Raw genomic sequence first — 102,703 nt, forward strand, 5'->3', positions numbered from 1 at the left:
GTTATTTCGTTAAACGCTTTTTCAGCTACCTGTAAACATAAAACGTAATAATTGTAATATTATATTACGCTGCATCAAAGCGTTAAAGGAGTTAAGCACATAATATACTGTGACGCGAGAATTTTATATACATCTAAGTTATATAATTACGCACAGCACCTAAGTCAAAGTATCAATCATTGTTAGGCGCGTTATATGATAGATTTCTTTGACAGTTCATTACGTAAATGTCGCAGCCGACTGGTCTAAATAGCCGTTCAATCAAACAGCTAGCCCTTTGACTGAACAACGCCATTCAATCACACGGCTATACGTCGTTTAGCCGACTTGTTGACTACAACGTTCAACACTACAGCTAGACGACGCTTAGCCAACTGGTTTGTTTTTGTTTTGGCGGGGGGCTGCGCCTCCCGAGCCCCCCTTTTATTTGACGGCGGTCGCCGACTGCTGCCGCCTCTGTGTTTTGGTCTAAGTTCTAACCTAACCTAACCAACTTTTGGACTTTCTGGATTGTGTTTGTTTTTGTTTTGACGGGGGGCTATGCCTCCCAAACCCGCCTTTCGGGGGAGGCTGCGTCCATCCATTTGATAATCCCGTAATTTCTCCTCGAATATTTGTTGAAATTTTAATTCACTCGTATATATTTTATACGTGGGAGAGCCATACTTCGGCACGAATGGGCCGGCTCGACCGGAGAAATACCACGTTCTCACAGAAAACCGGCGTGAAACAGCGCTTGCGCTGTGTTTCGCCGAGTGAGTGAGTTTACCGGAGGTTCAATCTCCTACCCTCCCCTATTCCCTTTCCCTCCCATCCCTATCCTCCCCTATTACCCTATTCCCTCTTAAAAGGCCGGCAACGCACCTGCAGCTCTTCTGATCCTGCGAGTGTCTATGGGCGACGGAAGTTGCTTTCCATCAGGTGACAAAAAAAAACTCGTATGTGCCTCCACAATTTTTGTCTCTTTAATAACACTTGTAACTTTTATTAACTACTTTCTTTCCGAAAAACAACCACAAACACCAACAAACACCTGCTAGTTGACACCATATTGTAAATAAAACGCACCTAGCGCCGCAGCGGTGCGCACTGAACTACTTCAATTAGACGGCGGCTTTTGAATCAGCTGTAGAGTTGAACGTTTTGAGCGACTAAAATATTCAATATAAAAGCTAGATGTGTGATGTTACGTTTGACAGCTCGAGATTGCTGCTCTATTCCGCTAGGTATATGTGATTTAGTTTAAGAATTTTTATTCACTTTATTCACTTTATGGCTCAAAGCGAGCCTTCGAGCTGTCAGTTTTGCGGTCATACGGTTTTGCTCGATAGTTTTACTCCAAATCGAGTAATAACCACCGTGTCCATGGACTAAAACTATCGAGCAAAACCGTGTGTGAGTACAGCAATATCTACTGAGTCTACTCTCTATTCCAATATATACTAGTCATAGATAATACAGTATATATGTTGCAGGCGGATTGTATATTTAGCCGTATTACATTGCGGCTAGCCGTTTTGCGGCGCGCGCGGACGAACTGAATTCGCGACGCTGGCATCGCCCGAGTATATAAATATGGACTCTCGCGGACCGCGAATTCAGTTCGTCCGCGCGCGCCATTCCGACGTCGTCTCGCTGTCGCTCGCCACCACGCCGGTAATTATAGTAGGGCCGCCATTTTGTGAAGATGTTTTGAAGCTCTGCGAACGCAATGAAAACCGTAGCCACGCTGCGAAGATCCCTCGATCGACGTAGCCTCGATGTGTAGACGCGTAGTGTTGTGTTGTGAATAATTCTTATTAGAAAAACGCCCTTTTCAGGGCCGGTTCATGTCCGGTATTAATACACGGACAGTTTCTCTCGTTTTTGCGAACGTACGTTCTTTGCAGAACGATTTTCTTCTGTGTTTCAACTTCTATAACGAACGTATACAAAGACGGCGTGCGTTCTTATCAGGACGTTGTTCTCTTTCTTTCAATCGGCGAGCGAACGTAGGTACTGTTACAAATAATTAGCAAAGTATTGGAATATTTGTGAGCAGAAATATGTAATTGGTAAGCTAAAATTGATAGTTGGACAGCAATTTGTGTTCAGCAAATATTTATAAATCAGTCTGTATTATACAATGTGTTCCGACACCAGTGTCTGATCCTTTAATGTTCCTTTAATATGTTAGGATCCTAGCTAGGATCTTAGCTTTCTAAATGTTATTCCACTTGACTAAATTTTTTAGGATCCTAGCTAGGACTTTCTAGCTAGGGTAAGTGGAATAAGCGCTTTAATTAAATTTTGGTAAGCACTCAGAGAATAAGCAAAAAAATTCTGGATTTATTTTTTTGTTTTGGCGGGGGGCTGCGCTTCCCGAGCCCCCCTTTTGTTTTACGACGGTCGCCGGCTGCTGCCGCAGAACGCTCGCTTCGCTCGCTCGGCTCCCTTTGTGTTGTGGTCTAAGTTCTAACCTAACCTAACCTTCTTTTGGACTTTCCGGATTGTGTTTGTTTTTGTTTTTCGGGGTGGCTGCACCTCCCCGTCCCCCCGCTTCGGTATCCGTGGTAAGTAGGCCTTCTGTTAAGTCTTTATTTATTAATAAAATAAATAAATTAATAATGAAATGAAATAAAATACTGAAATGTTTTCTCTGCTGACCGAATGTATTATGTGGGAGAGCCATGCTTCGGCACGAATGGGCCGGCTCGACCGGAGAAATACCACGTTCTCACAGAAAACCGGCGTGAAACAGCGCTTGCGCTGTGTTACGCCGATTGAGTGAGTTTACCGGAGGCCCAATCCCCTAACCCTTCCCCTCCCTACCTTCCCCTGTTCCCTTCCCTTCCCTCCCCTATTACTCCATTTCCCTCTTAAAAGGCCGGCAACGCACTTGCAGCTCTTCTGATGCTGCGAGTGTCCATGGGCGACGGATGTTGCTTTCCATCAGGTGATCCGTTTGCTCGTTTGCCCACATTATTTCATAAAAAAAAAAACTTGCCGACCAAGTAATCATTCTGCCGAGTGACTGTTTATTTTGCAGATACATAATAAAACTCGCTGCCAGTTATGTAAATTGCTGACCATTGTCATGATTATTTACAACCTGATTTCAATTATTGCTAACAAAATCTTTGTATTTATGTAATTTTTGTGTTAGCCAATTGATCTTGGAGCTCTTATTTAACTGTAGATAATGCAAAATTTCTACGAGCTACGGAATCATTATATTGCACGTCACATAAAACACGTGTAGCGTCTATAAGTTTTTGTAATAATTCCTGATCGGGTGAATCGCTAGAATTAATAATTTTTGATGTGATCACATGGCTCAAACAAGAAATAACAGTTGCAACACTTTTTTGACGCCATTGTATTGCGCAATCACGTTTCCGTGATATTTCTGAAAACGTGGCCTTCATTTCCGCGTTCATTTCCGGTGCCGATATTAATTAACAATTTTTGGGTATCAAATATTTTTTCGAGAAATCCACGCGTTCCTCTTTTTTAAAACCAGATATTAAAACGTAATTTAATCTTGTTGCCAATTCAGGATTAATTTCCGGTCCATAATTTGTAATAGAATTAGGATCAATGCCCAAAACTTCAAGAAATGCCGGATTCAAATCCGTATTTTGTTTTTCTACAACAGATTGCTCTTGAGCAATCTGTTGTAGAAAAACAAAAGAGGAAGTAGATGGAATGGCTAAAATATCCTCGTTAATCGTCTGTTCCAGATTTTCAGTTGCAGAGTGATAATCTAAAATAGAAATGCATTTTTTTTAACTACCCTCAATTTTTCTACGCGGCGAATAATCTTAAGAGATTATTATGAATGTAATAATTTTTAAATGCGACATATTTGTCCCACAGACTATTCTGAATGCAAAATAAATGTAATATTGCGCGAATAGTCCTACAGACTACCCTGAATGCAATTTTAATTAGGGCAGGCGAGATAATCCTATAAGTATAGACTCCCTGAATTGCCCTTATTGAACTACCCTCAATTTGTCAACGCGACAAATAATTAGTGTACGTTAAACATCGATAGACTATCGATAGTATCGATAGTAAATTGCTATCGATACTATCGATAGTTTTCAAAACAATCGATCGATTGTTTACTCAAGTATTACTTATACATCCCTAGAGTCTAGGTATGCGTGTATGTAGGTTATTCCCCGGCCATAGTGAAATATGCGTAGACGTAGATTGTTCTCTATGGTAGGGGTGCGTATTTCATTCATTCAAAGGTGTAACCATTGAGATTATTCTCTAAATTACCGTGCGTATATCATTCAGTTACAACAGTGTTGCCAACTTAGCTACTTTGTAGCTAGATCTAGCTATTTTTCGGTATCAGGCAGCTACAATTTTTTAAAAGTTGTAGCTAGATTTTTAGCTACTTTTCATCTTTCGAGATTCGTAAAGTATTTACCGAGAATCGAAGGAAAGAATGTTAAAATATTATATCTTTTTTAAGGTAAAAACGGGACCCTATTACTGAGACTTCGATGTCTGTCCGTCTGTCTGTCTTCAGGCTGTATCTAAAAAACCGCTTACAGCTAGACTTCTGAAATTTTCACAGATCATTTATTTCTGTTGCCGCTATAATAACAAATAAGTACTAAAAATAAAATAAAGTTAATATTTAATTTCCATAAAGATGAAGGTTGATTTTTTATTGTTATTTCATATTATTTATATATATTAATTGAAAATAAAACTCTTTGTTTCGTATAACTTTTGTTATTTTATTGATGTCCTATAATCTTTTAAACTATCGATAGACTATCGATACTATCGATAGCTTTTAGTAAAACTATCGATACTATCGGATTACCAAACTATCGATGTTTAACGTACACTACAAATAATCTTACAGATTAAATTGAATTATGAATGTAATAATTTATTAATGCGACAAATAGTCCCACAGACTATTCTGAATGCAAAATAAATGTAATATTGCGCGAATAGTCCTACAGACTACCCTGAGTGCAATAATTTAAAAAATGCGCGAATAGTCCTGCAGACTACCCTGAATGCATTTTTATTTAGGCAGTGAGATAATCCTAAAGACTCCCTGAATTGCCCTTATTAAAATATTATCCGTTTTGTAACTATCCATGTGTCACTAAAACAAAATGCAAACTTACCGTTAACATCACGTTCACCTGAATTGGAACTGGATGACGAAGATACGCTCGAGGACGAAGAGCTAGATCGCCGAGATCGCCGTTTTATCTCCTTTTCTAGCCACTTTAACTTTTTAACAATATAATCTAACGACTTCTCGTTTTTGCGTTTAGGCATTTTGAAACCAAAATTATTAGTATGAAAATAATTTTTAAAGTTAAATTTTAGTGCATTCGTGGCAAGCACAAAAGTGAATGGAAGGTTCTAGAGTTGCAGGTAACAGGAGAAACGGAAAATCAGAGACAAGAGGCGGGAAAATATGGAGACAATCGAAATCCAGAGACAACTTTTTATTTTTTTCTTGACTCTAAAATGATGCTATGACGTGGTAACAAATAGAGGTGAAACTACAGTGTGAAAAGGTATACTAATATCTTCGGACAAACCCCCGAAGTATAATTGATTATTTATGACAATAATATTATATTTTAGTTTGGATAACTCATTTCAAGAATAAGTTTATTGTTGTTAATTACTTAAATTTTATTTTGCAATACATTTCATTGTGTTTTGCTGTTGACGAAAACTTTTGCATGTTTTTGTCGGAGTATTAAAACTTCTTCTTTATTACTTACCGTACATCATGAAATATATTACAAAATATAATTTAACCAAACAATTATCTTCATTTTCTTAAACTAAATTGTCACTTATACTGTTTCTAAGACGTTTAAATATAATTTAATTTAAATGTTAAATAATTTCCTATATTATATTATTACTCGCAAGCGTCATAGATTGTATTAATTATACTCAAATATGTTTATTTAATACATACTTGTACATGCCTGAAACCAATTAGTAACATAGAATATCATTGCCTGAAACTAATAACCCACCCTTGCAAGTTGATTAAAAACTAAGGATTAAGGGGAGATGAAAAAACAACACAGAAAATCAAAGGTTGCGGATTTTTTTTTCGCATTTTATGTAAACATTCGAAAGGTTTTTTTATAAAGTTTATTTACAATTGACTAAAATATATAGGTGTCATTTTGTTTGACAACTTTTTGCCATCTTGTTGGTAGGGACACAATCCCATTGCTATAAAAATTTTGGGGCTTCTGATGAAAAAACTGCGACAAGTGGTTTTGGCAGTCCTCTTGTGATGTCAACCTGACACTGCCTAAGGAATCCTGCAGCGATTGAAATCTGAAGGTGCAAGGTCAGTAACTCAGGACTATACGGCGGATGCATTAACACCTCCCAGCCAAACTTCCTTAACCACACGCCTTTAATTATGTGGCCTTCTTTTTTAATCCTTTTTAGCAATGAGTTTCTAAAATACTAGAGTAGCAATGTCTTACAAAAGATTCTCAGAAATGCGTAACCACTTTTTTGTTCAAAAGACAAGACATGTCAAGTCATATATTCGTTATGTCATTATATATGTGAGATATGCCAGCAGGCATCTTCGAAGTGGCAATGCGTTGCTACCGTAAACATCCAATCTAGTTACGTTAGTAACATAGAATATCATTGCTTTTTAGGGTACAAACACTGACATCTGAAAATATGTTCATAATTATATAAAGTTAGCATTCAATATCAAGGTTGCTTTCAGGTATTTTTTTTTGTAACGTTAGGGTCTTACCGGTCTAAGAAGAAATGTCATCTGGGAACTGATTTTGTCTTTAAACACTCTTCTTGGAACATAATATCTCATAATTTATATTTTATGCTTGATATTTTAACTTGCATAACTGAATCCTTTGCATCATTCATGTTACCTGCAAAACAATAAATTCAATTACATGATAAATAATATTGATTTTAATTAATTGTAATAGAAAGTATCAAAATCTTTTACCTGTACTTACCAATGCACTGGGGTATTTCATGTAAACAATCTTGTTTTTGTTTAAAAGTTGCATCCTTTACACTTCTTTTTTGTTCGTATTTACTAATCATAGCTAAAAGCAGTTTTCGCAAATCTCTTTACAAAGTTTTCGTCACGTTTAAACAAAGAATATAATCACTACTGCGTTTCAATTGGAATTTGGAAAATCACGTAAACCACAGAAATATTTTTCACTTTGACACATAAACAACAGATGCTATAGGTGACACTGACGTTAATGACAGTGCTACCATAATCAGTTTTGGAATAAAAAGCCAGTCTCATCTTTCGCTAGCCAGACTCTATATACTAGTAATCTGTGGCTATTCTAGTAGTAATCTGTGCTCTATTCTCTAATGTCACAAATAATGTAGGTAATCTGTGAAATAATGTCATTAGAGAAAAACCAAGGGGTGTTATGTCATAACTTCAAATTATTATTATGTGCTAAATAAGGTATGTTTTATCTAATATCTATCAGAAGTATTTAATAGTAAAAAAAAGTATACTAACACGTTCATTTGTCTTGTAGTTAGCACAATGGCAAGCTTAGTGAGGACATCCCTAGTAAAGGTTATCAGCCCTCAAGGAGGCAAAATATCAGGATGTGCGATTATCCACAAGAGAACTATTATGGGGAAGGCCTTAAGGGAGACCCTTCCACCTCGCGACCCAAAGCCGCCACCGTTCGATTACGTCAACAAACACTACACTTGGCTTCGCAGCCTCCTGGACCGCACAACTCATAGATTCGACGAGAACTCCAAATTGATCGTGGTCGATGGACCCGTAGCCGTGGGGAAGACTAAGTTCGCGGCCGCTCTAGCCGAGGACCTTGGCATGAAGCATTTCGAGGAAGCCAATATGGACATCCACTATATTCGTCCGAACGGTATCGATCTGCGAATTTTCGACGACAAAATTCCCGAGGATACCAGAACCTTCGATCACGTCAACTTTAACCGCGACCCAAACCACCGGCTGGCCGGCAACTACCAAATAATGATGTATATAGCTAGGTACAACCAGTATATTGATGCCCTGGCTCATATTTTCAACACCGGTCAGGGAGTGGTATTGGAAAGGTCTCCTTTCTCTGACTTTATATTCTTGGAAGCTATGTTTGCCGAGAGGTACCTCAGTAAGGGGGTAAAATCTGTTTATTATGAACTGAAAGCCAATACTATTGGTGACATTTTGAGACCTCACCTTGTCATCTATCTCGATATCCCAGTTGAAAAGGTAATTGTTTCTTTTTGTAATTTTAGGTAAAATAATTATATATTTATATAATGTTGCATGTTTTAAGTATATGTACCATCGAGGAAGTTTGCAATTGACAGACCAACATGATTTGGTCGAATATGTCAATTCAATGTTAATTGTGATCTGTCAGCTGAGTTTGACGTAACGCAACCAAACTATTTAGGTCCCCGATTTGCATAGGAATCAACTTTTCTGATAGTATATTGCAATTTGCAGTTAACTGCTTAAAATAGCCGTTAATTTAACAGCGAGCCCTTGGACTGAACAAGGCCATTCAATCACACATCTAGTTTCTTAATTGAATATTTGAGTCGCACGAAACATTTAACACTACTTAAAAGCCGCCGTCTAATTTAATTAGTTCAGCGCTAGGTGCATTTTGTTTACAATATGGTGTCAACTAGTTATGTAACTTGGGGTTGTGGGAGTTCAGTCCCAGAAGAGTTTTTTGATTTATGAAATTGAACTTTTACTATTTGTAATATACAATAATCCATAATAATATATCTATAATAAATAAAAAAGTTATACCTTTATAATTTTGTTACTTTTGATATTATAGGTTGAAACACTTATGGAGTTTGTCGCGGAGCACTTTTATTAATCCCGACATTTCGGCTGCTTTAGAGTGGCCACGGTCACGGGTGGACTGAGGTGACAGGTGTCCAATTCATTGAAGTTCTTCAACTTTCTGAAGGTTCATCAATTTTTGTTTGAGTTCTGATCAGTGTTGTGACCAGGGCCGCTGTAAAGCAGCCAAAATGTCCTCATTAATAAAAGATCTCAAAACCATACCAACAAAATGACAACCTCTGTGGCTCAGTGGTGAGCGCGTTGGTAGCTCAAGCCGGGGGTCGCGGGTTCGAATCCCGCCGACGGAACAAAAAGTTTTCAGTGTTCCCGGGTCTAGATGTGTATTAAATATGTGTATGATATAATAAAAATCTTAAATATATGTATATAAAAGTATTAAATATATTTCTGCTGTCTGGTACCTGTAACACAAGTCCTTTAGGTACTTAGCACGGGGCCAGACTGACGTGGTGTGAAGCGTCCATAGATATTAAAAAAAAAAAAAAAAAACAATCAAGTGTTTCAACCTATAATACCATGAGTGATACTCACGTAAACTTAAAAAATCATTTTGTTACTTTGCTAAAACTCAAGAATGGTTGAAAGAATTTAGGTAATTTTAGCCTTGAAATGTTCATGGAAATCCAAGACTTACTTATGTAAGGACAATGTGCACCGCATCATCTAGTATTATAAATTATAATGTAATATTGTTAGTCAAGACAAAGTGTACAATTGCAATTAATTTAAAATGCGTATAGGTGCAAGAGAATGTGAAAACTCGTGGACTTCAACATGAGGTACAAGGCAAGGCTCTGACACCTAATTTCCTGAAGGAGATTGAGCGGCAGTACAAGAACCATTACCTGCGTGAAATCTCCACACATGCGGAACTGCTGGTGTACGATTGGACTGGTGGTGGTGACGTTGAAATTGTAAGTATCAATATAAGAACCTACTGTTTAAAGATACAATGGTATAGAGATACCTAGACATAATAAGGGCATTCATAAATTACGTCACACGAAATTTGTGGATATTTTAGACCCCTCCATAGTCCTAGTCACTTAACCCCCCTTACCCCTTCTCTTACATTTAGAAATTATTTAAACAGCAATTCCAAAATTGCAAACTTTCAAGAAGTGCAATCAGCAATGTATGTGTTCTAACACTTAGGCCGATATAAATAGTCAGTACTTAAGATGCGACCTGGTCTTAAGAGGATACCACAGCAGCTAGAGAAATGAAAAAAAAGTACGTGTAATATCTATAGCTGTCTCCCTTACCTCAAGCCTATACCGCAGAACGCGATAGAGACAACTGCAGAAAATCCAGAAAATCAACGATTCGTTGTCCCCTGATTCCTTCTCCAAAACTTAACCGATTTAAGTACTTTTTTCATTAAAGATTAAAAAAAGGCTTGAGCTGTGTTCCTATGTTTTGCTTTTTTTGTATAATCTATCCAAATCTGTTTTCTGGACGTTTGAACACAGTGGAAAATCTGGCCATTTTTTTGGGTTTTTGAACGTTCATATCTTATTTAATAATTAAATTATGAAAAAAAGGAAAACATAGGGACATTGTATTAGTGGCCGTAGATATTCAGGAAAAAAATTATAACTCTACTAGCATTATCCAGGGAGGAAACAGGGGACAGCGTTTGTATGGGAAAAATGGCGGTGTGGAATCCTCTTAAGACGCGGTTCGGCTCTGTGATTGGTCCAAATTTTGACAGCCAACCAATCACAGAGCCTGAACCGTGTCTTAGACCGAGATGCATCTTGAGTACTGACTATTTATACCGGCCTTAGATTTGGAAATGTGATGTCACAAAATACCTCTGTATTTCACACTACCATCCCACTGTGTTTCACACTTTGTCCCCCATAAATGACATAATTTAGGGATGGTCACATCATATTATGGTTATATTAATAAAAATAATAACTATTTTACTTTTATAAATATTTCTTTCAACTTTCGATTGATTATTTCAGAAAACCAAATTAAGATTAGTACTGTACTCCGAAATTAATAATGCGCATAGAAGTCTTCGTTCAAAGGAAATAGAAGTAAATATCATATAGCCGGTGGCTGTCCGCTGTCGCTGGTCCGTCATGTGCTCCGGGAAGCCATCGCGGCGTTACCATGGTAACGTCCAAGCAACGTCGGGTGCCTTCGCTACAAAGCGCTGTTTTAGTTAAGTTTAAAACAGCGCTGGCAGCGACGTCTTCTGACACTCGGGAAATACGACCGTTGCCGAAAAATTACGAAAATTTCTATGCGCAATATCACTTTGGGAGAACTGTAAATCGTTGGTGCACTTGTCAAAACCTCTATGTGTATTTAGTCAAGATTTCAGGGAAGACAATTAACTATTTTATTTAATGATTGATGGACTTATCAATAAATTAAACACTCTCAATCTCAATTAATACATGATACTTTTTGCCATCATACTGCATTTTTAGTTTATTGATAAGTCCATCAATCATTAAATAAAATAGTTTAGTGTCTCCCCTGAAAACTTGACTAAATACACAGAGGTTTTGGCTAGCGCGACAACGAAATGTCATTTCTTTTATAAATTCCAAGTGGCACTAACATTCATACATTTACACAAACTAGTCCTTTACATCCATTGTGGATGATTTATACAGTATTTTTCAGAGCGAAGTAACCACTCCTCAAATACTGTAGTGCCTGGGACAAGATTTAAATGTCCGTATGGTTGCCCAAGCGCATACGACATTCTCGCATTATAGTCGGCCTAGTCCAGAGGAAAGAACTAGTCAATACGTCTGGGACCAACTATGTGCGGGTTTCCTCACGATGTTTTTCCTTCACCGTACGAGCGTCCGTATTATGTACTTAAGATCAGAAAATGTCTCATAGGTACACGCCTCCACCCGCGTTCGAACCTGCACCCTCTAGGAGTGCGAACCGAAGGTCTACCCATTAGTACATTTACACAACATCAACAAATATTTAATTAAACAGCTAAATGTTTTGATTGGCAGGTGGTAGAAGATATTGAGCGTCTGAACTTCGAGCAGTACACAGAGCGTGTGGAACCCAAGATGAAGGACTGGCGTCTGCCGCGAGAAGTAGATTGGGCCGATAAGAGGATGTTATACACCGATAACAAGCATTATCTTATGAATCTTTTTAATATCCCTCGCTTGGACGTTCCCGAACTGTGCACAACGGCTGATGACGGTTTTGCGAGGGAACAGGTATGTATTGTGTTACTTTCAACTTATATTAATTTAATCATGAGATAGTTGCCTTACTCCTATTATACGCAGTGACCGATTAACTCTTAATCAATTTAAGCAATTGCCTAGGACATCACGTCTGAGGTGAGTAAAGAAGAAGAAATACCAGAAGAGTAAAGGTTCAAAGACCGATTCTAGTTGATATACGGATATGGGGGCCAACAGGCATGGATTGCTTAGCCCTTAGGGCATTGAGTAGTCTTAATCCATCACTGATTATACGCTGTAATGCCTAAATTAGTGTACGGGTCCCTGAAAGTGGGGTGGTGTAATATGCGTTACATCATCTGAAATGAAACATAATATTGTGTTTATCTAAATTGGCTGGTCGGCCCCTATTACGGCATACCCCATGTCTCTTACTCCCGACAGAATCAGAATCGAATAAGCCCGACCTCAACAGCTACTGCTATTTCCGAAATTTTTTTCAGCTTGTTTAGCTCCCCCCATTTCTTAATTCTGTCCAGCAATTTTCCAGGCTTTTCCCAATCCCCATTCCATCACTTTACGTCCTTATACAGTCAGTATAAGGACGTAAAGTGAATGGATTTAAGAGCTCATAATAGGCCCCCTGACGGCTATACTAGCGCACGGTCGTGCTACGGCACAATTTGGAACTAATCAGACTTAAAATTTTATCATTTTCGGTAAGGCTGCTTAGGGAAGATGCGATATTTTTATTTTTGTGTTTATTTTAAAGAACTCCATGTAGAATAGACCACAAGTATATTAAAAAAAATAAAACACTGGAATTTACTGCAAAAAATGCGGTTACAAAATTGTAATTTAAATTTTGGCGCCAAAACGGATCTATAGTCTGTATGACGTCACTACTGTTTGACAATGGAGAATGTTACTAGGTAAGCCAAATTGCTTGAAATTTTGTCACAGCTGGTCACAGTAAAGCCTGTATGTATACAAATACACTAGTTTTTGTTGTAGTCAAAAATAATTAAGTAGTAGTTTTGATTTTATTGGCATTCAAAGTTTCGAAAAATATCGAGTCCCGCTAACAGTCCCGTGACCGCTTGTGAAGTCATAATATCACAATTGCACCGCGCGGGCCCCATACAATAAGGGAGATCACAGACGACAGACTTTATGTGCGATCGAGTCTGCGGCGCCCATACAGTCAGCATGGCTGCGCCATGCCGACTGCCGATCGCACAAAAAGTCTGTCGTCTGCGATCTCCCTAAACATGAAATAACGGCAACAGGTAGGCACTTGGAATTTTCACTAAGGCCTTAGTTATATGTGTACTTTAATATTTAATACTTAATAATATTAAAATAAAATAAAAATTTAAGGGGGTAAAATAAAAATTTAAGGTACTAAATAGGTTCAAAAAACGATGATGCGTGGTGTGAGTGAAGTGATGATGATGACGAATAATCTAATATGCTTAGTAGCATATGCTTTCAGTTCTTAAAACAAAACCGAAACCCCCAAACATGTATTGAAACAGGAGTCAGGTCAGCAGCAGCAGCGGTATAATTTAAAAATAGACTTAGTGATATCGCCTTTATTGGTCAGCTTTCACAAGCAGAGTGAACCCCTTTTTTCCGTTACCACCCTATTTATACATTTTATGATTATTAATTATTAACAACTACCTTCTTACATTTTTAAATATTAAATATTGTAAATATGTTCTGATTATTATTATTATAAGTAAGTATAACATTATTTTAAATTATATTTTATGATTAAGTAAGTATATTAAACGATTTTATAATTATTAATTATTATTTAAATAGGAACCAATCATTATTAGGAAAGTAATATTAATAAAGGTGTCATCACTGGAAGTCAGTTTTGTAACACTCGGCCATCCTGCACTTTGCTGTGTCCCACGGCAAATTGATTGGTTTTCATTGCGTTATTCTTTTGTACCTGAAAGGAAATAAAAGGGGACAGTAACTGCACTAATAAAATAATATAGTGAACACAATTTTATAGTAATACAAAATAATATCAATACATCATCCAATATCCATGTTACGTTGAATTAATTTTAATTAAATATAAGATTAAATCATAGCTCTCAAATCACACAGAAATAAGTTGATTGTTGCATGTAATGTTTTGTTATATGGTTTCAGGTCACACAGATCTAAATAATTTGTTAGATATTATTTTAGTATCACACAGATCTAATTGATTATTATTTATTAGATATTATTTTAGTAGTTTCACACAGATCTAATTTATTTATTAGATATTATTTTGGTATCACACAGATCTAATTGATTATTTATTAGTTATTTTATTTGTTTCGAGACACACAGATCTAGTCTAGTACTAGATATTATATTTTAGTTTTGTGTCACACAGATCTAGAATTTTCACTAGATATTATAGTCGACATCACACAGATACTTATTATTTTAGAATCACACAGATAAGTCTAAATATCCTTATATTATTATGCTTTGAATTGGTAATAAGGCTGGAATTTAGTGAAAATGAAATTTAGAAAAAGAAAATTACGGAAAGAGTGTAAATTGACATTTAAATACACATATTATATTATTTTTAAGTTTTAACATAATTTTATTAATTACTATCTGCATAACAAACTTATTGACCAGATCACATTAGTGTGTAAAATAAATAAGTTCTACGCTTTAAACGAATGTTAAGGATTTAACATTTAAGTGTAATAATAAGTGTTTTATAAGTGTTTATACAACTATCACGTGATTTTTAACTTTCTAGCAAATCTATAAGGTCGTCCCTATCTACTTCCCTATCAGAATCGGTCGAACTATCTGAAATTGAGGATTGATAAGGGCGCAAGGCCTCTCCGGGTACCACAGCACTAAACTTTTTGTATCCTTTAATGCCTTTTATGCTGCTAATATGGTAACGGTCAATAGAATGGTCAAACTTAGTTATTTTATAAGGGCCCGTATACTGACTGCCTAATTTTTTGGTGACACCCCCAGTGTTATCACGAGACGTCCCGCCTTTCCAAAGTACTAATTCGCCTAAATTGTATTTCCTACATTTTTTATGTTTTTTATCGTAGCGATTTTTCATAACCGTCATGTATTGATCAATTTTATTTTTGGCTTGGATCCTCCGATTCCCTAACCTCTGAACTAAATCTGGGTGATCAATACTAGTCGATGGGTAAGCAGGCAGAAGAGTGTTATTATGAGCGAACATTAAGCTGAAAGGAGTGCATCCAGTAACTGCATGTGGGGTGTTATTGATACCCCACACGACGTCAGATAATTTGTCGTCCCAGGTACACTCACTTTCCGCCGTAGTATTGAGTCCGTTAATAATGCTCCTGTTTACCCTCTCGACTTGGCCGTTAGAGCGTGGCGAGGCTATTGCATTTAAAACATGTTTAATCTGTTTTTCGACGACGAAATCTTTAAAATATCTACTCGTGAATGCTACGCCACGGTCCGTTATTATTCGGGATGGGTTTCCGAATATCGATATAATTTCGCGTAAATTTTTTATAGTCTCAACGGAACTAACACTACGCATGGGCCTAGCGAATACGAATTTGGTGAAAGAATCGATAACAACTAATATATAAATATTTCCATTACGGGATTTAAGAAAGGGACCCAAATGATCGGCGTGTAACGTGTGCATGGGTATGCTAGGCTTCTCTATAGGGTGCAGCTCGCCCTCAGTTTTACCGTAGTTTCCTTTGGCATAAGCACACTGTAAACAAGCCTTAACGTACTTTTTTATAAATCGAGTCATTCCCGAAAACCAGAATTGCGACTTAATAAGTTTTTCACATTTATCGAACCCCAAGTGGCCCGCTTGATCGTGATATTTTTGTAACAGGCTCCATTTCGAAAGCTTAGGTATCACAAATCTATTCCCGTAGAGGGTTTTACGAAATAAACGGCCGTCTAAAACTACGAAGTTATTTTTAATGTCCGAATTTTGAGTGTCCTCGCCGAGTTGTTTAATAATATGTTGTATATTGTCATCCTGTAGTTGCAAAGTTATAAGCCAATCGTCTTTATCAATGCTAAGAACTGAAACTGTATGTAAAGGATTGCGACTAAGGGCGTCGACGTGTCGCATGCGCTCCCCGGAACGATATTCTATCGCGATATCAAAATCTTGGATCGTGAGCCACCAACGAGCGATACGTGGAACGAGATCCTTTTTTGTGAGCGTGTTACGTAAAGCTGCACAATCAGTAATAACCGTGACGGGTATGCCAGTGAGGTATATCCGAAAACGTTTTAAGGACTCTACGACTGCCAGGGTCTCTAGCTCGTAGCTGTGGTAATACTGTTCCTCCCTTGAAGTAACACGGCTAAAGTAAGCTATTGGTTTTAGAGTATTGTCATTTTGGTATTGTAACATAATTCCTCCTAGACCTAACTTACTAGCATCCGTATGTAGCTCCGTTTTAGCACGTTGATTATAAATTGCCAGTACTGGCCTTTCAGTTAAAGCTGCCTTGAGATTTTCGAAAGATCGTTCCTGTTCGGGGCCCCACTCCCAGTTAACAGACTTTTTAGTGAGAACAGTAAGCGGACGAGCTATTTCGGCAAAGCCACGCACGAATTTTCGGAAATAGGAAGCGAGTCCAATGAATTGTCTAACCTCGTGTACGTTACGAGGACGCCTAAACTGCGACACACTTTCGATTTTAGCTAATCCTGGACGCACGGAGCCGGCAGTCACTTCGTGTCCTAAGTAGTTTATACTATTTTGCAGAAAGGAACATTTCTGTAAATTAAGTTTTAAGTTGGCACGGTCTAGAAGTTCGAGAACCTGCTGAAGTAAATCGATGCCCTCATCTATACTCACCGAAGGTATTGTCAAATCATCCAAATAAATTGCTAATTTATTGTTTAAAGGTTGTAATGCCTTTTGGATGAGACGAGAAAACACGGCGGGGGCGTTGGCCAGACCAAACGGCATCCGAAGGAATTCGTACTGCCCTGTCGATGTAACGAATGCAGTCTTGTGTATAGAGTCTTCAGACATTCTAACTTGATAATAACTTTGCGCTAAGTCTAAAACAGTGAACTGCATTTTCCCTGAAAGCCGATTGATCTGGTCATCGATATGTGGAAGTGGATATCGATCCTTAATGGTCTGGTTGTTGAGAGCGCGGTAATCGATACATAAGCGGTAATCGCCCCCCTTTTTTTTTACCAATATTACAGGACTAGCATAATCCGAGTTTGACTCGCGAACTATTCCCGCTGAAATCAGTTCACTTATCTTTTCTTCGACCATACCCGCCTCCTTATATGACATTCTATACGGTTTCCTGTGTACCGGTACATCCGTTTTAGTATGAATACGCATCTCTAATAAACTAGTGCATCCTAGCTGATCACTACATCCTGCAAATGCCGTATTATATTGGTTCAACAAATCCAATAACCTACTACAATAAAATTCACCAATATCCCCAACCCTTATATCCGAAATGTCTATTGGTTTCGTTTGAACCGTATTTAAATCACTGCTAATTTGGCTATTCGAAAATAACATTACATCGGTTACGTCGAAAATGTCAGCCCTTGTGAGTAATTTACCCTTTTGAAAATAAATACACGTATCGCCTAAATTAGTTATTTGTAATGTATAGTCACCGAATTTTAAGATCGATTGCGGTATATAATACGATACATTGTCAAAATCGAAAATAATAGTCCGCGTCACGAGTAAACTGCTACTGTCTAAGTTATGTGTAACACAAACGTTAATTAAACGGGTATCCCCGGGCTGTAATTCAAGATCGTTCACTAAATACAAAGGGATTCTTTCTACAAAATCGTTAGAGCATAAATTAATATCGGATAAAAAGTGGGTACTATGAAAATTGCTATTTATGTTCGGTACTAACATAACAGTTTTATAGTTGGCTATGAGTGTTAAATTTGGATGTTTTAATATAGGGCTACCAATTATCATATTTAAATCCTTAAGGTCCGTGTCGGTCACTTCAGCCTCACTATTTACACTAATGCTATCTATACTTATTGTGAATTTTACATTACCTAGTGACGTAATATACAAACCGCCAAAACCTCTCATTAACAAGTTTGATTTAAAAATATTTAACTTCAATTGCTTAACTGTCTCTAACGTTAGAATATTAACTTTACTTCCCGTGTCGATATAACCTAGTAATGCTACTCCGTCGACCATAATCTTTTTCTTATAAATATCTGATAGAATTTCGTAACTGTTATAATTAATCTTACATACCTGCACACTGCCGCGCTGGTCTTGTGATGCGTACCGTCGGAGCGCGTCGTCCGTCGTCCCAGCAGCATACCAGCAGGCACCGGAACTGTGGCCCAAGCGTTGACAGATCTGGCAGCGAGTGATGCAACAGTCCCTGGCTTCGTGACCGGTTTTGCGACAGTTGTAGCAAGTTTTTGGCAAAACGGTCCCACGACGCCAGCTCGACGTTTGCTCCGCCATTTTTGTACCAACGGCTTTGTAGTTTTCGAGCGATGATAGGAACCCGAAATATAGCTGTTCTGGTGTTTCGCAATTGTAGGCCTTCGCATTCGGTCGCAATTCAACGGGCAACCCACGAATAAGACACGAGGTAGCCGCGTCGCCTTTCAGCCCACACTTCTTGATCAAGGACATCTTTTCATGGAAGTACCTCGTCATGGTTTCGTCGTTGTTCTTCACCCTCGCTAGCATTTCTTCCAGCTGATCGACGTAATCCGTGGAGCGTGGGAAGGCGCACGTTAGATTTTGCTTCCACTGCGACCACGTGGCCGTGTAGTCCTCCAATTCGTCGTACCACTCCCTCGCAGCACCACGAAGGCGAATTTGCATCACGAAGATACGATCTTTCTCGTCCCAGGAATACATATCTCCGAGCTGGTCAATCTTACTTAGCCAGCCCTTTACATTTGTCGTTTTCTTACCTGGGTCGAGTTCTGGTATGACTTCCGCTTCGAGATGGTTAATTCTCCTCTTCTTGCTTGTAACCAGTGGACGTGGAGAGGGACAGGTCTCACTACCTTCGTTTGCCTCTTCATCCGATGATGTCTCGACGGGTTTCGGCCTCTTCTTTCCCAAGCCACAGCGATATGGACCCATCATGGTGTTGGAAAGGAAAAAAAAATTTGGTCTTCGTCCCACCTGATCCCACTTCTGAGATGAAACAGGAGTCAGGTCAGCAGCAGCAGCGGTATAATTTAAAAATAGACTTAGTGATATCGCCTTTATTGGTCAGCTTTCACAAGCAGAGTGAACCCCTTTTTTCCGTTACCACCCTATTTATACATTTTATGATTATTAATTATTAACAACTACCTTCTTACATTTTTAAATATTAAATATTGTAAATATGTTCTGATTATTATTATTATAAGTAAGTATAACATTATTTTAAATTATATTTTATGATTAAGTAAGTATATTAAACGATTTTATAATTATTAATTATTATTTAAATAGGAACCAATCATTATTAGGAAAGTAATATTAATAAAGGTGTCATCACTGGAAGTCAGTTTTGTAACAGTATCTTCAAGGAGGTTTGAGTTCCGTTCACCACCTTCGAACCATGGTATAATATTTTGGTACAAAATCTTACTTTTTGGTAAGATTTACTTGGAATACTTCATTATTTATCCAAAATCACTAAAAGTTTCTATTTGGAATACTTCAGATTATGAATCGAAATCACAATATCATCCAGATAAATATGCGGTTTTAGTATAAATAGCGAGGAATTACCTCGATTACTTATGGATCCCATCATGAAGTCACCTTTTTTATGAACATGGTACAAAATTTGGATTAAATACGGTATAAATCTTGAAAATCGGTCCACAAACGGCGAAGTGATCGTTGAACATACAAAAAAAAACAGACGAACATATAACCTCCTCCTTTTTCGAATTCGGTTAAAAAATTACAAATAAATAATCGGCCAAGTGCGAGTCGGACTCGCGCACGAAGAGTTCCGTACCGCTACATAGCAAAAATAGGCCAACAATAGGGAATATGCATGATTTTTTTTATGACTTTAATTAGTCCTTTATATCTTTATAAATGAGAATAAAACATAAATAGGCTTCAAAATATTCAAATTCTTCTTTAAATTGAAATTTAAAACATTGATTAAATTGGTACCGTTCAAACGCCGGCTTTTAGCGCGCCATGTTCATGACGTCAGATGTTATGTCCCGTGTTTGTTTCTTTTAGTGATTCATTCAGTTACTTCGTACTTATTTTCGGGTTTATTTGCTATTGAGATCATGGAAGAGGCTAAAAATCCTTCTTACAAGTATTGTGTGATACTTAAGTGCAAAAGCATTACTAGAAACACACCTGACAAAGAATTTTTCGTATCCCAAACGATTTAAAAATACGAGAACCATGGTGTAAGATGATGAAAAGCGATAATGTATCTCCATAATCGTGTTTATTACTATTGTGATGATCATTTCAACGTAAGTATGCTACGTATATACTTATATAGCATGCTTATGTTACTGTTATACATCTTCATGCGATTTAGTCAAAAGTGAATTAATTTTGCAATAGAAGATCTGAAACAAACAAGTAAGTAGCTGCTTACGTAAGTACTCAACGTAAATTGTTCATAATAATTGGAATGTCTAATATATAAAAATATAAAAAATTCTCGTGCCACTGTTTTTGCGCGAACTCCTTCAAAACGGCTAAGCTAAGCTAATGTTGAAATTTTGTATACTTATACATTTGTTAGGTCTGAGAATGGGTTTTTATTCACTTTTTAAATTTATACTAGAAATAATTTATATGGCAAAAAAACTTTGCCGGGTCAGCTCGTAAAATCAAGATTTGAAAAAAAATTCTAGCATCATAAATGCATTTATTTTCGGTAGATAGTCCGATTGTGCTTTGATAAAACCTAATATAATATACTCATTTACAAAACCTAAGTTACTCATAATATAGATTCACTAGAAATCACCAGTTTTAAACTATTTTTCTAACAAATACCACAGTATGAATATCGACGCCGATATGTAACATCTGACGTCACATTTCGTTTCGACCAATGGTGGCGCGTTTAGTAAGTTTGAATTTCCCTCCACTAATTTTCATTTTTTAAACATTTTAGGGGTTTAAATGATAACTAATTAAAAAAAATACCTTTTGATTATAATGTGAGGATGATAAAGATTACAGAAAAATATATTTGAGATGGAATTATTTTTTTTGCATATTCCCTATTGTGATTTTTGTATGGGAGCCCCCGTTAAATTTTTATTTTATTTTTACATTATTATTAATTATTAAAGTACACATATAATTAAGGCCTTAGTGAAAATTCCAAGTGCCTACCTGTTGCCGTTATTGATAAAGAGCAAAAAAGCCAAAAACTCTCGGTCGTACAGCTAGACCTAGTTTTGCTTATAAATCAGAAACTAATTAACGTATCCAAGTAATTCTTTCACTAGTATTTATTACAGAGAATATATATTTTTGACAGAGAATATGGACTGCTAATAATCAAAATTAGGTAACATTCTTCATTATTGACAATGGGCCTCACCTGATCGTACCTCTCAAAAAGTTGCCATGCCCCGCGTTCCATTTAGCGTTCAAAACGCTCAAAATGGAGCCATTTTTATCGTTTTTAACGCTAAATGGAACGCGGGGATAGCATGTGTGACGTCACCGAACGCTGATTGGTGTTTGGAAACCCGTTCCGTTTCAAGTTACTTTTAATTCGTACTTTTTGTAAAAAATAAATTATAAAATAATAACCTTGCAGTGGCCCTTCTTTTATATTTTTTTAACGTTTTAATAGCAAATTTTTCATAAATATTATTGAGAATCGAATCAGTTCGATCTTAGTGCAAACTGCAATATGGTACTCCTGACAACTATACCTATTGGTGCACGCGGTGGCTCAATTCGTTACAAATTTTTATAGTGAAAGTGAAGAAATTACAAAGTGGTAACATCGTAGTGTCATCCCTTTCAAATCAATCTAAGAAAAAAGGGATGACGCTACAATGTCGCCACTTTTTAATTTCTCCACTTTCTTGACAGGCTATAATGTTATGTGATGTTTGTTCAACCCTGTCGATCTTAAATTCTTGGTTTTTTAATTTTAAGTTTTAAATTCTTTTCAGGTAATTTTGTCGCATCCAGCCTTTCAGCACGAGGTGGGCTATATCCAGCAAACCGGCCTGCTGTTCAAAAACTCCATGCCCAAGTACACAGAGTATATCAATTAAATATGATTTGTGAATAAACTGTTTAGATGTTTTAGCAGTTTTGTTTCTTTATATGTTACAAATTATAACCCAGATCAAATAATGTAAAGAATAAAAGATCTTCAAACAAAAAGTGACGATTCTATCAATTCTCTGTGGCTCAGTGGTGAGCGCGTTGGTAGCTCATGCCGGGGGTTCATCGCGAGTTCGAATCCCGCCGACGGAACAAAAAGTCTTCAAAGTTCCTGGGTCATGGATGTGTATTAAATATGTGTATCGTATAATAAAAATCTTAAATATTATATGTATAGTATAAAAGTATTAAATATATTTCCGTTGTCTGGTACCTGTAACACAAGTCCTTCAGGTACTTACCACGGGGCCAGACTGACGTGATGTGAAGCGTCCATAGATATTATTTTTATTAGGTATAAGTACTTATATTAAATGACGCCCGCAACTCCGTTGCGCCAAAGATCGTTGATCGCGTGGGAACCGTACATTTTTTCGGGATAAAAAGTATCCTAGGTATGTCCTTTCCTGGGACTCAAAATACCCAGCAAAATTGGTATGGGCGTAAAGATGTGACAGAAACACTCTCTTTCCACCAGAGCTGAGCGTAGCTGTGTTGCGAGGAATGTGTTTTTGAAAACCAATAGAATCGCATCATTGACATGACTTTGCCATGACATCGCTCGACGCTCAGCGCGGCGATGCTATTGGTTCTCAAAAACACATTCCTCGCAACACAGCTCCACTCAGCTCTGGTGGAAACGCAGCATACGAATAGTATGGACTATGAATAATAAAAACTAGTTTTTATTATTCGAATAATAAAGACAAGTTTTTATTATTCGAACAATAACACTAATTTTTTAACCGACTTCCAAAAAACTTGTTATATATAGGGTTGCCAGGTGACTCACGAAAAAATACCGGACAACCCCAAATGTTGGGTTGGTAATTGGTATGTCGCAAAAATACAGTTTTTTATATTATTATTGCGGTCATAAAATTGTGGTCGCCAAGACTATGCTAATTTTGAGAAAGCCTTTTACTTGATTACTACAACTTAATTAACGAAATAAAGGTAGCAACTTTAAAAAATTAAAATCACCTTAAACTAGGTATCAGTAGTACAGTACCGACTTCTCTCAAAATACCGGACATTGTTCTGTCCGGTATGACCTTTTATTTTTTACCGGACTGGCCTCGAAAATACCGGACTGTACGCTTAAATACCGGATATCTGGCAACCCTAGTTATATTATAGGTCAGGCTGTGGATTTTTTTTTGTTATTATTCGTAAAGTATGGATAATAAGTGCGGCATTCACATGACACATCGAGATAGTTAAGTATATAGCGGCCTCATTTTCTACTTTACGTAGTAATATTCTTTTAAAATAAAATAACAAGAGTGGTTTACTTATATAATATTATATTTATATAAATGATATATAATTATTTATTGTTAGTACATTTTTACATAGACATAATATATTAGCATTATAGGTTTATGCATTTTTACAACGATGTTTAGTAAATTATTATAGTTTGTGCGTTTTATGATGATATGCGTGACACATTATAATTGACAATAGTAGGGAAGTTACCTAACAAAAATTAATCGATAGTTTAAAAATATCGAATCACTTCGTAAAGGAATTGCAATCGAAATTATAGATTTCGTACTGACATTTCAGTGGTGCCGGCGATTTAAGATGGCCACCCTTTTTTATCGATTTGATTTCGATTCAACAGAATTAATCTCTATTGACATAAGTTCCGTTTCATGCATATGACATTTTTCAAATGTTTTCGTAACAATAATTTTATACTCCTATCAGTTAATATTTATAATTTTTATTAATAAGTTAGCATTTAGCATCTTTTCATTTTTATTCATTTACAATTATAGGAAACATTTGTTTTTGTAGATGGAATATAATTTATTACATTTTTTTTTTTTGTTTTCTTGTAAAAAAAACCCGTAGCAAAGAACATGAAAACTGTCACCCATATCATCTTAGAACGCACAAACTATAATTTACATTGACATTAAATTATGAATTACTATAGAAAAAGCTTGTTTTGTTTTTTATCTTTCTTTCTACTAATAAAAATTATGTAGCGGAATATGATAATTTTTAATACTCTGTATCACACATACCTGATGGTAGTTCTGTCTCACAATAATTTGTGTGGGATAGATCTAACATCAAGCGCAGTTAGTCAACCGAAGGATGGCGGTAAAACCATCAACGATAGGGTCAGTGAAGAAATCCATGGTCATCAATGGGCTGCAGCATTGATGGTTTGATTCATTGGCCCCCTGTCAGATTGCCAATCCGCGTGCTCCGCGTGGCAATTATGAGCAATTGCCTCTTATGAAACGCACCAGAAAAAGATGGCCCCTAGTTCCCGGTAGCGGTACTATTCCTGGCCACGGTAGCGGCCATGGTAACGGCACTGCGAGGGGTGCTAAGAATCTCCGGGCTACGGATCGCTACCATCAACTGGACCTGGCGACGTACAACGGACGACGATCTCCGCTTAGTTGCAGGCCCATGTTGGATGCGAGTAGCAGGAGATCGGATATCTTGGCGTTCATTGAGAGAGGCTTATGTCCAGCAGTGGACGACTATAGGCTGATATGATGATGTATCACACATTGCAAGTCACGTGCAGACAACGTGACTTGCAAGTTGCAATGTGTTATGTGCCAGACAAAACCAAGTAGGTAGTCCTAGAACAGTTATTCGCTATTTAAATAGTTTTATTAGTATTTCATGATTACTGTTTTTTATTATTTATAGTTTACCACAATCAATTCGTCAATCTAATTTGTTAAAGTTTTACTTTGCCTAAAATTTATACTCGGCGCGGCGAACCTTGATCCCTATGACACTGACAGTTAATAACATTGTAGTGGCGTCAGCATTAATTTAGGGTCATATTGGAGGCGTCTAAAAATGCCATTTATAAATTGTACGTAGCTTTATGCCATTACAATGATATTCCGTTGGAACTTTTAACAATTCTTAACATTTACAAGAAATTATCTCAATCTGAATTTACGTGTACGTCCTGCAAAACTTACATAATCGTTAAATGTCACACGACGTAAGTTTTGCAAGACGTAAACGTAAATTCAGATTGAGATAATTTCTTGTAAATGTTAAGAATTGTTGAAAATTCTAACGGAATATCATTGTTATAGCATACACTTACGTAAAATTTATAAATGTTATTTTTAGACGCCTCCAATATGATCCTAATTTAATGGTGACGCCACTACAATGTTATTAACTGTCAGTGTCATAGGGATCAAGGTTCGCCGCGCCGAGTTTACAGCTTTTTCAGTAGTAATACATTTTTATTATAATAATTATTGAGTACATAATATTTATTGCTTTCGTTTTGTGCATACAGCATACTGCATACTACTACTTGGATTTGGAAACGTTAAGGTGATCGCACATTTATCAGCACGAACACGCCGCATTTAGTTTATTATGCGGTGCGTTCAACGCGTACGGTGGTGCCAATGTAAGATCAGCTTTGCCGTGCGGTCATTGGTCAATGCATCGCGCAGCGAGCGTTTATTGGATGTTGCGCGGTGACGTTTCCTAATCCGAGTCGAATTGCGCATCCTGAATCAGAGCTATGGTGATAAATTAAGTACCTATCCAAAACCCTCATTTCTTATTGAATAATATATTAATTATGACTAAATGTGATCGCACGTTATTCAGCAACGTACGCACCGCACGCGTTTATTACACGAAATACATTATACAGCGCGTTCGGTGCGGGTTATTACACGAAATACATTATACAGCTCGTTCGGTGCGGGTGAATGTGCGAGGTTTCATATCATTGCATACAACGAATTTAAAAATGCGTTATGCGGCGACGGCGCGGACGGCGCGGGCGTCGCGACGGTATTACGTTGCTGATAAACCACCCAAAAAGATGCATTGGTCACGTGGATGACATTTTCATTGAAGCGACCATAGATAAAGTATTATAGTTAGAGTTACATAGTAATAGTATCTCAATGGAAGCGACCTACTATAATACTTTATCTATGGAAGCCAATGAATAAGGATAAAATTGTCAATGGGGCGCGCGGGCGTGACCACATAGATAATACAGATATATATGAGGCGTCTAGTTCCAGAAACCGCCAACTCCATTTTTTAAAGTTTTTTGACATTTGAATGTGGTTTAAAAGAAAAAAAAAAGTAGTTTACTTGTCTCTAAGTACTCAGATCCATACCTCGCCAAATCCAATACAAAAAGCTGCCTAAATTAAACGGTGAATTTCAAAATCCGCCAGCTCCAATTCCGAGTTAGTTTCAGACCCCGCCACCTCCTGTCGACCAATCAGTGAGCTGCTTTTTTAATACAAATCATTATGGCGGAGGAGCGTCTTGCGTGTGTTTAGTAGTGTAATTTTATTTTGATTTTGGCGAAAATAATGTGTGATTTAGTAAAAAATGTGGAAAAAGCTGAACCTAATAAAGGCAGAAAAAGGAAAAAGCAACCAGAATTATGGGAAACGACCAAAAAGCGTGAGAAAAGGTAAGAGAAAGTACCACGATTTGTATGGCTAATCGTTTGAGATGACAGTTGGAATAATATACAGGTTGTTTTTTGTTTCTAATGTTATATGATTATGGCATGTTTTTTTTTATCCCGAATGAAACTACGGCGGATCGCTCAATGAATGAAAAAGATTTTTTAATAAAAATTTTGAACATGTTGGGTGCTGACTGCTGTTACTGCTGTATCGATGCCTTTTCAGGCAACCATTCTTGAAAAGTCTAATAATGAAAAAATTATAAATTAGTAGAATGTGCCTCCACAAAGAGACTGAACCTAAATAATTATTAAGTTAAATCGGCCAAGTGCGGGTCGGACTCACGCACGAAGGGTTCCGTACCGTAATAGACCAAACATAGGCAAAAAATTGTGTTTTTGTATGGAAGCCCTGTAAAAATATATAAATATTAATATATTATTTTTATTTTATTAATAATTTATTTATTTAGGACCAAAAACAGTTTTGCATTAATTACAACAATAGGTTTGGACATTTAAAAATACTAGCTACATGCAATAACTAATTACAATTGGTCACAACATGCAATTAACATCATAAAGTAAACAGTAAACACAATTTGAAATAAAAATAAACATATCGATAAAAATACAGATTTTAAAATAACAAAAAATATACAATTCATTAAGTTTAAATAACAATAATAAAATAATAAAAATAACAATAATAAGGGTTCAATTGTAAAATAAATTATAAAACGATTTTTAAAATATAAATTATGTAAAATTTAAGTTAAAAATGCTTACTAAAATACTAATTAAAGCGGCAAGAGATATACACAATCTGTGAAAATTTCAGAAATCTAGCTATAGCGGTTCGACAACAACAACATTTTATTCTTGCCAAATGGGTAGGCAGAAACCATTGAACCTTACTGCCATATACATAATTAATACATCTTTTATTCCAGGTATACGCCTACTGATTTACCTACACCACCGACGTGCAGACATAATACAAAATCACTTAAATGTGGTAAATTTACAATGGCAGACTTAGGAAAAATTCACGCAGTATTTTATGCCCAAAAGAAAAAAATCTACCAAGATAATTTTATTTTGCAACATTGCATCCACAAAAACGTCAACCGACATCGGCCTAAGAATTCGTCACGTGTACCAAAAAAGATGAGCGTGGAGTACATACTACCAAAACCAACGAGTGGAGGTCAAATGCGTGTTTGTAAAGCAGCATTTCTGTCTATATTAGGCATTAAGAAAGCCAGAGTATCCGGAGTTTTAAAAAGGTCATTTAAATCATCTGGAGCTCCTGCTAAAGAAAACAGAGGAGGAGACCGAAGATCTCAAGCAAATGCAGAAAAGTGTCTTGCTATTTGCTCATTCATCGAATCACTTAAGGGCTCTGAGTCTCATTATTGTAGAGGAAAATCTTCTAGTCGTATTTACCTGTCGAGTGAACTCAACATAAAAAAGTTATGGCGGATTTATAATGAAAGTGCAGAAGAGACAAAAAAAGTGAAGCAGTCATATTTCCGAAACATATTTAACACAAAATACAATATTGGGTTTGGATCACCTCGAACTGACGTATGCTCTCGTTGTACTGAGTTAAATGAAAGGATAAAAACTTCTAAAGATCCTATGCAAAAACAAGAGTTAATAACGCAGAAAAGAATTCACTCTTTGAGAGCGAAAGCCTTTTATAATATGTTAAAAACAGCAGAGGACAACGTGACAACAATTTCATTTGACTGTCAAAAGAACATGATGCTGCCTAAATTACCTGACCAATCCGCTTATTTTAGCCGACAAATAAATTTTTATAATTTTACGGTTGTTGTTGGTACCTCAAAAAATCAATTATTAAAGGGAAATGTTTTCATGTATTACTGGAATGAGTCAGAAAGTCCCAAAGGATCGAATGAAATAGCGAGTGCCGTATTTCACGCATTGAAATCGATTGATATTCAGCAAAATATCGATACAATTCGATTGTTTGCAGATGGTTGTGGAGGGCAAAATAAGAACAGTACAATGATTGCCATGTGTAGCAAATGGCTATTTACTCATGCTCCTCGACACGTCAAAAAAGTCGAGATTATTTTCCCCGTAGTTGGGCACTCCTTTTTACCTCCAGATAGAGTTTTTTCCAAAATCGAAAAAGAGTTACGTAGAGTTGAAGTCATTACTAACCCGAAACAATACCTTAATATTTTAAAAACTCATGGAACGCCATATCATTTAAGTCAAGATGTGCCCATATATGATTTTAAAACACAATGCACCAATATCCTTAAGCCTCCAGGAACATGGCATTTTAAATTTAATTTATCAAAGAGATTTTTTATCACTCGTGGTCAAACCAATGTATTCGTGCAAGGAGAAGAGAATTATAGAACAGAATTAAATGAGCGAAAAATTATAACTAAAAAATCAAAAACCATTTCAAATATAGACCCAATACCTGTCCCATATGGAAATATTTTGAAAAAGGAGAAAGTTAATGATGTTACAAAACTGTTGGCCAAACATTATGGATCAGCATGGAAGGAATTGGAAGATCTTAAATTTTATGTGGACATTTTTAACCGTAATAGCGGCGATGTTGAGGCAGACGTACACGATCTCGAGTGTGAGCCCGTCGAGGAAAATGAAAATTTCATTTAGCATTGAAATTGTTTTGTTTACGTGAGACATGTCATGCAGTCTTTAATTACATATTTTGCTAACAAATAAACTGTTCTTTATTTAGAAAATAACTTTTATTCGATAGATAATACACTCAACAAATAGAACACTCTGTATATTTTTTATATTTATATCAATCACCGCCATCTCCAATATGATTGAGTTCCAGAAACCGATAACTCCGTCGGTAAGTTTCGAATTGCGCTATCTCCAAATTTCAATGCCGTTTTTTGCTAGTTTCGAAAGTTATATGACATTTTTTTTATAACATTAATATTAAAAAAGTAATGCGAATATAGATAAAAAGACACTAAACTCCCTAAGCTCATAAAAAAGCCTTAGTACTATTTTCATAAATACTGAAACCTACTTGCGTGCGGAGCTGACGGCTTTTGAAACTAGACGCCTCATATATAGAGAGACGTGACCACAAACCGGTGACAAGTGAAGTATGACCAAAACGGGCAAACTACGCGAAAACACAATTAGTCGGGACGTGATTGTCTAAGCGCGTACTACGGGAGTGTTTTTTTTAAATGCCTAACTGTTCGGTGGTTGTGTGCAAGAATCGAAGTGACCATAAACTTGAAGGGGTCACTTTTCATAGGTAAGTACAAAAATATTTTTGTATTTCCAGCATTTTAAACCAAAATCTCATTTTTTTCGTTCAAATAATAGCATTCAGTCGGGTACTGACTACTGAGAGCAATATGTATAGGTAACCTAACGATTGAACGCATAAATTGCTCGGAAGTCGCCGTGTAGCGTGCCTGGTGTTGAAAACAATGAGCGAGCAATTGGCGAGCAATGAAAATTGTGTATCGGTCGCTTCCCGTAAGCTTCCCGTGCACGGCTGCTGATAAGCGCAGTGAGATAGTGGTGTACCCTGTCATTTCTTGTTGTCGATACGTCACGTTGCATTGCCGCGATTAGTACAAGTAATAAACTAATAACAAATTATATTAAGTAGATGATTTTGATAGTTTAATAAATATGTAAGTTTACCTCTTAGGTGTTTCTTGTTATAGAGTAGGCTGGTATAAGTTCCAAAGAGAAAGTATGATTTATTTGATTTTGAAGTAAGTTGACAATTTTATTATAATGAAAAAAATGATTTAAGAGAAACGATCTGTGTTAAAAATATTTTAATATTTTATCGGAGGAATAACAATAAACGTAATTGTCGTTTCTCTTATTTTACAGGTATGATATTATTATATTATTGTTGTATTTAGTTTGTTTATAATTTTACTTTTAGTGATTAAACTCTTATTTTACAGAGAAACAAAATTGTTTACTTGTTGTCCTCCATACATCAAAATAATCTTATAAAACGACAATTACGTTTATTGTTATTCCTCCGATAAAATATTAAAATATTTTTAACACAGATCGTTTCTCTTAAATCATTTTTTTCATTATAATAACAGTAGAGAAATACTGCAGTAAGAGACCTTACAGATGCACGATGGAGGATAAGAAGGAGATAGAACAGCAGATAGCAAAATTACTTGATAATAAGCTAATAGAAGAATCCTACAGTCCATTTGCAGCGCCAGTTACATTAGCATATAAAAAAGAAGACAATAAGAAAACAAGATTATGTATCGATTTTAGAGACTTAAATAAAATTGTAGTACCACAAGCTCAACCTTTCCCGTTAATTGAAGATCTAGTAATAAAAACAAGAAATTGCAAATTTTTCACGACCCTAGATGTAAATTCAGCATTTTGGTCTATTCCTTTAAGAATAGAAGACAGAAAGAAAACAGGGTTTGTAACTCAAGAAGGCCACTACCAGTGGACATGTCTTCCCTTTGGTTTAAAAACGTCTTCAGCAATATTTCAAAGAGTGTTGAGCAACATATTAAGAAAATATAAACTCAACGAATTTACCGTTAATTACATTGACGATATCTTGATCTTCTCCGAGGATTTTGATAGCCATATTAATCACTTAAGACAGTTATTAGAAGCTATAAAAAAGGAAGGATTCAGGTTAAAATTTACAAAATGCACTTTTGCCACAAATTCTGTCAAATATCTGGGACATATCATTCAAAATAATTCAGTGCAGCCTTTAAAAGATAATATTATTTCCGTACAAAACTTTCCTACTCCTAAAAATCAAAAAAACATTAGACAGTTTCTTGGTAAAATAAATTTCTACCATGAATACATACCAAGAAAGGCTATTATATTGGACCCCTTGCATAAATTGTTAAGGAAAGGCCAAAAATTTGTTTGGTCCAATGAATGCCAAAAATCTTTTGACACTATAAAAAATCTATTATGCTCTAAACCAATATTAGAGATATATGACAGAAATTTACCTATACACATTTATACAGATGCATCCATAGAAGGAGTTGGTGCAGTCTTAAAACAGATACAGCCAGATGGACAGGAAAAAACTGTAGCATATTTTTCGAAGAAATTGACGGAAACGCAGAAGAAAAAGAAAGCTATTTATTTGGAATTGTTGGCGATAAAAGAGGCGGTGGTTTTTTGGCAATATTGGCTAATAGGAAGACCATTTACTGTTTTTTCGGACCACAAACCTTTGGAAAATATGAATTTAAAATCAAGAACGGACGAAGAATTAGGGGATCTTACCTATTACCTATCACAGTACGAATTTAATGTAGTTTATTCTCCTGGGAAAAATAATTTAGAGGCAGACTGTTTAAGTAGAAATCCAGTGTTGAATTCAGATGAAAACACTGATGAACAACTAAGAGTTGTCAATCTTATAAGCATTGAAGACATATTGAAAGATCAAGAAATTAATAAGGAAGTACAAGAACAAAAAGATAAGTTAATAAATAAACATAATGTGTACTTCAAAAGGGTTGGAAAAAGAGATAAAATAATTTTATCAAAAGAATTAAGTTTAACTTTTTTGAAAGATGTTCATGAAAATATGTGTCATATTGGAATCAACCAAATGCAAAAGATGATTGGTAAATTTTATTTTATAAGAAATTTATCAGATAATATTAAAAAGATTTGCAAAAGTTGTGAAACTTGCATAAAAAATAAAACAAGAGGACATGAAAGATTTGGATCTATGTCTCATCTAGGACCAGCAACAAGACCTTTTGAGATTATGTCTATTGATACAATAGGCGGATTTGGAGGTTCGAGATCATCAAAAAAATACTTGCATTTATTAGTTGACCATTTTAGTAGATTCGCATTTATTCATACGTCTAAAACTCAAACAGCAAATGATTTCATAAGACTTTTATCTAGTATAGTGGAAACGGAAGAAATAGGCATGATTTTGACCGATCAATATCCAGGAATCAATTCAATTGCATTAAAAAAATTTCTTGGTGACAGAAATATACCATTGGTATTTACAGCAGTAAACTGCCCTTTTTCTAATGGCTTAAATGAACGTTTGAATCAAACATTGGTGAATAAGATAAGATGCAAAGTTAACGAAGAAGAGAAGAAAAGAGCTTGGGCTAGTATAGCTAAGGAGTGTGTTAAAAAATATAATGAGACTGTTCACACAGTTACAGGATTCTCTCCAACTTATCTTTTGTATGGAACAGAAAAAGTAATGATTTTACCAAAGGAATTTAGAAATAACTTAACGAGTGAGAGTTGGATAAATGACAAAAAAATTGCTTTGGATAATTCAAAAAAGTCCCATGATTACAACAAGAAATTATTTGACAAGAATCGGAAGCATTGTAATTTTAATGTGGGAGATCTAGTTTATGTTGAGAATGGAAATAGACTTAATAGATGTAAGTTAGATGAAGTTTATATTGGACCATTTAGGATTGTAAAGAAAGTGTCGAGTTCTATATATGAAATAGATACAGGTCATAGAAAAGCTGAGTCAAACCTATTTCATGTGACTAAAATGATTCCTGTACCTATGTTAGACTTAAATTAGACTTATGTAGGCCTTTAGATTTAGTGATGTAAAAAAAAATGGATTTTTTTTCTCCTTAAGGGGGGAGATGTAAGTTTACCTCTTAGGTGTTTCTTGTTATAGAGTAGGCTGGTATAAGTTCCAAAGAGAAAGTATGATTTATTTGATTTTGAAGTAAGTTGACAATTTTATTATAATGAAAAAAATGATTTAAGAGAAACGATCTGTGTTAAAAATATTTTAATATTTTATCGGAGGAATAACAATAAACGTAATTGTCGTTTCTCTTATTTTACAGGTATGATATTATTATATTATTGTTGTATTTAGTTTGTTTATAATTTTACTTTTAGTGATTAAACTCACGGACGTAAAAAAAATACGGACGGATCGCCATTAAGAAATGAGTGAAGCACCCTTAATAAGCCCAGGCGATCATATGTACACATCTTGCACAAACACTCGCACTGTAATAAGCCGATCGTACCGCCATTACGCAATTAGAGTGCATCGCGGTGACACATCTTCGTCAATTATAAATAAAAATAAATATGCCATCTTGTGTTGTAAAATGGTGCAAGAACAATACAACCTTACACAAAAAACATCAAGGAATAATATTTCATAGGTAAGATAACATATTTTTAAAGTATTTTCATAAAATAATGTAAATATTAATTCAACTTCAACAGGTCAGTAATGTCCATAACAAAGTGGGGAAATTTTCCCCAAACCGGGGAAAATTTTAAATTATTTTTAAATAATCAAATAATTAATTTTATTGTCTTTTATTAGTGTCATGTAAGTATTTAGCATACTATTGACCAGTAAGCAGGAATACAATAATAGGGGTGTAGACAGTAAACGAAATCTAATACAAATTATTGTTTTTTTGAGAGTTTGTATTTTAGAATTACCGAAAATGGACATATTTTACTTAATAACTTTATAATATTTTTTATATTTAATAAGTGATTTTTTTTTTATTGAAATAAGAGTGTATTTATTTTTTATACATATTTTTAGGTGTAACAAAATACTTATGTACTATCAGAGAAGTTGATTCCTATGCAAATCGGGGACATAAGTAGTTTGGTTGCGTTACGTCAAACCCAGCCGACGAATCACAATTAACATTGAATTGACATAAGTATTCGACTAAATAACGTTGGTCTGTCAGTTGCATAGGAATCAACTTCCTTGATCGTACCTACATCTGTAAAATAAATATATTTCCTAAAAATAGTCTACACCCCTATTAATTTCTTAATTTACAAAAGTGGATATAACTGTTGTTTGACGACCTCTGTGGCTCAGTGGGTGGGCTGTCGGTGGCTCAAGCCGGGGGTCGCGGGTTCGAATCCTGCCGACGGAACAAAAAGTTTTCAAAGTTCCTGGGTCATGGGTGTGTATTAAATATGTGTATCATATAATAAAAATCTTAAATATATGTATAGTACAACAGTATTAAATATATTGTCTGGTACCCGTAACACAAGTCCTTCAGGTATTTAGCACGGGGTCAGTCTGACGTGGTGTGAAGCGTCCATAGATAAAATTGTTGTCTTAGATTTCCTTCAGTAGTAGGGGAGGGAAGGTGCTATTGGTGTAGTCACCCGAGCGTCATTGAGACCTAGTAGGAATGAAAATATTGAATGGACCTCTAGACCAGGAATAAATTTAACACCATGTTAGGTGATTCGATTTGACGTTAGCGCATGGTAGAACTCTCGATAGCTCTAACAGGCCGTTAACTGATTTAACAAGCCATTATTTATTTAACATTACTTGATTGTTTGATGAAACGGGTTACGGGACTTAAGTATCTTATATCTTTTCGTATACAGGTTTCTTATATAGGTTTCGGGGGCGATAAATCTGTCTAGCTAGGAATTATTTTTAGAAAATGTCATTTTATTCGTGTTTTATCGAATACCGAGCAAAGCTCGGTCAAATAGCTAGTAATAATTTTATTATTGTAAATGTTTATACATAATCATTATTACTAATAATGTTATGTAAATAATATACTTCTCTGTACGTAATATGTGTTTTTTTCTATCTATAGTGTCATAAAAATAATATTTTCATTATGACATCTTTAACAACCGCTTACATTTCTGAAGCGAAAAAAACATAAAAATATGTTTAAGTATAAAAAATACATTTAACTTGTCTGAGTTTACAAAATTTAAAAGTAGGGAAATTTATGATTTACATGGCAACCCTCATATCACGCACACGTCCTACACGGGCGGCCATAACTAGGCTTCACTCGTGATTAGAGAAGGTTACGTCCGTACTTTTTTTACGTCTGTGGATTAAACTCTTATTTTACAGAGAAACAAAATTGTTTACTTGTTGTCCTCCATACATCAAAATAATCTTATAAATATTTTAATATTATAAACATGTAAAACAATCTAAGGAATTACTTTATTATCTTGTTTTATTATTAACCGTTTCCGTGCGGATGTTACCGATAGGCATCATGGGTAGCTTTTCTGTATGGCGGGTGACGCCCGAGAGGAGATAAAATGTTTACCTGTAAAACTATGATGAAATGAAATTTTTCAGAGGTTTCCCCTCAATGAAAGTGGCTTTATTTGTCACGTATTTTACGTGTAGTGTTAGTTTTAGGATATTGCATAAAAACTTACACTTCAACACCAGCAAAATCTCACATCAACATAATTTATTCTTATAACTAACTAGCGGCCCGCCCCTGCTTCGCACGGGTATGAAACAAACATTTCTAAAGTTGGTGGTGTTATTAACCCGGCGAGAGTGTGGTGAAAAAATGTAACAAGGAGTATGTGGCAGGGTATGACATACCCGCTTACAATATTTGCTGTAAAACCGGATTTTTGAGAAAGAGCGCTAAATTCATTATCTTTTATTATAATAAGACTATATTTTAACATATTGGAAATAAAAAAATTGCGTTACTTTTAACATTTTTGTTATTTTACTTAACTCTAAGCAAGTCACTATGTATTTTCAACAAAAAAATCACTATGTATTTCGGTAGGCGCCTCAGAGGAGATACGAAATATTTGTTCGCAGCTAGGCGCGTGAAATTGCCAAAAATGACACCGCACTGAATCGGTTAAAGACTTTAGTTTATAGTTGTTCCCGTACATCTATTGAGTCGTTTACGCGCAAATCAGAAAAGTATATTGTGCAGTAACCGTACATTTTTCCGGGACAAAATGTTTCCTATGTTCTTTTTCGGGAATCAATGTACTTATCTTTATACTTACCAAATTTCAGCAAAATGGGTCCAGCCGTTTACGCGTGATTAGGGTATCATCCCAATTTAGTACCATGTGATGATCTTGGTTTTATAATAAGTATATTCTTAACATATTATTATGCTGCCAAAAAGTAAGATTTTTATCAACGTATACCATGGCTCGAAAGGTGATGAGAGAACTCCTAACTTTATAGATATGAGGCTTGAATTCCACCAGGACATCTAGTAAACAATAAAAATAATGTATGATAATGTGATTGGAAAGTAATTTCAATTTGCTGAGAAAACTAAAATGATAACTCGTTGTGCGCAATGATATTCTATTGGTTGTGCGTATAACATTCTAGACTGCGTAGTCTAAAATGTCATAATTGAGTAAGTATTAAAATAATATTAAACCAAATGAAATTGCTATTTAGACAGTTTAATTGTTAATTCACACGAAAATCACCGTCAGCTGAATGTATGTGGGTGAAAAGGTCGTCAGTTCATCTACCAAAGTGACTATACGCGACGCGCTCAGATATTACATTGAAAGCGCAGCATAGTTATTAGTTGTGTCGCTAGCTGACGGGTTTTCCACCATCATATTAACGACTGACGGTGGTCTTTATTATTTAAAAGGTATCAGCATTCACCTGTATAAATTTTGTACGGTATGAAATGACTTTATATTTATAATTTTAACATAGTTCAGTAACGCGACTGACGTTGAATCCCCCGTTTGCGAAATGGCTGACGGTGCTTTTTTGGTTAAGCATGACCTCAATAATCATCCATAAAATTTTCATTCGGTATAAAAATACTTTTCGCAATATTTTTTTTTTACAACTTTGAGATACTCTCAAATTTTAACCCACCACTTCTGAAGCAGCTGACGATCAAAGCTGTTAAGTATTAGTGGAATACTATTATTGTAACGATTTAGGGTATCATCCCAATTTAGTACCATGTGATGATCTTGGTTTTATAATATATTCTTAACATATTATTATGCTGCCAAAAGTAAGATTTTTATCAACGTATACCATGGCTCGAAAGGTGCTGAGAGAACTCCTAACTCCTTTATAGATCCAAGTTTGGCGGTTTCAGCGTTGTTTTAAGAACGAAAAGCACATGGCAATATGCAAATTACATCATCATTATCATCACTGCGTGCATCACCACCTTATGACACTATTTTTGGTACTTTTCATTGTCTTTTAGATCGAAACTCGAGCTTGCGAGCGATTTTAATAATTATAGTTGTTGTTTTTTTTTTTTTTACAACTTTGAGATACTCTCAAATTTTAACCCACCACTTCTGAAGCAGCTGACGATCAAAGCTGTTATGTATTAGTGGAATACTATTATTGTAACGATTTTCGCTCGGTATGAAATGACTTTTCAAAACGAGACCTCCCCTACTAATATGATATGTAGTAGATAATATAACAATGATGAGTTTGAATATCTATTTTCGGATCTTAGTGTTATTTGTGCATGTCTCGCTGACCTCTGTGTGTCCATGGTACACACCAAATCCTAGTAGGGACTATGAGTGGGTCTTTCAAAGTTTCAGAATATTTTGTTAATTTACCAAAATTCCAACTTTTTATATTATGATATACTTATTATTTATAAAAATATGTAATATAGCATTAATAATATTAAGAATAAGTATTTCATATATTTTTTTAAATGTGTTCTTCTCGTTTTAGATTTCCAAATGAGAAAACAATTAAAGAAAAATGGACAAATTCAACTGGGAGAGGGCCCGATTGGTGGCCAACAAAACAAAGCACAATATGTTCTGTGCATTTTGAAAAAAATCATTTTAGGCCACATACAAAGATTCGCAGGCTTTTTGAATGGGCAGTGCCTACATTAAAATTACGCTTGGTTTTTGCAACGGTTTGTTCTGAAAGCTTTATTGAATTCTATTGTAATTTATAATACAATTATAATTTTTATAGTGATTTTACAATAAGAAAATAAAAAGATACTTAATATATTTTCAGGCCGATACATCACATAATCTTCAGAGTTCACCAGCCAGAATTGCAAAAGACAGTGAACCTCAAGTAAGATTATTGTCATTCCAGTTGATAAACATTAAACGCTATAAACTTATTGTAAAAAAACTACAAAAGTACAATTATTATTCAGTAACCACTGAAGGTATTTAGAGGGATAAAACATTGGACAAACAAATAGACAAACAATATACATAAATAAATAGATAAATTAGCATTAGCTATTTATTTTATTTCAGACTAGATGACGTCCGCACCGTACATCCGGGATAAAAAGTAGTCCTGTCCCGGGACTCGAGTATCCCCATACCAAGTTTCAGCAAAATCGGTTCAGCGGTTTGGGCGTGAAGAGGTAACAGACAGACAGACACACTTTCGCATTTATAATATTATAAGTGTAGATAGTATATAGTATGAATTTTTTGAAAAGCTATTTATTATATTATTTCTTTTCCGAAGTTGAAATCGCTTGAGGAGGCCTATCTTCAGCAGTGGACGTTCAAAGACTGAAATGATGATAATGATTATTATTTCTTTCAGATATTGTCTCGAATGTCTGGAGAAGAAAATATACCAAATAAATCACAATCTGAACAAATACCTACCTCAGTATTATATTGATGTTTTTTTTTTTATGAAATAAGGGGGGCAAACGAGCAAACGGGTCACCTGATGGAAAGCAACTTCCGTCGCCCATGGACACTCGCAGCATCAGAAGAGCTGCATGTGCGTTGCCGGCCTTTTAAGAGGGAATAGGGTAGTAGGGGAGGGTAGGGAAGGGAAGGGAATAGGGTAGTGGATTGGGCCTCCGGTAAACTCACTCACTCGGCGAAACACAGCAAGCGCTTTTTCACGCCGGTTTTCTGTGAGAACGCGGTATTTATCCGGTCGAGCCGGCCCATTCGTGCCGAAGCATGGCTCTCCCACGTATATTTATTGCATTAATAAACACAAACTTCACTTTATGCAATAGTTCTTTATTTATCATTATACTACATGACGCCCGCAACTAAGTTGCGTCAAAATTCGTTTATCGCGTGGGAACTGTACATTTTTCTAGGATGAAAAGACTTTTCCGGGACTCGAAAGTATCTCCATACCTTTCAGCAAAATCGGTCCAGCCGCCAGCGGTTGGGACGTGAAGAGGTAACAGACAGACACACTTTCGCATTTATAATATTAGAAAAAGTTCTTTCCTTCAGCAGTGACAATATAACAGCAACATATTCTCTTTTACAGATTGTATATGAACCTGGAATTGATGAAACACCTAGAAAAAAGCGCCTACTTCTTGAATTAGAAAAATATAAGAATGTAGTAAAAGGACAAAAAAAGACCATAAATAGACTCCAAGTAAAAACAAGTCGTTACAAGAAAAAAATTATTCAATTAACAGGAAAATTAAAGGAGCTTCAACAAAAAATCTGAATATATTGCCGGTTTCGTGGTCCGAGCGCTGATGAATGAAAAATGAAGTTTATATTTACTAAAATGAAGGACAAGGGCGGCCTCGTGTATCACATCTTTTGGCGGCCTCGTGTATGCATCGAAAGATGTGATAACTATATGTAAGCGGATGGAAGTAACCATAAAATCCACAATACTAAAAAAAAAACAAGTAACTGTTTCTACAAAAGATATTAAAAGTGTTTTACTTGCAAAAGCAATGCCGCATTTTATCGGCACGAACCTTTTTAAAGAGATACGATAATCATTTGACATTATTATTGAAAGCAGTATCGGAAAAGTACGTGCGACTTCATTTTTTGACTAAAAATGCTGCACCAAAACTGTCTATACGACAAGAGCTTGGTAAATATTTACATTTTAGTGGAATGTAATTTTTAAACCTACAACTAAATATAAGTATGTCCAAAATTGATTGCCCCTTAATTAATAGTAATAAAATTTTAATAAATTATAGTACCAATTATCATATATTTTTTTTATTTCCATACCGTTCGAATTTATTTCAGACTCCACTACGAATTTACTTTATTTTTTATCCCTTCAAGAAAAATCGAAATAATCTTTTATTTTTGACCTCACGACTTTGCATTAGTGTAATGCAAAGTCATGAGGTCAAAAATACTGTCACTATAATAAATAGTGACTGAGGCAACTTACACGTTAAAACGTAGGATAGATTTTAAGTAATCCCGGAGGCCCAATCCCTACCCTTTTCTCTTCCCTACCCTCCCCTATTTCCTTCCTCACCCTCCCCTGTAGTTCCCTTCCCTACCCTCCCCTGTTACCCCTTAAAAGGTCGGCAACGCACCTGCAGCTCTTCTGATGCTGCGAGTGTCCATGGGCGACGGAAGTTGCTTTCCATCAGGTGACCCGTTTGCTCGTTTGCCTCCTTATTTCATAAAAAAAAAATTTGCAAGATGTCATTATCTAAGACAGGGTTTCTCAAAGTCGGGTACGAGAACCCCTAGGGGTTCACCATTCGACGGCAGGGGGTTCGCGACAAGATTTCCGTAATGGTGGCTTGATAACTGGCAGGCACGCGCGGCACTATTTTGGCACTTTATAATAATATGTTACCTTTTATTCAAATAAAAACCTTATTTTCTTCAACAGTTTTTTTCATATAGATAGTCAATTTTTAGACAGTCAATCACTAGCGTAGGTGTGTACTGTGTTTGTTGAATGTGTTTTCTGGACTGAGGCGCGTACGTACACAGTAGATAGTAATGTGTGCGCAGCAATGAGAGCATCGCCGTGAATGTGTGAGTGGCAGGGTTTTGTCAATGTATGGGTGTAGTTTGTGTAATTATTAAGGTGTCAATGTATGTGTAGTTTACATCAGGACTCAAACAAAGAGCGCTCGGCGGCCCATCTTTTGTTTCTGATATCTGTGGATACAACTAATTGACAGGATTGCGGGTGTGAAACATACGAAACCGAAATTGGTTTTATCTGTGTGTAAAAATATGTGTACGTATACAGTTCGACAAGGCCTTATTTGAACGTGGCGAGAAAAGGAACTAAACACTTCTATCATACAAAAACGTCATTTTTGACATGTGTTTGACAGTTCTCCTTTACTAGCAGCGCTCCCGTCAATGTCACCCACGTTCAAATAAAGCCTTGTCGAACTGTACACTTACACAAGCATGATTGAACATGATTCCTATGAGATTAAATTGTCAACGTGCGGCACGTGCCGACTGGACGTCAAAAAAAGAGTGCTGCTGTCATGTATCACACGCCTTTTTACCACGCAGTGTTACTGATAGTGACATCTCTCTTGCTCAGGCCTTTGTTTCTCTATTCCGCTAGGTATATTAACTTTATGGTGTGAAGTTACTGTCTCACAGGTGATCAGTGACATTCAGCCACGTGCCAAAACATCTTTTAGGGTTGCACAAGGTGTAACAAAATAAAGTGATAAATAATACTTTAGGGCTTGTATGTGTCTGTTATAATTTATTATAGAGTTCACTGTGAAGGCAAGCTCCCCAAAAGTTACACTTTCAGAGGCAGCTCTGCTACTTTCACAGCGAACTCTATATATAGGAGACTCACACACATTCATAACTAAAGTATTATCACTTAGTTTTGTTACACCCTGTATATGGCATTTTCGTCTGCCAGGCGAAGTGAAATATCACAGACATTTACGACCTTAAAATGCTTTATAATGTGTCTTGTTTTTTCATCTCACTACATACAAATTTTAAATACCACCTAAGTACAGTGTTAATTCGGTCGACTTTTAATTTTAATGTAGTAAGTATATAGTATATTTCTAGCATACACTTTACAATTCTGTTAATATTACAACCATATCTAATTTTTTTTGGAAATGTATCTATAGAGTGGCAAATGAACTAGGCAAACTTTTAAAAAATCTGGTTCAGTCACCCCCTCGATAAGTTAAAAAAACACTAATATTTTCAATGGCTTACAGATCTCCATGCAGAATTATGGCGGGTTTACATTATTCCAATCCAGTGATCGAATACAGCGCTTGCTACTAGTATAATGTAAACAGGCACTGAAATACAGTTCATTGAATTCCAGTGCCTGTTTATATTCCGGTAGTATTGCCAAACGGCAAGTACATAAAACAGCTCTACTCCGATCACTGTAATTGCTTACGCATCTTGCAACAGCGATGCAACAGGAGAGTCCACAGACATAGATCATGATAGATACCGCATGTGTATGTACTTCGCGTGCCATATCGCGCTCCCAAACGACGAGCAATGCTCGTTTTTCGAAAGTCTGTTCTTTAGTCTGCAAACGGAATCGGACATCAATCGTAATATTAAAAATGCCTAAATGCCTAAAAGTGCCGTATTGAGCTGTAGAAATTCAAATAGAAACGTTGGCGTAGATAATGGGCACTTTTCTTATCATCGGTACGTCACAGTAGGTATAAAAAAGTGGCACGCTCGTTTTCATACAAATAGAGCGACATGCGGTATCTATCTTGATCTATGTCTGTGGAAGAGTCCGAGGGAATTACACGTCGAGCAGGTAGAGGGAGTTTTATGTCGAGCAGGTAGGGGGAGTTAGGTGTCGAGAAGGTAGAGGGAGTTACATGTCGAGCAGGTAGGGGGAGTCGAGCGCGCCGAGGCCGGCGGCGACGCCCCCCTCGTCGGCGTCAGCTAGCTTCGTCCGCAGCATGTGCCCCACCTGCTTATTCGAATAGATCTTGTCCTTCGTCCTGAAAATGTTACAGTCACACTTTATTTAGTTTCATAATCACACTTTATTTACCATGTTTTATATGCTAAATGCTTTATATCTATCTAATAAAAGTAACGGCCGCACTAAAAGACTTTAAATGATTACATAACCGTAATTGAATGACATTAGCAGAAAATGTATGGGTCTTATGACAAAATTTTCATTCAGTTCAAACTAAATTAGTGATTAATCTCTGAGATTTTACTACAACAATTCCGCTTTGCGCTACATATTTTGCGTTACATCATACAGCTTTGCTTAGCTCGGTTTGAAGTATCATATTTCACTAGTGTTGTTTTCAAAGTTTCTTACGTTTCAATTAAATTTATATTATGGAATTCAGTTTCAATTTATGTATTTATGGAACCGGTCTTGAAAGCAGCGACGCGCGGCGTACAAGATGGCTTACCGCGTCGCCGCCGCCGCTCCCGCCCCGCTACTCGCTGATTTCTAGACTGAAGCCTTAGTGTCTGTCCAGATGAGGCGTTTTACGCGCGAAGTTTATACGCGCGTTTTAATTTCTATCGCATCCAGATACCGCGTTTTACGCGCGTTTTTACGCTACAAACATGGACTCGAAGTTATCACGCTTCAAACAAATACGTACATTCGCCGCGGACTCGCGCGTAGTACTGGACGCTGCAATGGCACCCAAGTATCTCGACTCGCGCGTCGCTCGTGCGTAAAACGGGCGAGTCGAGAGTCCCGCTCATTGTACGCGTTTTACGCGCGAGTAAAGAAACGCGCTTGGATTTGGGCGGGATATATGTAGCTCTAGTATCTCAAGTACGCGCGTTTTACGCGCTAGTTGCGTACTCGCGCAAAAAACGCCTCTTCTGGACAGGCTCTTATAGTGATTAGCTTACCCAATGATGACGCCGAATATGCCGAGCTCGGAGACGAGGTCTGTGACGGGGGGCGGCACCGGCGCGCCCGCCCGCACCACGTACCCCGACACCTGTGCGTCAAAAAAGTTAATAAAGCACTGACGATTCAAAGGTTAGGTAAGCCTGTAGGGCCATGTTCGTTTGCAATATGTCGGATTATTTACTGTATGTGCTAGTAGGGCTCTTGGCTCCGCCTTTGATCATTATAGCTAGTGTACTCACAATGGGCGGGAGTATGCGCTCCATGAGTATGTACGCGGCGCGCTCGCGGCTGCGGCGCATGCGCAGTAGTGCCTCGCGCACGGCCGCCCCGTACAGGTTGTTGCCGCCGCCCTCGCGCTGCGGCTTCAGCACGAATCTGAATAATAAATATAAATAAATATGTGGTGTGAAATTATGATACTACACCACCATATTATAAAAGTAGTACAATGTTCCCAAAGTGATAATGCGCATAGAAATTTTCGTAACTTTTCGACAACGGTCGTATCCCGAGCGTCGGAAGACGTCGCTGTAAAGCGCTGTTTTTAAACTTAACTTTTAAAAAACACTGCTTTGCGGCGACGTAGAGGTGCCAGACTTTGCTTGGACGTCACCATGGTAACGCCGCGATGGCTTCCCGGTGAGTTATTACACTTATTGACGGACCGGCGACAGCGGACAGCCACCGGCTATATTTACTTCAATTTCCTTTACGTTTCATAGATTCGGCCTTCGGGTGTTTTCGTGATTACGACAATTAGCGAAGATTTGCATGCGCATTATGCGGAGTACTGTACTAACCAAACCTTTCTACTCACTTGTCGGCGTCGGCCAGCGCCATCTCCACCGCGCTCTCGCCGCTGTCGTCGAAGTCGAGCGAGTAGAGACCGGTGAAGATGTCCCGGATGCGCGGCGCGGCACCGCCCGCCAGCCGCTCCAGCGCGCCCGGCGCCGCCAGCGCCTGCTGCACCTTCTTGGTGCCCGCCAGCTGGTACTGGATGGACGGACATTTGATCGCCCTGCGAAGATAAGGATCCTTAGTAAAATATAATGTGGCGGTATCCGTAATTAGCACCACATTCATGCATCGCGCTATCTAAATTTGCGTCGATATGTACGAGTATACGACAGCTAAAATAATATCACGTAGGCTCCGGCCGGACCGAGCATAAGTGCATGTCCAGATGAGGCGTTTTACGCGCCAAATCCATACGCACGTTTCACTTTCTATTGCATCCAGATACCGCGTTTTACGCGCGTTTTTACGCTACAAACATGGACTCGAAGTTATCACGCTCCAATCAAATATTATGTCCATTCGCAACGGACTCGCGCGTAGTACTGGACGCTGCAATGGCACCCATTGCATGTATCTCGAATCGCGCGTCGCTCGCGGGTTAAAGGGACGAGTCGAGAGTTTCGCTCATTGCACGTGTTTTACGCGCGAGTAAAGAAACGCGCGAGTCGCGTACTCGCGCTTATAACGCCTCATCTGGACAGGCTCTAATACCTCGCTCGGTCGGTAGTCCTCCTTTGTTATAGCTCTACCCTTGTTACCGCACCTAAAAGTAACCGCACTCAGAGACGACTATTAATTTCTTAACTGCGAGGCTGTAGTCTTGAAACCAGCGGGCAGCGGGGCGGGAGCGGCGGCGGCATGTTCTAATGTATAGAATTATATGGATAAGCCGTCTAGTACGCCGCGCACTGCGCCGCGTGTCCATATAAATATATACATTGGAACGCGCCACCGCCGCTCACGCTCCGCTGACCACTCATAGCGGTAGTCGGTACCCAACCCCGAAAACCCTTGATATGATCTTGGGGACCCTCAAAGAATTAATCAGAAGAAAATGTGAGTAGAAAGTATTTTTTCAAAATGAGTCTCCTATCTGTAAATCTGATACTCACGTGGAGCGCTCCACTCGGAGTCTCGCGTCCCACTCCTTGGGCGTGGGGTACTGCGCCGGCTCGTACCCTGACCTGTAGTACACCACCGCCACCGGCGACCCCTCGCTGCAAGACGGTCAATATTATAAAACGAATGATTTATAACTTTAAAACATAAAGTAGCTGAAAATGTAAAAGAAAATTGTAGAAAATGAAAACTACAAAAGATATGCCAATGTAACAGTTTCTCTGACTGTATAACATATGCACATCTAAACTTTAAACTCTTCCAAGGTTGGGAATAACCCTAGTTAAAGGAGTCACACATACCCTGGGGGTAAGTGGGACTAAAACAGCAAACAGTTTAAGCAGTATTTAAGCAGTTTTTATTAAGGTGTACTTTAAGATCGTTCCATGTTCAACTTACAGTATGAGCTGTTTCTTCTCATTTAGTTCGGTCTCCTCGTATATTTCACCCAAGGTTTTCCGGTATATCTGTAACACATCCATACTAATATTATAAATGCGAAAGTGTGTCTGTCTGTCTGTTACCTCTTCACGCCCAAACCGCTGAGCCGATTATGCTGAAATAAGGCATAGAGATACTTTGAGTCCCAGGAAAGGAGAAATAATACTTTTTGTTCCGAAAAAATGTACGGTCCCTGCACGATACTTTGGCGCAACGGAGTTGCGGGCATCATCTAGTCATAATATAAGTATTATTTTTATCAAGAAGGCAGTAAATACTACTGTATCGAATTGTTTCTTGTGATTTAATGCTGCAATAAAATCTCATGCTTGATATCCGGGTAAGGGCATAGTATCTGGGTTAGGTAGTCTGGGCTAGTCAATTGTAGGCTTGATAAAGTCTACAATTGACTAGCCCAGACTACCTAACCTTTCTGTCTGTTACCTTTATATACTTAATCCGCTGGACCTATTAAGATGAAATTTTTCACACTTTTTAGTCCTGGTAAAATTCCCCCCAGAAAAAGCGATTTTCGTGCGTTAAACGGCGTACTGAAGTTAAGCCCCAATTTCACCACGTCTATTAGTACTATAAGTTTCTTAAAATGTCATGTCTTCTATTTCATTCATAACAAAAACGAAAGAGGTAACGTGATACTAATTATAGCATTATATTTCGTCGTTGGTGAAACAGGCCCTTAGTCTAGTAAATAATAAACCTAACGCACCATAATATCAGGTCTCGTCTCCGCGATGTGGAACTCGTGGAACCTCTGGTCGCAGATGTTGTAGGACACCTCCTCCACCACGAATAGTACCACGGAGCCGGGCACGCCGAACAGGTCGTACGCCTCCGTGATGCCCGCACACAGACCAGACAGCGCCAGGTTCTCCGGCATCTAGGGTACATTGTCTATGGTGTAAATTGTCTATGGTGCACATTATCTGTGGTATAGCTTGTTAAAAAAAAACAGTAGACACCGAACATAATTTTTAAATGACATTAAAAGTACAAAAACGTCATTATTGCAAAGAAAATTTAAGTTCTCCGGCATCTACGGTATATTGTCTATGTTGCATGTTGTCTGTGATATGTTATCTTTGGTACACAAAGTCTATGGTAAACACATTGTATACCATAGAAATAGGGATGGATTCATGGGATTTTGTAATAAAGCTACTTAAATAAAATTATTCAATAAAATTCGATATCCAATTCTTGGTCAAACTGAGCTTTGTAGATATAATATACACAAATAATATCTGTCTAGTACACAAACATAATAACAGGGTGCAATTAAACCTTCCTGCCAAATTTTGATATATTGATCCTTGTTAAAAATAAAAATACACGTAATAAAATGTTGAGAAATAGCTTCCGAAAGTTATCCTAAAAAACACAATAATTAATGGACACGACACGTCGCACGCGCGAGACGTGACCCCGCGCGCGAGTGACCATTCTGCAACGATTTTAAATGGGATAAAATATGTAATAAAAAAATAACGTCCAATTTTTTTCGATTAAATGGACTCTAATGATACCTATTAGCCCTGGAAAAAATTTGGCAGGAAGGTTTAATTACACCCTGTATATGTATTATGTGATTGTAATAGATGTTAGGGGCCTCAGCAACGCTTTTTAGGGCGTAATAGGCACGGACGTAAAAAAAATACGGACGTAGCATTACATTATAAAGAGGCGAAGTATGCAAGGTACAACAATTTCGTTTATTGTACACGTGACCGACACTTACACACGCAACCAGGTACTACAACCCGCTGTCATTGTACAATGTACATTGAATGACGGCCCAATGACAAGCACACATCCTACACGGGCGACCATAACTATACTTCACTCGTGATTGTACTAGGTTACGTCCGTATTTTTTTTTTACATCCGTGGTAATAGGTTGAATAATTACTCAAAAGTATAATTAAGTTGTACTTACATTTTTGATTAGATCACCATGTCCCAACTGACGCAGTATATAGCTGAAAACATACAATTTATTTAGATATATTTTACGTAAAATAAAAATAATAACACATGCAAATACATTTTTCTGCTAAAAATTAAAATTAAGGGTATTTTTAAAGACTATGACAATTCATTCATAGGCATGAAAACAATATTTTGTTGTAAAACTAATATTTTTCACTCCAGAAAATTATTGCATATGTTATTATTTTCTTTTTGTAGTTTAATATTTTGCAATAAATGTACAGACATGCCAAATGCACAAGATACAAGCCATGCAACTAAATAGATGAAGCTAGAGTATATGGACAATACCAATATACAAATGTATGATCTACTCTATGATACATAAATCTACACAGTAAGTACAGTTAAACATCTCATGTTAAACAATAAACATATCACATAAACTCATTTTAGCCAAACAAAGAGAAAATCTTATACAATTTTAAAACTCTATTGCAGGAAAGAGCGGCAATCGTAAAATATGGAACACATTTTTTGCTGAGTGGTTAGAAAATGCGACATGCGACATTCAACAGCACAAAATGTGAGGTTAAATTAAAATTGAAAAATGTAGACAATAAGATATTAAGAGGGAATTTCTCAAGTTAAGTCACTAAATAAAGATTTTTTTTTTTTGAAAATAATATAAATTATTGCTATTTCAGTCTTTTCACAGACTCGACAAAATGATATGGCTAATTTGAGCTTGTTGGGGCCGCGCCACACCGGAATGGCAGCGGCGAGGCGAGCACTTTCAGCGTCATATGACTTTAAACTTTATCTTCATTATTGTAATACGTGGCTGCTCGTGGCCCGTAGACTTCTCAAGCGGCCCTAAAAGAGGAACCCTTTTTCTGCCTTATTCCAAATTTTTTTCTGTTCGGTGACATATGCATAGCCGCTTTAACAAGTATTGGCATACAAATAAAAATATATACATAAAGTATATTTTATGGGGAAGTTTCAAAAATATATTTTGCGTGTGTTTGTAATGACTGCAACAATTATTATTTTGTTTGAATTTGTTTTGTTTTCACTTAACAAATTCTTACTTATTTAAAAAAAAAATTAAAACTTGAGGCTACTGTTTTCGAGTATCGGACAATTTTATTTTAAAACAACTTTTGTCTGCGAGCGCTTTATTTACTTATTAAATAACAAAATAGCTTGATATAAAAATTACATATTAATGTTTATAGAGTGTATCAAAACAAGGTAATAACCATAAAGTTAATATACCTAGCGGAATAGAGCAACAATCTCGAGCTGTCAAAAGAAACCGAAATTGGTTTCATCTGTGTGTAAAAATATGTGTACGTATACACTTACACAAGCATGATTGAACATGATTTCTATGAGATTAAATTGTCAACGTGCGGCACGTGCCAACTGGACGTCAAAAAGAGAGTGTTGCTGTCATGTATCACACGTCTCTTTTTACCACGCAGTGTTACTGATAGTGAAATCTCTCTCGCTCAGGCCTTTGTTTCTCTATTCCGCTAGGTTAACTTTATGGTAATAACTCATAATACTCTAGTGTGAGTATATGTACCTTATATAGAGTTTACTGTGGAAATAGCAGCGCTTAAAGAGTCACTTTAACTTATATGATTGTATGAAAAGCACCGCAGCGATACAAAATAACTGTTTTCTGCAATGCTACTTTTACAGAAAACTCAATAATCTATAGAGGATGATGATGATGGTTCAGGGTGTGTATGAGTCTCCTGTATATACTTTACTGTGAAAGTAGCAGCGCTAAAAGGATAACTTTTTTTCTTTTGTATGGGCAAACTCGTGACGCTGCAGCGCTTGCCTATACAAATAAAAAAAAATTGCTCTTTCAGCTGCTACTGTCACAATGAACTTTATGCAGGGGACTCATACACTAGTTTTGTTGCACCCTGCATATAAGGGATACATATGTCGCAGCCGACTGGTTTAAATAGCCGTTCAATCAAACAGCTAGCCCTTTGACTGAACAACGCCATTCAATCACACGGCTATACGTCGTTTAGCCGACTTGTTGACTACAACGTTCAACACTACAGCTAGACGACGTTTAGCCAACTGGTTTAATGTCAAATTAACTAGGGCGACCATTAGCTTAATATGTAATTTGGGAGAATAGGAAATTTTTTGTATTTTATTAAAAGATTATTCTCGGATTAAGTTTAAGGGGTGACCAAAAGTTTAATGCAATACTTAAGTAAAAATAAAAAATTCTGAAACGTGTTTTGTGACGGTCGCCGGCTGCTGCCGCAGCATAGTCACAGTTCTAACCTAACCTACTTTTGGACTTTCTGGATTGTGTTTGTTTTTGTTTTGGCGAGCCCCCCTTTTGTTTGACGGCGGTCGCCGGCTGCTGCCGCAACACGCTCGCTGCGCTCGCTCGGCTTCCTCTGTGTTGTGGTCTAAGTTCTAACCTAACCTAACCAACTTTTGGACTTTCTGGATTGCGATTGTTTTTGTTTTGACGGGGGGCTACGCCCCCCGAACCCCCCTCTAGGGGTCGCTGCGTCCATCCATTTCATAATCCCGTAATTTCTCCTCGAATATTTGTTGAAATTTTGATTCACTCGTATATGCCTCCACAATTTTTGTCTCTTTAATAACACTTGTAACTTTTATCAACTACTTTCTTTCCGAAAAACAAGCACAAACACCAACAAATGCCTGCTAGTTGACGCCATATTGTAAATAAAACGCACCTAGCGCCGCAGCGGTGCGCGCTGAACTACTTCAATAAGACGGCGGCTTTTGAATCAGCTGTAGTGTTGAACGTTTTGAGCGACTAAAATATAATAAATATAAATATAATATAATAAAATATAATAAATATAATATAATATAATAAATATAAATATAATATAAAAGCTAGACGTGTGATTGAATGGCGTTGTTCCGTCAAAGGGCTAGCTGTTTGATTGAACGGCTATTTAAACCAGTCGGCTGCGACACATACACATCCTTTTTTACATGGGGAAATGCTTTGCGCATCTCCGGCGGTAACTAAAACCCTATGGTGCACCACTCCCCGCTATGGCATATTTCCGGGCACGATCAACCCACCGCAACTATACCAACACATACACATCCTAAAATATAACTTTGTTATGTTACGCCCTCTATTTGACGCGTGAGCTCCAACTTCCAAGGAATCAGAGCTAATGGAGCCGGTTGGCCCGCGCTCCACGGTCAAAAACACGTCTCACTTCACCCCGCTACATCTAATATTTATTGACGACCTCTGTGGCTCAGTTAATAGGCTGTTGGTAGCTCAAGCCGGGGGTCGCGGGTTCGAATCCCGCCGACGCGACGGAACAAAAAAAGTTTTCAAAGTTCCTGGGTCATGGATATGTATTAAATATGTGTATCATATAATAAAAATCTTAAATATATTATGTATAGTATAAAAGTATTAAATATATATTTCCGTTGTCTCGTTGTCCGGAGGCCGCAAAGGAAAATCTTCCGATCGACGCGAGCTAGGTGGTATGCTTGGTCAGGCCGGAGCCCACGTGATAGGTTTCAGCTGTCGTTACTATATACCGACGCAATTAGGGAACTTCGATAGCGCGATGCAGGAATGTTAGGAGAATTGTGAGTACCGCCACAATATTATGGAAACCAACGGGCGTGGAGATATTTTTAATTTATGGAACATGCACGGAGCCACTACATTGCCTGCAACATTTAGATCCTAATGATTCCTCGGAGCTCACGCTGGGAGTATATCTAAAAAAAAACAATAATTTATTAATTCGATATCTACCTATATCACAAAAAAAAATATTGTCGTCTTAGATATTTCTTGCAATTAAAAAAGCTTTTTTCAACTTATTTCTTTACCCTTTGATACAACATTATTATAATATCGCATATTATAAATCAATTCATTCAGTGCATTGTTCAATCCTTCACTTCATGCCAACTCTCGCAAAGGAATTGACGAGAAAAATATATTTTTTGTGAAGAGACTATTTTGATTGCGCTGTATACTGTGTGCGACGGAGGTAGTTTTGCACATGCGCGTTGTGCTTTGACATTCAGTGACTAAATTGATAATTTGGAATGATGTTTGTAATTAATAATGATGATCACGACAGCACAGCGCTACATATAGTGCGTCAAGAAAGTCATGACAGGCGGGAAATTTTTCTAAACGTAATCACGCTTAAAAGGTGTATTTTGTTCATTGTATTTTCACAGAGAACGCTTATTACGGAAGAAATGATTAAAAAAGTAAGTAGTTTAACATATGCACTAAACAAGCTATCTTTAACAGTCACTAAAGAGACTCTTATTATTGCCTACTACGGTCTAGTCGAGTCTGTTTTAAGATATGGAATCATATTTTGGGGTAACTCAACTTTAAATAAAATTCTATTTAGAACACAAAAAAGGTGCATAAGGGCTATGTTTAGAATAAAAATTACTGACAGTTGTAGACCATTATTTAAACAAAATAAAATTCTAACACTCCCATCTTTATATGTGCTTGAAATTGCCTTATTTGTAAAAAGTAATAATAATTTATTCTCTAGACTATCAGACAATGTGATAAGAAACAGGCGTCACGGTGATAAACTGTGCGTAGAAAAGTGCAAAACAGAAATGATGCTAAAAAGTGTCTATTGTATGGGACCTAAAATTTACAATAAGATTCCAAAGCATTTGAAAGATCTTAATGTAAACCTGTTTAAAAGAAAACTTAAAAATCTCTTGACAGAAAAATGCTATTACACAATTGATGAATATCTAAATGACACTTTTTATTAATAATATTATTTTAGTTATAATTACTACGATGACCAAAATCTATAGGTACTTAAATAATTTTAATCAATTGACATGTATACTCACAATGACTATTTTTTAATAATTATAATTATTATTTTATTTAATGAATTGTTTTTTTATGACTTGCTTTTACTTATGAATTGTTATTTATTGTTTTTTATTTTAAGATTATTTGATTGACTCTATACTTTATTATTTTTACCTGACAAATTGTTATTTCTATTATGATTAAATTATTCTTATATATTTAGACTTGAAAGCATGTAAATGAGTTAACGTTGAATTAATTACTATTATTAAAATGTTAAGTTTCACACACCATTTTAATGGTATAATGTAAGCACAAACTAGACATAAGATAACACCTTTATAAACTACATTATGTGAATAAATGATTTGATTTGATTTGATTACATTTTAAATAGGGAACAAATATAATGACCACCAAAAAATGCACTGATACCCTAAACTTGTTTACCAAAAAAGATAATTAACACCAAAAAAATAAAGTCTAAAATTGCAATACTACCAGCTATTTTAGTCATGACAACACTTCAAATTGTAATCGAACACCAAATATAGTAAATGATCACCAAATAAAGTAAATGATCACCAAATATAGTAAATGACCACCAAATATAGTAAATGATCACCAAATATAGTAAATGATCACTAAATATAGTAAATGATCTCTAAATATAGTAAATGATCACCAAATATAGTAAATGATCACCAAATCCTTGTGAGCAAAATCAATGGGAAATTTCTGTCCAAATAAATCACTACGATTGACAAAACATGTTTAAAGCATATTATCAACAAAATAGTCGGCCAAGTGTGTGTCGGACATGGAGGGTTCCGTACCGTTATAGAACAAAATTAGACCTAAAATTGTGTTTTTGTATGGGAGCCCCTTTTAAATTATTTTTGTATTATTATTACCTAATTATTTTTACTTTGCGAAAATATCAACGTGCCTACCGGTTGCCATTATTGATATCGAGCAAAAAAGGCCAAAAAAATAACGTTTGTTGTATGAGAGTCCGTCTATCTGTCTTCTTCTCTTTAATAGGATATTTGCAAAATAAAAATATATTTGGTTATTATAACCAAATATATTTTTATTTAACATTAAAATGCTAACATATAATGTTGGTGATCGTTTACTACATTTGGTTTAAGTAACAATGATTTATTTGGAGTCATTTTGCATATATAGGATAGCAAGATTATAAATCTTTGGTGATCATTTTACATTAAAATGCTAGTAAAATGTTAGTGATCATTTACTAATTTTGGTGATCATTTTTCTTTAAAATGCTAGTATAATGTTGGTGATCATTTACTAATTTTGGTGATCATTTACTTATTTTGGTGATCATTTACTATTTTTGGTTTTAAGATGTTAAATCTTTGGTTATCATTTTACTTTAAAATGGTGGTCTGTATTTTGGTGATCGTTTACTATTTTTGTCTGTGAAATGTTACTATTTCTGGTGCTCAGTTAATTATAATCCTTTTAAATATTGTCACTTTGCACATTTTTATCTCAAATTAATAAAGTTCTCTTATTTTTTTATTTCATTTAAAAATGTTCTCACCTGTCATGACTTTCTTGACAGACTATTCATGATACAGCGCTAGTTCTGATTTCCATCACGCATCAAAGAAGCCTTTCATTGGTGCGTGATGAAAATCAGAACTAACACCGTCAACTTGTGTCATTTGGGAGATAGCAGTTTCCACCCACTCACCCCTGTCAATGTTATACAAATATTTGAATGCGGCAAAAAATCACTGGTGTGAGGTGTCCTAAAGAGACCCACAATAATGCCAACGTGAAAAACTCTCAGCTTAATATTAGTTTGATATTATCGATAGAGTGTAGCACTTATTTAAATGAATATGTCAATTGGCGCTGCTGGTATAGGAGAACTGTCAAAAATGACGTTTTTATATGATAGAGCGTTAGTTCCTTTTCTCGCCACGTTCATATAAAGCCTTGTCGAACTGTAGTGACGCCTTTATCTGTCATTTGACAGTTATGTGTCTTTAGTGATGCCTTTAGCTGTCATTTGACAGTTATGTGCCTTTAGCTCTTATTTGACGGTTATGTGCCTTTGGTGATTTCTCATAATGGCTGTGATTTGACAGTTATGTGCTTTTAGTGATGTCTTTTGATAGCTGTCATTTGTCAGTCATATGCTTTTTATGATGTCTTTTGATGGCTGTCATTTAACAGTTATGACTTATGTGCCCTTTACTGATGCCTTCAGCTCTCATTTGACAGGTATGTGCTTTTAGCTGTCATTTGACAGTCATGTGCCTTTAGTGATGTATTTGGGTGTCATATAAAGGTCATGTGCCTTTAATGATGTCCTTAGCTGTCATTTGACGGTCATGTGCCGGCATGTCTTTTGAAAGATGTAGCCTAATCCAAACCGTCGCTCGCCTCGATACCGACACTGGTGAGGAAACATCTCTCAAGTGTTCGCGTGCACGCCACACATACTCGTACACATGCATCTACTGTGCTACTATTAGTACTGGTATTATACATAGATAGAGGAAACTATGATAATTTCTACTTAAAGTTTTTTCATTATTAAGATATTGACTTTAATAGGTACTACATAATATATTCCTGTGCGATTAAAAGGGAAAGGTAGGGTATTATGTCAACGTAAACATTTCAATGTGATTCACGCAATTTGTATTATAAATATTTTATAATAAGTGTGTAAATGCTTGATATGATATGTAGGCAAAGAAAAACTTATACAATTTTGCTTTCTTTGTATGATGTTACGTAAAAGTCACTTAAAAAAATACCAATCTCACTTATCTGAACTGTGTAAATATTTAAAAATATGAAACTAAATTTTGTTGAATTATTTTAATTCAACAATTTGTTTCTAGTTTTCAACCTACATACTTGTGACTGACTCGATATGTTGTCATTATTTATTACACAGATAAAAATATAATTTAAGCCAATATTTGAATAAGCAGTTACAAAGATAAAAGCGATACATAATAAACGAAACTCAACTATGATAATATGTAATTTTTAGTCTACGATGATAATTTTTATTTTAAATAAAAAACATTATATTAGAGATGCGAAATCTATAAATATATATTTACTAAATCTATTGGCGCGTTGCAAATTTAGATATTATGTTTAGCATTTTAATCAATTTGATAAACAATTTCAAATATTGTTTTTTATTATTTTTGGCTAGTTGCCTATCATTTAACTTGATGTTACTTTTAGCAAAAGTAAATCTTAACTGTTAAAAATATATTAGACACATTGTAGACAGGCAAATTATTCGGTTCCGAACTTTAGAAATTACAAAAAGCATAGACTAAACGAGGTACCTAAAACCATAAAAGAAGCCCGAGTAGAAGTATTTTGTAAGCATTCTATAAAGCATCCTATAATAATCATGAAAATATTTAAAGATAATATTGCGTAAACAGTAGCGTGCGTGTGTGAAGCAGTGCATAGACTATTGAGGATACGTGCAAGTAAGCGTGCATACAGATAACAGACCCATGAGAGATGTTCACTTAGCGCTGTGTTTAAACAAGACCATAAACAATCATGAACTGACATTTACACCTTTATTTTTCGAAATGCCTAGGCGACCTTAAAGCACCTTTAATATTTGTGTAAAATCTGTATTCTAATTTATATGATGTGATTGTTATGGTCGCCTAGCCTAACGAAAAAAAAATATTTTATTAAATCTGGTTAGGGTCCAGTTTCTGTGGTCTTTTGACAGTAGTTTATCTGTTCAACATTTTTGTCGATCGATTGATTTTTTTTAATTCAGGCACTCAAAAGAGCTTGCAAACAGACAAAATTCGGTAAAAAAAAACTCAGAAATTGGGCACAACTGATTTTGTGAATGATGGATGAATTTATTAATATTAAACATCAAAAGATTTACAACACACATATAGTGCAAGACAAACTTAAGAAAAAATTCAGACCTAAACAAGTATATAAAAACCTTACAATGATATCCAGATTTATTTAAAGCTAAAATATGTGAATTGTCTATGGTCATGATTGTCTATGGTTTGGGTGTCGGTACCGATACATGGCGGGCAGGTTCGACGTGAGGGCCCCGAAACTCGCCGCTACCGTGTTAAACTCCACTTGTTTTATTTTGTTCCCGTCTCCTACGTGCATCAGGTAGTCCGAACGGAAGAGTCCGAGGCTGAGTGACTGAAAATTTCAATTTAACGTTTATTTTTGGGTTCATGTTGATATTGACAATAATAAATGTTGAGGCGATTAGTAAATGCTTATAATTATTTGTACAAAAATTGCAGCTCCTTTCTTACAGAACGGAACGAACGGCAGTTGACGCGTGCCGTCGACAAGTGCCGTTCGTCTGTAAGAAGCCTTACAATAATTATTATTCTAGGCATCACCAAAAGTGAAGAAACAATTTAATAATTACACATCTGTGTTATATAAGGCCGTAAATCCCCTGAACCTGATGTAGGTTAGTGTCTCTTAAGTATATTTTAACAACTAATTACAATTAGATGGAAAATCAAAGGTATGTGAGTGTAGTCAGTAATGTCTATCTTGGATGACAAGTATTTTCAATTTCTCAGCACAATACCCAAGAGGCTACTTCATAATCTTTTCATTACCATAAATCATAATAACGACAATATCTATCTAATTTACTTTTCTTTGAATTACCTATTGTATTTGAGAATTGACGTTTGTTATATTTTATAGTTTTCTCTGTACGACGTACCTACGTCGACAAAATTGTCCCTCGACTACTTGTGTGTTAATTTGTATATGGTTAACCACGTGTCCAGAAGGAGCGATAATTTCTTTGGTGTCTAAAATGTTTGAGGCGTGTAAGGGCAAACTTTTGAAATTGATCGAGGAAAATTTTTATCGATGTTGTGCGTATACGAGAATCTCGCCAACATTAGCAGAAAACAAAGTGTACTGAAACTTAAATTGTGAGTTGTGACAGTTTAAAAAATATTACAAGCATGTCGCAGGCAAAAGGAGTTTAAAATAAAAATTATTATAAATTATTAACTAATTATTTATCATACTGATATATTATGTCTTTTGACTTTTGTGCGCACTTTAACCATTGTAAAATATTTAATTTAATGAAAAAATAAGTAAAAAAAAGCGCGCCAAATATGATTAGACAAAGAAAAATATGGCGCAATATCTTTCTTAAACATAAACAGTAATATCTACTATTTTATGTGAAGTTATTTTATTTATGGGAGTAGTGTAATTTTAGATGAAAACAATAGAAACATAAAAATGTAAAACAATACAACACGAAACATAATTAGTTTATGGAACCTGAATGTGAAATGGTTAAAAAGTGTTATTTCTAATTTCAGTTATTTAAATATGGCAGTATTAAATGTTATAAATGTATACCTATATAGTTATAATATTGTAATAATTTTAATTTTTAATACCACGTTTAATATTCAAAGAAACCCAAAAAAGAGGAAATCAATTATAAATTCATAAATAAATAACCTTTTTGTCAAAAGAAATAAAATAAAAAAGGTTAAAATTTTGTTAATACTAAGGATGGGTTGCACCAGAGGCGTGGTTATAGTTACAGTTATGGTCAAAGTTACGTGGGCGGGGGCGCTGCTGGTAAAGGAGAACTGTCAAAATTGGCGTTTTTGTATGATGACAGTGTAAGTTCCTATTTTCGCCAGGTTTATTTAAAGCCTTGTCGCGCTCTATGGTTAAAGTTAAATAAGACGTCCATTATTGACTTTAACCAAAGATTTGACATTTTGCATTGTTGTTAAAGTTGCATGGTTAAAAGAAGTTGGTGCAACCCGCCCTTAGGTTGGGTTGCAACTTGCACCAGAGGCGTGGTTAAAGATAAAGTTATGGTTATAGTTAAGGCAAATTTGACTTTAACTTTATCCTTAACTTTGCCCGGAGAAATTGACAGATGACAGCTGATCCGACAAGGTTATAAATGCACGTGGGCGGTGGCGCTGGCGCTGGTAAAGGAGAACTGTCAAAAATGGCGTTTTTGTATGATTACAGCGTTAGTTCCTTTTTTCGCCACATGCATTTAAAACCTTGTCGAGCTCTATGGTTATGGTTAAATATGGCGTCTTGATGGCGTCCATTTTTAACTTTAACTAAAGATTTGACATTTTGCGTTGTAGTTAAAGTTAAATTTACAGTTAAAGTTAAAGTTAGTTGATGCAACCCAGTCTTAGTTATTAAAACTGCATGCTAAGTACGGGCCGAAAACAGTTTATTTTAGTAAACTATGCAATAAAACTAAATACAACTGTGAATGCGTTAAAATATTATCTCATGCTCTTACGTTACATTTTATAGCTCAAATACTATGTAGGTACTGTACTATGTTAATAAAAAATAAGTAAATTTTAAATTACTTATAATAACAAATCCCAAACAGTATCCCTTAGCATGGTCATTTGTTTTGGTTTATTTAAATTTAGGTTTTAAAAGAGTCACAATTTTGAAAAAAAAAACATAATTCTAATAGACAATTTTGAAGTAGGTTTTCGTACATTTTTTTAAATTTTTAACAATTACATCTCAGAACAAATTTAATAAAATGAACACAGAGCTTTATCAAATAAGGCTGGCTTTTTAAATTTTCATGGAGTCACCTGTCACACATACAAACAGGATTTAACTCTGCGAAACTTCGACCGGTCTCCGGTTGTAGCAAAACTCTGTCTTCACTACTTTCAACGGAAGTTTGGTCTGAGAGTACACAAAAGTTATGGATGGTGTATGGAATTTAAACGTACAATTCGCCAATTACACATTAAACTGGTAATTTAACCACAGGTTAGGTGGACCTAGCTAGTCTACCTCTGTATCTGGCGCGACACGGGCCCAAGGTGGCCGAAGCCAGAGGCGATACTGTTGATCTCCACCTGCTTCCAGCAGCAGTAGGGCTTGTGGCTGGAGCACCTGTTGGTCGCGTCGGGGCACCTGGACTCCAGCATGAGATCCGAGCGCAGCATGCCTAGTGACGTCGGCTGAGCCGGAAACGTTTTTTTAGCGCGTTGTGCGTCGCGTTTAAGTTAAAAGTAAGTTTGCGTTGCAAGTTGCAACAACGCGCGACGTTAAGAGGAGTCCACGCCACCCTTTTTTCCATACAAACGTTGTCCCCTGGCCTCCCTGGATAATGCTAGTAGAGTTATAATTTTTTTTCCTGAATATATATGGTCACTAATACGATGTCCCTATGTTCTCTTTTTTTTCATAAATTAATTATTAAATAATATATGAACGTTCAAAAACCCAAAAAAATTGCCAGATTTTCCGCTGTATAAAAAAAAAACATAGGAATACAGCTCAAGTCTTTCTTTAATCTTTAATGAAAAAAGTACAAAATCGGTTAAGTTTTGGAGAAGGAATCAGGGCACAACGAATCGTTGACTTTCTGCAGTTGTCTCTTTCCCGTTCTGCGGTATAGGCTTGAGGTAAGGGAGACAGCTATAGATATTACACGTACTTTTTTCATCACTTTAGGAGCACTGTGTATTGCATCAAGTATATATTTTTTTCAAGCTGTAAAACCATCTCTTAAGACTTAAGTATTGCATAAAAACACCTTCACATCCCTTTAAGCTTTGCATAACAAAACACTGGAGAAACCCAAAGCAGCATTTAAGACTTACACATTTGTGTTTTGAAACACAATTCATTATTTTGTCAACTGTTGCAATTTATCATGCTATTCTATTGTGTTCCTTCGTTAAACATTTTAGGTATACAAAGCCAGATTGTATTTTTAAACCACATATTAGACTACATAACATTATTGTTCATATTGTGTTTATTGCATTAAAAAAGTAAGATACTTGTTATCAGAATCAAGTACTTATGTCTTGAGTGTATGTAAAGTAAATTATCTTAATATATTAATTGTATGTACAACATGTGTATTAACTTAAAGAAAGTATGTATATTTACCTGCATAATTCCCTCCTCCCGCACTTTCATCCATATATTGTACAATCCCCTCGTAAATTCATCTACCTGAAGAGCATTTTTTAATGTTTGCTCCAAAAATTCATCATCATGTGCTACCTGAAAGTTAAAAATTAAGTTGTGTCATGTTCGATTGGAAAATTACACAATATACAATATTATTTAATAAAATAATATCAAAAATACTCTTTCATGTTACATACCTACATAGGAAAAGTAACTCTGGCAAAAAACATGTTCTACAATATATATACACGCCAAAACTACCGAACCGATTGTAATGAAATTTTGTATACAGATAGTCTAAAGCCTGAGAAAGGACATAGGCTACTTTTTTACTGGAAAAAGGGTTGTAAGGGGGTGAAAATACGAAAATTTGTTCAAATTAAGTTAGTTCCAAAAATTCATACTAGATGGCGCCGTGCGTCTCTTATATCGCGCTAACGCTTGCCCAACATCTTTCTATAAGAGGTGGTATCATCAAACATTTGTTTTCCGATTTTTTTCGATTGTTATTTCTTTTTTACATTATTTAATAAGTCAGTACTTTATATTATATACAGTGACGTAACCTTAAACCTATCAATGATAAATAGTTTGTGGGTAAAGTTGTGTAATTGGGGGGCTAAATAAGCTTTAAAATTTGGCATAATATATAAAGTTTAATTTAAAAAAATGAAATAATATGTGCACACTGCACAGCTGTTTTGATTTAAGGGGTACCAGGGTTTTTTTTATAAAAGCTTTTGACGAAGTCGCGGGCAACAGCTAGTTTAGTATATAGGGGGTTTCGGGGGCGATAAATCGATCTAGCTAGGAATCATTTCTAGAAAATGTCATTTTCATCGGATACCGAGCAAAGCTCGGTCAAACAGCTAGTATTAATAAACATTGCAATACATAATACATTTGCAATAATTATGTAGCCTTTAGCGGTATCAGGCTGATGTTAGATGACAGTTCGAAAGGAACCAAAATTAAAATGGTAATAGTATGGGAGTAATGTGTCCTTAGTTTTTATTATTCGTAGGTTACATATAATATTAAATTAACTTAAATAAAGATTTAGTAGTAAAAGTTAGTAATAAAAAAAAATTGTTCTAGGGCTCCCTCACTATAATATGATCTCTACAATGTCTAGTTCTGCAAGTCATGATTTTACACAACTTTTTTGTAGAAACAATATCTATTAATCAACTGACTTTTTAATTAAAATGTGTTCTGTATTTAGCTCTAGGCATCTTTAGTGACTGTATTACCTTGTGCATGAGCTCATTCAATACTGGTTGTAGCTCTACGGCCTTCTCAAACTCACTTCTTGGGAATGGTGATGGCAGTAGCACAAATGGAGCAATCTGAAAAAGATTAGTGTTTCTTGATTTTGTTACTCAACATTAAACTACTTTTGAGTAACAGTAAAAATAAGAATATCATCGATCATTGAATATTAGAGCATTATTATTTAAGTAGGTTTATATATATTAGGGTAATTCAGGTTTGGATGTAGCCAAAGCGGCTGAGCTATGAAAGATAATAAAAAGAAAAAACTTACCTGTATAGCATCTTTGGTAAAGTTTTTCTTGTCTCTCATGCCCACGCCGTGCATAAGAGCCCAATCTTTAGCTTTTTCTATCACAGAAACTAGTATTTTGTGTTCGATAGGTATGGGAATACACGATGCAAGCCGTGATTGACTCATGATATTTTTATTACAACTTTTCTAAAATTTAAGATACTAGCAGTTTTTTTGGTTGTTTTCATAAAAATTCGCTATTTACCTAGGGAATGTTTTTGTATTATTTATGATTGAATTTTAAAATTAGTATTATTTATAACGGAAAGTACACTTTACGTAAAATAATTATAAATCTATAACAGAAAACGACTAAAACTAAACAAGAAAAACAGAAACTATATAGAAAGTGAAAACACCGAAAATGAAAACTGAAAAAATATGAAAATGACAATGACATTACCTAGTGATTTTTTTTTTTTTTTTTTTTTTTTTTTTAATGGCATGCACATAGTACATTGCCAATGACGAACGGGAAAAACAATGTAAAAAATTAAATTATTACGAAAAACGAGGAATTTGGAAAAAGGAATTCAGGACAGGATCAGGAAAAAATATATATTTACAAAAGAATACTTATAATTAAATATAGAAATATCAAATCTCAATATTATTATGTAATATAAAATCAGCTAATATTTGATATATAATATATTTTCTAGAATGCAATAAGCAAATAACTGAAGTAGGAAAAGGAATTTTATTCTTTAACAATGAATCAAGGAAATGGGAACGGTTGTAAAGAGGACAAGAAAAGAATATATGGTTGACATCCCCAACCTCAGCACCACAGGCACAAGAAGGATTGTTAATTATATTAAGTCTAGCAAGATGGTCTGGCGAGCAAGTGTGGCCAAGTCTTAATCGTGATATAATACTACTACATTTTCTATTGAAATTCATACTATAAAACCATGGTTTTGATACAATTTCGGATTGAATACTATAGAAATGTGCTCCTTTTTGTTTATGACTTTGATCAAATGACGATTTCCATGACGTCTCTAAATGAATTTTGGGTAAAGTTAATAAATCAGGGTAGTAAATTTTGTATGGATTTAAGTCACCACACGTTAGTGCATCATTGGCAAGAGAATCCGCTCTAACGTTTCCTTCTATTCCACAATGACTAGGGATCCAAGCAAATGAAACTGAAGTACCTTTCTTGGTAACATCTGTTAATAACTGTCTTATATCGAATATAACAGGATGTTGTTGTTTAATTTTAAATGGATTCTTGTTAAGAGCTTGAATAGAACTTAAAGAGTCTGTAAAAATTATAGATTTTTTAAGTTTGGCTAATAAAATATATTCTAAAGCTTTTAAGATCCCTAAGCATTCTCCAGAGAATACGGTACATTCGGGAGGGAGTTTAATTTTTTGGACAATATTGTACTGGGAATGGAATACACCTACACCAACATGGCCATTAATATTACTTTTAGAAGCATCTGTAAAGATATAATGATGATCTTTAAATTGTGTATTAATTATATCATTAAATCTTTCATTGGCCCTCAAAGAGTTCTTCTCTATATTAATGGTCAGAATATTTGGAGCGGACACAAGAGCCCCATAAGAAGAAGAAAAAATCGGTAATTTAGAAGAAGAATGAATAGGTGCAGTAAGAGATTTAAATTTAAAATAGCTCACAATTAAACACGGGGTTTGTTTATTTAACTAGTATGAATTTTCGGAAATATGATAGGAAAGCGTTTGAAGTTTCGCAATAATAGGATGATCATAAAGCTGAAGGCATCGAAAGAGATATTTGTCGGATAAATATTGACGGCGTAAATGTAAAGGAGGATCATAACATTCAACCTGCAAAGCGTTGATTGGACTAGATTTCATTGCTCCACATATAATTCTGAGGCATTTACTTTGGATTTTGTCTAAAGATTTAAATCCTGATACACGTCTAGGCTCCAAAAGGAAAGAGCCATATTCTAATATGCTGCGAATCAAAGCATAATACACTAATTTTAGATAAAATGGATGGGCACCCCACCATACGCCTGCTAGACATCTGATGATATTTACATTTTTTTCGCATCTACTTACAACATAATCACAATGTGGAATTCCGGAAAGCTTTTCATCCAGGATGACACCTAAAAATTTATGATGGTTTTTTTGTGAAATGATAATGTTATCAAAAAATACTCTAACTTGAGGAGTTACGCGCATTCGACTAAAAAGAACTATGGAGCTTTTAGTTGGGGATAAATCTAGGCCGTGGTTGTCCAACCAACGCTTAAGAAAATGCAAGGCTCTTGTTAGCTTAGCGGAAGCATCATCAGCATTATTCCCTACAACATATAAGGTCAGATCATCCGCATACTGCGAAATATCAACATCCAACAACTCTGCAATGGCCAATTCTAAATCATAAGTATATATGTCATATAACAGAGGGCTCAAAACTAAGCCTTGTGGTAAACCTTTGGTAACAATTCTTATGTATTTACGGCCATTATTATAGAAAATAATATATCTATCAGTTAACAGGTTTATAATAAATGAAATAATTTTTTTAGGAATTTTTAGACGTCTTAGTTTCTGTTTCAATATTGATATAATAACACTATCATATGCATTAGAAAGATCTAAAAAGGCCGAAAGAACGAATTTATTTGCGCTGAAAGCTAATCTTATGTCGGTGGTAAAAGAACTTAAGTTGTCATAATATGTACTTTTATTACGCCGAAAACCATATTGAGATGAAGAAAGCAGGCAGTTACTTTCAACGAACCACTCCAGGCGGTTTTTGACTAAATGTTCAATTATTTTTAGAAGAACAGACGAGAGGGCTATTGGACGATATGAAGATGAGAGGGAAGGATCTTTGTTTGGTTTCAAAATGGGTAACACTAGTTGACATTTCCACTCTGATGGAATATTGCCAGATTCAAAAATTGAGTTAATGATTCTAAGATAAACTGATAAACTGTTTTCGTTTAGATGAGAAATAAATGAATAATAAATACCATCAGGCCCAGGAGAGGAATCCGATACATACGAAAGTACATTTTTTAATTCGGCCATGGTAAAGGAGGAATTTAATTCTGAAGACTCTTCATTTTCATCTATTGTACTATTGTTATGAAATAGGTTAGGAAGATTGACTGTAGGAGGAGCAAGCTTGTCAAGAAAATCATTTGCAATAGAACTAGGAAGAGAAACAGAATGAGAAGTATTGTATGCAGATTTGAACCTCCTAATATTTTGCCAAACAACAGTTGGAGGAGAATTCGGGGACAGAGAGGAGCAAAATTTTTGCCAACTTTCAGATTTTTTCTTTTTGAAAAGTAATTTGGTGCTATTTATAATGTTTTTCAATGTCCAATAATTTTCAAGAGACATATTTGTACTATACATTCTTTCAGCCTTCTTTCTCCTTTTTACAGCTTCCGTACACTCTTTATCCCACCACGGTGGGCTGGGAATGGAAGATGATTCATTTTTTATTGGAAAAACTTCATTAGCACTTTCTATCAAGACATCTGTAAAAACGAGAGCATCAATAGAGTCATCTTCATTTGGAAATATCTGTGACAGTTTTACATCAACTTTACTACTGAATTTCTTCCAACATTTATCGGTGACATTATTAAGGTTATACCTGGGAAATAATCTGACATTTTGAATAAGAGCCTGAGAATTATCAAAAGGAGAGGTAGTTAATATGGGGAAGTGATCGCTTCCAAAAGTGGATGATAGAACCGAAGATGTTAATTGTGTTACAAACTGTGAGGAGCAAATAGTCAAATCAACAACGCTTTTGCCTTCTGTTGGACTAGTGCGCCTTGTGGGCTCACCAGAATTTATAACACATAGATTATTCAGATCTAAAACACTTAGCAGCTTGTTACCATAACTATTAGTAATGGAGCTTCCCCATGACTGGTGATGACAATTAAAGTCACCTGTTATAATTAAAGGTCTTGGTAAAGAGCTTAAAATGTTATTAAATTCATTTAAAATATTAATAGAGGCATGGGAAATATATACAGAGACAAAACATATATTATTTACACTAATTGCTATAATAGATAGCTCTGAACTATGTACAGGGATATCAATAAGGCTAAAAGGGTAGTTTTTCTCAAGGAGAAAGGCTACACCACCATAGCCGTCTAACCTATCTTCTCTAATTGTATTATAATTCTTAAATCTAAAAGTATTACTTGGCCTAAGCCAAGTTTCTGAGAAAGAAAATAAAAAAGGATTATAATTTCTTAATAAATAAGCTATGTCACTTTTTTTATTAACTACACTTCGAGCGTTCCACTGAATGATCTGGGCCATATTGTAGAATATTAATTATACATTGAATTAAAGGGGCAACGATGGACGGTATATTATCGTTCTGTGAGTGGGTTTGTAATAATGATATTACATCTGTAAGTGAAGAAAGTTCATTCTTGTAATTGTTTATTATACCTTTATTGTATTCATGTACTGGTGTTGTGTTTTTTTCTAAATTATCAAAAGAAAACTCTTTTACCACATTGTTATGGGCAATTTTATCATAACCTTTCATTGGTCTATAAGGAGCACGAGGCTTAGCAACTACAGTTTTTTTGTATGATCTATTATCAGATGAACTATTATTATTATTAGTAGATAAATTAAATTTAGGAGTGGATAGTGTATCTGAATAAGATTTATATGAGGAAGGAATTTCTTTATTGGCCTCTGCATAAGAGACACAATGTTCAGCCATGTGTATTTTTATAGATTTTTGCCTATTAAACTCTGGGCATATTTTGTTATTAGCCATATGATGGCCAGAACATAAGCAACAGAAATATTCATGCTCATTAACACTACAAGAATCCATATCATGTTCCTGACCACACTTGATACACCGTGATTTTGACCTACACTGAGCTTTGGTATGTCCATACCGACAACATTTGAAGCATTGTATAGTGGGAAAGATGTAGAGCTCAACTGGTAGTGAATTATAACAAATAAAAACTCTTTTTGGCAGAACCCTACCATCAAAGTATACAACAACTGACTGAGTCGGTTTCCATACAGGAGAACCCTCCACCATTGTTTTATAATTTAAGCGTCTGACCTTCACAACTTTACCACTACCGGTAGGTGTAGAAATGTTATTTATTATTTCCTCAGGTGACCATTCAACTGGTATACCCCTCACAATACCTATTCTAACGACATTAAAAGATGGTATAAAAGCTTCATAATTATTGTCAGCGAGTATTGAATTATTAATAAATGTATTAGCATCTTTGTAATTTTGAAATGAAACAGAAATTCTGTTCCGACCAATTTTTTTTAGAGAGCCATTAATAATATTATAAATGTTATTTTTAATTAAAAAGTCACCAAAGGTGATGGGGTGTAGTTGCGTACCATCAGAGACATTTTTTGTAACTTTTTGTACATGAATTAAATAAGGGGAAACATCATTTTCATTATATAAATTTCTGCCAATATGTTTTCTTTCTGTCTCAGGTGCTGAGGCTGAGGATACACGCATGCTAGCAGCATTATCCTTTTCAAGTATACACTTACAATTAATACGATTTCCCGCGCTATCTCTAGTTACTTTGTTACATTGTTTGCACGTCAGCTCGTCAATAAAATCATTACGAGATCGTTTGTACGTTCTTTGACTTATTGACTCTTCTGTGTCCATATTATTGGACTCATCAAAATCCAACGTAACAAAATAACCGGGCTGTGGAATTGGGCCACAAAAATTCCCGCCTCCGGGATCCGGAGGTCGATTCATAGTACAAAAATAAATACACTTACCGAGAAGAAAATATAAAATAAACTAGAAAGATAATTAAAACTAAATATTTACAAAAATATGTACAATATTCCCGCACTGAACACTAATAAACAAATAAAATTTGAGAAAAACACGACCGCCCGCGTTCGAGTTTCCCGCCCGACGAAACCTAGTGATTTTTTTTTTTTATTAAAAGGAGCACCAGAACAGTGTTGCCAGAGCTGTATGTTCGAAAGTTACTTATTGTCATGCGAAAAGTAACATTTCGTATTACTTATATACTTAATATTTTAAATGCCGGGGGGGGGGGGGGGGGGGGGGGGGTATCCAGAATGCACGAAAACATACTACACATATAGAGATGAAGTGATTTTTTGGATTCCGTATAATTATTTTATTATTAAAATTATTTATATACCTATTATAATGAAAATATAATAACATAAGCTCTTATACAAAAAAAACACAATTTTTGGCCTATTTTTGCTCTATCTCGGTACGGAACCCTTTATGAGCGAGTCAGACTCGTGGGCGGGGGCGCTGCTGATAAAGGAGAACTGTCAAAAATTTGTTTTTGTATGATGGCAGCGATAGTTGCTTATTTCGCCACGTTCATTCAAAGCATTGTCAGCTGTAACGACAAAACTCAATAAAACTAAGTGTGTTTCGTTTTCGCATTTTTGGTTTCAAACATCTTTTTTTTTCAATTACCAAAAGTAACGTAAAAGTAACATCTGTAGTCATGTCACATGAATGTAACATGCAAGGGTCAAAAGTAACGTAAAATGTTACAAAAGTAACATTCTAGCAACGCTGCACCAGAATTTTATTATTCGTGCGATTATAATCGGATGAATAAATTATAAAATAGCTTATTCATTCGATATTATCGGATTAAATAAAATAACTTTTAGTTTGATTCCTAATAAATAAAATAACTTATTATAATTTTCTGTTTAGTTTGATTATTATGCGGTATAAAAAAGTACTCTGTGCTATGCGGGGCTTTCTTTGTCCCCCAAGCCATAAGTCGTGTTCGTTTCGTTTTTCAATGTACATTGCGCATGCGCAAAGTTAAAAATTAGTAGCCGTGTTCGTTTCATTTTTTCGCAGTTTAATAATAAATAATAATAATAAATAAGTTTATTTCTCCCACAACAAGTACATTAAGAAAATAAAAACAAAATTAAAAATATGACATACATAATATTATATAGACTTGTGTGGCAGACAGGAACCCAAACTAGGTTACCCTGTGCCTTGGGACTCCTGGTTCCCCCTCTTTAGTTCTCTTAACTAACTAATGACATGGTCATGTTCAATAAAATACTCTGACTCTGACAGAAATTGTTAGTATTTTATTGAACATGACACTCAATTATGAAGTTGACAGTCAGCTGCCAAACTGCGAAAAAGTGAAACGAACACGGCTAGTGTCAGTGTGAGTGTCTAAAATCTGACAGAAATTGTTAGAACATGACACTCCGCACTCCATTATGAAGTTGACAGTCAGCTGCCAAACTCCGAAAAAATGAAACGAACACGGCTATACTGATACCAGAAAATATCGTTATATTTACCGATATTTTTATAACGATATTTTTTCGGTATGTTACTAGATATATCGTTAAAAAAATACCGGTATCTTGCTACCATTATGAAAATAACGGTACGTACCGTATCATTATTTTTCTGGTATTCGATAACGTTATGAAGCCCTGGAGCTCTACCATGTCATGAGTTTAAAGCTATAGAATTTTTCGATGCTCGATACTGACAAGTGACAATGTTAGTATGGCAAATTTTACAGCGCCTCTATCAGTTACTCGTGGAACTAAAATAGCCATACAGTACAGTTCGACAAGGCTTTATTTGAATTAGACGAGAAAAGGAGCTAAACGCTTTTATCATATAAAAACGTCATTTTTGACATGTGTTTGACAGTTCTCCTTTACCAGCAGCGCTCCCGTCAATGTCACCCACTTTCAAATAAAGCCTTGTCGAACTGTACTAAATATTTACGTAGTCGGTATCGAGTATCGATAAATACTAAAGCTTTAAACTCATGGTAGAGCTAAGTGGTTATGGAACCGGTGGTAGGCACCATGTATTCTGAAAATATATTTTATTTTAGATTTTTTCAGAAATAAAGCAATTTTGATTTTGATTTTTTAAAACACCGTAATTATAGAAATAAAAATAAGGACAGCTAAAAAGAGTAAAATTATTATTTTTAAACAAAAAATTAAAACCGACTTCCAAGGTAATGACAATAGTAATATTAAACTTAAATGAAGTAAAAAGTATTAAATAATTCTTATTCTGTACTCAGTATTAATTCTGTTCTCAATCTTCATTATTTTGCAATCGGTACCTAATCGCCAGTTCTCTGACAGAATAGGTATAACTGCAACTTATACAGGGTGTAATAAGACCACTTCCGATAACTTTGGGGTATGATTATACTACATTTTCTGATTACGAATATGTATTTTTTTTTTAATTTTTTTTAATTTTTTATTCTTTATTTTTTTATAATTAAAACCCTTTAAACATGATAATAAACCACATAGAAAAATATTTTAAAATATTTTTTTAAATTTTATTATTTTTACCCCAATAAGCATTTGCCAGCGCGCGGTCAACGTTCTCGTGTTCCGAGTACATACCCGAGAACGTTGACCGCGTTAATCAGCTGTTAGCTCCGCCTTACGCACGCTAAGTCGAAAGGTCGTATGCGACGAATGACGATACACTACGAGTTACGACTTACGACAGAACACACAGAAACCCTAATGTATGTCTTTTCAATTTCAAACCCATGAAGGTCACCATGACGTGGAACTTAGAACTCTGACCTCTGACCTCTCATCTAAGCTACTTGCAGTGTTAAGAGTTTAATGGTAGCTCATGTAGAAAACTGTCTGTGCATGTGTAACAACTTACGACAGTATGGCAAACTTCTAAGATTATTAGACTAGTTAAAAAGTTCATCGTAAGTAACGAAACCTATGCGGATGAACTGTTTATCCGCAATCGTCACTTATCAATCGAAATAACAGATGATACACGAAAAAACCTCATACATAAAACTGGCAATTAACTTACGTGAAAAATGTTGAGTTCAAGTGTTCTTACTTCTTTATGCATTTTGAAAATAGTCCTTAACACCAAGCAATAAGACCAGTCACTACCAAGAACGTCAAAAAAACTTCTCGTTAACGAAATGTATCACACCACAAAGTATTTTATTACAACTGAAATAATAATCAATTATTAACACTTTACACAATACTACCACGTTTTGATACTTGAAGTAATTGTTAAAAAATCAAACTTACCTCCTAACAACTCTAACAACCTATTACCTCAATGCTCAAATGGCTACTAAATTAAAAAATCTATTTTAATTTTTTAAATAATGTTCGTCGTGTATCGACTTTCGGAAGTAGTCAAAGGACATCGACCGGCGGCTTGCTTTGATCGCGGCGCCGACAAAGCGCGCCGCTGTGCAGGTGCCCGACGCACGTGTTGCTAATCCATTTCAAGGACAATCTAAGTGTTGTACCCTATAAATTCAATACTATTTAGTCGATATTTAAATTACCATTAAATAATAAAAATTATAACTATTATTTAGTAGATCTCATCTCATTTTTTTAAATTCGATACCTACATTACCGTGATAAAGTGATTGTTATACCGTGGTACGCGTTATGCGCGTCTAAAATACTTTAATACCTAATTAATTAAATAACTTTTAATTATTGTCGCTTTTCTTAATATTGAGTAGGTATTTGTTTATTTTTAGTTTGACAGTAATCAATACGTACTCGTATGTAAAATAATTAATACGATTTATCGATAAAAAAATTATCGATTACTCAAAATATTCACATTGCACAGGGATACATCCCTATTATTTTACAAAGTTTTTTCTTCAATTTTGTTCAGTCGGCTGTCTGACACGCGCCGTGCTGGTGCAGGTACTGTGACGTTTTTGTTTAAGTTTTGTAATTTTACGTTTAGATGTTGTCATATTATTGCTTGTTTTGTGTATTGTTAACTATTTTTTTTAATGTTTGTAATTAATAACGGGCCGTGACAAGATACGTCCGATGAATGTGCGATGCTTTAAGGAACAGGTGAACATCGTCGTCGATAGACGATAGTGCGGTTTAAACAGTGCAATAAAAAGTGTTTAAAGAATTGGAATGTCTCCTGTAATTACTTTTGTTAAGTGTTGAATAACTCTGCAATCTACATCGAGTTAGATGGATCATGGAGCACAGTTCGAACTGCATTTCATAAAAGCAGACAGCTGATCACAGGTCTGTGAACATGTTATCACGTATGTTTTCCATTGATAGGTATTGATAGGTGCAGTAGGTAACTGTGTATGTATTTTTACAGATGTGTAAATCGGATGATGATCGGATGTGAATTATGATTTCTTTTCCTTTTTGGCCGGAAGTAAAAACTGAGTATTTTTGAGTAAAAACCTGAGAAACGGTAATTAATAAATTGTAACATTTTGTTAAATCGTGTAAACTATTGTAATTTAATAATCATTACAATATTGGTGGTTTATTCACTACCTACGGGCTAGGGTATAGGGCACACCACGATCAGCTGTTTTGTCTTAACTCATGACTAGCGCAGAGCCGCGCGCGCGGTATTCGACGCGGGCGGCGCGGGGGGGCCGGCTCGGCCCGGGGTTTCATTCATCGGCGGCGGGCGATATTATCGCGCATTAACTGCACGCATTATACATTGCGTGTTGAAAATTTTGACTATTTTAAAAACTGGCGATTACATGAAAATTTCTTGCACCAATGGATATATCTCATGCCCTATAATAACCCCACGAAGTTATCGGAAGCGGTCTTTTGACACCCTGTATACTTAGGACTGGTACCGACGTCAAAATTATGAAGATTGAGTACAGAATAAGGATTATTTAATACTTTTTAGTTCATTTAAGTATAATCTTAAATGAACTAAAAAGCATTAATTGCTTATAATTGCTTATTTTTAATAATTGCTTCAGTAACAAGTGCAACAGTATGTCAAACTTACTGGTACAAATAAAGTTGGGATAGCTCCTTTAACCAAAATCGTATTTATTCTACTTTTCTTTAAAAAATTTCAATGAAATGTTTGCTACATATTGTTGAATTTTTCTTGTGATTCCAACCAACACGCCCAATTAATTTGAGCCATTTTCCTCTTATTAGAGGATCTTGAGGGAATCTGTAAAACAAATGATTATGATATATAAATATAAACCTTCCTCTAGTTTTAGAGTCACTCTATATTATAATAGTAGCTATATTATATTAGCTATATTATACTATACTATTAGTTAAAATTAGATAATATGTCCTTTTTAGTCCGGCCACACACTATCCGAATTTCTGATCACGAAAATTCAGACGCCCCGCGCCGCTCATACAATTTGACACGTCAGAAATTCTTTTAGTATGATGGGTCTACAACAAAATGTATGAACAGAGTGCGTTCCGCCGGGCGTCCGAATTTTTCTGATCAGAAATTTCGGATAATGTGCGGTCCGGCTTAAGGTGATAAATATAAAGGTAAATAATTTTTATTTTAGTTTTATGTTATTGTAAAATATCGATAAGCATATCGATAAATTTGATTCAAGCACTAGCGTAAATGTAAAAAATTTTGATGAAAAATTTTTCTTCAAAAGTGTAATATAAGAACAAAAGTACCTTTAGTTACGCAAAATATGAAAGTAAAAGGGAGGATTCACAATATTTTATTTGAAATAGAGAACTAAAGACAGAATATAGCAAAAATAATCACATCGTAGCAATTAGGACATGAAGATTAATTACCTGTGAAATGTATATTTTTCAGGATTATTCTTATGATTTACACTGGAAACACTTACAGCACAGGTCACCTTTTTTAAATATAATAATATTTATTAAAAATAACAAACAAATTGAACAATATATTGGAAATACCGAAAGGGCATAAAAACGACTGACGACTTTTGACGACCTGTCAAATAAAAGTGGTTACAATTTTCATTAGACTGCCTCTCTCTATTCATCTTGTTATAATTCCATAAAGGATTTTCTTCTCTCTCGCACTCTTTGTTGGTCTTTAGCATTATAGGTTTATGGTTTCTAGGGCAAGAAAAGAAGATATTGTGATCTAAGGTAATAAACAACTATAACGCTACGAAAAAAAAACATTATGTCAATATGACAGTGACTGATGACATTTATCTGTCAAGTCTTTTGATGTTTGATTTTTACGAAAACGTGAGATGTGAGAGGTTATGATAATAAAAAAATATATTGTGTGATAATTTTACAATAAACTGCAGACGTAATTAGTTATACGGCAAAATGGAAACCGAAAATATCAGTGTCGATGAGTTTTTGCCTGCAAAAAACCCTATCAAATTGAAAAATGTGAAGAGACGAGCAGTGTCAGAATCCGGGGAAGGAATGGAAGTGGAAGAACACAATGGAATCCAAGGGAAACCAAAATCCTCGAGGCCTAGAGCGAAGAAGTCCAAGAAAAATGCCGAACCCAATGAAACCAAAGTCAATATGAGAAAAGTTGCAGTACCAGCACACAGGTAAACATTTTGCTTCAAGATAAGCCTTCTTGTGGATAAAAAAAGAAATGCATAATTATAGCTTGATAATTGGCTAGTTGAGAGCAGAAGTAATCCAAGTGACCTTTTTGTCAAAACAGAGTTAAGTCACTTTTTGCCCTCCGTGGGACTAAACTTAGTTAGTGCAGAAGTAATCCAAGTGATACGAGCCATTTTTCTGAACAAAGTCCTATGTTTGACATTTCTGCATGGCCATTAAAAACATAATTTGTTAGTGGAGTTATGATCCAAGTGACTTGTATGCCACTTGGACAACTTCACCAGTGATTTGGACTCGGTAGAGAAGTAATCCATGTTCATTGTTGACACTTGGACCACTTCACAATAAATTTTATTACAGTGCAGAAGTGCACTATGTGCCACCTTGTCACCATCAGTTTTATCTAAACTTACCTCATCATACTAGAAGAAGGAACAATGCAGCTGAAAATGAAGAGGAGGATGTGCTACCAAGTGTGGAAGGTGATGAAAGTGATTAGATATAAAATATTAGGTCGTTTTTAATCAATAATAAAGTAATTTTCATAAGTTCTATGATTTCCCTTCTGCAATAGCATCATTATATTTTATTGTAATAGCAGAAGTGATCTAAGTTCATAAAAATTACAAAAACTTTGAAAATATTGGCTATGACACCACAATTTTCTAATGAAGATTGACTTAGGTTAATATCAATCATAAAACATAAACACCTTGCAACTAATTTAATAAACACTAGTTTATTCAATAAAAACGCGTTTTGATTAATATCTCAAAAGTTACAAAAGGTCACTTGGATTACTTCTGCTCTCAACTAGCCAATTATACTTAGCTATAATTTTTTTTTTTTCTTCCGAGTATTATCTGCTATCAATCCACGGATTATAAGCAGATGTGGTGAGCTGATATTGGCGGTTCAGAGATTCCTACCCAGTGACAGGAACTCTACATTATTTTATTTTCCTTTATTCTCTGAATCTCTTATCAAGGTCTAGAATGTTATGACGTTTCAGTCTTTTGTGACATCTTTTATTCAGAAGATTCTGAGCAAGATCGTTGGGATGGATATCCAGGCGAAGCTTGTATTTCATGCAAGACTTTGTTATTTCCTCTTTGATGGATGGAATTTTTAAAACTTTATGAATTTCGCTGTTACATATAAACCAGTGTGCGTTGGAGATTGTTCTCAAAATAATGTTTTGGTATCTTTGTAATATTTGTGTTGGAGTCGGAAGCACTACCCCATAGTTGAATTCCATAAGTCCAAACGGGTTTGAGGATTGATTTATATACCAATAATTTGTTGTTTATATTTAGTTTAGATTTTTGTCCAAGAAGCCACTTGAGATCTTTGTATTTCATGTTTAATTCATCACTTTTAGATTTTATGTGTTGTTTCCATGTCAAGCGACGATCTAGATGAATACCTAAATATTTGACAGAGTCAGCCTGTGGGAGTGGTTCGCCGGCTAAGGTTAGGGGGGGCAATTATCCTTTCTTAAGGTGAAGGTCACGTGTGTAGACTTGGTTGCACTTGATTTCCGCCGCCACTTGCTTAACCATTTAGTTATTTCATCTAGTGCAGTCTGAAGCATAGTTGAAGCCATGTTTTGGTTTGTGTGGTTAGCCAAGATAGCAGTGTCGTCTGCGTAGGTAGCCACTTTAATATGGCCTGGTGTCGGGATATCTGAGGTAAAGATAGAGTAGAGATAGGGGCCGAGGACTGATCCCTGCGGTACACCTGCTTTGATCTCATGGAAGCCAGACCTTGAGTCAGATTCTTTGACTTGAAATACTCTGTCTTTTAATTAAGACTTGAGAAGAAGGAAGTAATTATGAGGAAGAAGCCTCTTTATTTTATATATAGAACGCCTATGTGCCACACTTTGTCAAAAGCCTGCTGGACATCTAAGAATGCTGCCGAGCAATATTCTTTATTTTCTAAGGCAAATGATATACTGTCACAAATCCTGTGTACTTGTTCGACTATTCCATGATCACGTCGGAAGCCAAATTGATGTTTGGGGATGATGTTACCGGCTGATAATACTGCTGATAAACGTTTAAGAAGAAGTTTCTCAAAAATCTTTGATAAGATGGGTAATAGACTAATGGGTCTATAGGACGTAACATCATTTTTCGGTTTTCCAGGTTTGTGTACCATGATGATTTCAGCGACTTTCCATTGGTTAGGAAAGTGAGAAGTTCTTAGGATTCCATTAAACAGTGACGTTAGAAAAACTATTCCCTTGCGTAGTAGCACTTTTAATACAGTAGGAGTAATAAGGTCAAAACCAGGAGCTGACTTTTTTTTTTAAATTGCTGATTACATTTATCAATTCTTTGGGCGTAATAGGCTTAATTGGCAATTCCATTTGAAATGGTTGGGAAAGAGTTTCATCAATTGATGATTCATCTACATGTGGGCACGCATCGTTAGGTTGAAAGACCTCTGCTAGATGGTTTGCAAACAAATCTGCCTTATCTTTATTCAATCTAGCCCAGCCGGAGTTCTTATTTTTCAGAGGGGGCTTAAAGTGAGTAGGCTGGTTAAAGCTTTTAGTAGCTCTCCAAAGAGAGTAGCCGGATTTCTTGTCAGGATGTAAGGATTCTACAAAGTGCTCAAATGCGTCGTTTTGTTCTTTTTCGATCTGAATCTTTAAATCAGAGCAAGCTTTATTTAATGCCCTCTTGTCTGAAGGGTGTCTACTTGTATGCCAGACTCTTCTTAGACGCCGCTTTTCTTTTACAAGTTCTTTGATTGTGGGGCTGATGTTTTTGCTACCCGATCTTGTACTGACAATTTCAGGAGTATTTTTCCATGCTGCTTCTTGAATTAGGCAGGTGATATAGTTTGTGGCGGCTTCAATGTCATCCTTGATTTTAAGGGAACATTAATTTGTAAATTGTCCGTGATGTAGTCACGAAAGTTATTCCAATCCGTCTTGTTAATGGCCAGGCTTGACTCTTTTTTTAACATAAAAACGCAAGACCTCAGATTCAAGAGGACTGGGGTATGATCGGACGAACTGTCAAAACACGAAGATATTTCCACATAATTCCTAGAGAGCCCTTTCGCAATATAGAAATCAAGCAGGTCAGGTAACCTTGTCTGATCAGTAGGTAGGCTCACCAGATGATATGGTGATTAGGTTATTTGTTTCTAGGCTTTTCATAAGTTCTCTGCCCCTTGTAGTAGTTAGTCGTAATCCCCACTGAGTGTTCTTTGCATTCCAGTCCCCACCAGCAAGGAAGCGGTTAGAGAGGGATGCAAAATAAGAGTTAAACTTCGATTCATCAATTTTGTGTCGGGGAGGGCAATAGACTGAAGAAATCGATAGTTTCCCCTTTTTGTCTTCAATGGTTACTGTAGTAGCTTGGATATGTTCTGTTTGATACGGAAGTTCTTCATAGTGACTGATAGTATTTTTTATGAAGATTGCAGTACCATCTGGGTGGTTTGTGAAGTAGCCTGTGTAGCCAGAAATTCTCACATTGGACTTCGCTGTGAGGTGAGTTTCCAATATAAGAATGACGTCGAGTTTATAGTTTTTAATTAGAAGAACAAGTTCGTTGGTATTGGGAGATAATCCGTTAATGTTCCAAGATACAATATTCAGGGAAGTCATTTGGTTAGTCTTTCGACGAGTTTAACTATAAGACAGATTAGGGAACTTATCTGTTGTAGGAAGGAATCAATTTTTTCTGATTGTTTTATTAGGATGCTTTCAATTACATTGTGTTGTGAAGAGGTATCTGGGGGCTCATTGGTGATAGCATTTATATTGCTGCCTTGGGGGTCTGACTGACAGTGGGCTTGACTGACAACACTTGCATAGGTAAGCGGTTGGTTCCTTTTCTGGTCCGATTCTCGCGTTAATTATTTCTCCTACTACAGTGTTCCCGGTGGCTTCAATTTCTTTTATCATTTCTTCATGAGGAGCTATAATTATTAAGTAAATAATATATTATATTATTGTTGTGATCTATAAGATTAGGTCCCTAATCTATTTTTTTCACAGATACACACCTCTCAGAGAGAATTGGCTCAAAATATTTACCCCTATTGTGGAACATTTGCTGCTGCAAGTCCGTTTCAACACAAAAACTAGAAATGTTGAGATCCGGATGGGCCCAGAAACAAAGGACATAGCCAACTTGCAGAAGGCAGCAGATTTTGTTAAAGTAAGTATGTTGTTTTACTTTCATTTAAAAGTAACATGATTTTGATAGCTCTGAGCCAAAATTGAGTTACACTAATAGAAATCTGTTAGAACTAGCTATAATAATAATTTAATATAACAATAATAATTAATATTTCTTGAACTACACATACTAATCTGTATTCTATTCTCAGGCATTCATCTATGGGTTTGATGTTGAAGATGCACTGGCCCTGCTCCGGCTGGATGATCTGTTTGTTGAGTCATTCGAGATTAAAGACGTGAAGACACTTCAAGGAGATCACTTGGGCAGAGCAATAGGCAGATTAGCCGGCAAAGCGGGTCGAACAAAATTCACCATAGAGAATGTGACGAAAACCAGAATAGTGTTGGCAGACTCAAAAATACATATTTTAGGCAGTTATCAGAACATAGCATTGGCCAGAAGAGCAATATGCAATCTCATCATGGGATCTCCACCATCCAAAGTTTATGGAAACCTGAGAAATGTTGCGAATAGGGTAGCAGAGAGATTTTAGCCAATAAATATTTATATTACACAATATGTATTTCATTTACTTGAAATGCTTCTCAGCCTAGTGGAGCAGATTTATTTCTGAACAGCTGTTCTTTAGTTGTTTAGTTGATTGTTAGTACAGACTTAAAGTACATTACTATCGACAATCATTTTTGGAAGTACACAACTAAGACTAAGGGGGATATTAGATTATCATATATATTGGACCTGAGATCATTGAGTCAATGATAATGGATAATGTAATATAGACATGATTCATTTCTTCCTTCATCATAGATTTTTGACATTTGCTGAGAGATTGGATCCAATACGGTCATAGAAATAGGTGTTGCCAGTTATTTAATATAAAAAAGAATTTTTAATTTCTTGTTCGTTAATATGTTTTAAATAATGTAATGTAATTACTTTTCTAATTATATACTTCGATAATCTTGCTGAAATAACAAAATACAAGCCATATTAAAAATGACGATGTCTTTTGACAAATCGAATTCTCTGAGATCTAGTAACCCTGACGTCAATACCTGTCAGCGTTAGCGCTCTCCATTGGCTATTGAAACTACATATGACGTAAAATAGGATCAATGAAATATGATAATGTAATAAGCAGATATGATCAAATGATCATTTAAATTGGATCCTATATATGATCATAAAAATGATCCAATATAAATGATAGTGTAAAGGCCCAATTATTGACTGCAAAAAGTCCTATTAGTGGAATTTGTGGTATTTTCAAACAATAATTGATAGCACAAAATATAATACAATTAAGAGTCCACACCGCCATTTTCCCATACAAACATTGTCCCCTGTTTCCTCCCAGAATATTGTCGGTAGAGTTATGATTTTTTTCCTGAATATCTATGGCCACTATTAGCATGTCCCTATGTTTACTTTTTTTCATAATTTTATTATTAAAATAAGAACGTCCAAAAACCCAAAAAAATAGCCAGATTTTCCTCTGTGTTCCAACACCCAGAAAATAAAACTGGCTAGAATATACAAAAAAAAAAAAAAACATAGGAACACAGCTCAAGCCTTGTTTTAATTCTTAATGAAAAAAGTACCTAAATCGGTTAAGTTTTGGATAGGGAATCAGCGGACAACGAATCGAAGACTTTCTGTTCTTTTATTAGAACTTTTGTCGTGTTGTCTCTATCGCGCTCTGCGGTGGGAGACTTGAGATTGGAGAGAAGCCCTTGGTGTATCCCACGTGAAAAACTCTTGTATCTCCCTCAAATTACACTTTAGAAGGTTCTACTCTGAACAAAATCATCTTAATTTTCCACGTAGAATAAGCCTATAGGCTTCGCCTCTGAATATTCTGTGAATTGAGAAAAAGTAAACCTTTTTTAAAAGGTGCATTCATTGCGGATTACGCGGCAGCCGCGTCTTATGGGTTTTTAACGTGTGGCGTATGACACGTGAGCCGTGTCATTACACTGGGTTGCACCAGAGGCGTGGGTAAAGTTATAGTTATAGTTAAGGTAAATTTAACTTTAACTTTACCCTTAACTTTGCCCGGAGAAATTGACAGATGACAGCTGATCCAATAAGGTTATACATGCGCGTGGGCGGGGGCGCTGCTGGTAAAGGAGAACTGTCAAAAATTGCGGTTTTTGTATGATGACAGCGTTAGTTCCTTTTTTCGCCACATGCATTTAAAACCTTGTCGAGCTCTATGGTTATAATTAAATATGGCGTCTTGATGGCGTCCATTTTTAACTTTACCCAAAGATTTGACATTTTACACTGTAGTCAAAGTTAAAGTTACAGTTAAAGTTAAAGTTAGTTGGTGCAATCCAGTCTTTGCCTCATAATATTCTGTGAATTAAAAAAACGTCAACCTTTTTTAAAGGTGCATTAATAGCGGATTACACGGCAGCCGCGTCTTATGGGTTTTTAACGTGTGGCATATGATACGTGAGCCGTGTTATTTAGAAAGCGATTGTATTTCCCTCAAATTACACTTTAAAAGGTTCTACTCCTAACAAAACCGTCTTAATTTTCCACGTCAAACAAGCTTATAGGCTTCGTTTCTGAATAATCTGTGAATTGAAAAAAGTAGGGCTGTCTTCTTTTTTAGCCCGGCCGTACGCCCACCAGACCCCCGCCGGAACGCTCTCTGTACATACATTTTGTTGTGGACCCCACATACTATCAGAGTTCTGACGTGTCAATATGTATTTTTCTGATCAGAAATTCGGATAATGTGTGGCCGGGCTTTTTAGCAGTAAACTTTTAAGAAAATAAAGAAGTAATATTGGGAGCCCATATTAATCTATATTATTTTAGACTTTCAAGTTCTCGCAATTAAAAAAAAAACAATAATGTAGAAAAATACTTACGTTGACATCAAAGTATTACTAATCCGCTAACGATTTTTGTTTTAATCTAAGTTGTTTCTTTCGAAAATATTTCTATTTAGCTGTTTCCGCAAACTTCCTTATCCATAGGAATAAAACGTTTCCCTGCGGTTAAAAGTGGCATTGTACCTATAAGCTTTATTACTAGAACCCAATTATCGTGCTTATAAAATTTATCGAAAATCGATATAATATTATATCGAGAAAACTTAGTTTTTAAGTATGGAATTGGCAAGTTCATATATTTTTTATTATTTCCTCATGGTTCCCATCATCAGACCACCACTTTTGTGAACATGGTACCAACTCGGAACCGGAACAAATACCCCATACAACAAAAGAAAATTTTTAAAAATCGGTTCACAAACGGCGGAGTAATCGTTGAACACAGCCGAACGCATAACCTCCTCCTTTTTAGAAGTCGGTTTAAAAAACTTAACAACGAACTTATTTAAATTTATCTACGAACGGATAATTTACATCGGAAACCCAGATCTATTTAATATACTCATTTTTCTAACTTTGAAACCTACAAAAGGTTTGCAACATATTATGAATTAAAAAATCGCTTACCTGCCATTTTCAGGTTTAAAATTAGTAAAACTATTCGAAATCAACTCAAAACAACGTAGCCTTCCGTTAACATCAATGGTTTGGGTTCAATTAAATAAATTAAGTTAATAAATACGTAAAATCAAGAAAAACAATAAACCTTTTTGAACGTGGCGGGTGACACGGCAGCCGTGTCATCTACTTCTATGGCGTATGACACGGCTCACGTGTCACGAGAAAAATATATGTCGCCACGACTGAAAGTCTTCAAAAAGGTGCGCCGCATTTATTCGGTTAATGTCAATGGGTAAGTTCGTCTTAGTTCTTATTTCTTAGTCAGTATAATATAAGGTAAGATAAGATAAGAAAAATAATAAAATGATGGGATTTATCAGATCAGTTTAATAAATATATTGTTATAATAATTATTATTTACATCAAATTATTATAGGAATAAAAAGTACCTAATAAATATATCTCTTCTCTCAAAAGCAAAAAATTTAACAATGATAAAAAAACTAGCAATATCTCATATTGAAATATATAAATATTTACATCTAATTATAGTAACTAGCTTAATATTTAAGATGAGCTGCACTACGCGACACGACACTTCACGTTTGTAAGACGCCTATGGTTAAGTTCACACGGCACAATCCTGCACGTTTACATAGTGGCGCATACAATATATAATGACATTAATGACACAACAAAGCGTGCAGTACAATCAACATGTGAATGGTTCTATATCACTGACCTCCATAAAGCGTCTCCCAGACAGACGCGGCCTGCGGTGGCGGTGGCGGTCAGTTGGATGACTTGGCCGCGTGGCCGGGTGTGTCTGGGAGACGCTGACATTCCTAGAACTCTCAATCCAACTGACCGCCACCGCAGGCCGCGTCTGTCTGGGAGACGCTTATACAAGTACACTGGACCCGTGATACCCACCTGCTTTTTGTGCCTATTTGAAGTGGAATCAGCGCCCCCAATACGGGGGAAGAGAACTAAATCTGACGTAAATTGCAAATGGCCGCTTAATCGTTATTGGTTGTCATCACTAGTATTAGTTCCAAGTACTCTCACTACTGCTATCAGCGCCAATATGGCGACTTTCAAACGTCATTTTTACGTCAGATTTCTCTTCCCCCGCATTGGGGGCGCTGATTCCGCTTCAAATAGGCACAAAAAATAGCTGGCATTCAAAGGGTATCATAAGTCCAGCATAATAATAATAATAATAATAATCTTTATTGTACACCACGAATATATACAGTTATAACATACACATCAGTTACATATAAGTACAATTTTGGCGGCCTTATCGCTAAAAGCGATGTCTTCCAGGCAACCATCAAAACGTTTCAGAGAGCATCACATCTAGAAAATAACAATTAGGGTGGACAAACAAGTAAACAAAGCTTAAAATAATAATTTACACAGATTGTTGACTGATATTGTCGGTCAGGTAGAATTCTTTGAGTAGTCTTTTGAAAATGCTAAGAGATGGCGCTTTTCTTACAGTATTGGGTAATGAGTTCCATAGTCGTACGGCAACGGACGCAAAAGAATTACCATAGTATTTGGTCTTTTGAGTGGGTACATCTAGTTTGTAAGCTAGACGAGTATTCTCGTCCTCAGATGAGAATGTAAATATCTCCTTTAGGTAGGGTGGAGCCATAGGGTCAAAAAGTACATTGTACAATAAGTGCAGCACATGAGTATTCCTACGGTAACGGATCGGGAGCCACTTCAATTTAGTTCTGAACTCCGAGACATGGTCATATTTTCGTAGTCCAAAAATGAAACGTATGCAAAAGTTTTGAATACGTTCCAGCCTATTTAGCTGGTCTTCGGTCAAATTTATGTAACTTACGTCAGCATAATCCAAAATTGAAAGCAATAAAGTCTGAGCAAGCATAACCTTAGTTGGTATAGGTAGGAGATTCTTAAGACGTTTTAGGGACGCAGAAGCCGCAAAAACTTTTTTACAAACGGAATCAATTTGACATGACCAAGACAAAGTTTTATCGAAAAAGACACCCAGATTCTTAACCGTGTTAGAGTAACTTATCTTTGTGTTATTCATCACGACATTAGGGACATCAGATTGATCAAGTCTACGTAACATGCCCTGGCTACCAATCATAATGGCTTGGGTTTTATTAAGATTCAGCTGTAGACCGTGATTACTTGCCCAATCCCAAATGTGTGACAGGTCTTCATTTAATTGCGCAATTGCGGTTGCCAAATTTTCAATGCAAGAGTGTACATAAATTTGAAAATCATCAGCGTACATGTGATAAAATGATGATATGTTTTTGCTAATCGTATTTATGAATAAACAGAAAAGTAGAGGGGACAGCACACCGCCTTGGGGGACGCCAGCAGAAGTGTAAGCCCAGTCAGAAAGTAGTTCATCAACTTTGATTCTTTGCCGACGTCCTTTAAGGTAACTGGATAACCAGTTTAAAACAGATGGGGATAAATTTAGAAAAACTGCATACTTGTATATTGGAGGTCAGTGTTCTATATACATTGTATGCGCCACTGTTTGTTTGTTAAGTTAAGACGCACACTGCAAATAAACCTGCGTTCTGCAGGTTTAATGCCGTGTGAACCTAACCTAATGGTTAATGCAGACCACAACGCGACGTGTAAATGCATTTCTAAATCTGTACTGAATTGAGAGATTTGAATTGCGTGTGACGTCTTGAAAATCTGTCAAAGCCATACAAATTTAGAAATGCATCTACGCGTCGCGTTGCGGTCTGAATTGACCCTTAGAAATGAGACGTCAATCCTATAGTGCGGCCTCGACTTTACAGCAATGGCGTACATTGAAATAACTTATCATTTACAGCAATATCTTGTATTTGAAGTGTCGTGGCACTCGCGATATGACGAGGCGCGCGTCGTAGCTGAGACTGGCGAAGGTCCAGGGCTCGGCGGCGCTCCACTCCGCGCAGTACACAGAGTCCTCGTGCTGCTCGTACGACTGTAGCACGCCGTCTTCCAGACTGAAATAAGTAATAACAAATAGTCAAAACCACAAATTGATAGTAGAATTGAACTAAAAAACTGTAAAAGTATATATATGTTACCATATTTTCAGTTGCTTGTAAACTTACAAACTGTAAATACGGTAAGTAAAAGAAAATCACTCTGTATTGACGAAAAAGCTTTGATTTTACTTCTCTCCATCTTACGACAACTCTATATCGCCATAAAATGCACAGTCCCTTCAGTGACGTTATTTAGAGTTTACACTGAACCTAAGGGTCTACACAGACGGACCGCATTTCAACTGCAATCCAACTGCACTTGAACTGCAATTTGCAGTTGGATTGCAGTTGAAATGTGGTCTGTCTGTGTAGACCCTTAGGTATGCCTGCAGCCGCTCGCCGTCGCCGTCAGATTATATCTAAGGCCTAGATATGTCTAGTCTCTAGGCCTATATAATCTGACGGCGACGGCGAGCGGCTACAGGTGGCGGCATGCCGTGTGTGTGTGTGACAATACAACAATGACGGCGACGTACACTTTACTGATCCTCTCCCCCTCCTCGTCTACGGCGCAGACGCTGGCGGCGGCGGTGAGCAGCGCGCGCGCGTCTGAGCTGCCCGTCAGCAGCAGCTGCTCGTGGAATGTGTTGTAGCGGACCGACCACACCCTGCATCAATCAACATTTTAATGCAACTCTTTATCCTTGCTTAAAATATAATAATAAATTTGAAAGTGTCTCCTGTTACCTTTACAACACTTAAGCTGATATAGATATTATGGGAAATACTTTAAGGGCCTGGGAATTAATATAATATTATAATAATTTTTACTGCGGCCAAATGTACAGTTCATTTGTGATATAAATGAATTGATGAACTCCTTTAGTTGTGGGCAAAATCTAGTGATGTATAAATATTCGCTTCCTTTGCCCTTTTCATTACTTTTTTAAGCTTTTAAACTGTAAACTTTCTAAGTTGTTAAATAACTGAAAAACTCAATAAGTTGAATTTTTTAAAATGTATAGAAAATTACTTTTGTGTTCCTGGATTGTAAGTTCCATGATGCATATTATAAGTTCTTACCAATGTGAATGATCTGTGCGGCTGAAAATTGGTTCCTTTCCATTTCTGTAGTCCCAGATGTTGAGAGCTGCGTCATCGCCCGCGCTGGCTAGCTGGAACTGCCTGTAAAATAAAGGTAAGATAATAATAGTTATAATAATGGCCAATATAATATAGTCTGAGATAAACCATATTATTACAGACTAAAAATGCATGATAAATGGTTATATTTTATTTCATCATGTTTTCTGCCTACCTAGCAAGATTTATCTTAAAAGCGTCATGAAGTTTAAAGCAGCCTTTGCGACTGTTACAATTTTCGACGCTATTATACGAAAGCTTGAGAGTCTATTATTCACTGAGTCACGATTGTCAGTGCTCCAACCGGCCAACCAAATACCATATAAATGATATAGAAGCAGTACCTACCTATTAGGATTGAAGTCTATGTCTCTGGCTAGTTGTCTATGCGCGTTGTCGATGCTCCACGCGGGCTTGGTGCCTTCTGTGCGAGTGTCGAAGCATTTTATATGCATGTCCTGGAGTACCGCAAACTGTAAAAAAATAAATAAAACATTATGATCAGGAAATACACTCGATCAGCGTTTGCCATTTGCCTGGTCGCAGTACCGGGCCATCAAAATAGCTGGCGTCACTCTGAAACAAACCTAAAAGTAACAGTTATGTGTCTCACCTGAGTTGTCCCTTGCGGCGACCACTTGCCGCCGGTGAACTTGAGTCTGGACCTGCCGTCGGGCGCGGCGCTGGACACCTTGGCCCCGGTACCCACGTCCAACACGCTCACCGCGGAATCCAGCACCATGCCGATACGCGTGCTGTCACTTGGATGCCACTCCGCACATCGAATCTCCTCTTCTGCTTTCTGACAGAAAAAGAAGTTAGGTGATATCCAGTGAGTTAAGCGTAAGCACAGCTGATTTTAAAATCAGGCAGGATAAAATTCCATTGCTTTCGCAAAATCTTGTGAGAACTGAGTTGTATGTTTTTCTGACTAAGCAAGGTTTTGTCTTGTCGTGCGGTCGACGCGATGGCAATCATTTGTATGGAACTAAATTGATAAAGCATGTTTGTATGTATTTAGTGTTTGACGTGGGAGAGCCATGCTTCGGCACGAATGGGCCGGCTCGACCGGAGAAATACCACGTCCTCACAGAAAACCGGCGTGAAACAGCGCTTCCGCTGTGTTTCGCCGAGTAAGTGAGTTTACCGGAGGTCCAATCCCCCACCCTTTTCCTTTCCCTCCCCTCCCCTATTTCCTTCCGTACCCTCCCCTATTCCCTTCCCTTCCCTCCCCTATTACCCCTTAGAAGGCCGGCAACGCACCTGCAGCTCTTCTGATGCTGCGAGTGTCCATGGGCGACGGAAGTTGCTTTCCATCAGGTGACCCGTTTGCTCGCTTGCCCCCTTATTTCATAAAAAAAAATGTATAGGCATTATTATACAATAATCAAATCTTTTAATTAGTTTAGCGCCGGAATAGAGTAGACCACAGGGCCCAGGGTATAATTTATTTGAGTGTCAAAATATGTTTGTAAATATAAAATTGTTTATTAATAAAGAACATTTTTGTCTTACCTCTGGTGTGATAGTTTTCAATAGCTCCATATCCTCTGCATTTCTTCCTTGTATTGTGCTCAATTCTTCCAAATTTTTGGGAATCACCTAAAATTAATAATTTTTAATTAAGTATATTTGTTTTACTACAATGCAAGCAACATCGACTTTAGAGGAAGGTTATTATTAAAGTATTAAACAAACTAGTTGATGTATGCAGTTCCATACATTTTCCGGGATAAAAAGTAGTCTTTCCCTAACTCGAACATCTTCATAACTGTCAGCAAAATTAGTTCAGCGGATTAGGCTTGAAAAGATAACAAACAGACAGACAGATAGCTGATACACTTTTGCCGTGATGAACCATACATTTTCCGGGATAAAAAGTAGTCTATGTCCTTTCCTTAACTCAAAGTATCTTCATAGCTTTCAACAAATTTGGTTCAGGGGATTAGGCTTGAAAAGATAACAAACAGACAGACAGACAGATACACTTGCATTAATATTATTATTATGGATAATATTATGTAACTAACATCAAGTGTAGGCAGTTTGAAAATGGAGACACCCATGGTGCATTGTGATGTGTCAGGGTCATAGGAGTTGTGTGTGGTGAGGAGAGTCGCAGCGTCATGTGGTGAACACCGGAGATGCCAGATCTCTCCAATGTCATGCTTGAATACCTGGAAAATAATGGTCAAGAAAATGTCCCACAAAACTGGTACATAACAATAACTATTGAATATTAAAAACTTATAGATATATTAAAATTAAATTAGCATTAGTAATCAGAAATAAAAACTTTACAATTGTTATTCTATCTATTAAAACTTAAATATCCAGCTAAAGAAATTCTAACGAAATTTCACTTGTATTCAGATAACTAAGTTAATAAAAATTCTTTTAAATTGTTTTATTTTTGTATATTTCATGTAACAAGAAGTCTGCAATTAATTTCCTAATCACATTAGCTCCGGCTTTTCTATTCTTATAATGGGGGACATTCCATGCCTCCTTTTAAATAAGGCTTTTTATATTGTTTATCTGATTTCTTTAGACAGTTGTAGTAAATTGTTACTTTGGTATGCAGCGCCCCGGTGTCCTCCTCTAGCTCCACAACATGAACCTGGTTGGTCTGCGGCTTGAGGCTCTGGGTGCCGATAAGGAACCGTATAGCATCGCTCTCCCCGTACTGTGGCGACAGCGCTCGGGTCTGGGGAGAAAACGAACCAGTTAATAAATGAACCAAATACGTAGGTGTAGGTGATGGACCATGAAATCTTTTATTGATATGTTTAGTGTTATGTTATGCTTGTAAATATGTTAAAGACAAGTTCTACAAATAATTAATGCAATAAACATTAAAACTTTTGTTTTTGTACCTGATGTTCCAGTCCATAAATAATCGAGTTTCCCTCGTCCATACTCGATGATACTAATAAGTCTTTTTGAAATACGTCACGTTATTTCTTCAAATTTATTTAAAAGGTTATTGGGATTGGGAACCTAACTAGTGGGTAATTAGAAGTACGGTACATATTATCCCAAAGTTTAAGTTTTGCTTTTGACTTTTGGAAAACCGAAAATGTTAAATTCTTCTTCTTCTACTTTTTTATTTTTTGACAGTTGACTTTGATATAAAACAAGTGACACGTCATGTTTTTTTATTTTATAAAAACCAAAAAGCAAAAGCTTTTTTATTTAGTAGTCCGGTTAACAAATGACTCAAACGAGGGTATAGACTGTATACTATAGAGTGCGTGAGCGGGAACCTAAGCGATTCCTGCTGGAATTTATTCAGACTAGATACTCACCTCCTAGACGTCAGGACTTTTAGTATGTTTTGTCCTTAACTACCCTAAATAAGTTCTTGCAGAAATTGCTTAGGTTCCCGCTCACGCATTCTACAACTACTTTGTTGACTGAGCTATAGATATTTTTTTACGTTCTGTAACTTTCAGAACATTTTCATCAAACAAGATTTCTTGAGTTTGCGCGTATTACTTTTCGTATTTGGGTAAGTATTGCTTTCCAGCGCCGCCGCCGACCGACCGTGATCACGGGTCCACCCGTGAGTCGTGACTCGTGACCAACTAAAGCTTAAGTACTCACATACGGTTTAACTTGATAGTTTTACTCCAAATCGAGTAAAAATTATCGTGTGGACCGCAAAACTTACAGGCCACAGCTCGAAGGCTCGCATGCCGGCTCGATGGAATTAAATATATAAGTATCTAACTTCCTTCGAAATTACTCGACGCGAGCCGTCGAGCTGTATTCAAGTGTGAGTTTTGCGGTCCAGATAATTTTTACTCAAAATAATAATTTGGAGTAAAACTATCGAGTAATGCTGATTGCTGAATGTGTGGACGAAAGCCCAAGCCGTGGTTTTTACTCTACGTGATTGCTCGATCAAGTAAAACCGTATGTGAGTACTTAGCAATAGATAGTAACTACCCGAAGAATCATCCAATACTTAATTATTATTTTACGCACAATCACAACAAGGTATATTAACTTTATGATCACAACACACTCAGCCGCAGCGGTGTTTTTGATTTGTTCTAGAAAGAATCTACTGCATTGGAATTTGGAAAGCAGCCGAAACGTCGGGAAAAAGAAAAGTGCTACGGGTAAAAATCCGTGATTATAATATTATTTCAAGTACAGTGAGTGTGGCAAAGTGCGCCTACCTAGCAAGTGCGCCATATTTTATACTTATTATAATTCCATACTGCTGATTGCAATGGCGCACTTGCTGGGTAGGCGCACTTTGCCACAGCCCATACAGTCACTCATTAGCTGACACTAGGTATAAGTACTTTTCTATAGTACCTACTTACTTATATTTTTTCCACGGCGCGGCCCACCAAGTTTATATCCTCTTAGCGGCCCACTGCACTGCAACATTATTTTAAATCTACATTATTATAATATAATGCAAAAGTGTTTCAGTCTGTCTATTAAGTACATAGTTTACCTCTTAAACAGATTGTAACCAAAACTACTTTAAGTGATAATACTTGGTGTGTAGGTACCTATAACTGTGTCCTTGTAGAGAGTTCAATGTGAAAGTAGCAGCGATGAAAGACCAAATATTTTTCACTTTTGTATGGGGAAACTCGTACCACCGCGCCGCCGCGCCGGGGCGCTTGCCCATACAAAAGTGAAAAAAATTTGGTCTTTCAGTGCTGCTACTTTCACGGTGAACTCTGTACAAGGAACACATGTAACACACCCTAAAGTAACTATTATACCTAACTTAGTTTTATTAAACCCTGTAGAGTTTGATGGGTATGGAGATACTTTTTATCCCGGAAAAATGTACGGTTCCCGCAGCCGCTCGATAAACGAATTTGAGCATAATAATATTACTAGCTATTTGACCGAACTTTGCTCAGTATTCGATAAAACACGAATAAAATGAATTTTTCTAAAAATGATTCCTAGCTCCGATTTATCGCCCCCTAAACCATACTAAATTTCATGAAAATTGTTGGAGCCGATTCCGAGATTCCAAAAATTGCTCGTTTAAAGATATTAGATATTAGATATGGAAGTAATTGCGGGTGACATCTAGTTTTTCATAAACATTAACTTGCTCACTGGTAATATCTTATATCTTTAAACGAGTAATTCTTGTATATATATAAATATATAATTGGAATCTCGGAATCGGCTCCAACGATTTTCATGAAATTTAGTATATAGGGGGTTTCGGGGGCGATAAATCGATCTAGCTAGGAATCATTTTCAGAAAATGTCTTTTTATTCGTGTTTTATCGATAATCGATAAACTGAAAAATATGACTCTTCCTGACATCTATTGGCGAATAATAATACTATTTTGTTAGCAACTAATTATTTTAACGACCAGCAGATGGCGTTATTAAGTAACACGAAGTCAATGAGTGTTTGCTATACCGAGCAAAGCTCGGTCATCCAGGTACTGAAAGATATAAAACGGACTCAATTATCGAGATCTAACTAGAATATTTTGTTTTGGCCGCGTTCCGGCGTTCCTTATTTCTAATTTGTGTGCCCGAGATCTATCAATTTACATCAATTTTGACTTGTCAGTACTCAGTTGTAGACGAACAGACAGACATCTAGGTGGGTTGCACCAACTTACTTTAACTTTAAACATAACAAAATGTCAAATGAACTGTCAAATTTTAATAATGACACTGACCATTGATATAGCACGGGGGCTGTGTGAAATAAGCCGGGGCGATAGCAGTCCGGAACGACAAGTGCGATATAGCCGTGGGAACATCCTATGTGACGAAGCTTACACCAGAGTGACTCACGGCGCAGATTACAGGCTCATCATCAGCTGCCAGAGATCAGGAGCACCTCCGAGGGCCTTCTGAGCATCCGTAAGCAAATACAAGGGTGCCAAGACTGCCGATTGCCGCGCAACTCGAAAAGACATTAAGAAATGACTAGTAATCGTCTTTAATACCTTGATCGTAGGAATTACAGACACCGTGGCCGTTTGGGGCTTGCCGCTTGTCGCTTGATGGGCTAATATTGATGTACGTTTTTAGGGTCCCGTACCCAAAGGGTAACAATTAACAACGGGACCCTATTACTAAGAATTCGTTATCAGTCCCTCTGTGCGTCTGTCTGTATGTCTGTCTGTCTGTCTGTCTGTCTGTCTCCAGACTGTATCTCCAGAACTGCTATAGCTATTTTCTGAAATTTTCACAGATTGTGTAGGTATATCTGTTGCCGCTATAATAACAAAATATACTAAACACAAAATAAATTAAAAAGACGAATGGGCGGTTTCGTCACATGTGTTGTAACATTTTCCTACCTATATCAAATGAAAGATCTCAATTAGTGTTGTATTTTTTTGTATGGGCGTACCTCTGTATCTTGTGCAGGGAAGCTGTCATAGTCGTTTCATTTTTTTAAATAAAATATTTAATAAAACATAATCAAAAGTATTTGAATTTGAAATCAAGAGGAAAATACCACACGGACGACTGTGTACCTACTCTAAACCACCACTCCCCCCTCCCACGCCACACGCTACCATATTGGCCGTGTTTGTTGTCGTAATTTTTGGTTTTTTGCACCACTAAACCTCTTAATATTGCACATGAACAAAAACTGACTGTGTCATGTCATGTCATGGCAACGCCACGAACAAACTAAGTATATAAATAACTTTGTTCGTGGCGTTGCCATGACATGACACAGTCAGTTTTTGGTAGCTGTTCTTCACTTCCATGTTTAAAATGATTACTCCCCTATTTATTTATTGACAACTTACGCATTATTGTACTACTTCTGGTGTTTCTACATTTAAAACTATCGACTTCGGCTAAGGGTTATTATTCCTTTGTTATTTATGTAAGTATTTGAAAATATATAAATAACAAAGGAAATAATACAATTATCAGAATTGTATTATTTCCTTTGTTATTTACATATTTTCAACTGTGCAATTCTACTGTACAATTATTATAAACGTGGGAGAGCCATGCTTCGGCACGAATGGGCCGGCTCAACCGGAGAAATACCACGTTCTCACAGAAAACCGGTGTGAAACAGCGCTTGCGTTGTGTTTCGCCGAGTGAGTGAGTTTACCGGAGGCCCAATCCCCTACCCTATTCCCTTCCCTACCCTCCCCTATTCCCTTCCCTTCCCTTCCCATCCCTCCCCTATTACTCTATTCTCTCTTAAAAGGCCGGCAACGCACCTGCAGCTCTTATGATGCTGCGAGTGTCTATGGGCGACGGAACTTGCTTTCCGTCAGGTGACCCGTTTGCTCGTTTGCCCCCTTATTTCATAAAAAAAATGTAAGAATTATGTTTACATATTGTAACGCAAAATGTCATAAAGTAATATGATTAAAGCGTTATTTAAAACAAAACCTTTTTTTCACTTGAAGCCCAGTAACTTTCGACCACGCAATTACAACAAAAGCTTGGCATACTGATGATAAAAATGCTTATTTGAACATGTTTATACTAGTCGCAACTTGTTACAAGGGTTGGGACACACCTCATACGAAATGCAGATTCACCTTTAAGGGCTCCCATACAACAAACGTGATTTTTTTGCTATTTTCTTGCTCGATATCCATAACAGCAACAAGTAGGCACTTCAAGAAAATATGTTCACGAAATACTTAGTTAAAAAGGTATAAATATACTTTAATAATTAATACTTATTAAAATTAAAATAAACTTAATAATTAAGGGGACCTCCCATACAAAAAACCCATTTTTTGCCTATTTATGCTCTATAATGGTACCGAGCCCTTGGCTACATGAAAGCATAACAATAATTAGATTAAGAAATTAAAAAAAAAACCTCGCCAAACAACTTTAAAAAGTAATTAAATAATAATATATTTTACTGACTTTAAGTTTAAATAATTCCTAACTGTAAAGTTATATTTTAGTCCATAATTGTTGTCACGGTGTGTCAAGTTGTTTGGCGGGGGTTTTTTTTAAATTTCTTAATTTAATTTTATTTCATGCTTTTTAAACTTGTTGGTTATAGTGCAAAGTAATTCCTATCAACAGGGTCTTAATATTATATCCCATTTCCCAATGAATACCATCTAGGAATGTTCTTTTTGGATGAGGCCGTCAATATGAGTTTGGGTTCATATGGAGCTCGGCTCCTATACAATCCAGGTGATGCTGCAGCAGCAGCATGCAAAAATTTATTGGTTATTTACGTCTTACTAGTTGTCGCAATTAAAATGAGCCCAAACAAGAAACCATTGCTCTAAGTTGGTGAGGAGTTGGGTATCCTATTAATTACCAAGTGATGCTGCAGCACCAGGTCAACTTTCCATTAATGTGCAAATATTCATAAATGTCACGAACTAGAATGCAAGAAAGCCCAACAAACTACTGCAAGTTGCTAATCGGCCCTTCACGAACCAGATGAACGACGATTTTTCAGCACGGAGCAGGCTGATGATGATGAACTGTAGCTAAGAACACTCTCAATTAGGTCAGCTTTCAAACAAAAAATACCAGATCAAAATCGGTCCACCCGTTTGGATGCTACGATGCCACAGACAGACAGACATACAGACAGACCGACAGACAGACAAACCGACAGACAGACACGTCAAACTTATAACACCCCTCTTTTTTGTCGGGGGTTAAAAAATCAAATCCAAAAACTATCAATGCTATCTTTCTCATCTTCAAAAAAATATCCATGCTTAATCCATACTTCCATACTAATATTATAAATGCGAAAGTGTGTCTGTCTGTATGTCCGTCTGTCTGTCTATCTGTTACCTCTTCGCGTTCAAACCGCTAAACCGATTTTGCTGAAATTTGGCATTATTATTATTATTTAAAAAAAATTATCCCGGCAAAATGTACGATTCCCGCGCGATAAATTAGTTTTGGCGCAACGGAGTTGCGGGTGTTTCATACTTTTTGTGACAAACAATCAATAAAAACAAATACAAAGCAATAACCCAGAATTGGCAAAAGTAGACTTGTTTTGATGTTAGAAATTATACGGCTATAGAAATTAGAATTCTTAGCCGGTTTCGCTAACTTTTCGCCAAAGGTATTTCTAAGCGATATTCGTATGAGGAGAATTTAAACGAGCGGGCTACGGTACTCCTGGCCTTTCATACCGGCTGCGATTCACCAAGTAGGTAAGTAGGTTTATTGCCTGTTAAGGAAAGATATCGCCTCGACTTTCGGCTGTTTTCGTTTTTAATAAGTATCATGGATTTACCGCTGAACTCCAATTCGTGCCAAAGTCAGGCAGTTGTAACATGTATACTATATAGGTAGGTATATTAAAAAGGTAAATTACTATAGTTATGAAGACGTATGGCTCATTGTACGTAGTGGGGTGATTTGTAGGATAGGTAGGTACTATGTGAGTTAAGGCGTAAGGGCCAGTTTCAACATAGCCTAAGTCGCAAATATCTTTTTGACTTAAACAAAGCAAGAAGTGAAAACACTTTTTAATTAATATAAACTATCGTTCAGGATATACTTTGTGAATTTTGCATAAAACCACATTTGAGATCGTCATTATCATCATCGACCAAATTTTCCGCTACACTTGTCCATTATTATTATTTTAAAATCCTATAAATTAAACAATATAGTCACTTAGTTAATTGGTTAAATTAATGAAGGCTCTATAAACCGCAAGCAGTGTGAAGTTCGCTCTGATGAGGACTAATCTGATATTCCCGTCTTTGCAGCTGCAGCTTCGGTATCTCAAATCTCGATCGTGCATCGTTTCGAATCAAAGGTTCCGCTTTTGCGATACTTTAGAAGCGACGCGACGACAACGATACGACTCCTACGACGCAATCCTAGCTATATTCTGATACTGGTGACTGGACATGACGCTTCTAACAGAAGAAAGGAAATCAAATATCTTCTATAACAACGATCTTGGCTAAAGGTAACTTAGAAATGGGCTTATATTATTTTATTGCCTACACTACTCTGTAGTTGCAGTGTTTTAAACTCTTCTCTAATGATTCTCGTTTCTGTTGCAGAACTTGCTGGATGACGGATGATAGATTGAAGATTGTTAGTACGTAATTGGTTTCAGAAATGGTGGTAGGTTCTCTCATAATTGAAGACCTGAGTTAACACGATAAATGTTGTAGGTAACATACGGACATTTACTAATTTTTTCCCTTAAAATTTGAACAAACCTTGTAACTTTAAATCTACTTCATCAGCTAATATATCCGGCTACACGTAAAATGCAAAAAATCTTTGGACAGTACACGCTTCCTTAATCATCACCCCGCCCCTCCGCACCGCGCCAGCCAGCATTGCCTCATCGGGTACATCGTCCACTAGCCGCAATGTACCGCGGCCTGGGCGACTCCGCATCGGCATCGGCCTGACCGGGCATAACACCTCGCTCGGTCGGAAGATCTTCCTTTGTCGTCTCCACATATTCCCACTTACTTTTTATCCCGTAAAATGTACGGTTCCCGCGCGATATACGAATGTTGGCGCAATGAGGTTGCAATCTTCATCTGCTATGAAATATTTTCGCTTGTAACGTCAACATCAGTATCATAAATCTAAGATTTGTCGTATCGTAGTCGTGAGTCGTGAGTCGTGAGTCGTGACCCATCACTGAACTTAAAGCTTTTTAACGATGCTCCTGTTGACTTTGGAATGTTACCGTTTATATTTAGAATTCGCATTTTTCCCGCTTTTTTACTTTTTATATTTTGGTGTCGCCAGTCTGTTGCTGTGCGAGTATTTTTATTTATTTTATAAATTTCGTCGTCCTTCTTTGGTCCTTTGAGTTCTTGTTTTATTTAAAATTCCGCACTCGAGTTTCCCAATTATTTATCTTTATTTTTACCAAAGTTATTTTAACTGTCGAGGATAGTTCTTAATAAGGTACAGTGATTAGAACATGCTTAAGTTTGATAGGTCACTTTGGCGTAATATATACTCGACTATACCATTGACCAAAGACCAAAAGACAAAAAACTATATTTTAAAATATGCCTATATTATTATCCAAGGACCAAGAAGACTTTTGATTGGAATCTAACTTGTCCTTAAGATTAAAGACAAGAGCCCTTATGAGGAACACGTAAGGTAAATGGACTATAATATTTAAAAACTTTGTCATAACTTAGACATTAATGATGATACAAATAGTACTTACCTAGTGGGTTTTTGGTGGTTTTGTCATTATGAAACAGAAAATTTTCGGAGAGAATTACAAAAAGAATGTAATAAATATAGGCAATGGTAAGTTTCCTGTGACAGTTAAACCAATATATTTTACTCTAATTCATAAAGCTTAACCACAATTGTAACTTAATAGGAACAGGAAACACGTAAAATATATTACAAACCATTTACTATACAGGCTGTAAAAACAGAGTGATAATGCTTTAATAAGTAATAGTCCTTAACCTTTTAGTCACGAGGGACCATTTTACCAAATGTTTGTCGAGCCGGGAACCACCCAGTTAGTTTACCTAAACTAAGGGCAACAAGCATAATTTTATAATTTTAGCACTCCTTTTTTTTAATTGGCAAAAATCTAAAAGTTACAGGGCAATTCCATATGTGACTGACTTTGTATTTTAAAATGGCTTTGTAGCAGATTAAACAAGTTAACTTATGCAGAAAAAATGGTGTACACTGTTGTTTTCAAATAGCATTTATTTAGTCAAACATAAACGTGACCGACACTACATGCAAAAGGAAGTCGTTTCCGAGAGTGTTTGTAAACACCAATAATCTTCCTCTCTGTGTGCTAAATAACTCTACTTTGTATTTTTATGGAAAGTGCATGAAACAAACTATTATAAAATGGTTACCTATAACCTGTAAGTTATTTAAAAAAATATTTATTAGCAAAATAAATTGTGACCGACACTACAGCCCAAAACGTGACCGACACTACACTCACTTTGGGCAAGTAAAAGTCGGTAGTTTTACATGACACCTTAAAATTTATGTATCTCAGCACGTACAATATGAACTCTAAAATTATATCAGTAATTAGTTAATTCATTAAAATGCTTTTTTTGAACATAAACATCACAAAAACGAATCACTAATAATTTGTCAAAAAATAACTCAACACGAAATCTTCTAAAAAACTACTAACATTATTATGTTAGTAGTTACCCAAGAGCCAGCGATAGGCAGACTTTCGTCATTTTTTTAAGCTAAAAAATTTCCTTTATACAGTGTGTAACAAAAATAAGTGATAATACTTTAGGGTCTGTACGTGTTCCTTGTAAAGAGTTCACTGTGAAGGAAGCAGCGCTGAAAGACGAAAAAATTTTTTCACTTTTGTATGGGCAAGGGCCCGAGCGTCACGAGTTTTCCCATACAAAAGTGAAAAAAAATTTTGGTCTTTCAGCGCTACTATTTTCACAGTTAACTCTCTACATGGAACACGTACACACCCTAAAATATTATCACTTATTTTTGTGACACCCTGTATAAAGGGCTTATACAGGATGTCACAAAAATAAGTGATAATATTTTAGGGTGTGTACGTGTTCCATAGAGGTAAGAACGACCAGACACTATGGAGTTTCGGTCGCTATTACTTTAGAAGGTTTCCAGTTCTGCAGGTCTACCTTACGTTCAATAAAGTTTAAAGATCAATAATTTAATCTGTAAGAATGTTCTACTGCCAAATTTTTGTGACAATTGCTTCCCATTTCCAGACATCGCAAAATTTTTGGATTATATTTGAGTTTGAGGTGGTCCGGCAGGTTCTTAAAATAATAATTTAGCTTTCTGCTTCTCTCTCTCTGGTTTCTATAGGTATTTTCGTCATCTATCATCAAAACTAACAACCAAAACGCTACTTTTGGGCGTGATCAACTCTAAAATGTGAGCGACACTACAAAAATCAAATAAATAAGCTAGAGAGACTTCAAAACCTTGCGATCAGATTTATATTCGGGCTAAAAAAATTCGACCACGTGTCTGAATTTCGTACGAGTTTGAAGTGGCTGCCCATACGCTTTCGACGAGATGCTCGTATACTATCACTCGTTTACAACATCATAAATGATCCTACGACACCTATTTACTTAAAAGAAAAATTTGTATTTCGTCAAGCTACTGTTAAGGAGCTCAGATCTGCGTCGAATCATCAACTAGAAATGCCCGTGCATCAAACAAAATTTTACGGTTCCTCCTTCGTTGTTACTGGTATAAGGCTCTGGAATTCGTTGCCAAAGCATATCAGACTTGCAAAAACATTGAATGCTTTCAAAAGTCTCGTCAAGTCGCATTATTTAGCTAACTGTAAAAATAATACTAAATCATAATCCATGCATTTGTTGTGAGTTAAATTACACTTTAAATTATTAATTACTATCCGTGTCTGCTATAATTATTATATCTATTAGTAATTTAAGTATAGTATCATTCTATTATATTTAAAATATATATGTATAGTATTATTGTATATTTTTATTATGCATGTTGTGTTTTTTTTTTTTGTATTCTTTTGTTTGCACATGCACGTTTCTCTTCTTTACTGCAATCTCACCTTTGCCCGTGGTGGTTGCCTGGAAGAGATTGCTACCTAGTAATAAGGCCGCCATTGTGACACCTGAATATTTTGTCCTTTTACTTGTACTCCTTAATTTGTATCTTTATAAGTGTGCACAATAAAGAATATTTCATTCATTCATTCATTCAAAAATATTTTTTAGAGTTTAGGTGTTATAAAAAAAGATGACAATTTTTTAATGCCAGTATCATTTGAGTAACAGCGTCACGTAGGAAAGTTTCTAATTGTATTGATGTAAAAGTATTTTTACTGTAGTTAAAGGCAAAAATAATGTTTTTTATGTGACCGACACTACAACTCGACACTGTGATCTTACAAGCCTATTACTTATATCTTTTTAAAATGAATTTTCCCTAATCTCAAAAGCTATATCGGTATTTATCTGTGTGAACAATCAGTGTGCAACAAAATATGACAGGAATTTAAAATAGATAGCGTGAAAACTAAGTCAGAACTTCATCACACAAAACCACACTCAGTCGAGCTCACGACATCATCTCATAAATGGCAGCTTTGCTAGAAAAGTAATGCTTAGAAATTGTTGCTTCTATAAAATCTTAATAGTACCATAATGTTGCGACTATAATTAAGTATATTTAATACCAAAATCAGGTATTTATTTTCTTAGTTTATGGTAGACTTTTACATGGAACTGCCCTACAGATTTTATTTTAATGTGATTTTTGTGACTGCATAGTGCATATTTTTTAGTTTTATTTTTAGTAGCAGCGCTGAAATATGTAATATCTTTTTTATAACTTTAGGGCAAACGCTCAGGTGCTTGCTCATACAAGTCAAAAAAAGATTTTGCTTTGTCGGTGCTGCCACTTTCACATTAAACACTAAATAATTCAACACATACACCCTAAAGTATTAATATCACTTTTTCTTTGTTACACTCTGTATAAACAAAAGACAATGCAGAAAAATTAATCTAATTTACTACTTTTTACACGCTTTTATAAGCTTGGGCTGTGTTTAAGTATGTGACTAGTCTAATGTAGTCTAATTCGAAACTTTGTATATTATGTATTATGATTTATGAGCCAATGACATTGAAATACCTAATTTGTTAAATTAAAAAAAGCGTGTTTTTTTAACTATTATTATCTCATATATCTTCTGTTCGGTTCATCCCCATTTAATTGTCGTCTTATCCCGTGTCTTAATTTTATGAGTCTTTCTAGTCAACTACAAAATTCCAGATTATTTTGCGTCATGCAAAAACCTGAGTGGCTAAACTCTAAACAAGTGTCTCACTACGGACTTGTTCAAAGCTGAGCATCTTCTCTGGGATTTCCAATGCACGCAAATCTTTTTTTTATTACATGGAGAATTATCCATTTACATTTGTATTATTTTTGTATGACCTTAAAAATGAACATTAACAAATGTTTTGAGATTTAAACCGTTTTGAGATTTAAGAACCGTAAAGAATCAAAGTTTGAACGCTAGAAACGACGAATATTTTAAGTTGTAAATGTTTATTCTAAATAAAGAATATCAACCAGATTCAGATACGAGAAATGGTACAACCAATATATCGAATAATTGCTTCACAATTCAACCTAAAAATAAATATCGTGTAGTAAAAACTTCAGATAAGGCGTGCGTAATTAAGTTTAATTTTAACATCGCATAATTAATGTTGTCATATTAATAGAATCTTTGACTGGTGCTAAATATAGCTTTATCTTTTGTCGTGTTTATTAATAGACTGCAGTAGAACTGATCATATCGGCAGACTTACCAGTTCTAGGGCCGGTACCGACAACGTGGTCAAACAAGGAAAACGATTGGGATGTATATTATTTATATAGGCAATATTTGATCCTAGACAGTAGTGGATATTATCAGCTAAAAGAAATCTCTCGTAAATTTTT

At 36.0% G+C, this 102,703-nt stretch overlaps 5 protein-coding genes across 7 annotated transcripts; 3 read left to right on the forward strand and 2 right to left on the reverse strand.

Annotated features, from left to right (window-relative positions):
• The first annotated feature begins 7,406 nt into the window (after nucleotides 1–7,406).
• LOC121726279 (NADH dehydrogenase [ubiquinone] 1 alpha subcomplex subunit 10, mitochondrial) lies at nucleotides 7,407–22,393 on the forward strand. The gene is made up of 5 exons (XM_042113565.1): nucleotides 7,407–7,491; nucleotides 7,559–8,269; nucleotides 9,628–9,801; nucleotides 11,887–12,102; nucleotides 22,255–22,393. The coding sequence occupies exons 1-5, from the start codon at nucleotides 7,486–7,488 to the stop codon at nucleotides 22,357–22,359; spliced, it is 1,212 nt and encodes a 403-aa protein (XP_041969499.1). The 5' UTR covers nucleotides 7,407–7,485; the 3' UTR covers nucleotides 22,360–22,393.
• Nucleotides 22,394–30,075: 7,682 nt separating this feature from the next.
• Nucleotides 30,076–39,399, forward strand: LOC121730805 (THAP domain-containing protein 1-like). Its single transcript, XM_042119996.1, has 4 exons — nucleotides 30,076–30,222; nucleotides 38,464–38,656; nucleotides 38,764–38,826; nucleotides 39,319–39,399. Exons 1-4 carry the CDS (start codon nucleotides 30,152–30,154, stop codon nucleotides 39,397–39,399), a joined length of 408 nt encoding a protein of 135 aa, XP_041975930.1. The 5' UTR covers nucleotides 30,076–30,151.
• Nucleotides 39,400–43,223: 3,824 nt separating this feature from the next.
• Nucleotides 43,224–63,372, reverse strand: LOC121731282 (glutathione synthetase-like). 3 transcript variants are annotated; one of them, XM_042120837.1, is made up of 13 exons: nucleotides 63,075–63,372; nucleotides 62,782–62,877; nucleotides 61,505–61,621; nucleotides 60,415–60,564; nucleotides 57,606–57,739; nucleotides 48,662–48,704; nucleotides 47,435–47,605; nucleotides 46,666–46,733; nucleotides 46,260–46,364; nucleotides 45,167–45,367; nucleotides 44,589–44,724; nucleotides 44,346–44,437; nucleotides 43,224–43,456 (listed from the first exon to the last, which is right to left on the reverse strand). In XM_042120837.1, exons 1-13 carry the CDS (start codon nucleotides 63,219–63,221, stop codon nucleotides 43,327–43,329), a joined length of 1,590 nt encoding a protein of 529 aa, XP_041976771.1. In that variant the 5' UTR covers nucleotides 63,222–63,372; the 3' UTR covers nucleotides 43,224–43,326. The 3 variants fall into 3 exon arrangements, with proteins under 3 accessions (XP_041976771.1, XP_041976622.1, XP_041976700.1); XM_042120688.1 differs by lacking the exon at nucleotides 57,606–57,739 and having other exon boundaries at nucleotides 60,395–60,564; nucleotides 63,075–63,359; XM_042120766.1 differs by lacking the exon at nucleotides 60,415–60,564 and having other exon boundaries at nucleotides 63,075–63,357.
• An 11,775-nt stretch (nucleotides 63,373–75,147) lies between these two features.
• On the forward strand, nucleotides 75,148–80,234 carry LOC121731554 (RNA-binding protein pno1). The gene is made up of 3 exons (XM_042121069.1): nucleotides 75,148–75,490; nucleotides 79,531–79,693; nucleotides 79,866–80,234. The coding sequence occupies exons 1-3, from the start codon at nucleotides 75,255–75,257 to the stop codon at nucleotides 80,208–80,210; spliced, it is 744 nt and encodes a 247-aa protein (XP_041977003.1). The 5' UTR covers nucleotides 75,148–75,254; the 3' UTR covers nucleotides 80,211–80,234.
• Nucleotides 80,235–85,634: 5,400 nt separating this feature from the next.
• On the reverse strand, nucleotides 85,635–90,330 carry LOC121731479 (EARP and GARP complex-interacting protein 1). The gene is made up of 9 exons (XM_042120946.1): nucleotides 90,152–90,330; nucleotides 89,848–89,982; nucleotides 89,306–89,452; nucleotides 88,791–88,877; nucleotides 87,889–88,077; nucleotides 87,624–87,748; nucleotides 87,216–87,317; nucleotides 86,669–86,800; nucleotides 85,635–86,147 (listed from the first exon to the last, which is right to left on the reverse strand). Exons 1-9 carry the CDS (start codon nucleotides 90,191–90,193, stop codon nucleotides 85,985–85,987), a joined length of 1,122 nt encoding a protein of 373 aa, XP_041976880.1. The 5' UTR covers nucleotides 90,194–90,330; the 3' UTR covers nucleotides 85,635–85,984.
• Between the last annotated feature and the right edge of the window lie 12,373 nt (nucleotides 90,331–102,703).

The sequence above is a fragment of the Aricia agestis genome, chromosome 1 (assembly GCF_905147365.1).
Source record: "Aricia agestis chromosome 1, ilAriAges1.1, whole genome shotgun sequence".
Classification (NCBI taxonomy): Eukaryota; Metazoa; Arthropoda; class Insecta; order Lepidoptera; family Lycaenidae; genus Aricia; species Aricia agestis.

Excerpts from the sequence above, each read along its gene's own strand:
- LOC121731554 (XM_042121069.1), top strand. The coding sequence starts at position 75,255 with ATGGAAACCGAAAATATCAGTGTCGATGAGTTTTTGCCTGCAAAAAAC. Across the intron at positions 75,491-79,530 it reads GTTGCAGTACCAGCACACAG|ATACACACCTCTCAGAGAGA; the intron begins GTAAACATTTTG and ends TTTTTTTCACAG. Across the intron at positions 79,694-79,865 it reads AGGCAGCAGATTTTGTTAAA|GCATTCATCTATGGGTTTGA; the intron begins GTAAGTATGTTG and ends TTCTATTCTCAG.
- LOC121730805 (XM_042119996.1), top strand. The coding sequence starts at position 30,152 with ATGCCTAACTGTTCGGTGGTTGTGTGCAAGAATCGAAGTGACCATAAA. Across the intron at positions 30,223-38,463 it reads GAAGGGGTCACTTTTCATAG|ATTTCCAAATGAGAAAACAA; the intron begins GTAAGTACAAAA and ends TTCTCGTTTTAG. Across the intron at positions 38,827-39,318 it reads CAAAAGACAGTGAACCTCAA|ATATTGTCTCGAATGTCTGG; the intron begins GTAAGATTATTG and ends TATTTCTTTCAG.
- LOC121726279 (XM_042113565.1), top strand. Across the intron at positions 9,802-11,886 it reads GTGGTGGTGACGTTGAAATT|GTGGTAGAAGATATTGAGCG; the intron begins GTAAGTATCAAT and ends TTTGATTGGCAG. Across the intron at positions 12,103-22,254 it reads ACGGTTTTGCGAGGGAACAG|GTAATTTTGTCGCATCCAGC; the intron begins GTATGTATTGTG and ends AATTCTTTTCAG.
- LOC121731282 (XM_042120837.1), bottom strand. The coding sequence starts at position 63,221 with ATGAGTCAATCACGGCTTGCATCGTGTATTCCCATACCTATCGAACAC. Across the intron at positions 61,622-62,781 it reads TGAATGAGCTCATGCACAAG|GTAGCACATGATGATGAATT; the intron begins GTAATACAGTCA and ends TTTAACTTTCAG. Across the intron at positions 44,725-45,166 it reads GCGCTGGCCGACGCCGACAA|ATTCGTGCTGAAGCCGCAGC; the intron begins GTGAGTAGAAAG and ends TTTATTATTCAG.
- LOC121731479 (XM_042120946.1), bottom strand. The coding sequence starts at position 90,193 with ATGGACGAGGGAAACTCGATTATTTATGGACTGGAACATCAG. Across the intron at positions 89,983-90,151 it reads TTTATGGACTGGAACATCAG|ACCCGAGCGCTGTCGCCACA; the intron begins GTACAAAAACAA and ends TTTTCTCCCCAG. Across the intron at positions 89,453-89,847 it reads CCGGGGCGCTGCATACCAAA|GTATTCAAGCATGACATTGG; the intron begins GTAACAATTTAC and ends ATTATTTTCCAG.